General features: G+C 37.1%; 6 protein-coding genes and 1 long non-coding RNA gene across 14 annotated transcripts; 1 reads left to right on the forward strand and 6 right to left on the reverse strand.

The window, feature by feature from the left end:
• Positions 1-22,854: 22,854 nt before the first annotated feature.
• Positions 22,855-27,153, forward strand: LOC105171102 (cytochrome P450 84A1). The gene is made up of 2 exons (XM_011092117.3): positions 22,855-23,926; positions 26,257-27,153. Exons 1-2 carry the CDS (start codon positions 22,985-22,987, stop codon positions 26,878-26,880), a joined length of 1,566 nt encoding a protein of 521 aa, XP_011090419.2. The 5' UTR covers positions 22,855-22,984; the 3' UTR covers positions 26,881-27,153.
• Positions 27,154-28,284: 1,131 nt separating this feature from the next.
• Positions 28,285-50,451, reverse strand: LOC105171104 (protein FMP32, mitochondrial). 2 transcript variants are annotated; one of them, XM_088884706.1, is made up of 7 exons: positions 50,175-50,451; positions 32,385-32,516; positions 32,183-32,242; positions 29,099-29,175; positions 28,957-29,013; positions 28,764-28,830; positions 28,285-28,657 (listed from the first exon to the last, which is right to left on the reverse strand). In XM_088884706.1, the coding sequence occupies exons 1-7, from the start codon at positions 50,238-50,240 to the stop codon at positions 28,538-28,540; spliced, it is 579 nt and encodes a 192-aa protein (XP_088740832.1). In that variant the 5' UTR covers positions 50,241-50,451; the 3' UTR covers positions 28,285-28,537. The 2 variants fall into 2 exon arrangements, with proteins under 2 accessions (XP_088740832.1, XP_011090421.1); XM_011092119.3 differs by lacking the exon at positions 50,175-50,451 and adding an exon at positions 32,659-33,323.
• Positions 50,452-51,355: 904 nt separating this feature from the next.
• Positions 51,356-53,306, reverse strand: LOC110012625 (uncharacterized). Its single transcript, XR_016067516.1, has 3 exons — positions 52,430-53,306; positions 51,826-52,354; positions 51,356-51,750 (listed from the first exon to the last, which is right to left on the reverse strand). It is a non-coding gene; the product is annotated as an uncharacterized LOC110012625 (long non-coding RNA).
• Positions 53,307-55,773: 2,467 nt separating this feature from the next.
• Positions 55,774-60,006, reverse strand: LOC105171105 (altered inheritance of mitochondria protein). 2 transcript variants are annotated; one of them, XM_011092121.3, is made up of 5 exons: positions 59,622-60,006; positions 58,698-58,867; positions 57,791-57,848; positions 56,681-56,750; positions 55,774-56,259 (listed from the first exon to the last, which is right to left on the reverse strand). In XM_011092121.3, exons 1-5 carry the CDS (start codon positions 59,923-59,925, stop codon positions 56,241-56,243), a joined length of 621 nt encoding a protein of 206 aa, XP_011090423.1. In that variant the 5' UTR covers positions 59,926-60,006; the 3' UTR covers positions 55,774-56,240. The 2 variants fall into 2 exon arrangements, with proteins under 2 accessions (XP_011090423.1, XP_011090422.1); XM_011092120.3 differs by having other exon boundaries at positions 55,774-56,235; positions 59,622-60,005.
• A 7,170-nt stretch (positions 60,007-67,176) lies between these two features.
• On the reverse strand, positions 67,177-74,299 carry LOC105171106 (transmembrane and coiled-coil domain-containing protein STS1). 3 transcript variants are annotated; one of them, XM_011092122.3, is made up of 16 exons: positions 74,142-74,299; positions 73,766-74,033; positions 73,605-73,686; positions 72,340-72,843; positions 71,206-71,371; positions 70,934-71,086; positions 70,625-70,722; positions 70,326-70,417; positions 69,919-69,989; positions 69,687-69,822; positions 69,200-69,259; positions 69,007-69,089; positions 68,424-68,500; positions 68,231-68,301; positions 68,025-68,082; positions 67,177-67,688 (listed from the first exon to the last, which is right to left on the reverse strand). In XM_011092122.3, exons 2-16 carry the CDS (start codon positions 74,008-74,010, stop codon positions 67,566-67,568), a joined length of 2,019 nt encoding a protein of 672 aa, XP_011090424.1. In that variant the 5' UTR covers positions 74,011-74,033; positions 74,142-74,299; the 3' UTR covers positions 67,177-67,565. The 3 variants fall into 3 exon arrangements, 2 of the variants coding, with proteins under 2 accessions (XP_011090424.1, XP_088741233.1); XM_088885107.1 differs by having other exon boundaries at positions 73,766-74,238; XR_002287805.2 differs by having other exon boundaries at positions 67,607-67,688; positions 68,165-68,301; positions 73,766-74,242.
• Positions 74,300-75,777: 1,478 nt separating this feature from the next.
• LOC105171110 (zinc finger CCCH domain-containing protein 44) lies at positions 75,778-85,574 on the reverse strand. 2 transcript variants are annotated; one of them, XM_011092132.3, is made up of 11 exons: positions 84,791-85,574; positions 84,515-84,594; positions 83,854-84,038; positions 81,126-82,269; positions 80,859-80,986; positions 80,101-80,160; positions 79,974-80,024; positions 79,702-79,772; positions 78,555-78,709; positions 78,372-78,440; positions 75,778-78,276 (listed from the first exon to the last, which is right to left on the reverse strand). In XM_011092132.3, the coding sequence occupies exons 1-11, from the start codon at positions 85,189-85,191 to the stop codon at positions 76,028-76,030; spliced, it is 4,593 nt and encodes a 1,530-aa protein (XP_011090434.1). In that variant the 5' UTR covers positions 85,192-85,574; the 3' UTR covers positions 75,778-76,027. The 2 variants fall into 2 exon arrangements, with proteins under 2 accessions (XP_011090434.1, XP_020552373.1); XM_020696714.2 differs by lacking the exon at positions 83,854-84,038 and having other exon boundaries at positions 84,791-84,998.
• Positions 85,575-92,661: 7,087 nt separating this feature from the next.
• On the reverse strand, positions 92,662-102,900 carry LOC105171109 (zinc finger CCCH domain-containing protein 44). Of its 3 annotated transcripts, XR_016067585.1 has the most exons (12): positions 102,235-102,900; positions 101,960-102,039; positions 101,383-101,570; positions 98,693-99,809; positions 98,441-98,568; positions 97,669-97,728; positions 97,547-97,597; positions 97,278-97,348; positions 96,061-96,215; positions 95,879-95,950; positions 93,137-95,784; positions 92,662-93,018 (listed from the first exon to the last, which is right to left on the reverse strand). XR_016067585.1 is itself a non-coding variant. In XM_011092128.3 (11 exons), the coding sequence occupies exons 1-11, from the start codon at positions 102,630-102,632 to the stop codon at positions 93,539-93,541; spliced, it is 4,566 nt and encodes a 1,521-aa protein (XP_011090430.1). In that variant the 5' UTR covers positions 102,633-102,900; the 3' UTR covers positions 92,662-93,538. The 3 variants fall into 3 exon arrangements, 2 of the variants coding, with proteins under 2 accessions (XP_011090430.1, XP_011090432.1); XM_011092128.3 differs by having other exon boundaries at positions 92,662-95,784; XM_011092130.3 differs by having other exon boundaries at positions 92,662-95,784; positions 95,879-95,947; positions 102,235-102,899.
• Between the last annotated feature and the right edge of the window lie 22,049 nt (positions 102,901-124,949).

The following is a 124,949-nucleotide window of genomic DNA, read 5'->3' on the forward strand; positions in this document are numbered from 1 at the left end:
GGGGAGTGGAAGGGGTGGTGGTTTGGGCGGGGTGACGGGCGAAAGGGACAAGGCAAGGGAGGAACGGTGACGAGGGCGACTGGGGGTTTGGGATGGCGCAACAGCGTGGAAGGAGGCAACGGGGTGGAGCATTGAGGCGGTGAACTGGAGGGGGGGGGGGGTTGGTGTCTTTTTTCATAAAATTAAAAAGTATGTATTATTAAAAATATGATATACTATATATAAAATAGTATATTTATTTTTTTAATAAATATTTATATATATTATAGATAAAAAATATTAAATTTTCTATAAAAGATAATTGTTTTTGGTGAAAAAATTATACACAGTTGCAAAAGGGGCGAGTGCACTACACACATCCCTTTAAGGGGTAAATTGCTTTTATTTTGAAAGCAAAAGAAGGTAATTTAATATTTTTTTTAGTTAAATATAGACACACCCTAACGTATGGGTCATTTGCAGTTTGCCCCCCAACCATTTTTTGTTTTTTACAAATCACCTCACAACCTTTGTAAATTTTTATTTTAAACTTTCATTTGAAAAAAACACAAAAGTTTCTTCTTCATCCGCTGTACCACGATCAGTTCTTGATTTCTGTCCGTCGTGTCGCTAGGGACGAGCTCAATGAGGAAGACGTATACCAATGATTTCTCCGAGCCATAAACTGTAATTTCACATTCTAATCTAAAAAAAAAAAGAAAATTCAAAAGTGCTTCTTCTTCATCCACCATTGTTGTCCGTTTCAAACACAAAACATAAATGAATATAGCTTTTGACATAAATAAATTTGAATTAGTAGATCTGGAATTCAAGTTAACGGGACGCTAGAAAAGAAGATTTTGGATACTAAATTAGTTGGATTTTCAAGTTTAAAAAATGTACGAGTCCAATTAATATAGACTATGTTCAAAACTTGGGTCGAAGCGAATGTAATTTCCTGAAGGAGGACCTGCAAAAAGGCATTAGCACCTCGACGACCAAGTTATTATTGGATTTGAGATGGAAAAAGGTTAAAAAGTAAATAAGTATAATTGAAAGTGAGATATGATGAATAAAATCGATAAAAAGTGCAAAAACACTTGATAATGTGCTTGTAGATTACTTAGAGGATGTTTAGTAAGTGTTTAAAAAGTGTTTAGAGAGTGAGAGAGATGATTTAGAAAGTAAGAGAGATGTGAGGGACGTTAGAGGGTCTCCATAAGGTGTTTTGAAGTGTCTTGAGTATGGAAGAGTAAACCAGTATTTATAAGGGGGGTGCCTTCTTCCGATAGGGCTGTACACATTTCCTCTATTTTCGAAAAAAGTGGATGAAGGCAGTTTGGATAAGCTATAATTTGATCTTACTTTATGTTAGAAGTGCTTTTTGAATCATTATCTCCGAGTTTGGGGGAATTCTTTTTCAACAAGGACTTCTTATAGTTAGGGAGTCTAAGCTGCCAAGGAGTCTAGGACTTTTGGGGCACCTTTCCCATCTGTGAGGAGTCTCAGCCGCCAAGGGGTCCTCCTAGGGCTGATGTCGTACAAAGTGGATGCTGACCTCGGGGTTGATGGGATGCCACTTGGGAGAGTGGGATACCACGTGTGTGGCCTTTTGAGCCAAATATTTATTGGGTTTTTATCATGGTCCGAGTAGGGGAATACCTTCAACCTGCTTTTTTTGCAATCTGTTTTCTGGGAAACGCCTCCCAAGACCGCCTATCACGTGTTATTTTGGACCTCTTAAGATGTTACGGACCTCACATTTCTTTCTTCTTTTTAGATCGATTGGGCCTCTTTGGACCAACTAATTTTGATGCACATCAATAGCCCCCTTCCCTCATACTCTAATAAGTGGAGATTTCAACACTTATTAGAGTAGGCGCATCTTTAGAGCTGAGGTCCGAAGACGGCACTTTTCCTTTTGTGTTCCTACAAAGAATGCCGGTAGCATAAGCATGATTAGAATAAAAGAAAGCTTAGTTTAGCATGACTTTTTATGATCCATGGAGGAGGGCTTAATGGGTGCCTTTTGTACCTACTCCGTTGTCAAGCTTTATTTTTCTGTAAGAGAATGTTAAATAATAAAGATATATATATTTTATCAATAGATCTTGCACGGAGCAAAATTATTGTGCCTCCTCGGAGGAGGGTTTATTTGAGGAGGGGCCCTTCTTGGACCAAGACTTAGGAGTCTCGTCAGAGGAAGAATAAGGTGTCCACCCGAAGCAAGGCTTAGATGCCTTCGTGGAGGAAGGCTTAGGTACCTTCATGGAACAGAGCTTATAAGTTCCCCAATGAAAGACCTAAGTGCGTGCCTGAATGAGGGCTAGGGTACCTGTGTGGAAGATAGGGCTTTTTATGCGAGGGATGCCTTTCTCGTGAAATCTCTAAAGGCACATGTTAATATATCGAAGGTGGTAAAATAAACCTTTAAAATTATCAAATTAAAATATCAAAGATACTCCCTGAGGGAAGCTTGTATGTAAAAATTTATTAGATGAGTGGGATGCCTGCCTGGGGGCAGGGCTTATTTTCTGAGTAGGATGCCCACCTGGGTGCAGGATTTTTTGAGGAGGATGCCTGCCCGGAGGGCTTGTAAGCTCCGCCGTGTGTGGGTTGAATATTTATCGGGCTTTGATCATGGTACGAGTAGGGGATGTCTTCATCCTCCTTTCTTTGCCAATTTGTTTTCTGGGAGACGTCTCCCAAGACCGCTTATCTAGTGCTCTTTTGGGCCTCTTTTAAGATGTTACCACTTCTCATTTTTATAAATATCAAATATATTTATAAATATCAATAAAAATGGATTTTGAATAAGACTCGAGATCTGCACCAAACCTAATCGGGTCCATAAAATTAAAACCCAACCCATACTCAAATCCAATAACTCAAATCAAACGCTTCCCATTCTGGATGGGTTCGAGGCCGACCCCATAATCTACGGACATCAATTGTCATCTCTACTCATTATTGATTAATCTCAGTCAAAGTATTCAATATTATTTCAAACTAAAATTGCTCTTTTTTCATTTTATTAATTTTAAAGTTAAAACTGTCTTTTTAAACATCCAAAATAACTATTTTTGAAGACAATAATTAAGAAGTGTTTTCTCAAAACAATTGCAAACACTCCCTAAATATTAGTTTAACCAAGAATCTAAAATATGTTATAAAATCCAAAAAATTAGCTTACAAAATAAAGAAAATCCATAGTTGGAAAAAGCCCACTATTTCAACAAATCAATAGTCACAATATCTCACGCATATAGTAAATAAGATTCATTTGCGTTTATCTGCAAATTCTAGATTTATAAATCACTAACGGACACCATAAATAGAAATATGCACATAATTATTGGATGAGTAAAGTACGGAATGATGTTATTTCTTTTTATTGATGAATTTTAAAATTTTTTAATATCCAATCATTTAAAATTATTTTTGAGAAATATTTCTTTAAAAAACGTAATGATTTATTAAGATTACAATATTGGAATTGATGGACATTGACAATTTCCTCATATTACCGCAAATAAATTGGACAAGATTTGCAAGACTTCATTCCAACAATATTTCAAATCACATTACAACTTGCAAACACTATTTTCAAATGATTAGCTTCTCCACCCCAATACTTGTCTTGTAACTACTTATTCTTGTCCATATAAAACTTGGAACAAGATAATTCCATTGTAATAATCATGTGTTTGATAGTCTTTTGCAATATAGTTTTAATTATGAATCGAATTTATATAAGAATTTTTTGATAATTTGCTTCCGCTGCTGCCTCCTCCACCCCCACCCCCACTAGCACCGCCGCCGCCGCCTCCTCCTCCTCCTCCACCTCCTTTATCCCATCCCCATCCCCATCCCCAGCTCCATCCCCATCCTCCGCCTCCACCACCACCTCCAATATCTCCTCCTCCTCCTCCTCCTCCTCCTCCACCACCACTACCACCCCCTCCCCATCCGCGGCCCACCCCAATTCCTCCATCGAATCCACCAGCCTCCTTCATTAAAATTGCAACATTAAACTCAAATACGGTTGCATTTTCATCCTTCAATTCACGACCACTGATCTTACGAATCAAACAAGGGCTTAACAAAATTGAAAGAAGAAAAAGTACCCCAAAATCCATCTCTAAATTCTTCTCTCAAATGGAGAATGAGAAGATACAAAAGATAACCCTAGCTAGATGGCTAGTTATAAACTATATCTATCCTTATGAAAAAATATTGGGATTTTATAGCTGCAAATGGAAGAACAAAAAGGGGGATTGTGCTCTTTGCAATAAATGTTCAGGTTTGTTTTAGAATTACTTCTTATTTTTGAATATTTTTTTTGATTTGTATTTAATTCGTTTTTAAAATTTATATTGAACGTTGTGATTTATTTACTTCTTTTCTACAAAATAATTATGAGAATATGGATATAATTTACTGAATCTCAAACTATTTAAGGTCTTATAGTAGTAACAAATCTTGGATTAGGGTAAAGGAACGAACCACATTTAAAAAGGGAGAAATAAAAGCTAAAAAAATTAAGAAAAAAGGTAGAAAAAATTATCTAAAAACGAAAAAAAGACCCTTTGTATTTACATGATTTTATTTCTCACCATAGATTTCATATTCTCCGAATAAGAAACTTGTAATCAAATTGATTACACAATGACTTTTATTTATAGGACGCTGGAGAGCGTATCTCGAAAGTAGTTGCAGCTTGTGATACACGTTAGGATAAACTTTCTATTTTCTTTAATTACTAAATAAAAAATTTCAATTATTATTTATAAAGACCTAATAAATCATTAATATGTTACAAATATAATTCATTTTATAAAAATAAGTATTAAATAAAAGTTTAAATTTGTAAATAAATTAAATATATTTATTAGTATCAATCAAAGTGAGTTTTGAACAAGACCCAAGATCTATCAAAATCTAATGGGGTCCATAAAATTAAAACTCGTTTCGAACTCAAACCCGATAACTTATACCAAACCCGCCCCATTCTAAATTATTTTGAAGTGGGGCCCTCAATCTCCCCGCACCAATTCATACTCATTGTTGATATCTGTCCTTCCAAATATTTGATATTATTTTACATAAAAAATATTATTTTTCAATAATTTCAAATTTTAAAATTATACTTCCAAACACCCAAAAATTACTATTTTGAAGTCAATAATGAAGAAGTGTTTTCTGGAAGCAGTTGCAAACACTCCCTAAACATTAGTTAAATCAAGAATCTAAAATATGCTTTAAAACCCAAAAATGAGCTTACAAAATATATAAAAGTCATAGCTGGAAAAAGCCCACTTACATTATCTATAATTTAGGAATATTGTATGATTTCTTGACTTGGCCCAATAATATGTGGACTTAAAGCTTTTTGGGCTGGGTAATATGCAACAAAAGAAGCAATCTATATATATATATATATATATATATATATATATATATTCTCTTTTTACATACAACTAGATAAATATTGAACGCGTGATAAAGTAGTATCAGAGTAGAACCTATCAATGCAAGGAGCGCAAACGTCGTGTTTGAGTACCTGAAGTAGGGCCACCCCTAAAGGAGGCGTGTGGGAAAGGATTCTTAAATTTTAGGGATAATTACACCACCTTTCTTTGAGCTTTGATGTAATTATATATAATTTTCGTGGTCAGAAAAATCACATCTAGTACCTCCTGACGTTTGTTTTCGTCCAACAGGTAGATCTTCCGTAAGTCAAATTCACAAAATTTGAGATATTAATAAAAAAAAATTGAATAATGATTCATATTTGTCCCCAGTTGATCTATTGCAGATCAAATATATCTTTTTAAACCAATATCCTAATACGTTTTTTACATATTAATACATGTAAGGAGATATATTTTTACCCTTATAATGATTATTTGGTAAAAAAAAAAACATTATTTGTTATTAATATTTAACTTGTCATTAATAATTAAATTCTCAGATGAGATTCGACATTTGTTAATAACTTAAAAGTATTTTATTTTTTGATAGAAAATAGATTAATTATTATTTTCTATAACATGGTAGACAACCCACGAGAAAAATGCGACATGCAACATGCAATCAAAAATATAAAAGTTGTACACCTAAAAAAGATGATAATAAAAATTTTGGTACACCCATAATCCTTCCATTTGCTTTTTTCATATTATTTTCCTAATTCTTTTTTATTTGGGTTGAGGTCCTCAACGGTCTGGTGTTGATGTGATATAACCTAGTAGAGATGAGGTGATGGCTTGGAGTTCTAGTCTAAATGCGTATTTCTAGCTCGACTACCAAGATTCGTCTGGAAAAAAAATTATTATTATTTGTAATTAATTGTTATTGTTAAAAATTTATGATAAATAAATATTATTAATCACTGTTAAATAAAATTTATGCAAAAAATTAACTTTTTCACCATGAAGTATTATTTGTCACGATAAGAGTCAAGAGAAAAGCCATAGTAAATATTTCAGCCATTCTCACAAAAATCACGACCAACAATCGTTGAGTGACCATGATTAGTGACTATTTGCTAGAATCATTTGTTATTAACAACGGCCATTGGCCTTGGTTAAATGTATGTTTGTTGTAGTGCCTGAACGTACCAAACGCTAAGCTAGTTCAGGGTTAAGTCAGTTTAGGGTGCGAGGCAATAGAGGTCGCACACTATGATGTTGCTACATAGCGCGACTGATAGTAATAAATGCACATATATGAAAATTGATTCTTTATGTAATTTATAGAGGCTTATGTGTCAAAGTCCTGTATGCACCACGTGTCAATAGGACAATTGTCCGATTAGATCTGCATTAATCACTTACAAAGTGGGTTATTGGGTCGGCATGTAGGGTGCGCCTCGATCAAGTCAAAAAGACACGAACTGTTAAAGTGTTTGGGCCTTTTTTATTATTATTATTATTATTTCTAAAGGAAATTTTAGCCCTCCTTAGCTTGTTGAATGTAGTTTTCTCTTATTATTATTTTCTTTAAAGTAATAAATTAAAGGGTAAATTATATTTTGTCATTGGAATTACGCCCATTTTCGTATTTTGTTGTTGAAGGATTTTTTTTTTTTTTTTGTGTTAACTTACCATTTCAATTATGCGAAATTTGCACTTTAACATATCCGTTCTTTTGTTGAATTTTTTGCAGAAAAAACATTACATGCAATGCATATGTGAATCACATCACATAACCCCTTAAATGTTACATGTACACAACATGTGATAATTTTTTGACAAAAAACTTGATTGAAAAACATAATTATATATGAAAAAGCACAAAATTTCGTAAAGTTGAGATGATAAATTGATACCAAAAAAAAAAAAATTAAATGTCAACGTCTAAAAATAATCATAGTTCAAATAACAAAAATGTAATTAACCCTAAATTAAAATCACACAAAATAGATTCAAGAAATTGTTAAAAATTCATAAAAAAAGTACAATTACTTTTCTCGTGCTTAATTTTCTAGTAACAATAAATATAATTTTGACTTCCCATATTTTAATATATGAAGAAAGAAATAACTTTGTCCATTGTGGTAGCCGATAATATTGAAATTTCCCACTCTAAATAACAATTAAACAGTAGGGCCATAAATAAATAATTATGTGCATATATACATTTATATAGTTTTGCAGAATTAATTCTTTGGTGGGAGACCACCGTTGTCAACTATAACGGTGGTGGTAGACCCCGACTTGCTTTTATTATTACTCAAAATTTACAAAATTTGCTGATATTATCAAAAAAATTAAATCAAAATTCATATTTACCCTCATTTTATTTACTTTTAAATTTTGATTTATTGCAGGTTAAGTAAATCCATTCTAATCAAATTATTCTTATAACGGTGAAAATGTACATTCTCACATGAATTACTTTGATAAGAAATATTTGTTTGACCTTTAATGAGTCAACAATAAGTCAATTGGGGGTAAAATATAGACTTATTTGGTGACTTTTGATTAATAGAAGGATTTATTTGTTGGACGAAAACAAATGTGTAACCACCCCAGACCTCAAGAAGATGCAATTATCTCTAATTTTTATTTTTCGAGAAAGAGAATATATAGAAATCTATAAATATATTATAAATTAATTATGTTAGATATATGGGAAAATTTAATTAATAACCATAAAGCAAAAGACAAATAATAATATTAATAAAACTAGTGTTTTTACATGTCCACTAATATTTTTTCACTTATTTCCAAAAAAAAAAAAAAATTATTAGTCCTTATCAATCAACAAGTCCAATAAATTGAGCCAAAAAAGTGAGGTTTGATTTTCTCCTATTGCAGCTGAGGTCCCAAAATTCTACAATTGCATTCCCACTAATATTTTTCTATTTTGGTTCACAATTATTAATTGTATTTAATTATTCATTCACAATTGTAGTCTTAATATATCAATTTTTTTTAATTTTTATTGTTTTAAGCGTGTTATTATTTTGAATATTTGATCTGTGATTGCTTGTGATTTTATATAATTTTAAGAGTTAAAGGCAATTTTAGTTCCCTAACTATAAGCCATTCTCGTTTTAGTCCTGTAAGTTATTAGGGTTTCATTTTGGTCCCATAAAACTGAAAAAGTCTCAATTTTAGTTCAAATTTGGTCGGAAAAATACATGGGTCGCCGGAAAAAGTCACATGCGAGGCATGTGACTTTTTAAATTGGGGGCTGGATCGTGATTGGCTGGAGAAGTTGATGTGGCGCAGACGTGGCGCCCAAATGGAAATTAAAAAAAAAAATTAACTGACGTGGATTTTATACATGCATTTTTCTGGAGTATATCCTCAGAAAAATTATCGATACGATGTTAGATATGCAATTTTAAGATGAAGGTCTGGAATTGTCAATTTTACTTTTATTGTATTTTTTTTTTAAAATGAAATCGGAATATCTGAATGGAAAATTTTGGAAAAAATGTGAACAGATTGTCCATTTTGTCCATAAAAAATATTATAAAAAATAATAAAATTAGAATTTATAGTTCACAAGGCATTTTGATATTTTTGCTATAAATAAAGGATGAAAACCTAACAGACACTAACGGGTAGGGCTAGATATTGAATAACCATTAAAATCAGGAGATATTGGTAGTTTTTTTGATACAATTAGGGGTGTTTTTATTTATGTCAAATTTCAGAAAAAACTAACTGTAATTTATCGTTACAAGTGACGTAACATGTGTTTCTAGAGAGTAGTCAAATCATCTATCAACGTGCTTCGGACACTTGTTTGACATAAAATGTAATTTTTTTCAACGAAAACAGAATTTAATTTGGTAATTAAATCTTACAAATTTTTAAAAATTGGTATAATTAAACATAAATTAGTTTGATATTAATTTATTATTATTATTATTGAAAAAGTAATAAAGTGGAAATATTTTTGTTTATATGTAACATAAATAATTAAATGTATCGAATTTTTCTAATTTTAAGATCATTTTAAAAATCTCGTAAAATAAAGAATTAAATGTATTGAATTTTTCTAATTTTGGGACTATTGTATTATAAGAATCTCGAAAAGTAAAAGGCTAAAAATATTGAACTATTTATTATATGGGACAATATATTCGCTTAGTTAACAATAATATAATTTAAATTTTTGTACCGTTGGTATTGAAAGCGTCATGTTTGGACTGTTGTTATTATTGCACAGGCCAAGTGTCTCAATTTCTCGAAGTATACGACAACTCTTCCGATACTATGTTGATTGTCGCGTTGCGGATAATACAATTATATATATATATGTATATATATATATATATATTTATGATGTTTTGACCTATTCTTATATTCTTTTCTATTTAAATTAGAAAATAAAGATTCTGTACTAAATAATTAGTGATGAAAAGTTGGAAAATATTGAAAAACCTTCCCATTTGAAAAATGACAGGTTCCAATACCATAAGTGCTTTTCAAGATTTTTCATGATTAAAAAAGCATATATATATATATATATTTAAATAAAAATACATAGATAGATACATACACATACATATATATATATATATATATATAGTGGAATAGTGGCATACTACCAACTTGGATTCAATTGAGTGCACCGAAATTAGCTCTCTCTCCACAAAAGCAAAAATGGATTTGTACAATGATGATTAGAGCATTATGTATTAATTATGTTACTATTATATATAGGGAAAAGTATTATTTTAGTCCGTTAAGTATGCCTAATTTTAATTTTAGCCCGATAATTATATCCATTTTTATTTAGGTCCAGTAACTTACGAAATTGCTTACTTTTTAGTTCTCTGGTAAATTTTCGGTCAATTTTATCCCTATGAGTGCATATGGACTAAAATTACCTTTCAAAAGTTGCATAGGGATAAAATTGTCCGAAAATCTGCCAGAGTACTAAAAGTAAGCAATTTTGTAAGTTACTGGACCAAAAAAAAAATGGACATAGTTATCAGACTAAAATTAAAATTAAACATACGTAGAGGACTAAAATAATATTTTTCCCTTATATATATCTATATATACACACCATTGAACTTTTTATTAAATTGAAAGGGAGATATATTAATTAAGTTAATTGAATTTAATGCAATTTACTCTTCCAAAATTCTAATGGATTAAATGTACTTTTGGTGTCGTAATTTACATCATTTGGTGTTTTCGTTCTTTAACTTTTTAGGGTAACATTTAGGCCCTGTATCTTTTTATTTTTCAAAATTTCAATCTTTTTGTTCATCCGAGTTTAACTCCACCGTGAGAAAGGTGCCGGTAGGTGAACTCTTGCGAAAATAAGACTAAAATCACGAAAATTAAAAAAATGCATACTTAAAATGCTATAATGAAAAATTTATTAAAAGATAAAAATGACGGCAAAAAAAATGAGCAAATAGCAAGATACAAAAATTCTAATTTTAAATTGTCGCGCGAAAAATACATGCATTTTTCAAACGAGAAGGCCAAACTCTAGTGATGAAAGAACTAAAATCACGAAAATTTTAAAATATAGGATCGAAATTCTACTATAAAAAATTAAAAAATAAAAATTCTAATAACCTAAATTACGAGATTAGAAATACCAATCTTAAATGTTAAAAAACCCCTAACATCGAAAAAAAAATCAAAAAGAATATGCAAAATAACCGCTAATAAAATTTTGATAATTTCCAGAACATTTAGAATTCGATAAAATTATAATTTTAGTGGTGTAAGTACGGGAATGACAACTTTTTATCCTCTTGAAATTCATTTTGATAATGAAAGAAAATAATTTAAAATGCTGCCATAACGAGACATCTTTTGCTGCAAAATATCACCGGAAAATATCCTCAATTTCCAATTTTCTTAAAAATAGCAATTCTTGTAATAATTAATATTTAAATATCTTTAATGTCCCATTCCCCCCCCCCCCCCCATCTAAATTCGTATCATTCATTGCCAAAATAAATTGTAGAAGAATTATATCTTGTAATTTATTTCATTTATATATTTAATTTTTTTTTATAAATGTAATTCTATCTTGAAAGTTTCGATCCCTTTCTTATTGGAGTATTTACTCATAACGAAATTAAAATTATCAAAATAACACTAAATTCGCTAAAAAAAGAATCGAATATAAAATATTCAGAATTAAATTCATAAAAAATAATTAAATATATAAAAAATAAAAAATAATAACAACCTGATCATATTGTGAGGGTATGAAAATGGTGATGGGATTGTTGTTGGTGAGGTCAGAGTGACAATAAGGTGAAGTAAGAATGCACTAAACTTAGGATGAGCATTATGACATTATCTGTTGAACCCACTTTTGGAGCATATATATATATATATATATTTGTTTTCTTTTCTAGGGTTGATGTTGAACAACTTGTTCTTCGTCAGAGAGAAGCTCAAGAGCGCGTTTGATGATTTCATTTCATCATCATTATAATTATTAATTCATTGTTTCTAACTTTTCACTTTAATTAATGCTGTAATAATGCTTACTGATTAACACTAATTAGGAAGTTGATTATGTCTGAACTGATTGCTTCATGTCTTCGTCCCTACAAACCCGATAAGACTCACTGCACATATCATCTTATTCTTTCTGGTTTCAATTTCAGTCTCTGCCTCAGTTACAACCATCTCTTTTCAAATTTATGTCATAATTATCAATATTTTTCTTACTGTTTGAAAAATTATTAGTACGCTCCTGATTTTTTAATTATTGCCCGATTCGTTAATTTCCTCGTCCGATTTTTCTTTAAAATAATACAACAAGAGTAAAAATTGACAAAATCGAGTGACGAAACAAAGGAGTAACTCTTGTGGTCCAAGAATTCGAACAAGGCGAATCATAAGAAGATGCCAGCAGAAACACAAAACATAATGTCGCTAGAAGAAATTGTTAAAATGGAAAGGAGTAGTACTCCTCCGTTTATGATTTTGTTGCAGTAATGAAGTAGCGATGATCGTTAATTAAATTTCAATGAAGAAGGGACGAGGACCCCGAAAAGCTTCCCCCACCTTCAGGTGTTAAAAAAAGAAAAAGAGTAAATATAAAGAATCATGCTGCTACTGATGAACCATGACTCTGAGACGATTATTCAGCTGTTGTTTTTGCAAGCGAATTATCCAAAATTCATGACAAATGTTTTAATCATAATTAAAATCATGACAAATATCGATCAATCGTGATTAAAAAATTTAAATTTTCGTATTGATTTTATCTGATCCGTGGCCAATAATATTGATTTACCATAATTTTTAATTTATCGATCATTTATAATATAAGAAATAATTTTTTTTTGGGTAGTGTAAAAACAAAATAATTATATATTTTATGTAACTTAATAAAGGGCAGCCCATTCCAGAAATTATCTGGCCATGTCCAAACTACAGTGCTGGAGTGGTGAGTGGCGGCGGCTCTGTCTTTCTTGTCTGAAGAAAAACAATTGTAGTAATAATTATGGAGGTTGAAATCTTTGAGACTATACTACACTTAATTCATCAATTGTTTCACATTCACAATTAATCTCAGTATTATCCATAACTATGACATTATGACTAATTAGTCAGAAAAGTTGTGCATCAAATTGTTATTAATTAAAAATAAAAAGTAAATTATAATTTACCTACTTACGATATAAAAAATAGGTAAGTTAGTCGTCTCGTGAATCATAAAAACACCAATTTAATTTCCTTCCTTGAAAGTCCAAAATGAGAGCAAAATACTCCCTCATGCGAGTGGCTTAACACATGCGCCACTTTATATATATATATATATATCTTTAACAATTGGATCTTAATTTTACATACTGATACTTTAGATTTAATTTTACATATATAATTATATTTTATAAATATTATAATATACAATTATAAATTATTTATATACGTATAATATATATTACTCCAATAGTATAATTTCAAATAAAAAAAATATATAAACTTTCATGTGATAAGGAAAATATATTGAACAACAACAAGGCCAAAATACCCTCAAAGAAAAAAAAAAGAAAGAAAAATTCAATTACTTCGAAGTTCCGTGTGTGTTTTAGCAGGTCGTGTCGGGTGATGATCTATTTGAATAGTTATTGATTTGGCACTCATGGAAGGATTGCTTTTTTTAACACGTAGCCTCTACGGATTCTGACACACAAGTCCCTATAAATACTTTGAAAATCTATGTTATTGGTATGCATTTATTACTATCAAATCGTACTCAGTAGAGAGATCTCACACTGCAGCCCCTTACCAACTCAAATAGTCCAACAATTTCTGTGTATAGGCCAATCATCACTAGTCCAACTTAAAATACTCGTCAGATTCATACTCCGGATCACTGCCAGATCATTACCAATCACCCTTGAAGTAAGCTCTAGATTACAGAGAACCTCGACCTGGATCATCATAGATCTAGGGAAGCATTTACAACGAACTGGAGAAATTACGTATCTACCCCATAGAGCTACCGTATTTAGCATCACGTAAAGAAACAAGAGATTAAAACAATGTAATATTGCCTTAGTAATTTGATTTTTTTGGAGGCTTGCCTTTTTCGAGTTGTAGATTTGACAATAATACTGGTTGCCCTTAATTGTCAGTTTCTGGACATTTCTGATTAGTACATATATAGAATATGTTGTGTGAATGCTTCTTAGGTTGAATTTATGTGTTGGGCATCTTGGAAATTTTTGGATAGACTTATGAGTATAATTAGATTGTGATGGGGTTGATCGGTCCATGGAGTTGACGATTTCATACGGGGTGGGTTGTTGGACATAATTTTTGCCACACGCGTGCAGCAAAAATCCACCAAAACTTGAATGAACAAGTCTTGGACTTGGTTGTCAATACCTTGGAATTCAACACCTTTGTTTTGGACAAGTCAACACTTTTTTATTTCTTTAATAATAATAGTACTAATAATGTCATCATCCAATTGTGCTTCAATGGTCAAATTTAGCAAAAGAATTATTTTGTTAGGAGTTTTTAAGTCGCAACAATAAATTGAAATGGGTTATATATTTATTTTTCCATTTTCAAGTTATTATTTGTAATTTAGGACAAAAATAATAGCGGTGCAACGTCATTGGAGCCTATTACATGGCCACTCAAACTCCATGCTTGCATCCTATGTAGAATCCGAGGCATCAATGTTAGCCTCCTAGAGATGAGGTATTTGACACGCACATGACCTCATTTTTACAGATTAAATGATGTTGTGTATGATATGAAAGTGACCTCATTTTTACAGATTAAATGATGTTGTGTATGATATGAAAGTGTTTTGTTATGCGATGTATTACCCACTTTAGCTTGATATCGATATTGTGCACGGGATGATGTCATTAGCTCTCAGACAGGGGGCTCGAGATGGGCACATGGTTGTGTTCCCAGAGATGGCGTAATAAATGATGTGGCGTGCTAGGTGATCGATGATATTGCATGAGTTATTGTCTGCTTTGAATTTATATGTTCATCACAATTTTTGGGCCTTATATGTCACTCAAAATCCTTGTTTATAATCAATGTGGGACTCACAAGTAACATCATCAGCGCCACACAAGCCACATAGGATGGGCATTTGACCTAATCCTGACCGACGAGGCCAAATGATGTGGCGTGTGATGCATTCGCTATCTTGATGTGTAAAGTATTGTCTACTCTAACTTCATATAAAACTCATGATTTTGTCTTGAAAAGATGTCTCGCTAGGTAAAAGAAATACTGGAGTTGGGCTTATAAGCCAATAAAGTTTTTTATTTACAACCAATGTGAAATACATAGCAATACCATCAACCTCTTGGATGAGAGGCGTGGGCCAAAAACATGGTTTCATACTTATAATATGCAAAATGATGCAACGTGACTCGGGACTGGTGAATTTTCGCTCAAACAGTTATTGTCGGCCTCCATTGAGCTCACAATTTTGTCGTATAAAGTAGCTCGTTTGGGAAAACAAGTCTTGTAAGTCATTCAAACTCTATATTTATAATTGCTAAAGACGCGTGACAATATCATCAAATTTTATGCTCAATTTTTTCAAACTTATTTTTATAGTGATAATTTTTTACAAAATAATTATTATTTTCCAAATTATGAAACCCATTATTACATTATAATAAAATAATCATCATGTTTGCTTTCCAGCAAATTGAAGTGATAATTGCTCTTCTCTTGTTGTGTACGGATCAAATTAGGGCCAAATTGGATAATGCTGATCTCAGGTTGATTATCACCACCATTGACTAATCTTTCCATCTTTCCAACCATAAACTATATATATAATAAAACCCTAATTTCACCCCCCAACAAATCCATGTAAATATGCTATTTTTAGTGGTCAAATTCATTACACAACACATTTACATGGTCAAAATATGGTAATTCCCACCTAAAAGAGTGGAATGTTATATGTTGGGTTTATTTTTATATTAACTTTCATTATCAATTTGACTTGTTCAGATTACCCAATTTTAATATCATAATTAAAATGGTTATTGCTGCAATATTTTATAGGATTAAATACTTTTTTTTTTATTTTAAGTTATTTGACATTGTCGTCCTTTAACTTTGTAGGATAGTATTTTGGTCTTACATCTTTTTAATTTTCGTAATTTTTGTTCTTTTTTTTTTACCGGAGTTCACATCCAATAGTGAGAAGATTCAAATCCAGTGAAAAAATGATTGGAATCGCAAAAACTAAAAAGATATAGGACCAAACTGCTATTTTAAAAAGCTAAAAGACAAAAATACTAAAAAAAATGAACCAATAAAAACAGTTCCCCAATTCTAAAAAGTCACGTGGATGCACATGCATTTTTCCAGTTAGAAATATGAACTCCGGAAAGGGATTAAAATCGTAAAAATTAAAAAGATGTAGAATCGAAATGCTACTCTAGAAAGTTAAAGGACCTACACACTAAATAACCTAAATTAGAGGACCGAATATGTATTTAATCCTATTTTATATATTAGTACGACAAATTAAACACATTAAATTAAACTATTTATTCAAAGAAAATAAATTACTAAAAGAAAAATCTGACTCATTGTCAGCCCTACGTGAGGAGTACACATTACGTATAATTAGTAGGAGCGAACCAATTGAGACAAGTCCAATGAAGTAGAGTTTCAAACGTATCAATATTTGTATCACTATTTTAATTCTAATTTAAATAGAATTTTGGTCCAACCTAAATTAATTGTACAAAAAATCAATGTAATATATTATTAATGTGATTGTTGTATATTTTAAAGAGGGTAATCGACCATATAGCTAGAGTGATTGATTCGATCTGACTAAACTTAAATTTAATTTGGGTTGGCGTTCGAGATGGTTTCGAGTATGTCCCGAATCATGTGTTTTGGGGACTAGACAAGGAAAGCGATCGTTAGGTTCGTTGGGTGAGCCTCAATAAAAATACTCCAATATTTCAGTTAATTTGTTGAGATTGAAAAAAAAAAATAAATGTTGGGGGAAATTACAAATCAATGAACGACTCTCGACGATGGATCGTCCATGGTTACAACATTTTAATGGAGATTGTGTTCTTTGCTCGATGGGTACACTGGAGAATCACCAACACTTGCTATTTTCGTGCCCTTATTCAACACAGTGTATTTGAATCTTACGTAGGGATGTCCAGTTTTCATGGACAAACAGAGGATGGATGATTGATATAATGATCACTGCGCGAAAATGGCGGGGAACACACGTGATTAATGCCGCCTATCGCAACCTTTTAGCATCTATAGTATATCACATTTGGCAGGAGTGCAATAGGAGAAAATTTCAGCAATTGGATCGAGACCCGTCAGCAGTGGCTAAGATTATTCTTGATAAAATTAGATTACGTATTATTAGTGCAGAATTACCCAATAAAATTAGTACGATAACCTTGTATAAATTATGCCGATAAATACTATTACAGTAAAACCAACATTCCCACATTAATAGAGTTTGTCATAATACCTCAATTTCATCAATTAAACTGACCCGTTGTCCTGAAATTAAATTGTTGGTGAACTACATGAAGGTGTTGTAGTCATTGGTTGCATTTTCATTTTCACATCCTAATGTGTAAGCTCTTGTCCTCATCAACTCGAAACCAATTGACAGTGATTTTTCAATGGATTAGAGTAAACTAATCAAATAAATAATAATTAATTAGGTAATTATGTTTTATTAATATTTTTTCCTATTAGACTGGTGGAGGGGGGCTACTTATTTACCAGGTCAAGTCAATAATACTGCAAATTAGGCATCTGAGATTACACGCAAAGATTACTGCTAATCACACCGTGGGAGTTAAGTATTAATCATTATATTTAATAGTAAATTATCATGTGTTAATCATTAGTAAAAAGAAATTATGATTTTTTCCTTCTTTATTTTGTTTTTTCTTATTTTTGTGTAAATTAAACTTACACCCCTTCTAAAAATATATAATTACATTTTTCATCAAAAAAGATTTAAAATTACACTTATACCCATTTAGACTTTACATTCTTTTGTCAGAGTTTGGACAATAAAATGCTGACGTTAACAAAAAAAAAAAATCACTTAAAATTTTAATTTTGTCTCTCATTTTACATTCTCATATATATTTTTATACTTATAGGGGGATCGATATAATATATATGTATATGAAGTGAGGTTAATATTATTATTATTTTTTTCCTCATAAGTACAAAAATATTAAATGAAATTGTTAGATGAGGAGTAAGATTGAAAATTTATGTAATTTTTCTCTAACGTCTGCTGTTTTTTGTCCAACTCGTAACAAAATGGGGTTAGGTGTAAATAGTGAACTTTTGAAAGGGGTATAAGTATAATTTTAATTTTTTTTTTCAAAAAAAGTGTAATTTCATGTCTTAGAGGGGGTTTAAGCGTAATTAACCCTTTAATTTTTGGGGGGTTGGGAGCCAAATTCTTGAAGGTAAGATGATATTGTCAATGGTTGGAGGGTCAAAACTAAGAAAAAGACTCTAAACAAACAAGAGACATTTTGCATCTAAAATGTCATTTGTTTACTTCTGTTTGGGAGAGAGCAAAAATTGATGGAAAAAGCAAACTTATCTGCACAAATCCTACGGCCAAACAAACACCTTATTACCAGTTATGTTTTTAGGGGTATTTGCAGTAATTTTTCCTTTTTTATAATGGAAATAAGTTGTCAGTTCCCCCAAAAAACAAAGCGATGATTAAAAGTTCGGAATTCAGAAGATGTTTGATAGCGATTCGATGGATTGTTCGGTTTGAATGACCTAATAGAGAGTGGTCACGGGACGTTGAGTGGGCTGCAAGGAAATGGAGAGGAAAACATATCATTAACTTGGCTTATCGTGCACTCCTAGCTGCTTGCATTTACCACATTTGAAGGGAACGGAATTTGAGATGCTTTGAGCATACGTAACGACCACCGAATATCATATCCATCATTATTGTGGAAGATATTAGACAGAGGATTATCAGAGTAAATTTATCTCTTCTATTAGTTCATGTGCGTTATATAGGTTATGGCGTATCCTTTGGCCTGTCGAGTGAGAAACCACCAATTGAGTACTGTTGTACTGTACGATCTTGTTTTATTAATGAAACTTACATTTACCCCAAAAAAAAAAGTTAGAAATTGAAATTTATAACTTTTAATTTAAATCAACTCAATTAAAGTTGTTCAAAAGCAAAAATTGTAAAACAATAACACACTTTTCAGCTTATTTCTTAACAATAAATTGATAAGCACTTAAAATAAGCGTTTGCAAACGCTACTGTTAGCTTAGTGATTAAGACTGAGGTTCCATAGACAATTTCAGGTTCTGGGTTCAAGTTCTACTGGACGTATATTTGTCGTATTTTATGTATATTTATTTATTATTTTTATATTATATTAATGTATATACTAATTAATTCATAGAGATAAATTAAATTTATAAATTTTAAAACCTCAAATTTACCACACTAAGTTTAAATTCTTTTCTCAAAAATAATTTAAAAACAAAAACTAGCCCTATAGTAATTAATTAAGTATATTCATGGTTTAATTATCTATGAGTTTTCACATAATTAGGTGAACAAGAAGCAACATCTAGTCAATTTCATCACATCACACTTTTTTTTTTTTTGTTGTTGTTGATTAGACACAAAATTAAGTATCATCATATAATTTTCCAGTCACAACAATTCAAGGGTAAATTATACATATATATATATATATATATTTGTAAAATTACATATTCAACCCCTGAGGAGGGTGTTAGTGTAATATACCTTACCAAACTGAATAGAACATGTACTTATAATTGAGACTATAATCTTAAGAGATGTTTATGTAATTAAAATTTCACCACTGAATAGAGGATGTACTTATAATTATAACTATTCAAGAAGGGTCGTATTTGTAATTTTATAAAAAATAAGGGCTATACGTGTAATTAAACATAAGCCAATATAATTTACCCTAGTTGAAGCCCTAGGGGATATATTTGCTATTTAGTGATTTTATTTTGATGGGTATTTTTTATTTCGACATAATATATGACTTTTTCTTGTTTTCTTGCATCTATACAACACTTGAATTATGGACTATTCCAAAGAAATCAATTTTTTGGTGAAAAATTTCAATACTTTGAATTGACTTCTTGGTGTAACATTGTTATACTATGTTTTTGTTTTAATAATAGGATAAACTAATTTAAATTGATTGACATTGGTCTATAATATATATGTAATAATAACATATATCTTGATGGTTGTCATAAGATAATTTTTTACCTGTGTGGTAATAATTACGGTAAAATTATACTTTTAGTCCCACAGGATAGGAAGTTTAGCACTTTTAGTATTCTGTTTTACAGAATTTTAAAAAGGGTCCCAAAATTAAAAAAAGATTGACACATTCAGTTCTATAAATTCCATAAAGCATAGATTAAATCTATCGAATTTTTTCAATTTGGGACCATTTTGAAAGTCCTATAAAATAGAGGGCTAAACGCGTCGAGTTTTTTTAATTTAGGGATCATTTAAAAATCTTATAAACCAAAAGACTAAAAGTGTTGAATCCCCTGTCATATAGGACTAAAAGTATAATTTTATTTAATTATTACGTATTCTTGTTACAAACACCTATAACTTTTGGGATAGTGACAAGTATTGATGTTCAATCTGATACGTAAATATATAAACAATTTAGGTAAGAAAATACCTCAAAATTTAATAATTAAATTAAAAAACTAGATGAGGTTCTAACCTGTTTTTTATTATTATTATTATTATTATTCGAACATCAATGTACTATCGAGAGACAATATTCTATTGAAACTTCGATCTTATCCTATGTTTCAATTTGAACTTTTCTCATAAAACCCACCCCCAAAATATATTAGAATTAATGTAAGAAAGAAACACCCACGCAACAAAATAATAAAAAACAAAAATGGTTGAACCGTTGTCGAGTCGTAGGAAAGTTGAGACATCTAGAACCATAGATTTAAGATATATTATGTTCACATTGTTTAAGGTTACATTAAATATATAAATACTTTTTATTTTTTTATAAAATTATAAATACATTTTTTTAAGAACGTTAGTGTAACGTATTCTAAGGGAAGTTGACGTAATTTCACTACTACAATATTAAATAGTATTATTGTAATTTTGTAAAAAGTATGGGGTGTTTATGTAATTTAAACTTAATTTTAAGGGGTCATAATATAATTTATCCTGATTTATTCCTATTTGTAATATAAATCTCTCCAAGCATGAACAGAAAGTACTATTAATGTTTAATTTAAATATTATGCACAAAAAAGCTAAGTCATTTTTTTTTCCTTTTTTAGGGGCAACATAATAATTAATATCCCAACATATCTAACTAATTAAGTTATATACTTACTTTTTTAAATAATTAAATGTTATACATATTGTTATATTTGAGCTTATTTTTAAATATATATATATATCTTTCCAATCTAACTTAATAACTTTGACATAATAATTAAAAAAAATTATACCTCTTTACATCTAATTTAGAGACAATATATTATTTTGTTTCTCAATGTTTGATTGGTTACATCAAAACATTCTTTGACTAATGCTATTTTAAATAATTTTTGTTTTCGTTGCAACAAATATTTGCCAAAAAATATCATACTTCTCGTAGAAAATATCATATTTAAAAGGAACGTTACTCCCCTATGAAAATATAGTAATTTACCCCCTTATACTTTTTAAAATGAAGCAATTTACCTCCTTATATAGGGAGGTAAATTGCTTCATTTTAAAAATTATAGGAGGGTAAATTATTGTATTTTAAAAAATACAGGGAGGTAACTCGCTATTTATTTTTTTATAAGGGGGTAATTTGCTCATTTATGATATCATAGGAAGGTAAATTGCTTCATTTTAAAGATCATAGGAGGGTAAATTATTGTATTTTAAAAAATACAGGGAGGTAACTCGCTATTTATTTTTTCATAAGGGGTAATTTGCTTATTTATGATATCACAAGGGGTTGCTTGTATTTTTTTCTATTAATTTTATATATATATATATATATATATATATATATATAACTATTTCAAACACTAGAGATAAGCCTTACAACATTCATACTCCATATTGGGGCCTACCTTGATTCTAATCTACATTGACGAGATAAACACTTCCCACCTTATTTCCAACCTAAACACACACACACACACACACACACACACACACACACACACATATATATATATATATATATATATATACCTATTCGACCAACATTTTATTATTAAAAAATATGAGATGATCCAAGAAGATCAATGTGTTCCAACGAGGCCTATTTTAATTAACGGAATTAAAGAGTTTATAGGTTCGAGCTTCATCTATGTGTGTATATTAATCTATTTTAATAGTAATTGTTGATCTATTGTGATAGTAATTATTAATTAATTATACATATTTGATATTAAAGATTGACATATACTGATGGTTGATGTTTGAACTGGAAAAAAGGATGATTTTTACACCTGTACCCCCTAATTAAGGTCTATTTACATAAATCGCTCCTACGTTTTGAAGATTTGCACAGATCACCCATGTTTTTGAAAAATTACAATATATGCTCCTCAAGAACGTCATTATGATTGCACAAATTAAACTACCCCTATTTTTTTTTTAACCATTTGTGGTGGCTTTTATGATTATGTAAAAGATAGGAGTGATTTGTGTAAATAAATGATAGATCAATGATGTAAATACAATTATTTTTAAAAATATCCATGTGTGTTTTATTAATATACTCCCCTCACATAGTGCGTGCGTGCGTGTGTGAAATTGTGGATGGAGCATGAACGCTGCTCTTTTTGAACTTTTATATAAAGCCCTCATATGTCCATCAAAGACTTAGCAACAACATTGGAGTTGCACCTTTTCCCACCTTACTATCATTTGTTGTTGCCCAAAATTAAAGTTGCAAGAATTTTAGCAACAATTCTTGAAAAAAGACTAAATAAATATCATCATGGAGAAGAAGATGATGATTGCTCATCTTCTCCAAGCTCTTGAGGCTAAACCCTTGTTGATCTTCTTCATTATCCCTTTACTTTTCTTGTTTGTTCTATCAAGATTTCGACGTAAACCCTATCCTCCTGGGCCGAGAGGGTGGCCCGTTATTGGCAACATGGGAATGATTGACCAATTGACCCACCGGGGATTGGCCAACTTGGCCAAACAATACGGTGGCATTCTCCACCTCGGCATTGGCTCCCTCCACATGGTGGCGGTGTCGAAGCCCGATGTGGCCCGAGAGGTACTACAACTCCAAGACAACATATTCTCCAACCGGCCCGCAACTGTCGCTATACGTTACTTAACCTATGATCGGGCCGACATGGCTTTCGCCCATTACGGGCCCTTCTGGCGCCAAATGCGCAAGCTATGCGTCATGAAGCTCTTTAGCCGTAAACGGGCTGAGTCCTGGGACTCGGTCAGGGACGAGGTGGACGACATGGTCAGGACCGTGGCTATGAGCACTGGCACGGCTGTGAACATCGGGGAGCTGGTGTTCGGGCTGACGAGGAACATAATTTACCGGGCTGCGTTTGGGTCGAGCTCCCATGAGGGCCAAGATGATTTCATCAAGATTTTGCAGGAGTTCTCGAAGCTGTTTGGAGCATTTAACATTGCGGACTTCATTCCATGGTTGGGGTGGATGGATCCTCAGGGGCTGAACAGCAGGCTGGCCAAAGCCCGGGCTTCGCTTGATGGATTTATAGACAGCATTATTGATGATCACATGCAGAGAAGAAAGCCCGAAGTTGGATCCGGTGAGGCCCGAGATACTGACATGGTGGATGAGTTGTTGGCTTTTTACAGTGATGACGATGAGGCTAAGGTTTCGGAGGCTGAGGATTTGCAGAGTTCCATCAAACTCACGAGGGACAACATTAAAGCCATCATCATGGTAAGAAAATCTACACTCGTTATGAAATCTTTTAAATAAAATCTAATCAAAATCGAATTTAGCCAAACTTAAATGTGGTTTTCATATTAGAAAAAATTCTAACCCAATTAATTGGATTGAATTTGAATTAATTATATAGTAAGTGCAATACACTTCTTTTTACTAATTAGTGTACAGTTCAGGAATTAATTATATGACAAGTGTATTACGCTTGCTTTGTTATTATTTTTGTTCGGGCAAACCTGATTTAAATAAAAAAAATTTCATCATATTATTAATGTACTATTCAAATATATATATATATATATATATATATATCACTTGCTATATAATTAATTCGACTTGATCCAATCTGAATTTTCTAGATATTTTTTAATATATTTTGCAAATAATTAACTACTTTTTATATAAGTGTTTGGTGTTTGGAAAATCAAACAAGAAAACCTTTGTCGTTAAAGACATATAAATGCAAAACTTGCAAGATTGTCTATCAATGAATTAATTAACTAATATCATAATTAATTTTTATTTTCGTCTAACTCTTTTTTTATTTTTGTTGTATATATATATCAGTGCATTAATTTAACAATTTCTTTATCCCTTTTATTTAAAATTTAATATAAAAACTTCTTATTTAATAGATTATCCTTTAAATGAAAAGGGTTTGTATATATATATATATATATTGTCTGTATTAATTAATTTCACTTTGTATAAGTTTTAATTTTTAATAATCAAAAGAAGAATTAAAAAAAAAAAAGAAAGAACAAGAAGAAGAAGAAACCTGAAAATTTCAACTTATTCCATTAAGAGAGAAACACATGTCATTTTTTTTATAGGAAGAAAAGAATGTGCAAACACATGAAAACGTTGCACACAAGATTTTGTGATTGGTTTATATATTTTATTACATTTAATATTACAGACACGTCTTAGAAAACTCGTGGCCCCGCCCAACCTTCAAATTTTATAATTTTTTTTCAAAATTATACATTTTTTTTATATATCAATCCTCCTACTTATTTTATTTATTTCCAAATATTATGACAGTGTGATTTGTTATATAAGTATAATTATTTTATTTTTAAATTCGTCCGTATTTTATACCGATATTAATTTGTTGAAAAAAAGAAGAAGAAGAAGGTGGCTGAAAAAGGCAGCAATCAGAGCCACATATATTGGGGTTTGGAAATGGAAAATCTGAGCACTTTTCTACTTAGATTTAGTCAGCAAATTTTGTAATGAAGTATTTGAAATTTTGATACTATATATATATATATATGTAAAATATAAAAAGTTTCATATAAAATCATGTCATTATCTGCCCACATTTCAACTTACTTTTTTTTTATTTCTTAATTGAAAAATATATATATTTCTTGAAATTTTTAGGTCAATTATACATAGTTGGATCTTGCTACAGAATTCAATCTGGGGTAGACCTTATGAACCCTCTAATATTAGATAAGTTTGAGTTGTTATTTATTATAAAATAATAGGGTGAATAGCAATTTATCCCCCTGTGATACTGAAAATGAGCACATTACTCCCCTATGAAAAAATTATAATAATTCACCCCTTTATACTTTTTAAAATAAAGCTATTTACCTCGTTATACAGGGAGGTAAATTGCTATATTTTAAAAATCATGAGGGGGTAAATTGTTGTATTTTAAAAAATATAAGGAGATAAATCGCTATTTGTTTTCTCATAAGGGGGTAATTTGCTGATTTGTGATATCACAAGGAGGTTGCTTGCATTTTTCCCTACAATAATATGATATTTCGTATTTTATGTAATATATATAGGTTATTTTTTTAAAAAAGTATACGTAGAATTAACAGATTCTTATTTTTATCTTATTTTTAAAAGTCACGAGAGTTTTCATCTTATTTTTAAGATGTTAATAGATTCTTACAGAATCGTAAGTACGAACATTTTATAAGTTTCATAATCTTATTTTTTTAGAACTTATTTTCGAAAGAAAAAATTTGATAAGCTTTAAAAATATCTTATAAAATGAATAAGTATTTTTATAAAACCGTTTTAAATATTGTCATGTTACAGTTGATTACCGTTTTAGTTATAGAGATTTATTATAATTACGAAAACCCCCAAAATTAGTAATTATTTATCAAATACTCCCTCGTAATATTTTATTGTAGGAGAATATTTGTTAGATATCTGTTAATTTCAAGAAAGTATTTTTTATTTTTTAAATAGCGAAAATATATTTATAATTATGATAAATTTAAGAGGAGTGACGTGTAATTTAAAGATATAAAATATATTATGAGTATGACTGATGAATGAGGTGTGGATGACGTCAGGACGTAATGTTTGGCGGGACGGAAACGGTGGCGTCGGCAATAGAGTGGGCCATGGCGGAGCTAATGAGAAGCCCAGAAGACCTCAAGAAGGTCCAACAAGAGCTCGCCAACGTAGTCGGCCCGACCCGCAAAGTTGAAGAGCCCGACTTCGACAAGCTCACCTACCTCCGCTGCTGCCTCAAAGAGGTCCTCCGTCTCCACCCCCCCATCCCCCTCCTCCTCCACGAGACCGCCGCCGACGCCGTCGTCTCCGGCTACCACATCCCCGCTAAATCCCGCGTCATCATCAACGCGTGGGCCATCGGCCGCGACCAGACCTCGTGGGAGGACGCCGACTCCTTCAGACCGGCGCGGTTTCTCGGGGAGGGAGCGCCGGATTTCAAGGGGAGCAACTTCGAGTTCATTCCTTTCGGCTCGGGCCGGCGGTCGTGTCCCGGGATGCAGCTGGGACTGTACGCGCTGGAAGTGGCGGTGGCTCATCTCCTCCATTGTTTTACGTGGGAGTTGCCTGATGGGATGAAGCCTAGCGAGCTGGATATGGGTGATGTGTTTGGACTGACGGCTCCACGCGCCACCAGGCTGACGGCGGTGCCGAGCCCGCGGCTGCTCTGCCGGCTTTACTGAGCAGGAGGAGGGTCACCTGCATGGTTGTGGCCAGGAATGAAACCACTATATGTATTTTCTTTTTCTTTTTTATTCCTTTTTTTTTATTATTATTATTTGGATTTTTCATATATGTTTTTTTTTTCCTTTTTAGGGGAATGTATATGGATATATATATATACATATATATATATGTTATTAGGTGAAAAGAAACAAGAAATAATCGAGTTGGACAAAAGATGGGATTTGTATGTATATGTTGATATGGGAAATTTATTGCATTTTAAAAAATAAGTCTTGTTTGAATTCTTCAAGAGTTTTTTTGAAATTTAAATTTTGTTCATTTTGATCAATATCTTTTGAATGTGCAATATTTCTTACCAAAATTCCTCTTACTTGTAAATTTCAACCAGTTTTTATTGTCGGAGTAATAATTTGTAAGAATTATTTATACCTATATTATTGTATCTATTTAATTTGTAATGGTTATTTAATAATTTAATTTTTTATGAATTGAATATTTTTATTTATCACTTAATTAATTAAAATTTAATAGGACTAAGCCAAATTTGTGACTTCTCCACTGAATATATATATAGTGAAGGTTTGAAATTAAAACTTTATCAATCGGTGCACCGATTTCGTATTTTGAACCTTTTATTTTTTTAGATGAAAAGTAAATAAAGAAATTCGTTGATGTACTTCAGCCAGGATTGTTTATTAGAGTTTAAGAAAATTATTATTTATTTTTTGCTAGGGGAAAAAAAGATATACATAAAATACAACTGCATTTATTACACAATTGATTAAATACAACTAAAAATGCAAATTGAAGTCACCCAACATATACATCATATACTAATAAATCTTTTACATCAATACAATTTATATTTGAAATATTCAAATAAAATCCAATGTCTTGCATCCGATGGTTTGATAATGAACATCAAATATCTTAACCAAATCTCCCATCAAAATTTAGCTTTTTTTTTATAAAAAAAAATAAATCTCTATTTATCATATATATAATATATATTTGAAAAAATCAATACTTGATTTTATACGGTTAATTGTTATTCAAAATTAAAACACGATCAAATACCAAAATTTTTAAAAAATAGTACCTAGTACAAAATACGGAGTTGAAAAATATTGTTTATCCTACTAATCAATAACTAATATTATAATAGACCAATACCCGTACATTGTCGGGGGCTCGAGTCCATGACCAATTATGGGTTCCAAATTTGCCAAGAAAACTAGATGGTAATGACAGTTTATTAAATATCTTTAAACATGGTACATTAGTCTTAGTTTAAGGTAGTTTAACCGCTAATCCAACTGTTTTCTTTCCTGTTTTTTTTGGTGGAATTTATTGCAAGAATCAGGATGATGAGCATCAGCCAAACATTAAAAAAGATGGCATTACAAACAAGTCTTTACATTATCAGAACAAAACAATGTATATTACAGTTCAATGGAGGGCAACAACAACTAAAACTTTGAACAAAGAGGAACTCTTACAACTGTAGGTTCAATCAATGAGAACACTCTTTTGTTTTCATCTCTAACAATGTCAGTCTATCTTTCTTCTTCTACGAGGATTTTAAACATAAAAACCAGTATAAAATCCTTCATTTCTTCGGAAAAAAATACTCGAACTAAACTGCAGCTTCAGCTACATGAGAATGCGGATTACAGCAAGACCAACGGCTGATACAGAGGCCAGCGTACCTATGCAGTACTTGATTACATCGTATTTGGCTGCTTCTATTTGAGCCCGCAGCGCATGAATTTCCTGAGATCACAATACACATCAGGAAACGGGAACAATAGGGCCAGTTATATAGGCAACACCAGTTTCACGGATGTCACTTTGAGCACCCACACACACACATTCTTACTCGATCAAGTTTGTTAGTGAGGTTAGTCGTTTCTTGGTTTTGATTGTTCAGCTCGTCCCGAATTCTCCTGCATAAAGGGTGGCGGAATTTTAATTAACAAACCAAGAAAAGTGGCATGTAGCATAAATACAGTTTTTTATGTTGATAATGCTTCAGTTTGCTAAAAAAATGCTAATGGTAATGGGAAACTTACCCCCTTTCAAGATTAAGATCAAGGCGTTGCCCAGCTGTGACTTTGTCGATTTCATACCTGATCCAAGATTAAGTTCTTGTCATTCAGAACCAACAATTGAAAGAAAAGGTTTCAGAGTAATGTAGGTTATCTATCTACAGACCTTAACTCACTACGCATCTTCTCTATGTCACTCTTGAGTTTTTCCGTCTCATGTTGCAACAAAGAGAAATGGTGGTCCTGCATTTGATATAGAATGAATTCAAGTCTTTGCTTCATAGTGGGAGAGCTCAAACAGATAGTTAAGAAATAAAAATATGTATTAGAAAACAAATTCAGGGGATTCACCAATTGGAACTTCTTAACTGGACAGAGTTGATAAATCTGATTTTCCACAGCTTAGTGCTTTAATGTTATCCATCAAAATGCATAAAGAGAATGGAGGCAGATCTTACAAGTGGTAGCATATAAGATACATAAGCCAAAGATGTGAGTTACTAGATTCAAGGACAAACCTTTGACAATAAATTGTCAGGTAATAAAATTGCCAGCAAATGTCGTTCCTATATGGTGATGCCACCCACTTCGGTAATACCCAAGTGGCGTAGTGGATAGTTAGGTTACATGGTGTGATGCCAGTTTTTCACATTATGATATCGTAATGTTTTCATCCAATGCCTCACAATCCCCCTTGGGTACTAATCCACTTGGATGCTACCTGAGTGGCTAATATCAAACTTCCCATTTCAGAAATATTCAGTATAATGTTCCCTTTTAGGGAGCAGGTATGCAGCATTGTTATCTTTTATTTGGCAGTTCACGTCTATTTCCTTTCCTTGGGCTGACGCAAGGAGACAAAGGAAAATCTTTCTCTTTTCCCCCAAAGAACTACTTCATCTGATCATTCAAGGGCACATAACTGACTATTGAAAGTAACAACTTTATCGTTGATACCACACAACCAAAAATTCCTTCAGCATTTGTAATTCCATATGAGAAAGGATTTCAAATTCTTCAGCTCACATTTGAACTATGAATTTCAAATTCTCTTGATATGGAGTCATTTCAAATCCTTTTTGTAAATCGTTCGTTCAATTCCAAAATCAGTCCATCCAAATGTAGCCTTAATGGACATGCTTCACTTATCAAAAATAAAATTTTACTCCTAAATATTATTTCCAAATGTAGAGGTACATTAAATCATCAGGGACCTGAAAGGTTGGTCATGTTAAAAATAAGGAGACTATTTATTGAGAATAATGAAAATGAGAGTTGGGCAAACTTTTTAGCTCCAAAGTACAGTAGTGGTAATAAGAATCTGAATTACTCCTTGGACTGGTCTCTCAACTTCAAGCTAATCAGATAATTCAAAGGTAGGATTAAGGGCACCTCAGGTTCCTTATTTAGCAGGCCAATCTGCAAGCTTGGTGACCAGTGGAATAAGTCATCCGACAACTTGCTTCTTGTTTACAAGACCCTAGTTTGGTTTATAAGCTGGTCAACATGCCTTGTGTTTTGGCAATCTATTCCACAACTCAAGTGATCATGCATGTAATAAGGATATGCATTATACTATGCAACAAGCGTATATATGGTGCAATACTATGTATACATGCATTTGTATGCACGTTACAAGTATGATAAAGGTATTATGTTATACAACAGACTACAGTTACTCATGGGCTAATTGTCTCTTTTTCCTTCCTTGTCCTTTGTCATTTTTGTGACTAAATATTCCGCATAAATGGCAGCTAATAACCAAGAACAACATGAATAGGCAAACCCTCTCTTCTTATATTGTTTCTCTTTGATTGGGTTCAGCCAGTGCCAGCAACGATTGAAAATATGCCCTCATAAGCCAACATCTTATAATGATACTAGTGAACTACTTTTGAGATTACAACACTCGCTGCAGCCTAATAAACTCACATAGTTCCCACTCATAGAAACCGGGAAATTATTGCAGAATGCAGACACTGATAACTATAACTAGATGGACTTGATCAGCATCAAAAGTTTGAGCCAAATACAGGTCCAACAGTTAAAAGACCAAACTGTAATATAATCAGAATTTTCAGAAGTGCTAATGGATGCCTTATTCCATGCCACTTTCAAGAGATTATTAGATTATTGGCAAAAGAGATTGTCTATGAACAATGATTGAGCCGCGAATGGGCAAAAATGTGTGAGTTAGCCTTGTTGACACCCGCCGCCCCGCCCCCCCAATAAGCTCCCTTACTGATTGATGTTTCGTGCCTGCCTGCCTAGCTCGTCAGTCATTTGCTGCTTTAGCTCTAGCTACAACTCATAAAAACAGCATTTCATAGCCTTCCTAAAAGTCTAATATCACCTAGAAGCCTAGCGACAACAACAACTCAGCTTAGGGTAACTGCCTAACTCAACTTTCTTGCAGCGGAAGAAGCTCCTTCCAGGAAGTGAACCAGAGCAGATTGTGACCGACGCCCCTCCTTAATGAAGGCGTTAGATGGATACTAAAAGTGGTCAAGAATATGGTCAACCAATAGTTAAAATGTGAACAACCAATATATAGCAGAATAAGGCAATTCTATGACTAAATACAATTTAGATACTACATAGTTTCTTCAGCTTCAAGTTTTGACTTAGTGAAACCTAATCAGGCACGATTTCACATGTTTTAGCCAGAATATTGAAGTATAAGCGAGGATGAAACACCTGTCACACAGACAGATGCCAACAACTCGAATGTCCAAAAAGAAAAAAAGATTTCCAGAAAATCATTGTGGCTTCCTAGTCTCACCCTCATAATGATTTTGGAAAATGGTAGCAATTGCATCACCGAGACCTACACTATCTGCAAGCTTTAATTTTGATAAGAAAATCTCCAAACCAAAAAGTGATATCGCAAAGAACTGATATTCCTTCTAAAAGCATAAGGGGAAATGCATCTGCCGGATCATCCAGATTCCACAAAAATAACAGAAATTTTTATATTTATGCCAATTCTTTTCAGTAAAAATAAGTATTATGGAAGTGTTAAACGTGAGATGGGTCATGGATTCCTATGGGCACACTATTAACTGAAAACTATATAACCAATATCTGGCCCAACTTCAATAACTCAAACGGTACTCCCTTCACTATTACTTAAACATCAATACATTACAACATGATAGAATAGTCAGCTGCCCTGCATATATATTGAGCTCAAATCCATTTCCTACAACCACAAGGAAAATAATCTTAACATGAACAGTCCTCATCATACCTGGGAACTTTTAACTTCAGTCTTGAATTTGGACAAGTTTGATTCCTGTGTCATCTCATTCTACATAAAAGGGAAAAAAAACAAATCATTTAATAGAAAATTTCCTTTGCATAAAGGATTTATGCATAAAACTAATTCATCTACACACATGACGCAATCAATGAACACAAGCATGACAGAAAGAGTGAATTGGTAGGCTTACTTTCTGCATTTCACCTTTGGAAACAAAGGAATAAGAAACATTCTCCAAGCTGTCATTCAGGACTTCCGTCATAGCCGCCGTTATCGCCTCCGCTTGCTGCGACGGCACGCCTTGTGCCTCTAATCTCCGCACCTGATTAGTCAATCAATAAAGAAAGATGAATAAATTCTCACCGTCAATCGAGCACCAATCAGAATCAAGAACCAACCGAATACGAAATCCATTTTCAAATGCAAGAACCCTGGAAATCAAAACAAAGAAATGAATCAATTACAAGGGCCAAAGTGTCGACGAGGAAGAGGCGTTTGCCGTTGGGTTTAGCGAGCTGGGAGATGGGCCTGGATTCCAACCGGGTCGAGCCAAACAACTGCGTTCCGGAGGACCCGGTTCCCAATTTCAACGCCCGCCGACAAGCCGCCGCATACGCGGCCATCCTATATCACTTTCCGACCGACCCTTCAAGCAAAAATCAAAGCAACTCCACTAAAAACGCCGACGGGTCGGAAAATGGGAACAAAGAATTGATCTAAAATCTGGGTTCGCTTCTGGATGATGATAGATTTAGCAGAAGCAAACAAAAATAGGATCAAATTCTTGCGTTTTCTTTTCTTTCAACTGATATAAGCAGCTACCAATCAAAGAAGAGGGCCTGATTGGAAGAGAGAAGGAATGCGAAACCTGCAAAAGGGTGGAGGAGGAGGAGGAGGAAGGGGATGGGCAGTTTCCTAGGAAAACGTGAGGATTTGGATAATTGGGTACGCTTGATACGCTGGCGGATGTCCTAATTTATGCTACATTAGGGAAAGAAAACAAGAAATCAAAAATGGCGTTCAGCGTTTCCAGCGTGGACTCCAAGTTCAATTTCAATTGGGTCACTCCAAGAACCAAAAAATTGAAGTGATCAAAAAGCATTGAATGATGATGATTAGGTTAAGCTCACATAAATTCATTTCTGATTAATAGTTTCTAATAAGCAAAAAATAGTAAAACAAAAAAATAAGGGGGAAGGAAAATTTAACAAAACGCCACCCACCGTGGGGCTCGAACCCACGACCATAAGGTTAAAAGCCTTGCGCTATACCGAGTGCACTAGAGATTTGATCAAACTAATATGCTAATGACACTTTACGTTGACAATCATGCACGACTGCCACCAACGTGAATAGCATTTCACTTCCAAGAATTACTTTGCTAAAACCTTTATAAACTAATAAAATCTCTAAAATAATAAAATTTTTCAGTCTCGACTTGGGCCTTTGCAAAAAAATCATCAAATTTAATAAGATAATAAGATAATAATTTTTTGAAAAGTTCCTTTATAAATATTAGGTACCATTAAAACTCTAAATGTTTAATAATTTATAAATATTATGATAATTTGATAAAATATGAATCTATTTGTTGTGAAATGTGGCCCAAATATCTTATTAAAAGGCCCACTTTGGTTAAGACCAGAACCCGGCCCACTGGACGGCCCATCCACCCACCTTGACCCGACTCAGTTCGGGTTCATACTAAATTTTAAAAACCTAAAACTATTTCTCACTTCTCTCTTCTCTCTTATCTTTACGCCGACATCCTTCTCTCTCTCTCTCTCTCGTTCTTTTGTTACGTAAATCTCTGAGATATGGTTATCTTCGCCGGTAAACATGGCGACTCTCCTAAGCTAATGTAATGGCTTTAGGAGAGCCACCAAGGCATTCTCTTATGCCATCCTTTCCTCTATAAAAGGCCTTGACCCCTTCGGCCGAGAAATAATATACGTACTGATCTTGCTCCTCCTCAGCATAAAAGTTTTGTGTGAAATCTTCCTTTAGGTCTTAGTGATCATGAGTTAGTGAGATCTCAGTGATCGGAACCTTGGTAGTCTTCTTTTTTGGGTGGAGCAACCGTGGGTTGTGTTGACCGTAAAAACTGGTGCTAGTGACCGAGTTCTACTGGATCTGGCAGATCTGAGCCTATCTTCAATATATATTGAGTTTGTTCAATTTTTGATTTTCATTATATTTATTTTTTGTGATATTTGTAATAAGTAATTGTATCTAAGGAGTTTCGTACTCCACACCGCTGTAATAGTTGAATAGGGTTCTCTGAAATACGAGGTTACCACTCTACACTATTGTTACTTGATTTTTCTTAAAATTTAATCTAATTGGATGGCCACAACTACTTGGAGTGCTACACAATGGGCAATGCCCCCCGCCCCCCTCCACGAGCCAAGAAGCCAAAAGGAAAGGAGACAATGGGAACGGAGGAACAGGTGGTGACTGGGAAAGTCAAGGCATTTGAGAGGGGTGAATGCTCCAAAAGCAGGTACTCTACTAACCTCTCTAATGACAATGTTGGTAGTGGTAAACATGGTGAGCATGATGAGCATGATGATAACATTGTGGAGAATGATGAGCATGTTGAGAACATTGTGGAAAATACTATTTCTATTGATGTCGCTAATACTACATGTGAGGATGGAAAAATGGTGAGGAGAATTCGAAAAACAAAATGGCTGAAGGAAATTGGATACAAGTGGGAAATGCTTCCATGCTTCTCCAACAGAATCCAGATGAGGGGGAGAGTTTGGTTAGTATTGCCATACCATTGAAGATCTGCAACCCGACTTGCTCGACCAATCGCAACACTGCCGATACAGACTCAGCGGAGCAGCTGTTACAAGAGCTGGCTTCCCCGGACAGACTGCCCAGAAATCTATTCCTCGTAGATGGGATACCGGAGTACTTGGTTAAGAATACGGAGGTGAAAATCACTGTGATGAAACAGAGGAGTATCTCGTGTGGTCCAAGGATAAAGACAAATTGAATCAACAAGAAGAAAGGGAAGATACAAGATAGTTGAGGTTGTGCAAAAATATAAAGGAGTAGTACTCCTACTTCCTTATTTGTTGATTTTGTTGTAATGTGTACTGTACTTTATTTTCAATGAAGAAGGGATGGGGACCCCGAAAAGCCTCCCCCATCTTCGGGTGTTTATTTAAAAAAAAAAAATCTAATTGGATTTCATCTCTAACTTTTTAAATTGCATCTAAGAGTTCCCATGTCAAGTTCTCTAACTGCAACAAAAAATTATGAAGAGTTGTTGTCGTTGTTGCACTAAAAGCCTCCTTTCTCGTGATTGGTTCCAACGGTATTGAATCATCTTCAGCTTCATCATTAATAGGATCTTCAATAATATTATCAACAATTTCCTCTAAACTTTGAACTATTGAACATTCATCATTTTCACCCGGATAGTCCACCAATTTGTTGATGCCCATTTTCATTGTGATAACCAACATCATTGACCATATTTCAAGCTCATGTAGGTTTTCTTCAAAGTTTGTCTCACTTGAGTTGCTTGAGATTTCTTCATTTGAACGGATTTTGCAGTGCCGAAAGCAATTTGCTATTGACACTTGAGAAACATTGGTTGTCCAAGCGGAAATTGCAAAATTGATGGCATCTAAAATATTAATCTTTTCAGAATTAGGTAGCCCCAACTCATGACTTTCCAGTAGATTTTGTAGAATCTCCTACGATAGTGCATCTTGAAAGCTCTAATTATTCCTGCATTACATGGTTGAATCTTTGATGTCATGTTAGGTGGCAAAAAAAAAACAACTCAGCTTTCCGTAACCCTTCAATAATTTTTGGATAGGCTGGACAATTGTCAACCATCAATAAGATTCTTCTGCCATTTATTTTGTGATCAAACCGGCAAACATATTCATCAAAAAACACACTAGTCATCTATGCCATCTTGTTGGCACGATAATGACAATTGATGTTGCTCATGTTGATATTTTTGAAGCAACGTAGCTTTGTATATTTTCCAATAATCCATAAAGGATTTTTTTCCGAACCATCCTCTTGAAACAAATAACAATTGTAAGCCTCTCTTTGTATTGCTTTCTTCCCTCAAGTTGCTTGGTTGCAAGATAGTGATCAGCTTGTAACCTGTAAAACAGACCTGTTTCATCCAAATTAAAAACATCCTTCATGTGAAATTGATTTATTTTCTCCCTTATAGTCTCCAGTTTCATTTCCATGTCCTGCATGTCAACCGAACCACTTTATCCAAAACGATGGAATGATTTAATACTTTCAAGCCAACCTTGAGAATACAAAAGCTTCATTATATCCTTTGTTTTCTCCATAATAAACTCTTCGATCATGTTGACTCGGTCTTGGTACTGAAGAAACCATTCATAAAGAACCTTCTCCATATTGGGATATTTCGCCGATTGTGCCGCTTAATATCCCCACCCTTCTGAAAGTTGGCCGAAAGGTACTCTGATGATCTCTTGCGAGTGTTTGATATTGTACCTTGACAAACTTTCAGATGATATTTTCATCAACCCACTCTTGTAAATCTCTTTTAGTGCATGTGGGATGGTCTCTCTTATACTCACATAATACTTTACGTATTTGATCATTCATGGATGATTTTGCGATGCCTTTTAGATGAGAAGACATGATTGGGTGTTATAAATTATTTTATTTTCATATTGAGATTTATATAGTATATGTTTCATTCATCATGCATGAATATATTTAATTGACTATAATAGTTATTTAAGTGCAACGAATTAATATAAACATGTATATTTAAGTAATTTCAATAAATTGATACATGCGTCCATGAATATAATAGTTAATTGTATACGATGAATTGATATTATACATGAATATATGTAATTGTTACAAAAAATTGGTTGATGCATGTATGTATTATATCTATTGAATTTAAAAAGTCTCTCTTTTAAGTAATAAAATTTCAACTTGTAGAAACATTAATATATTGAGTTCAAGATGGACTCTCCGAACATTCTCTGTTCTCTCACACACACTAACACACCTTCACAAATACACACTACAACTCTCCTCCACGGTGAACTTGATGATGATGGGGATGACGTCGGCGAATCTGTCGCCGAGTGTGCGGATCATCGGGGAGAGGATGGTCTCGATTTCTTGGATGTGTCTGAAACTGCACTTGGCAAAAATAACCATGGAAGCAGCGACAATGGCGTCTCTACTGCTTCACCATCGCGGCTAGCGGATGAGATTCGTGCCTCCTTCAATATTGCAGAATTTTTGAATTTGGCGCACAAGATTGTTGATGATGGAGATGTTGTTTCTCTCGCGGTGCTGGAAACTCTAAAACTGAAGTGGGAAGCGCAGTTTGGCCCTCTCCATCCACTCTGTATTTTCCCAACCGAAGGGAGTCCACTGGTGTGAGTTTTTCGACGGGCGAGATGGAATTCCGCCGGCTTCGAGAATCAGGCAGATTTGGGTTCTGAAATTTCGCCTGAACCTGTTCTCACGATTAATGAACCGTTTGGAAAGTCACTGGCTTTGGAGAAGGAGATGGAACACGCGACGCCGGTGATCTTACCGACAACGAACAATGCTGCGATTTCTGCTGCAACGTTGCAGTCGCAGCAGATTGACAGGTTTGGGCTACCTCAAACGTTTGAAGAACGGCTGACTATGGAGGAGGGGATGGGTCACGTCCACATGGCGAGAGTACCTTGTTGGTAGGTGATGAATGGCGCTGGAATTTTTGCTGTAGAATCTCTATTTCTGCAACCTACCCTGCCGTCGACTATTTCTGCTCCGGTGACAGTTTCAGATCCGACGACTGAAATTGATCGGACTTTGGGTGTACACGTGCACAATCCGACAGTGGCTTATATCTCGTCCGGTAATACAGGTTTGTTTGTTGGAAATATTCCCCTATGTACTAGTTCTAAAATCCCAATTTACGATGATAAAATTGCTTTTGCGTTCAATAATTCCTTCAAAAAAACTTTATCGTATGTTGCACCGGTAATGCAAAATGGTGAAGTCATAGTACGGCCGACGTTGGAATCAATTCGTGATGGGTCTCGTTGGTGGAAGGCAACAGCAGTGGGGTAGTTTTTGGGCAAACGCCCATACTTCAATCACCTAAAAGAGTATGTGATTTCTATTTGGTCTTCATTGAGGGAGGTAACTGCCACGACGAATGGTTTCTTTTCTTTTTTCCAGTTTAAAACGGTTATGGATATAGAAGATGTAATAGAAGGTGGGTCGTGGCTATACTAGGGGCAACCGATCGTGTTCCAAAAATGGCAACCTAAAATGGTAATGCGTAAGCTCAAACACACACAAGTCCTAGTGTGGATCAGATTGAGACATCTACCAGTTGAGCTTTGGACAACGGATGGTTTAAGCACAGTGGATAGTGGAGTAAGGAAGCCACTGTATCTGGATGCTATTATGAGAGCATGCATGAGACTGAATTTCGCTCGTGTATGTGTTATGCTCGATATCAGTTCGAAATTGCCTAAACACATCATCATTGTGACCCCAGACGAGGATGGAGGGGAATCGCCATGCAAAGTGGACGTGGAGTACGAATGGCTCCCCCCCAAATGTAATAGTTATATGAGCTTGGGGCTTTCGTTTAAGGAATGCTTGTTGAACAAAAGTGCAAAGTCATTGAAAACCCCTGTAGCGGTCTATGTTCCTAAACTCAGTGCCTTTATCCCCCAGGTTGATAAAGAAGGTAGCATTACACAGACGCCTCCCATGAGGTCAGATCCAATAACGAGTCCTTCTACCACCCAGCCCATTGGGGAACCAGTTGATGCTTCCTTGCAGCCACCAGTTGCTCCAGCCTCCTAGCGAGCAAATCAACGCGGAGGGAAGAAGTATTGTAAGGAAACAGTCATATTCAATTCCTTTGACGCATTAAACTTCATTGATGATGCAGAAACATCTACGAGGGGTCCTAATATCAGCAGCCCCATTAGTGGTGCCCTATGTTGAATGTTGCATTCTGGAACATTCGTGGCCTGAACAAGAGGGACCACCATCTAGCTTTGAAGGACCTAGTGGCTTAGTTCAGGTTATATTTTTTGGCCTCTTGGAAACCCGGGTACGTGTGAATAATGTATCTCGTATACAGATTATTATTTTACCTCAGTGGAAATAGTTTGTTGACAATGGGATTACTGGGAATCGTATATGGATAGCATGGCATGATGATTTCATTGATGTTAATGTGCTTGATTTGGGATCTCAATTTATACACTGTCGTGTGATTATACGTGCATGCAATGAACCGATGCTTATTATAGTTATTTATGGTGCTAATGAAGTAATTGATCAACGTCAGTTATGAGAATGTTTAAATATGTTGGGTAATCAATCGAGAGATGAACCATGGTTAGTGGGGGGTAACTTTAATGTGGTACGTGATCTCAATAAGGTCTGTGGCACCCCCAGAGACATAAGGATGGCCATAGAGGAATTTACTGCATGTATTGAGTCAACTGCTTTGCATTCACTTCCCATGCAGAGTGAATGGTATACATGGCATAATTGCAGTACGACTTCGCGTAGTCTATGGAAGCGACTAGACCGGATGATTATTAATGATACATGGCTCACACGATTCCCCACATCGTGCTACACTAGTCTCTTGCCCCAAACTTAGGACCACTCGCCGCTCGTATTGAATGGGGATAGACAGATGCAATTTGGAGGTATGTTTAGATTTGATAACTACCTTACTCTCTCACCGAATTTTATCCCTAGTGTAGGAGTGCCTATGTATGTTGTTACCTAGAAGCTTAAGGCTTTAAAGCCTGTCTTCAGGCAGCAGAGTAGAAATAAGGGTGACCTTTCGCGCAATGTTCAGCTAGAAAAAGGTTTTCTTGAGACAGTAAAAACATTACTGAGTATGGATCGACAAGATGAACTATTATTCTTACTAGAACACTGCTGTCGAATGGTATACGCCAAGGCAGTGAAGCTCGAGCAAATCATGCTACAACAAAGGGCAAAGATGCATTGGATGAAGGGAGGGGACTAATGCTCGAAAGTCTTCTTTCGCAAAATAGCCCAAAGAAGAACTGCTTGGAGGATCTTGCAGATCAATGATGAGCAAGGGAACACCTATACAGAGCCAGGAACGGTTATTCATGATTTTGTCTCCTTTTAGAAGCTCTATTAGGAGGGGTACGCAGACAACAGGCAATCAATATTGGGTACTTGAGACCATGGACGAGACATGTGCTGACTGAGGAGGACACCCAACTTCTCCTCAAACCAGTTACGGCCGATGAAGTTAAGAAGGTCGTTTTTGACATCACAGACGACAAGGCACCAGGACCTGATAGATATTTTTCCTTGTTTTAGGACAAAAAATTGCATTTCTAGAAGATAAATAATGTGTACACTCTATTGACTATCCCTATTACTCAAGCCCTCATGGCAATGGAAAGAAAAGGTTTACTGGCACGTCCCAAGTCGTTCAGGGATGGACCTTATCATCCCACAATCGAAAAATTTTGTTGTTTCCATAATGACTATGGGCCACACTATAAAAGATATTGACAACTAAAATATAAAATCGAATGACTTATTGAAAACGGATATTTGCAAGAATATGTGTGCTGGGAAAAGGCTAGGGGGACGGGATCCTACCAAAGCAAAAGGTTGATAAGCCGAATGAGGCGAAGGTTACCAAACCAGAGCCCTTCCCACAGGGGGCACCCAGGACCATGACTGGAGGCAGAACTGAAACTGAAAACCCCCCTCTCAAAGGAATCATATGGATGATAATAGGAGGGCCCACTGGGGGTGATTCCCACTATGCCAGAAAGGCACAAGTAAGGAAAATACACGACGTAACTATGAAGGAGGTCTTGGATGTGGAAGAAATGGAGGTCACCCCTCTCATTTAGTTTGGGTGAGCAGACTAATCAGGGCCAAAGACTTCTCATAATGTTGCCCTCCCATCACAACCTTATTAGCCAATTATGAAGTGGGGCAGATCTACATAGATTCAAGAAGCTCAACAAATATATTATTTGGCGAAACCTAAGACCAAATGCAGTTATGGGACATCCCCTAGAAAAGGTGAATACATCCCTGTGTGGCTTCGCAGGTGAGGTGGCACACCCTTACAACATGATCTCACTCCCTTTAACCCTCAACACTTTTCAAGCTGTAATCTCTACTTATCATATGAAGATTAATTTTTTTGCACTTGGTGACGTAGGAGAGGTGCAAAGGAATCCTTTGCAATCGTGCAAATGTTACATAGAGGCTGTTCAAGAAGGGCAAGATCTTATTGACTAGCCAATGTCCAGCCTGTTGAGGAATTATTTACTACAGAGCTTATACTTGGAGATTTAGAGAATGTTACCCCAATTGGTTCACAAATGGAAGACACGGTACGGGAAAAAATAATCCAATGTCTACGACATAACATAGATATTTTCGCCTGGACCCCCAAGACTTGGAAGGGATCGACCCAAGCAGTATTGCTCATCATCTCAACATAGATCCTAGTATCAAACCGATAAAATAAAAGAAAAGACACTTCGCACCTAAGAAGGACAAAATGATCCAAGCTGAGGTAGATAAACTGATGACAGCAAGGCACATCAGGAAAGATACATTTCCTCGAATAGTGTCCAATGTGGTCCTGGTACAAAAGCGAGGAAAGTGGAGAATGTCTATTGACTTTAGGGATCTCAACAAAGCATGTCACAAGGACTTTTATCCTCTACCTCGAATCGATTAACTGGTGGATCACACATTCGGATGTGAGTTATTGAGCATGATAGATGCCTCGTAGGGATACCATCAAATTATGCTGGCTTCTGAAGATAAAAAAAGAGTTAGTTTCATCATCTATGTCAGCACATTTTGTTACATAACCATGCCATTTTGCTTAAAAAATAGAAGAGCCACCTACCAACGTCTAGTAGATAAGATATTTCAGCCACAACTAGGGAGGAATGTCGAAGTCTATGTACATGTTAGCGAAGAGTACAAAGGTTGAAGACCACATTGCAGAATTGGAGGAAATGTTCTCAGTCTTGAGAAAACACAGACTAAAACTCAACCAGGAAAATGCGCGTTCGCAGTACGAGGGGAGCGTTTCCTCATATTTATGGTCACTTAGAGAAGTATTGAAACCAACCCCGTCAAGATCAGAGCTATTTTTGACATGAAGGCACCGACCAATATTAATGTAGTACAGCGGTTGACTTGAAGAATAGCCGCGCTTAGTTGCTTTATCTCTAAAGCTACAGAAAAGAGTTTGCCTTTCTTCTAAACATTAAGGAAAGCAAAGAACTTCAAGTGGGACACTGCTTATCAACAAGCCTTTGAGGAACTCAACACATATTTGGCGAACCTCCCCCTTGTTAGTAAAACCTTCACTTGGAACACCCTCTACCTTTACCTCTCTACTGCTCCTCAGGCGGTCAACTCTGTTCTCATTAGGGAAGACGGAGAAAAAAAATGTAAATATACTACGTCAGCAAAGTACTAAATGGATTTGAAGGGCGATACACCCACATCTAAAAAATAACCTTGGCATTAGTAGTCACGGCTAGGAGGTTATGCCCTTATATTCTCTCATACCATATCAGGGTAAGAACTAATCTACCACTAAAACAAACTTTGGGTAAACCAGATACTTGGGTAGTGGAGCTAAGTGAATACGATATTTCTTACTGGCCACGAATAGCAATCAAAGCCTAGGCTTTAGCGCACTTCGTCTCCGAGATGATGGGGAAACTCCCAATAATGAATTGTGGTACTCCATGTGGATGGGTCAGCCACGATGCAAGGAAGCGAAGCAAGTGGAGTCATCACCTCACCCAAGGGGGAAGATATGAAATTTGCCATTAAATTTGATTTTAGTGCCTCCAATAATGAGACCAAATACGAAGCACTTGTGATAGGCATGAGGATGGCTCACGAAGTGGGGGCTAGACATCTCGTGGCTTACTCGGATTCCTAGTTAATAGTTAAACAAGTAAACGGAACATACTAAGCTAAGGAGGAGAGCATGATCCAATATCTGCAGCAAATAGCAGAACTGAAGATGGGATTCAAAAGTTTCCAACTTATTCAAATTCCAAAGGATGATAATGTTAAAGTCAATTACCTTTCCAAACTTGCAAGCGCACTACAGGATTGTAGAACTAGGCATATTACCATACAACACTTGCCAGAGCTAAGGGTTCCCTTGAGCATTCAAGCTATCTCTCCAGTAGAGGACTGGAGGACACCCGTAGTTCAATGGTTGGACGGTACCTCCCTGATAATAGGTGGGACGTGGCCAGACTTAAAGCCCAGGCCACTCGTTTCTAATTGTATGGGGATCTTGTATAAAATATCATTTACAGACCCCCTGCTCCGAAACTTATCCCAACAAGAAGGAATACATATCCTCAAAGAAATACATAGTGGTTGTTGTGGAGCACATACTGGAACATGGATGTTAGCCGACAAAGCTTTACAAGCTGGATATTTATGGCGCACCATGAAATAAGATGCTAGGAAGTTAGTGAGCAAATGTGAAAAATACCAAAAATATTCCCCTCTTATATATCAACTTGTGGAGCACTCACTACTATGTTGTCACCTTGCCTTGGGGTATGGACATTGTGGGACCCTTTCCCCTGGCTCACAACCAAAGAAGATTTCTTTTTGTAGCAATTGGAAGGGCGTTAGGATGGGTTTTTTGGGTTTGAGTACCCGACATGTCGGGTTGGCAAAAAATGAACCTGAACCCGAATCCGAACCCGACTGAATCTGTTACCCGACTAATCGGGTGCCCGACAGTTGGGTTCTATTTTTTTCTGCTTCCAAAAATGTAGAGAGTTCAATTTTTCAAAATGAAAGTCATTCACTAAAGTAAATCCATGTAAGTCATATAATTTATGGACACAAATACTTAAAGCTTTACATAAATACCCAAAAAAAAGAATTCAATCACATCCATAAATTATCAGAGGTTTTTGTAAATCATTTCAATAACAACAATAAAGCCAAGGCCTCCTAAATCTTAATGCACAGACTGAAAAAACTCATCACATTTTCATCCTCGAGTACTCGACCTGTCAAGCATTAAACATACAAAGTGGAAGAACTATTAGAGAAAGTCAACCAAATAAAAAATGCAACATTATACAAATAAGGTTTTACCGTTCTAGTACCTTATCAAAAATTTACAAGTAGCAGTTAGCACAATTAAATGTTAATAATTATTGAATCAACCCCCAACTTAGTCAACTCTACAATAAAGTAGAAAATAGTTAGACAAGTAGAATATATAAATAGAATACATAGAATGAACAATAAGAGAAATACAAGAAAAATATAAATAAGCACCTTTCTCAACTACTTCAAGTTCACTCAGATCCTCGTCAATGCTAATTGATTTGGAGTCTTTTCGTATCCAATCTTGAGTACAAATAAGTGCTTGTATAATTTTAGGAGACAAAGAGCTCCTAAAAGTGTCAAGACTACCGATACTAAATGCGGATTCTGAGGCAACAGTTGAGACCGAAACTGCCGATACATCCCGAGCTATTTTGGAAAGAACGGGAAACCTTTGGGTGTTTACTTTCTACCAATTTAGTATGTCAAATTTGTCTCTATGCATTTCAACATCCTTACCAAGGTATTTCTTTGATTCTGATTTCACGCGGTTTCCCACCTAATTTGTACATATAGAACTCTTGTTTTATAGTAAACGTACGAGTCGCCTCATAGTCAGTATATTGCATAGATGTCCCTACTGAAGAGGAAGATGGTGAAGAAACACGACTAAATGATGATCCCAGGCTTCCTGGCGTTCCTTGAAGAGTATGGTCGTATCTCAACTTATAATCATTAAACAATTCATGAAGTCCATCTCTCACTTGTTCTTTCATCACATCACTTCTTTCGGTAGCACCATACAATTTATCAAAACCAAATTCAATGAACTCCAATTTATGACGTGGATCAAGGATGACGGTATAATATAAAATCATATTCATCTTTTCAATTGATCCTAAATATTTGTCATACTTTTCCTTCATTTTTCTTACCATCTCATTTAATTCAACATCATTACTAGTTAATCAATGTCTGAGAAGCAAGTCAACTTCACATATTTCACGAAATACAAGATTAGATGTGACATACAAGGCACTAGAAATGCGCAAAGTGAGATTGTAAAAATACCTTAAAAATTTCACCAATACCTTTGCCCTCTCCCAATCATAATCAGTCGGTATTCCATAAAATGGTTGTCTTGAAAGATTAGTCTTATAGGCAAGATCCACATCTTCATAAGCATCAAATGCGATCTTAAGGCTTATAGCTATCTCCAACATCAAGTAGGTGGAGTTCCATCTAGTAGGTACATCAAGAGATAACAATTTTTTCGTTTTCATTTTTTCAAATTCAACACTCTCTTGAAATTTCTTGTACATAGTTGGAGAATTCCTAATATACCTGATAGCCCCTCTAATACGGGAGATAGTTTCATGCTCACCCTTTAAACCATCCTGCACAATAAGAAATATGTGGCATACACGTCATGTGCACATATCTCCCACCTAAGATGTTTTGCCCCCAATTTTCAAACTTCTTTTTCAAGTAAACGATAGCCCCATCATTGAAAGACGCATTATCAACAGTGACAGAGAAAACCCTGTCAATACCCCAATCAAGCAAGCATTTTTCAACACCTTTACTTATTTCTACACTTTTATGCCCGATAATTGAACAAAAGTTCAAAATTTTTTTGTGCAAGTTCCAATCATCATCAATAAAGTGAGCAGTTAGACACATATAATTGACTTTTTGAATAGATGTCCAAGTGTCTGTAGTGATGCAAACCCGTTGAGCATGATCTTTAATAAAAGACTTCAATCTGGCTCTTTCACTCACATATATATTAAAAATATCTTTTGTTATTGTTCTTCTTGATGGAATGGCAAACATCGGGCATGCAACAGACAAAAAATGCCTAAATCTAGGATGTTCGACTAACTTAAATGAAAGTTCATCCACAACCAGCATGTCACACAAAGTTTTTCTAGTTTTGCCTTGCTCAAATCTCCAATTAACAAGAGGGGCGTCTCTATCACCCATGCAAGTTGGTTGGAAAGACAATCTATTTCGATTTCTGGTGATAACTTGTGGTTTTTTCTTGTAAGATTCATAATGATTCTTCAAAGGTCTAGTTCCATGTGCTTTTGGATCGACTTTGATCTCTCTACTACAATATTTGCACCTAGTCTTTTGGACATTATCCTTTTCACAATGATATCTAATGAAATGATCCCAATATGGTGATCTGGAAGCCACTATGTAGCACCCCCCTACTCGCAACATCTAATTATCACTATTTCATCCTTTATTTAATTAGAACTCTTTCTATAAGAAATTCCCTTTCACCCCGTAAAATAAATTCTAATTTATCATTATATTATATATATCACAAAAGATAATATATACCACCAAAAATTTATATTACCCACACTAGATGTCTTCGTGTATAACCTCAAGGAAAATAGTATTACAATTTTAATCACAACCCGATAAAAGACCAGAATATTTAACAACCAAACTGCCTAAAACTCTGACTTTAGATATCACAGCTGACCCACCTAATAAAGACGACGACGACACCGCTCAAAGTCCAATGTGGCTAGTCAATGTGATTTATCTCCTAAAAAGTATGTGGCAAGGAATGAGCTACCTACTCAATAAGTATAGTCAATCAGTTTATATCTATATACAGGCAACAATTGACGTACAAGCAGTCACACCAACTAACGATCATTCGTCATATAGCAGCATCATATATAAGCAGTAATATATACTCACAACTGTAAATCAATCCACGACATAATATTCGACATTATCGTTTATTAGTTAAGGGCTCTACTTACTTTAATTGGAATACATCAGTCAATGGTTTCGCCGGCCATCATCATATCATATACAGTACAGGATACCCGTTGTATGTGATATCCTCATACTCTTTTACTTCAACTGTGTAGCAATATCAACACAGGACATCACAACAAACCTGGTATCCCCACACCACCCCGGTGTGTAGCTAACAACACAGGATATTCCCCGCTGCCCGAAATACCCCAGTACCCTACGCGCCATGGTACCTAGCTTAATTCATATATTTTCTATATCACATCATCAATCACATCATCATCAATCACATTTTCATAAATCATTGACTGTGTTCCCAACTAGGTAAGCATCAACTTTTATCTCAATTCACGATCATCATTCTTTTCTTTATAATAATTACTTCCTTAATAATAGCTGCCAATTTGATTTCATACGACAATCAGTTATACGATCACGTAATCATACCACCCTCACGTCCAACCAGTACAAACACATATGACACATAATAACAATTCCACCGATTTTAGAGTAATCTAACAAATAATAAACAACTAATTATATAAGCAATCAATATACGAAAGCCACGTATAATAATATAAAGCCAAGTCCACGATTGCATCCAAGAAATCAATATATATAATATATACAATACTACACACACACACATATATATATAAATTCAATTAGTTATACTTACCTTAAATTCTCAAAATGCTTCGATTTCACGAGGGACTACTCAACCCTCTATTTTGTCGTCACGCCCTATAACAGAATATTATACGTATGATTAATATATATATAGAATATCATAAACTGTAAATAAAATATTATATAATTTTCGTACATTTTCTACCAATCTTTTAGTATTCCACTTATATTAAAGTCCAAACCCCTGTTCCATTTTATTTTAGATAACTACACTTTCTAAACTTCCCAAACATATATTTAATTTATAAACTAATTCGTAAGAATTCATTTAATCTAACACCTTATATATTTATAATTATCGTTTTTAATAACATCCGTAAATGAGATTATCATTAAAACCTCATCTTCTTAATAACATAATATTATTTAAATATAACTTTTCGAGACATTTCTATGAATTTTCTATCAATTTATCATTGCTATATAATTTAATTAAGCAACAATACATAGAATTACATATTTGGTTAATCATTCCGATGAAATTATGTAAATTAGCTATAATAATAATTAAATCTAACAAATCTAATATTTTAATTAACCAACTATATCATTTTTATATCAAATGTGATATTTAATATGACACTAATTTAAATAACTAAAATCATAAAGCACTTTGATTAAATAATATATCGCTCAATATAAACTATATTTAATAAAAAATTAATTAAATAATATAATTATGTAAATTATTAAAAATTAAAATATAAATCTTATCTCGCTGCGCGTCGACTGAAGCAGAAAAGGGGAAATTGCTTGAAATGGTTTGAGAGTATACATATATGTATATATATTATATGTTTATCATGGGGTGGGGCGGTGGGTGATGGCCCACCCCTCCCCCAATTCATTTTCCTCCTTTTTCCTTTCCTTTTCTCTTTCTTTCTTTATTTTTTTTATTTACTTTAAACTTTTATCAAATTATCCATTATGTCCTTTTTAATTTTTCTAATTAATATAATTTGCTTTCAAATATTATAACGAACTCCAATATAATCCATTCAAATTTTATTATATCCTAAATTCAATTTATAATTTATTTACTAGTTAAATTTAAATTTCTAATGATTATCAATTAGTCTCCAATTACATGAAAATTCTACGGATGTCACACACTATCCTCTTTTTCTTTTTTTTTTTTTTAGAATCATCTAAAACATCTTCTTCCTCATCCTCCTCATCCTACTTCTTATCAATATTATCATCAAAATAATGCTCAACATTCTCAAAATGATCACTGCTAACCTGATTTTTCAACCCATCCGTATTTATGGTTTAGACATTCGGTGACGAGTTAGACTAAGATTGAGAGTGACTTCCAATTACATCCATATTTATGAAAGATATATTGAGAAACTAATGTTTTCAATCTGCAAAGTATATGAAAACCAATACAATTTCTTTTTATAAATATGCATGTCAAATCACACACATAGATGGAGACGTCATGATGAAAGTATTTTGGAGAATGTTGTTTTATTTTGAACTTGATCCCTTGCACCATGATTTTGTCGTTTTCCAAGTTCAAGCAAAACAGACTTCTAGTTATAATCGAAACAAGTGTTCCCTAATTCATCTAATGCAGAGAAAACAAATTTAAAGCTTTCCTAATACCAAATCGAACGAAGAACAAGAAAGAGTGTATGTCTAAAGACAAGCGTAACAGGCAAGGAACACAACAGCCTCAAAAAGCAGCAGAACCATTCCCTAGAAACTTATAGCTCCCCAACAAAAGTAAAACTGAAAGGAACGGATCAAAACTGTGAGGTTCAGGGTACCTAGCCAAACCCCGATTGAGATGGGACCTTATTGTCAAGGTCACTAGAAATAGGAAACTCTTAAGGCTCCCAGGCAAGCAAACAAACCAACAAGGTGCAGCAAGCCATGAAGGTTGAGAGATTCTTGAGAACAACAAAGAAACATCATGATCGCTAACAATTTATAATCAACAAACATTAAGGACAACATTGAGATAAGAATTTGGTAATTGGCTAATGATCTAATGTTTAACAAGAATCCTTTCTTATAATTACATAATAACATAAAAGTAAGCAGCAAGATATGTAACTGCATAATGCATATGGAGATCAAGCTGCATATGAAACAACTGCATATGGAGATCAAGCTACTCAAATGAAACCAAACTCAAGCATGTAAAAGATCAAAGTGAATGGTTATATTTCATGTATACAAATAGCTTTGTGCTTCAATTTGACATTTCAACAAAAACTTAGCATGCGTAGAAATTTACCTTCAAAATCAAAATGTAAAACAAACCCACCAACTGACCAAAAATCTAATTTCAACAAAAATACATCACTATTACATGATTACATCAACAAAATAACTCCAATCGTTGAAAAATCACCTGACACAATGCTGAAAATTGGCAAAAATAGCAAGCGCGGACTGTAGGTGAAGAAGGAGAGCTCATCGGCGTCTGGTGGGTGGCGCGGCCACAGCGACTGGTTAGCCGTGAGATGTCTGGTCAGCGATAGCAACAATGGCAGTAGCAAGAAAAGGCTTTTGAGTTTTGGGGAAGCAAGACAAGAACAACGGCAGCAGCAAGGGCCAAGGAAGTGGATTCTTTTTTTTGACATGGTGTTACCCATTCCCCCTTTTTGCCCTTCCCTCGATCAGGTTCTTCGGGCGGTGGCTTAAAACCCGAACCCGATTGGGAATAGTTGGATTTCGGATTAATCCGAACTCATAAAAAAACCCGAAAAAATGGATCCGATTTGTCTTTACCCGAATGGGTCGGGTCGGGACCCGATTAACCCGACCTGTTCGCCCACCCTTAACTGGAGTATTAGGTCGAGGAGCTTACCAGTTAGAAGATGCCGAAGGGCATCCTCTACCCTATCCATGGAGCATACACAATCTTAAAAAATTCTATGCATGATGACGGACATCTCTCTCAGCAAATAAGTCCTCATCAAAGACATTCCCCTAAAGAAATAAGTCCTTCTATAGGACATCCCTCTTAATAAATAAGTATTTCTGAAGGACATCCCCCCCTTAGAAAATAAATCATCTTCAAGGACATCCTCCTCAGTCAAAGTCCTCCCAGAGCACACCCTCAACAAGCACTATGGTACACCTTTCTCAAGTATCTCAAGTATCCTTAGCTTAGGGGCGTCCTCCACAAAGGTATGACATTCTTTCACACTCTCTGTATGAAATTAGGGCGAGGCACAAACCAACATAGGAGTAAGCCTTGAAGAAATGCACAGACATCCATCATCAGGGGGACCCTAAACCCTGTACGAAGCCCTCGAATGCCCTTCTTTCTATTTACATGCATATTTATTCCAACAAAATCCCATGTAAACTAACCCTATTTCTAGAGAAAAAAATGGCAATCTAAGGAGTGAAACTGATAGCACTCAGCAGAATACCTATAGATCTGACGTATAAAAGGTCCCCCTTCAGTCAGAAATACCCCAGCAGTCAGAGCAAGGAGATAGACAAATGATATAGCACGAATTAAATAATAAATATCAAAGAGGGAAGTGAAGGAGAAATCATGAAGTAACGTATTACGGCCCAAGCCTAAAACTTGCCCGAGGGAGGGCAAAGAAAAGCAAATTCAACATTCGACAAAAACAAGAAAAAGAAAATATTATTTCATCCACACCCATAGTGGGGGAAGGAGCAAAACAAGTGAACCAGTTGTTCCAAAAATTCGAAAAGGGGAGAGGGGGTCAAGTACATTTTTTCTTCTTTCACCCCATAGGCGGGGTCTTCCTTCTTCTCTTTGGTCTAGCTGTTAGGGTTGGGGGCATCTTGGGTTCCTCCATCAGCAGCAGGAGGGGCGTCTTCCTCCTTCGATTCTGACACTCCTTTACTCAAGGTGTCCCCCGCTGCAGAGTTAGTGTGGCTTCAAGGGAGGGGACCTCTTACCTCAGCCTCAACTTCCCCCAATATATGTTCCAAATCTTCCTCTGTAAGGACCCCCTCGAGTCAGTATGAAATAAGGCAGAATTGTGAATAATTGAAAAAGAAGGAAAGAAGGTTACCTAGTTCGACAGGAAAAGCTTCGGTCATGGGAACCGAAGGATAAACAAAGGGGTCTGGAGCACCATCCAACACAACTTCGAGATTGAGAAATAAAGGCTCTTCTCCAGTTGGGGGATACCCCAGAGCCATGAACTGCTCTTTATAAGCTATGAAACCATACACCAAGAAGGGCGTAGCTATCTTCGCCCCATCTCCTTGGAAGTCCACTGACTTCTTGAACTCCAGGAGACGGCTGGCCCAGTAAGCCTCCAAGTATCGTTGGCCCTCTTTAGTATTAGGAAAATCAAGTTTGGCCTGCTCAGCTGCCTTCCTAACTGCCTCCGCTTGAGTAGTAGCCTCCTTTTACAGCTTCTTTAAATCCTTTTCTGCTTGCTGGTAGTGACCCACAACCTCCTTCTTTGCCTCCTTCAATTCAACATTTCAGTACCCAATGCTCCACCTTGTCCTCCAATTTCCACCTCTGGGCATCCCCTGAGAGACAGGAGGGGCCCCCTGGGGGCATAAGAACTCCTCACATAGAGAGGTTGCCTGAAACACAAGAAGAAAATCAAGACAAGTACTTAAAAGAGCAAAATATGAAGCGAAAAGACTAAGAAGATATACCTTGACCAAGTATGTAGATATCATCCTTTCAGGCTCCTCTTGAGTAATGGATGCAAGAAGGCGTTTATCCCCCGAAGTAAGCATCCCCCTCATAAGCTCAACCACCATGGGGGAGTCCTTCTCCTTCTCTTGCTCCAAGGATGGGCGAGTGTACAAGCTGTTTGAGGAAGTGCGAAAAGATTTGAAGGGGACACCCCCCTCATCCCGAAGGGAGAAGGGGGAGGAGGTGTGCGGAATGTCTTGCAGAGCTGGTCGGAGGAGTGTCCAAAGGCTCATCTTGGTTTTCTTGGAAGAGGTCCCAAGCGTGGTCCCTGGAGCTAATGGAGCATGCCGCTTTCCTTTGGATTTACTGGAGGTCGAAGTCCCCTTAGAAGACCTGGATGGAGGGTTCCTTGCTGCATGCCCTCCCAAGACATTATCATGCATCAATTTGCTAAATATGATATCCGTTGTCAAAGAAAAAAGTGAAAGATGGTTATACTCATACCGGGATAAAAAATATCAAAATTAAGAAGAATATCAAACACCCAAGGGCTCCACCCGAGGTCTCAGGCCAAAATGTCCTAGGAGCCGCGTCAATCAAGGCTCGACAATCATAGGGTTTCTCATTAAACTCCTCCAACAAAGAGGAGAGGGCAACCGTCTTTTCACTAACATTTATAGCAGGAGGAGGGTTGTGTATCCAACAATCTGAAAAAGTCCAGGAACGAGGAGGTAATATATAGAAAAGACTATTCTTCTAGCGCTTTGGGAGACTGGGGACAGGCAAGGACACCCCTCGACAAGGGGAAAAACAAAAAACACCAATCTCCATACATTTTAAGTGAAAACATTGGGTGAAAGCTTTTAGGGACTAATTGATTTAAAGTCACTTGAAAAAAACGAGGAACATTGGCGTAAAAAGAAGGGATGGAAAAACGTAGACCTAACCCCAATTGTGAAGAAAAGAAGCTTAAGCAGTTTGGAGGGGAGGGGGAGAATGGGGACGACTAGTGGGTGAGGGGACATAAATAGTGAATGATGAAGGGACATGAAATTCCTTTCCTAACTGGAGGATGGTGCCGAGTTTAAGACAGGAAGGCCCCAGTCCGCTGGCGACAGGGACGTCTCCCTTTCCTCTTCTCCAGGGAAGGACCCCTCTTCCTCATTACCCCCATCTCCTCCTACTCGGAGGCCTCATCCAACAAATGATGGGCGGTAGGCAAGCTCCACCGTCAGCCACTTGAGGGTTTAGATGAGCTAGGGCCCATTCTCCTCAAAGTCGCCACCAAGGATCATCGCCTGGAAGAGTTTCCCTTACGAACCTAACTGACTCATCGGAGAAAGTCATGAATGCACAAAAAGAAAATATGATGAGGATGAAAGAGCTAAGGATGAAGATGGAAAAGTAGCACTTACAGACTTGGTAGAAAAGAGTAATCTCCAAAACTCGTAAAGTGGAAGGATGAGGAAGAGATGGGGGGATTATGCCTTGAATTTAGGAGAGTGGAAGAAGTTACCTCCCACGTTCACCTTTGTAACCGATTTCCACTGGACGGTTACAAAGGAGGGCAGGCGCTTGTAAGGGCGGTTATCAAATGCCCCCCCAGGGCAACAGTCATGATGGTTAGATTTAACCTTAGCCATCATTTCAACACTGACAAAGATACAGAGAGCGAAACTCAATACTTCAAAAAGAAGAGGGAAAAGAACAGAGATGGGGGACAATTGAGAATTACGGTCCTCTTGAGATAGTACAAAGAAGGCTCCCTCACATATGAAGGATCTCCTACTCTAAGAAGGAGTCCACGAGCACCCTCTTCCTTAGATGGGGGGACTGAATGATGCACATGGCCCATGGAGACCCAGCCCAAGAAGAACAACAAGGTTCAAGGCCACTCAATGTACGACTCAACGGCCCAGGAGACCCCCTAGCCCGAGATGGAAGACGAAGGCCCAAGGTATTCCTGTACCATATTCATAATATAACCCAAGAGGGAGGATCAGCTCAAAGGCCCACATTTGGCAATCTCCACGTGACAGGTGGCTAGCATTCTAGTTGGCCGCCACATCAAACCACGTCAGGCCTAGAGACACAATGCGGATAAGGGAGAATTCCATAAAGACCAGGATTCCTCGGCAACTAGGACTCCTGGGCAATTGAGACTCCCTGTTTGCGAGGGGTCTCCCCTAACCAGAAGATACATGATTATGGACACAGATAAAGGCAAAGCATGACTTATCTAACCACTCTTATCCTTTGCCCCTGAGAAGGAAGAAAAGAGTACAGACCCCCAACAGCACCCCTCTATAAATGCAGGTTTGGTCCCTGGGACTAGGGACACTCTATCTCTCGACTTTCAAGCACTATTATTAACATTCATACAGCACTCTTTCGTGAAATTGACATACTATCTCTCATAATCTGGTCATCATATCTTGATCTCTCACTATGTTTTAGTTTTTGTATTTATCTATTCTTAAACCCAGTACTAACTTGGACATCAAAGTGCTAACGTGTTATCTTATAGGTTCCCTTTCTTAGGATCTTATACTCGTTGACCCAGATCCAAAAGTAGTAGTTCAAGTTTGATAGACCTGTACTACTTTTACATGCATCAATTTTTATATTTATTTGAGAATATATATTTGTACCAAGATTATGTGCAAGTATTTGGATAATTTTATTATATGTTTACTAATTATAATACTACTAAACTAATATTAGACATATAATAAAAATAATATGAAATTGTATATTCCTAACATTAGATTAATTTAATGTAATATGCTTTTTAATTTTATAATTAATTAATTAATATTATTAATATATATTTTTTATATTAATTATTGATTTTTTAAATTAGAAATATGTTTTTATCAAATAAAAAATAAATCTCGTTTTTAATCTAATATAATTAATAAATTATTATTTTTTTAAAAAAAATAAGCTCGACTTTAAAATTATGTACTTGAGTATAAAACATTTGAGCTTGTTGAACTAAGAAATTTAATCATATGCAATAAGTGAATTGGAAGCATTATTGATTGATGTGTTGTGTTTGCTAGGGGTACAAGTGGTGGACTTCCCCCTTTCCCACATTTATTGTTTTCCAACCCAACCCACCCTATCCATATCCCGCAAGTTACGGTACGATTTGAATTAGACCAATCGGTTGGACAATTTGGTTGAACACCCCTAATCCAAACATATTTCTATTTCTATCACACATTTATCTATCAGCCTTCCATTCCCCTCCACCCTCCAAGTTAGAAGCCATGCCTCAAATCAATCACACTATGAAGTATAACTCTATTTTTAAGTCATAATGATGGACAAATCAAATACAGACCACAACTTCCACTTCGACATTCCTAAGGAAGACCATGATTTAAACTTGGTAAATTCCACAGTTGTCACTTTACAGTAATAAAATGAAGCATACAGTACAGGCTATGACATGCAGCCTATAACAGAATTCCTACTTCCCACAACCAAAAGATCGGTACAGAAATAGCCACATAATTGTTATCCATATATAAGAACAAAAAAAATTGCCTCTCCTGTCCTTGATGTGAGTTACCAATTTGAACAAGGAGAAGAGGAATGCAGTAAACGGAGACAGCAGAGGTATATTACATTATTGCTCAAGGTTGATTCCTGCTCCACCACATTTTATTTTTCCAGACACGCTGAATCAGCCTCTTACTTCGGTCTTCTTCTGTAGGGATACAGTATGTCATCAAGACTCTGTTTTATTTGATTCCCGACTTTACGTATGTTCTTGACTACGCCGTTTGCAACCAGGTTCGCATTTCGAGTAAACCTGCATTAGAAAAGAAGAGATATTCTGGTAGAACTCAATAATTAGAACGTAGACAAGCACAAGAAAAGGTTCCGTTAAAGTCACTTGGAAGTAAATAAAGCTGGACGCAGTTGTTTCAGGTCAAGCTTCATTGAATAGTGAGTTAGAAGCCAGCAATATTTTTCAGTTTGAGTTGAACTAGTCGATAATTCTATTACGATGGTTGTTGTAAAATAGGATTTTGTTGAAATTGTAATACTGCATTCAGGCTCAAGGTAAGAGCGAAGACTAGCATATAATTATGTGACTAAATACATTGGATATTTCTTGAACATTATTTAAACACGAAAGCCCATTCAAGATAGAAATGCTGGCAACAAGAGTTACAAGACTATGATATGCTCAAACCTGGTAGACAGCTACAAGATGGTAATATAATTGCAAAATGGAACATATAGGAGCTTGCCTGCTAAAAAACTCATCCCCCGTTGGATTAGTTGGTTTAGGTAATCGATGCTGAGGCAATCCATTGCCATCTGAGAGAAGCAATAACATAGATTATTTGAAGTTTTGCTCCAAGGTGTATCACAAAATAACCGTCGTAACTTCAAGAAGCAGCTCTAACTGGACCTTAAGCAAATAAATATCCTAGATGTATTCTATTACAGGGATATTATTTTCATTGTTCGAGAGATGTAATTCAAAATACAAAAGACTCTTTTACTAGTACTTCAAACATGGTCATGCCAGTATTACATATGGAAAGAGCACATATGCATTAAGAAAAAAAGAAAAAGGGAAAGAATTGAAAGACATTGTGCCTAGTGTGTTGGCATACACATGAAGCCCCTAAGTCAGTATTTAATCGAAATAGGGGGAAAAAGAAAAGTAAAAATCATGCATTATTTATCAGTACAAATTTCAGAAGGTGCAGACTAGAAGTGAAACAATAAATCAGCTTGATTATGCATTCAGTTTGAGAATAATCTTTATTAGAATAGACCAACAGATGGAAAATGACTGTAGAAGATTTTGCAAGTTGGGAAACCAGACCAATAAATTAATGTTTTCACATTTGTTTCAAATAATCCGTACAACTACATTCATCATTAATCATGCCGTTCAATGATGATTGAAAACTTAAACTCACTAAGATTTTTTTTTTACTAAGAAACCAATATCATGAGGCATGTTAAGCACGGCCAAGTCCTCATAATAATTTCTGTGGAAAACTCCAATAGATTACATATTTGACCTTGCATATTTTCGGTAATTATAGTTTGTTCTGTAACTTCCGTTTGTTTTCTTCCAACAATATTTTCACTACCCCTTTCTCAAAACAGCAGAACAAAAATACTAATACTCTTGCCTCACTAGTTCCATTCAGTTCATTTTCTTTTTCAAATGATGGACCACCTAAGACGTCACCTAGTTTTTTTGAGTTCCAATTGACCTTCTTCTTGATACTAGCCTCGTGAATAGTAATCAATGAAGTGCTCCAACTAATCTGTGTCTTTAAGTCATGAATGAAGTTTGTAAATGACATTTCATCAATAAGAAACATAGAAGAGGATACCTTCTTTATTATGAATATGAGTAGAATCAGAAGCGTTAACTCTGCGATCCACTAAAACCTGCGTAAAAGGCTAAATAAAGTAAGTACCATTATATGTAGTAAGAAGAAGACACGAACAGCGCTCGCAAGACATGGTACTGATTGACATGAAAAAGTTGAAACAAAAAATTATGATAACCATCAAAATCCACTACTCTTTTGCATTCACCTATCACTAACCAATAACCTACATAGGGTAACTTATGAATGATCCTCTCTAACAACCAAAATGAGATATATTAATTATACACAAAGATATGGACTTTATTTTAAGTATTTGCATGTTTAAGTGAAAGAAACCAGTATGGTTTAGCCATGAACTCATGAACATGATCAATAACTTGAGTTACTCAACATGCTACCACTTAGAGAAGCATATGGATTTTGCGGTAAGTGTCTCAATCACTCAACAAAAGAGTATCTCAACTCAATCCAACAAAAGCTCAATGATTAGTAGAAGTGCTTTACCATGCAATTCTTCCCTAACCCACTACTATTCTTTCCCTTAATTAGAATTTCCTCAACATTCTTCCTTCAATCTGCAATTTGAACAAAACCTACTCACATACTTCCATCTCCTTGCCGCGATCTTGCTCCATGTTCCCAAAATTTCTTAAACTCTTTGCTCTTACTTGACCATCTAGTAGGCTCCTAAAGATTTTTCCATTCTCTTAATGTCAATTTTGATGGTAAATTAAAAGGCATGAACATAAAGTTTTCTTGGATAAAACATACACGGGACGAAATTACTACAATTTTTTTTCCTTAAATAAAGAGATAAAAACTCACACAACTGTTTCACTACAATCTTCCCATGCTTCAAAGAAATCAAACCAAGCCAGATAAACAATGCACTCTGAAAACTAACCTCAAGTCCTACGCAAACTGGCAATTCTGTTTGAGTCTGTCGCCCCTTTGAGGCTTGTTCTTTATGGTCCGAGTAAAGAGAATAGCCGACGCAGGCATATCTAAAATCTGCTAGGTTTCTACCCTCTTTAGATGCTTCCATTTCAGATTGTCCGACCATATGTTGAGGTACTATTCATCAAAAGAAATCAAATCCACTTGCAACATTATCTCCGGTGATTAATAGGAGAAATGGAAGAATATGAAATGGAATAACTTGGGAAACACATTACGTACATTACTCAATATGCAATCAAGCACAAGCCATAAAGTTTGAATCATCTCCATGATTTTCTCATGCTGCATAGAGTTTCAAGCATCCACAACAAATGCAGTAGAAACTTTACAATCATGTTATAAACACAAAATGTAGCACACAGACATCAACATCACCCACTCTCTAACACCCAGGTATCTAGTAAAACGTCAATCAGAATCAGGCTTTTTATTTTCTAGCATCTGTTCGATCAGATATATACTACTAGAAACACCCATGGTGGCCATAACTAATAAGCACATCTGTTGCCAAAAGAAAACACGAAAGCAAATATTCCAATCAATTGGGTCCGCATCTTCTTATTTCCATCAGAACTGTATAAAAACACAAATATTATATCCCACGCTAGGAGTTGCTATCTTTCTCTATATATGAAACCGCATCTACATAGAAACAAAATTCGAACGCCATAGAATTTCGAAAAGAAAAATCAAAGAAACAAGGAGGAAAAACCCAAAAACAAGGCGATGAAACAAACCCACAATAAAAGGAATGGTGGGAATCCAAGACCTCAAACATCAGTTCGGCGTTAACCGCAAAACCCCCAAAGAAAATAGGCCAAGCTGCGAAAATCAAGAACACGATAAAAGCAGGGGAAATTAGGGTTACCACTGGGAAGGGAACGGGTAAGGCCAACGCATAGAGGGTTCCGAGAATCGGCCTTGAAACGTGACGAATAATAGAGACACCCTTTGCATGATTTCGCCTTGTTCCCATTACTAGTGGCATCTGCAGGATTGGTATTCTTTGTTAAGGATGAAGGAGATGCGCTGCGATCGTTTTGCTTCAGCTGATTTGAGTCCTCCGCCTTCGAATTGACAGAAGCGATGATTGATTCAGCGGTAGGGGATTCTGCCATTTCCGCGCGTGGGATTCTCTTCTCCTCTTCGCCCTTCATTCTCTCTTCCGCCATAACCAGCAGTACCTGTGGTGCACTTGATTTCTTGTGCTTTTTGTGAAGAACCAAAGATAGTTTTCTTGCTTCTCCACTCCAACTAATTATATATACACTAGTAAGTGTGTCACATCTTATGGATGTTCATAAATTTTCATAAAATATTGAAAATAAAATATTTTCTTAAATTATATTAAGTTAAAAATTATCTCAAATATATATAAGATAATATATATTATATAAGATAAAAATAAATGAGAAAGAAAAACTACCAAAAATAGCTGTTTAAAATCATGATGAGTGGGTAAGTTAATAATAATTATTTAATTTAAAAAATAAAAATAATAATATATTAATTAATTGAAGCACCAATAGGCTTTTCTCGCTAATTTCTAGCGATTTCATTTCCAGTAGTGCTTCCTTAAGGTTTATAATTTTCTCCTCGGATTCCTTATAGAAGCTATCACGATCTATGAGTCCCTATTGCCTGAAAGACAAAAGAACTTTACTAAATTTTCTCTTATCCTGCATTTTTGGATGAGTTAATGTGGCATCAAAATCACCACGTTTGCTGCGAAAATTTATAGGCATTATCTTGTGAAATGGCTTTTCTCTTTACAACACATGTATATCACTACAACAGTTAGTAGTACATATTAACAAATTTTTTTGATTATCCTGCATCTATCTTGAAAATATTTTGAACGAAATTATTACCTAGCAAGATATCGGCACCTGTATCATGAAAGTAAATAGGAGGTGTTTTTACCCTAAACCAGGGTGATCCAAATGCTCCTCCGATCATGATCTTGGCTTCTCATATTTTCTTATTGAGTATCAAGATGTTTTGTGAAAAATCTCTTCCTGTAATAACGGGTAAGGTTTTCCTTGCTTCCTTAGGGAAAACTTCAAATTTTGCCGTGTAATTTTTTTATCCTGAATCAATATAAGCTGCAAAATACTCTGTCTTATACTGATCATATAACATACCAACAGATATGTAGATAGAGAAGGGACTCGCCATTCAATCTTTATGGTAACACCATCAAGACTAAATTCTATGTCGTTACCTTTTCTTCCCCATAGTTTATGATTTTCGAGAAAATTTAACCCCGAAGTCATAGTCCCCTTTTCTTGTCCTGCTACACCTGCAACTAGAATTTCATGACCTGCTATTTCTAACATGCCTTCATATTTACCAACAGCAGGTTGCTGCAAATGATATAAGTCATCACAAGGGAAAAAAATTATCTTTCTTAGTGATGTCAACTATAACCTGTATTTCTTTCCATCCTTCAGGCATCTAAGTTTTACATTATCTACCCTAATCTCTTGATGAGTTAAAGTTTTTAATGACTCTTTCTCTTTTCCTTTGTAGCCTGTAATCCTTTCTTCCGAAAAGGACATCCTTCTACAAAACTCAGTTCTAGAACTAAGTGTTCTATCTAAAATTGGGTGATCTTTTATGATAATATCAACACCACCTATTCTAGGTATCCTTATTGGATCTGGTGTCATTACTTAGTAAATTTCTTGAAAATTCTATGAATTTCAATATACTCTTTCCTAAGAAATAAATCTAAATGATACGTATTAGAAAGGGCATATGCAATTCTATAAGTTATAGAATATGGTCTATTACCTTCTTTCATTAGATTTTTTCTTTTAAAATCTTGGTGAAGGGTTAAGACTCTATTAAACTCTTGGTCTGCTAGGTTGTATGCAATCCTAGAATGAATACTTACTTTGTAGATTATGTGATGTTTCCTTTGATTCAGTCCTATCTTGTTCAGGACTTTCCCAATTCCTCCAATCCTAAATCCGTTATATGGGCTGAGGTTGGAATCTTATCGCATGATTCTTCCCATAGTTTTTTTTTACACCATCATTCTGGAAAAAAATCCTGACAGGCTTTCGGAGGTTTGAAGCCTATCCCCCTCGTTATAGTTATTCTGATTCGGTTGAAGATCCATCCGAATCAGTCTCCATTTCCTCCTCAAAGACACTTTCGTCTGATGGAAGATCTTCAAATTGGTAGATGGGTACCAAATCGCCATAGTATACTGTATCTAGAATATCATTCGTGGCTTCAAATTTTCTCAATTCACAACGTTTTTGCAGGCAGTCTGGAGATATTTGTCCTCTTGCCCCGCAAGTCCAGCAATTGCAGTCTTTGAAACTTTCATTGGTTCGGGTATGGGCCCGTCTGAAAGTTCTTCTTGTAGGGGCTCTTCCGGTGGACCTTGTATCTGTTCGTATAGATGAAGCCCTTGTTGGTCCTGTTCTCTATTCAGATTTATATGTTCTGGCTTTTGACTTGGACCACCATGATCTTCGTCGAGAAAAGGTTCTTCTAGAACTCCTAGGGTAGGAGTCACTATTTTGCTTCCTCCTTTTCCTCGGCTCGCTCGATTCTCTTATAATAGTCAGAAAATCGTTGTTATCACAACAGAGAGGAGTTCGTTTAATTTTACCTCTCAGTCTTTTTTTACTGGATGGATGCTTGATAACACCAATCCCTCAGTTTGTCTTTAAGGAAAAACATTCTCCTTTCAACTGAATCTAGCTGTCCTTCAGGTACTTTGTATGACTAGATCAACATTTTCCTCCATGGTCTACATATTTTTGCAAAGAACATTGGAGCTACTACTTTCGTTGCTATTCCATTCTTGAAGAAATACTTGCACAACAAATAGAAATATTCATCTACAGCACAAATACTTCTTAGTTCAAGGCTGAAGAGAGCTTTTGCATATTCTTTAGCCTTTTCTGCTCTACCTCATTTGAAGTCTCCATCACCGATGTAGTGTATTTTGATAAGCCTTCCTAGTCAGTCTACAATCGTGCCTTTTGGATCTCTGGCAAGGATGCTGGCTTTGGTATCTTCTGGGATATTACCCCATCCAATCTTCACAAATCCCTCCAAGCTCAACTCAACAAGTTTTATGAAGTTTTCCTTGTCGAACTCTAGGGTAGTTGTTGCTATCTTGATGGTTGCAACCTATCTATCAACTTTTCGGTATTTCAGAAATCGATAATATCTAGGTTAAGTATAGCGCCATATGGATGTTGGGGCTGGAGCATGGCTCTTACCCAAGGTGTATTTTCAGGCTCCTTTTTAGGATTTCTTCCTGGATTCTCTTTTAGCCTAGTTCCCACGAACGTCGGAGTGGCATTAGTGTGTAAATCCGCACTTTCTCTCATCGAATGATCCTGTGGAGGATCATTAGAACATGTACTTCCCGAACATGTACTTCCCTCAGGCAATGGTAATGCTGGAGTGATTTCATTGGTTTGGCAAAATTGACTAAATCCACAATCCCGAGTTGGGAAAAAGATCCCGTCAATTCTTGTAGATCTGATAGATCCGCTCTCATTACCTCCATCATTTTATAGATCTGATAGATGCGATAATCAGATCGTCTCTGGACTTCGGGTTTGGAATCTCCGTGGCCTTCCCCTTCTGGTGTGGAAGATGTACTGTTCCAAGGGTGCTCCTGATTCGATCTTGTCTGGATTTTGATATCTCAGGGGTTCTCCCTTTGGTTTCTCTTTAGATCTGCAATTTCTGACTTGAGATCTGTAAGATCCTTGTGTAGATCTAGAAGGAATTTAAGGATCTCATTTATCTTCTGGCTTAAGGTTTCTATTTCCATAGGTATATGAATTGACCTATGTCCATAGTTTTGAACTATCTTTTGTATTTCTTTCAGATCTTGGGAGATCTTCGAGGTATCCAGCTTGAGTTCTTTCCAGTCAGTTCCTTTAATCAAAATTTTTAGAACTGTAACTATGCAAGAATTTACGCGTTCCGCTTCTTTTGGTTGGGATTCTACCATGGACTTCAGTGGAGTATAAACGCCTCACCGTGTTTCCTAGTAGTATCTGTCGAATTTGAAAGTTCCTCAACTATTCTTGCTCCTCTTCTAGCGTGAGAAGATTTGGGTCAATCCTCTTGGGACCTTTGTAACATCTGTCAAGAATTTCCTTGAGAAATTTCCTTCTTTGTATTTCTAGAATCTAGAAATATTCCCTATTTTCTTTGTAACTCGAATTTTCGTTCGATTCAATTTGCTCTTAAGAGCCTCCTCTATTAGTGGATAAATAATATCTAAATGTAATATAAACAAATATTTTTTCAATAAATTTAGGCCCTAATACCATTTTAGGCGAGCATTAACAATAAAATGCAAATAGATATGGATTAAAACTGCTCTTTAAAAGTAGTATGGGGGTAAAATTGTTCAAAAATCCGTTAGAAGACTAAAAATAAGCCATTTTGAAAGTTACTGAACCTAAAAAATATGAGCATAGTTATCAAACTAAAATTAATATTTAGGCATATTTAGCAAACTAAAATATTTTCCCTTTCTTTAATTAACCTCTTTTTTAGTCCTAAGTCATTTCTAATGTGACATTTTAGAGAACTTTAATTTTGTGCTGTCAATAATTTTTTTCATAAGTATTTAAATTTAAATAAAATTAACTAATAAAAAACTAATTTTTAAGATTAAATTATTAGATGCACATGTTTGGGTATGGCAGACATCTGAATTGGTTTGATTATATGATTGATTTAAATTTGACTAGATCTAATCATTTAGTTTAGGATTTCTTTGAATATATATAATTTAAATTGACGAAATTAAGACTCCATAAATGTGTATGTGTGGGTATTTGTCTATTCTAATAATGATTGATGATTTGTTGTAATAATAGTTATTTGTTAGTTATACGTACATGACATTGTTAATTGATACATATTGATAGTTAATAATTGAATAATGTAATTGTAATCGATTCCTAAAAATTAATTGTTTCTTTGTTTTGTATAATAAAAGACAAAAAGGAAAAAAGCATGGAAGATTCTTTTTTAAAATGTGAAACAAAGATTTTAAAAAATAATTTTAAATACCTTTATATGAAAAGAATTTAAAATTTATTATTTTTTTCACAAAGTATAAATTAAAATAAAGGTCGAAAATTTTGAAATACTTTGTTCAAGAACTTGATTGAGGATCCGTTTAGAAATAAAATGAGAAGTGGAAGGAGGAGTGAAAAGGCAAGAAAAGGGAAAGAATAATAATTTTCTTTCAAATTATTTGGTAACATAGACGAGTAAATCTCAAACACTTTTTTGTTTGGCAAGAGAAAATAGATTAAAAAAAAGACTATTTTGTAGTTTTACTGATTAATTCTTTCACTTTATTTTATATAACACCAGAAAAAAATTACTATTAACTACAATATTAGTAATTATAGTTAAAAATTATGGTAATGACTACTATTAATAATTGTTAAATAAAATTGATGGAAAAAACTAATTTTTTCATTATGAAAAATTATTTTCCATGGCTAAGAGCTATATATGGTCAAAATATTTGCCATGAAAAATGTTTTAACCACCCTCGCAAAAGTCACGCCAACAACCATTGCCTGGTTGTGGTTAATAACTATTTGCTATGACTATTTATTATCAATCATGGTCATTAACTACAGTTAAATGCTATAATTCTTCTAGTGTTAGAAAATAAACAAGTTAATATTATATTAAAATAATTTTACTATATAAAAAAAAATTAAAAATCTTATTAGTAAAAATATTCATCAAACAAGAACAAAAATATTTTTAATTAATAAAGATATTCATCAAAATGAGTATTGTGCATTTATTTTAAATTATTCAGCTTAACTAATATAAAAGTTGCTACTAATGATTGATGACGTACTAGTTTTTTTTATGATTTGGTTATCTTTTTCTAGAAAATTATATACCGGTATTATCAATGGGAAGAAAAAAAGAATTAGAGAAAAATTATATATGTGGATAATAGAGTAAATAAAAATAAAATATATATATTTTTGTCTTTCTGGCCAAACAAAATTGGACGAAAAAAGTGAAAGTATATTTATATATATTTAGTCCAAAATATTTTTTACTTTCACTTTTTTCATCCAATTTTGGACTAAAAAAATAGACACCAAAAGGGTTTCATATATATCCAGTTCTATTTCCTTCCAATTATTCTCCCTAACCAAACACCGACTTTTTTCCATACATTTATTGTTATTTTATTTTTCTTATACACCAACTTTTCGCCCTAACCAAACGAACCCTAAAAGTTGAGTCTGGGGGCAATTAACTTTAAGAGTTGTCTTTGCTATTCGATATGTGATCATGATAAGTATATAGAAAGCTGGATACGAGACCGTATGGGGTTAGAGCAGCTTTCCTTAGAGCAGAATCGAAACAAAAGACGTCAAAGGTGGACTATTTACCGTCCTATATAGACGAGATGGCTGTGATTGCTAAGGAGTAAGTGTGAAATAAGACTGTTACTTATGACTTAGCAAGAGTATCCTAGACGAACCCGACAATTGCTCCATCTAAAAACACTCAAGGTGACTTGTTCGCTGCATAAATATAAAGGAATATAGGAATAGATAAGGTACGGACAAGTAGGTAATAGCAAAGGGAAGCCTTGGCCCCTCTTTGATGGACGACAAAGCTAGATTCGGACGTTGGTTCGAGGCCTCATGTAGTCCCAGTACTTTACGCTATAGTCCTAATGCTCGTACCTAGCAGCCTAGCTCCCAGAACTACTTTGTTTAGGATGGCTGAGTAGCTCATTCGTGTTTTTGGCAATTGAAGAAGTGATCTTCCAAACAAAATTATGGAAAGAACACTTTCGCTAATTTAAAGTCTTTTCACTTTTTGTCCCATTAGTTATGAGATTTTTATTTTTTGTTTTATAACTTTAAAAAAGCAGCCTCTTTGATCCCGACACCTTTTCGTTAGATATTTTAATAAAAAATGTTATGTACGTGGCATGTGATCATTAAGATTTTTATACCTTTGATCCCATTAGTTACGGATTATATACTTTTGTTCTATAAGCTATGAAATTCTTATTTTTTGTCCTATAATTTTTAAAAAGTAGCACTTTTGATCCCATGTACTTAACAACCATGTGACCTTTTTCTCTAAATATTTAACAAAAAGTGGTTATGGAATAAAAAATGCTACTTTTTAGAAGTTATGGGACCAAAAGTAAGAATCCTGTAATCAACGGTATCAAAAATGAAAAAAGATTCTAAATTATAGGACCAAAAATGCTATTTCTCCACAAAATCATTATAAAATATTTTAAAATTTAACCATGAAATCTATCAATCCATACACAATGTACTTTATTTTGAATCCAAAAATAGCATTTGTAAGTCTAAATATTGCGAGATCCCGCGGATGTCCAGAAATGAGAACAGAGGCACAGTACAACAACGATCATACATTTGCTGTCTGATAAACAACAGTTTCTGTTAATACATCGAGTCCGTACATCATAAAACGTAAAGGGAACTTACAACATTCATGACAACATGAGCAAACATGTGCAAACCTAAATGTCGACAATCGCCAGAGAAAGAGAAATCTCTTGAATGCTCCGTTTGGCCACAGTCGACTTTCCTGATATGAACTTATGCAGACGTTCAGACATATTTGCTATGACTGATCATAAGCAACATTCACGTCTAAATTAGGAATCTTGACAGCAGCAACAATAGTTTCCTTCGGTTAACAATGCACTATATACAGCTTCACTCGGAAAATCCCTTGTTTCTTTGTTTTTGCAACTAGGTGGAAACTGCAACACATGCTATGATTTCACAACTTTCCGGTTGAAAACGGGATAGTAAGTATCAAGCTCGAGTTGTTCTAGGATTTGCTGTGTTCTCCATAGATAAGAGGAGTGACCCTCGATGACTTCAGTTACGTCAACCTGTTTGGGTCGAACGGGAAGGGGCATGGGAAAAGTCAAAAGTTGTACGTATGACTATTTGGAATAATTGCATTGACACTCCTCAGGTTTAAACGTACTATTATAAAGGAATTCCTCGTTTTTGAAAAACTACATCGATGCCGGTGTAATCATGTTTGACATGCATATTTCTTGACCGTGGGCCATGCAGTGTAATTTTAAGGAAAACAACGGAGATTTTTGTAATATGCCTAAACCTCAAGGGTGTAAACGTAATTATATTTACCATTTTGTAGCATAAAATGATCATTAAAAACAGCAAAAGATCAAATACGAAGCACTGTAGAAATGACATACGTTTTCAATGCCAGGGACATTGACGGGTTGAATTCCAGCCAATCCTTGGGTGAGAAGACTGTGGAAACGTAGAGCATGGCAACGTTAAATCAAAAGTTCAAGGGGAATATGTAAAAGAATGTGCAAGAAGAGAATCCCACTTTCATTTCAGAAGAATAGTGAAAAATATTTGAAACTTCTGGTTTCGAATTGTAAGAGATGCATACTTCGCACGAAATGCAATTCCAAGCATCCAATCATTTGTGGAATATGCATTCACATATCTCCCAGCCACCACCTGCAGAGAATAGACAACTGTCATCTCCAAACTGCATTGAGACCCTAAGTGAGAAGGGTGTTTATTACTTGAAAAAATTAGAAAGATAAGATTTTATGAGCCAAAAAGTCGTTTACGACTACCTTTCGAGTAGCTTCCCAGTCCATGTCTTTAATGGCTATGGGAGCTCCAAGAAGAACAACTCTTTCCACAATTCCAGCTGAGGAAAATCCAAAACAAGAATCAGTTTGCAGAACATGTCACTTGAATTCCCTTAATATGCCTAACACCCCCCCCCCCCCCCAAATCCCAATCGCCAAAGGAAGAATGACCAAATCTGAAACATTAGACAAAATTAAACACACGCTGCCAGTAGTTTGATGGTCGGGGTTGTCATTTAGAGTAAATCAGTCAAGAAGAGAAAAACAAAAGTCAAATTTGTCCCAGGGACCGAAATAGTAGAGTTGGGAAATATATTAGAAAAGTCTGATCTGCAAAGCGGCAAGAACAGCATTTTGGATATTGGAATGTACAGTTGGAAACTAAGTTGTATCTGACTGAGAATCCAAAGTTAGCAGAGGATCGTACTCATAAGGTTGAGTTACATTCACTGAATCAATATCGAAATAAAAGAATGCAAACTTCACATAAGAACAATGCCGCAAGCAATCTCTGATGGTCATCTTTACTTTCCCCTGCAGTCCTACACTGTGAGAGAACGCTTACCATTAGCTTCACTTTCAGACAAAATCTGGAGGCACCTGAAGATCACCCTTGCTCCAAGAGAGAAACCTACAAGTGTCACGGGCCTGGAAATTTGAGGATGACCGTTAATTTAAATGGAATATCTGTGGAACCTCAATCTATTGGAATGGAGTTGAGTAACAATTATTTGTGGTTTCTTTTTCAGTTGGTCTACCTCTGCCCTTGCAATCCTTTCAGTAATACTTCAGCAAGAAGCTTCCCTGCTTTATCAGACCTACAAAATATGGCAGCAGGTCAGAGTTTTTCAAACAAGAAAAATAATGTTAGAAGAGAAAGGACAACCGTGAATGAAGTATTTAGACAAAATAGCAAGCTGGAACCTATCTACGACTCCGTCAAATGCTAAAATTTACACACATCCAGCTAATAGAATCTCAAGCCCCCAACCAGCAAACAATAAAAGTAAAATAAATAAAGGGAAAGGAAAATTAATAAAGAAAATTATTTTGGCGAGACTTGTTTCCCAACATATAACTTCAATCTTGGTATCAAAAGTAACCCAGCTAGAGGATATCTGAAAATCTTTCCAGCCTTCTTTTCTTACTGTGACAAATCAGGTAATATAAATATTAGTCTGTAGTTTCTCCCCCTTCCATCATAATTCATAAGTACCTTCCTGACAGTAAAGTAAGAAGGAAAACCTGTTCAAGGCAATTGACCATTTGCTGTCAATAAAATCCGTAACAACAAGCAACGTTGCTGGCCAGGCCAGTGCCGTCAAAAGACTGCTTAGTACAGTCATCATAGCACCTTGTTTCATCAATTCCATGGCAATTCCTGCAGCAAGAAGTAACCATGTTTATTTTATTGGGCAATCTCCAGGGAATATAGCTAATAATGCTTCATATTCAGCTGCATGAAAAAATCCTTTACTTGAAGTAAGATAGTCTTGAATAGCGGTGCTTACAGCGATCAGATGCTTGGACTCCCACTGCAGTACATACCTTAAAAAGATTACAAGTTAAAAAAGGAATGTCAACATCATGAAACATGTTAGGTGAACATTGTAAACTTATACCATCCATGCTGTGAGAAGACTGACTTGTGAAACGCTGAATTTGGTGTTTATTGGTTTTTTGCCAAGTTATTCAATTTCTTTATCAGGACAGGACCCAACCAATGTAGTAACTTCTAGAACTTTGTTGAAGATAAAGGAAATATAGGCATGTCAAATTTGTTATACTCAACCACTACTGCAAGGTGAAATCTAAATAAGGAAAAGTATAAGATGAGACTCTACATCACTTATGAGAATGAAAGTACAGGAACAAGGTGGTTACCTTTCCAAGTTATCATGTTGCCCCTCCCAAGGTCTTACAAAGTCTTCTTCCTCAAAAACAAATCCAGATACTGAAATCTCAACCCCTAATCGCTGACAAGAAACCACAAAGAGGAAACGGACGCAAAGGCACATAGACACATTTCAGCAACATAACAAGGTAAAGAAAACAGTTAATGCATTGCTATAAGCTCAGCAGCAATGACCCATTCACATTAACAAGACAAAAGGAAGATAAGGCATGAAAATATATCCAAAGCTTTTCTTTACTTTCTAATTTACACAAAGCTAAAACCTCACTCCTTGGTTATGGTTTTCCCCTATTGCTTTGAACTCAAATTCATCAACTTCTCCAATTCTCCTAGCCATTTTGCTCCCTGTAAGTCCAGCTCCAGCAGCTGGTTCAATTAAAAGTTAACAAGATATAGATGGATAACAAAATAGTATATATGCAATCATTTTCTAATGTAGAGAGCCCATTCAAATTGCTCCCCTGAAGCAAGCAAGGATTGAAGAAGCAAATGCACCCTAGAAAGGTCTAACTCAGAAAGAAACTCCATTGCTGTGGCTGAATGTAGTTAAATAAATTAAACTGCATCCTGTACCTACCACCCAATGAAGCTGCAACTGCGACAGAACCTGCAACACTTCCAGCAGCAGTAGCAACAGCAGCAAACCCACTTGCTCCAATAACAGGGATAATAGTCCCCAATGTAGGTGCTAAAGCACCGAATCCAGCAGCAATTGCAGGAGCAGCTAAACCTGTTCAAATATGATGTAAACAAACCCACAACCAAAACTTACAACTTACGGAAAAAATTTGAGAAGCTTGCTGGTCACCTGGAAATGCAAAACAATAAGAAAGATAGAGTATGACATACCTCCAGTGATTGCCATCAAGGCTCCTCCAGTTAAAGCAGCAGCACCAATGATACCTCCACGTTTCAATTTAGCCCATGAGCTTTCTGGTGAACCGGCTACTTCTTTCGATGAGTCCACTTTTAGAAGAGCCATCACAGAACAAGCAATCATGGTTTCAATGGCTTCCTGCAAAAAGATCATTTCTTTTTTCATTATGAAATAATAGCAAACATGTGAAAGGATCCAAAGTCATATCAGTATAAAAGACAGGCAGTTAAAAAAGCAAAGATCTGTCAACAGCATCTGATGATAAAGCTTGGAGCTAAGAGGAGTAGACATGACTTAGCGTGAAGTCAAAAGATTTAATTTGAGTGTGCGTCAATGTGAACATTCTCTGAGATGGGTGATAAAATGAGAACTCAAAGACCAAGACAAGCATATTTCTGAGATGGAACTATGAGATGTAACAGCCTAATTTCCTCACGTATTTCGCTCTTAGAATATTAAGGGAAAACATCAATAACAGGACACACTTTCCTTAGGAAGAGCTGTCAATTCAATATCAATTCTTGATTTCCTCCCAGAAGAATGACCAGGGAACTTAAGAAAAGAATAAAATATTCCTACACTTAAATTCAACTGCATAAACATCCTTATACGTAAAAAAACATAGGGTAAAGAATAACCAAGATTTACTCATATGTATCCAGTATCTGCATGAGATATTTCTTCTCCAATCTGAGTAAGCTTTTAGGCAATTTTATCAGCCTGATAGCAGTTTTTACGGATTATAGTGACCTAAATGTATTTCTTTGCTTTGTGTTTCAAAGATTTAATTGCACATATGCAGTTCAATTTAACTTGGACGGAACCAAATACCAAATAGTTCCAGAGAATCACTAACATCTCCAACAATGAGAACAATATGAGGCACACAGTTAACATCTTCTCTTTACTCTTCAGCCGTAAGTTGCTATTACTACACATGCATTCCTTGGCTAATCCATAAGGGATAGTGCAAAGCACTGCGAAATCCATCCGTTAACAGTTTAACATATAACAATATCCCACAAAAAGTCCCAAAGACAGACTTAAAATAGATTAATGGAATAAAGCTAAACACATCAAACATGCGCGCAAGCGTGAAAACATACCATTTTTTTCCACTTGACATCGAACCAGGTAGCTAGCAACCTCAATGCCACACGATGCCTGGCATCATAGCCCTTTCTTCCCCTGGTGAATTTCTTATTGTCTTCAGGGGTATCAGCTAGACAAGCTGAAAGAAGTTCATATAGCACTGTCAGTTTCCTTGGGTAACTAAGCATTGTTACCTCTTCCAGTGGTTTTCCAGCAGACTCTTTCATGGATTCTGCAGGGGCTTCCTCTACAATAGATGTAATAGCATTTATTTCCTGCCGACGATCACTAGGTGTATTACCCTCTCTAGGTTCTGACTCTAGCTTCTTATCGGGAGGTGCGAACTTCTCCCTGCAAGCATTTTCATATTCACGCTGCTTTTCCTTTTTGGACTTATAATCATCAGGGCTCTTTTCCATGCTCAAACACATAGCATCTATAGCAGCTGCTAAAGCCAGTTCCTTATCAACAATTTCTTCAGATATGTTGCCACTTTCCTCAGAGAGTAACCTTAGAAACTGATAATAGAGCAATGGTTTCATCATTAGATATCATATCCATTCATGCTGCTACATATCCTCGGCACTTGATAAACTATATAAGTTCGACAGTAACCTCAGCAGCTATGGATTCCTAATGCACATAGCAAGCCATACACTCAAGTTTCTAACACCACACCAAGAGGACTTTTACAAATATTGAGATATTATGGATGATGCCATGCAGAGCATAAATTTATCACAAAAGAATGATGGTCCCAGGCTTGTGAAATAGGATGACCTTCAGAAAAAAGTACACTTCCCAAAAGTAAAATACTAAAAATAAAATGCCGTGAACTTTGTTAGGCAAACTTGGATTGCTCTATCTGAAATTCTGGCATGCTTAAAATAAAGATGCACTGCTGACTAAGAATACACAATCAGCAAGAACAAGATCGGTATTCCGATTCCCTTAAATAGTAACATGAACTTCACTTACAACCCAACGAGTTCTATGTATATTTATATGATACAAAAATCTTGAAACAACAAAGTTCGACATCGATTAATGAAATATTTCCTAGGATTAAGTTTGCAACTAACTCAACCACATTTGGCATAGCCCATTTTCTGCCAAATCGAAATAATCCATTGCTTTTACTCCAAAATGTAAATCTGCGCATTACCACACCTATTTTCTGAAGAACAGGCTCTTGAGGCGGAAAAACAAACTAGTAAGATCAAAACCTTCAGATAGAAATTAAATGAGAAGACAATATGTAAGAAAGAAAAGAACTAACAGCTCCAACATGATGCTTGGCTGGTGAGTACGCCACAGTTTCCTCCAGCGCCCCCCAAGCTCTGCTATCAATTTCTAGAAACCTATAATTACATACCAAAAGTCACCTATTTCCGCATATACTTGCATAAATACACAAAAACAAAGAAGAATGTTTGGTACTTGAAGACGGGCCGAAGAAGGCCGGCGGACTGGTGAACCCACAGCTGGGGGTCATCAGACACAAAATCAGAACTACTGCTAGTGCTGACGCGTTCCTCCGGCGGGTCGCTGCCGTCGTCGTCGTCGTGGGAGGGAAACCCCAAAGGGTGAATCTGGTGGAGCTGAGCCTGGTGTAGGGCCAGAGCGAACAGTGCTCCGGCAGCGTACTTCTGCGTCGACGTCAACGTCGACGAAGATGACGACATCCCCCTTCTTCCGCTCCTTATTTCTAGCTCAAAATCAGCAAAAGCATGAATTATATTTGCATCCCAGAAATGAAATCACTCGGGCAATTTATCAAATATTAGATATATGGTACTCCGCTGAAAAATTTTACTCGGACGGGCGGCTCTTTCAGTCTTCGTTCTTGTTTTTCATTCTCGCCTTTCCCTTTGCTCTTCGACAGTTGAACTGTTGAAGGAATTAAGGCAGCACTACGGCGTCGTATAGCAATACATGTGATGTGTTCTTTGTTCGTACATGTGATGTTGGAATATGCATTTTCCTTTTTAGGAATAATTATTACACTCTCCTCTCTAACATTTGATGTAATTATATATTTTTTATATTGTAATTTTAAAAATTATATTAAATGTCACTCGTAATATCACACCACTCTCTCAAATGTGTTTTTAACGATTACATTCCCCTATCTTTAGATTTAGTGTAAATATACATAGATTTTTTATAATTTGAAAAATTATTTCTAATATTTCTAAAATTTATTTTTATCTAATAAATAACTTTATTCGTTAGTCAAAATTACAACATTTACTGATATTAACAAAAAATTAGAAAAAAATTATATTTACCTTCAATTGACTTATTATTGATTTATTACAAGTCAAATAAATATTTTTATGATCAAATTAGACCCATATGTCTTCACACGTTAATGCATGTGATGAGGCATCTTTCACTGTTATAAGAGTGGTTTTATTAGAAAAAACAAGTCAATAATAAAGTCAATTAAGAGTATATATCCATTTTCATTCAATTTTTTTTGTTAATACCAACAAATTTAGTCACATTTAATATTTATATATATTTTATATTTATAAAGAAAAAAATATAATATATATATATATATAGAGAGAGAGAGAGAGGGGGTGTGAAGTTAACCTAAAGCAATGAGCAACATACCCACTACAGGCCAAACAACTACAGGAAGTGTAATGAACAACACATCATTATATTTTCTTTCCTTACAAGTATAAAATTATTACATAAAAATGTTTAATAACCAGTAAAATTAAAATTTATGTGATTTTTTATTAACATTAACATTTCTTTTCCAAACCATAATAAAAAGAGTCAGGTGGAAACAATGCTTTTTTTTAGGGAGTGTAAGTATAAATTTGAAACTTTTTTGGGTAAAAATGTAATTTCCATTTTTAAGGAAGGTCCAAGTGAATTAACCCCTAAAAAAAATTAAACATACACACATCGAATGTACTGAGATCGCTACTTTCATACACCTAGTTTACATACTTGATGGCCAAAAAAGAGTAGACCTCAAAACACACTACTCTATACAGCAAAAAACAACCACTATTTCCAATCATCAGCAGCTAGTTAACAACACTTCTCCACAAACACCCCAAAACCCTCCCACACTCTTGATGGCTTCAATATCTGCAGAAAGGTTGCATTTCTTCCACTATATCTTCGCACTACTATTATCTCAGGCTCAGCAATGCTTAGGCCTTTCAGATTCTCTGTTCAGTAAGTTATATGAAACTCATACAAGGTACAAACAGGTAATCACTAATCAGTGTAGAGAAGTGCAGTTAGCTACTCTCTACCTGCCTAATAACAATGGTTACAAAGAGTCTCACCGTACTGGTAGACCGTTGATTGCCCTGCGCCCTTCAGCATTTGGAAAGAGAATTAGAGGAAAGCAGAGATCTACTACCACAAGAGCTTTATACCATCACAAGAAACCTCATCAAGTGCAAATCTGCAGACCTCAGTTGAGATGGAAGAACTTCATTGCCTTTGCGGGAAAAAGTACAGTGGCAGATGAAATACACAAAACGAATAACATGTTTGTTTTTAAAATAGACCTACAAGAGTTACTAATATATATTTGAATTACTCACTACGCGGCTCATGATCCTTAGGTTAAGTGGATGCGTACTACAAATCTACACCCACAAAGTTTACTGTAACATTTAATTATACAAAAAATTATCTGCAATGGATTGCTGGGTGACTAAGCCGTTATGGGTGTAGGTAATCGCAGTATGCTCCCTTTTTGCAGTGACCACTTTCAAAGAATTTACATACTCGCTGCCCTTTCGGGAGAGGCCTGGAATATCCTCCACCACCATATGGTTGCCGACTCCATGAGGGCCTGCCCCTCCCAAATCCTGAGTCACTACCTTGATAACCCCGCTCTCTAGGGCTAGTAAACCTTTCGCCACCATATTTGCGTTGGCCATCCCATGGTAGACTCCCATTTATCGGGCTACAATTTATGTTTGGGTTCACCCAGGCTGTCCCAGGGTTTGAGCCCCAACCGAGGTTTGCCATTCCCTGAGCAGGTCCTCCAAAGACAAGATTTACATTACCCTGAACCGTCACAAGATTAATGTTGCCATGCACATTTCCCCAGCCAGGGTCCGTAATATCTGAGCCAGTGGCAGGAGCCAGCGTTGTCCCAACCATTTCCTGACTTTTGTTTGGTGCAGCAGGATGAAACTCTGAACCAGCATCCCCCGAACAAACAGGTGCATTAGTTTCTCCCTCACTACTTGCAGATGAATGTACACTTGACCTCTTAAATGAATCAAAAGCATCTATTGGAGATGGCTCAACGGGTTTGCACGGCACTGAGGACTGGGAAGTCAATTGTATCTGCTCAGTGGAGCTCAAGGCATCACTTTTTCGAAGATCATGTGTATGGCTGAAATCCTCAATTGTACTAAAGCAATCATCTTTACAGTCCTCCATCAACTCCCTAGCAAACTTCATAGCCGAAGTAGGTGAAGGCAAGGCCCCTTGCGATTCCATTGCATCAACTTCGGCCAACAAATCTGATACTGATTCCTCACCCAGAGCATCAAACTCAATTGGCTCGTTTAGAATTGCCAGCCAATTTGGTATATTTGATGCAGGATGGGATGGAGAAGCATGAGTAAGGTTGTGACTATCTGAAATTGAGGTAGCAACATTCTCAGTTGAAACTTCAGGAGGCTTGGATGAAGATGCAGAGACAAGACCAGAATCCCATTCCTGGGCAGATGGTTTTGCAGGTCCAAGGGAATATCCACACCATTCATCAGCTACTTCATGAATTTGCACGCGACCCACCATTAGACTAGAAGCAGTGCTCCAGCTTGGTCCTGAATTTTGCATAGGAAAATTTGTTACCCCAGATTGCTTGGTCTCAGTTGCCTGACCTTGCTGATCTTCATTGTTAGATCTTGGAGTAGGCCTCAGCAGCTCCAGAAAACCAGAGTTTTGAACATCCAAAGAGACAGATTGCTCATTTTCAGCAGTCCTTGGGGTAGGACTAGAAAGATCCAAGACATCTACTTTCACAGCTTGGTTACTTGAATCAAATGACTTTGATACAGGTGCAGGAGCAGACTCAGATTCCATATCATTTGAGCTCAAATTAATATTTAACAATCTTAATTTGTCTTCAGAAGATAGGCCTACTCGCTCCTCATCATTAGATTGATTTTGAAATTTATGTTCACTAGTCATCCGGCTTGCAGTCAGCCCACTTGAACTCTTTTCTCCATCTTGTGAAGCATGGTTGACCTCATCACTCTCTTGGCCTAGATCAGGCAGAGCCAGATCCGTCTCTGAGCTTGATGAAGGAAGCAGATTACGTACTTGGACATTGTCAGCGCTAGAATTATCATCCTTAAGCAAATCCCAGCAGCGTGGCCAGGAGGAGCCAGACTCATCTGCCCTCATAAGTCCAATATTATGGTCAGAAAAAACGCTCGGATTATTAGACCAGGCTGCCTCTGTTTGTTTACTATCTCCACTGGTCCTGCTCGTACCCGCACTAGCCCCTTGTTCCTGTGACCCTGAAGAAGGTTTATGCGACAACTCTGATGTTCTATGGAATAGCCCATCCAGCGCATCAGTCAGAAGTAATGAGTCATATTGCTCATGATTTGTCCATATCCTCATATCAGGTGGAAATAGTCCAGTCGTTCTCCATTTCCGCAGCTGCATCATGGAAAATGGTCCTTGAATCTTACCATTAGGATCACGATAGTGCCACAAATTCTCAGTTTCAATATTATTAGAAAGTGGAGAGTTTCCCACGCAGGCAGTTGCAGTTGCAGTTGTAGTCTCTAGTCCAGACCTTTGCATGGCTTGATCATTCCTTCCATCAATTGCTAAGTTAGTGCTGGCTTGATCCATGTGTTTGTCTGAACTATTTGATCCATTAGCATCTGTTTTCTCTATCAGTCTACTGTGCATATGGATGTATTGCTCTTCTTTACCTGAGGAAAATAATAATATAAATACCGGTGATAAAATTGGCATGAAATCAATTTACCACCAACCTATCTACTCTATTTGTTTTGTTGAATGTCACCTTTTTTATTAGGAGAAATAGGCTTCCTTTCGTCTCTAGCAAATCCTGAGTAGCTTGGCCTCACATATTCTGCTCCATAATAAGTGCAAAATCACTAAAAGTCCTAACTAATGAAGGTATTAGCAAATGCAACAACTCATAGAAAGACATTTCCAGGACTGCAAAGTCCCATGATATAGGTACCTTTTGTACTGTTCTCACCACTTCTGACATCTTCTTCTGATTCATAATCTGGACTCATTTTTCGATCAGCATGTATTTCTGGTACTTCAGAAAGTCTGCGCTGGTGCTCCTCAGGTGATTTTAGCAGCTGTAATTTGTCTGCATATTCTCTAAGCGTGAAAAGTGTCAAGGACCTCCAAGAAACATGTGCAAAGTCCATTGTCATACCATGTGAGTTGGAGAGGAATAAAGAAGCACCTAAACATTTCTTGTTTGGAAATTCCTTATGGAGCACAAAGAAGGGCAATATCCACCAAGAGATCTCCTACACTTTGAATTGCAGCAAATATGCTTGGAAGTTCTGGATAAAGTGCCAGATTGAAAAATACAGAGACTTTCAGAATGACCAAAGTTAGTTATGGACCATCATCATCTTAAGCACAGTAAAAACGAGTTCATTGTTAAGAAATTGACCCCAGCCATATGAAGATTCATCGTCAGACCACTTCCCATGAATTCCTATTAATTCATTTTAATAATTAAATTATGGCATATGATTTGCTCATCATTAATACATAATCTTTGAAATTATACTCGAGTCAGAGTAATAAAAGCTAAAAATGACAAAGGTAGTGTAGTGCCTACCGACATTGATGTTCAACTCAATACGTAACCCTTTTTTTTTTTTGTTTTTTTTAGCATTCGTCGTACAAACGGTCGACAAACATCACAAGTTGAAAAATGCAATATAAAATAGTGAAGATAGAATGTCATGTAATGATTTAAGAGGACTCCAAAAATGTACTTGGCTCATGACACATCATACAGATGAACTTGAAATTGAATAGTAACTTCCATTGCCGCTCCTTGTTCAATCTGACTTCAATAGTCCAAAATATCAATTCCAACTTTATTCTTAAATTGAAGAATAGGAGGTAACCATGCAGCAAGTCTAGAAGTCATAGAGAATATATTCTATGTGGTGTACATTTTCACATAAATGAAGCTAATGAGCAGGTTCAAATTTGAATCTAGAGAATGAATGTTTATGTACAAGAAATGACTTTTAGCTATCCAGGTAAAAGCACTATGTTTCCTTTTGTAAACTTGGGGCATCAAATATTTCCATGTGATTCAATAAATGAGATAGTTATAAACTAAAGGATATTCTTTCTCACGCCCCTTCTCGCTAGCTCGATCCTGGAGATGATTTAGCTGCAGTATCTCTGCCTCCAGCCACTATATTTAGAATAATAGACATCAGACACAGAACTATAAAAATCACATCTAAGGAACTCGAGAGTTGAAAAATAATGGAGGTCATTAAGTATCGTTTCCTCTTGCTTCTGTAGGGGCCTGCAGAACTGGGATCTTGAAAGAAATACCTGATGGTGCCTAATACTAAATTTAATTCATGCATAAAAAGAACTAATAACTTACATTGTTGATCCTGATTGGTTGGAGTGCCATAGCTTTCTTTTGTACCTCGCCCTGCAACCAAGCGCAAACAAGTCATACAATGATATCTTAGTTCTCAAATTCTGAAATAATGCACAAAAGGACTTACGACAGTGAACCATTTCACAAGTCCGCATCTAATGCTTTGACGTAATCGTCTGCATTCATCCTGAATTTCAAAATAAACTATTAGACAACCACAAGGAGTGTTCAAAAAAATAGATAAGATGTGCATCAGTTGTGCAATCAAGTTGAGATAGCATTGCATAGTGGATTTCTTTTGCTAGTACATGTATCCTCATGACCGATATGATAAAAGACTCCATACAGGCATTTTATATCATAATATTGTGATGGCAAACTCAATTTCACCTGTCATATATTCATACCTATTACATATATATAAATGGGAAAATCATACACAAATTGACTTGACTTTGAATTTTGAACACATGATCTTGATGATGCAATTACCTTTTGCAACAAAAGAATTAAGTTATTTCTGAAGTAAGATACTAATCTCAGTCTTAAACTCATCAGTCAGTAAATAATGCTATAAGTCACAAGTGCTCTCAAAAAAATAAAAAAATAACAAAGTTGTGCAATACCAAAGATCAAATAAATGCATCCCGCGGTTGCGTCAATAGCACAGAATATCACACATGCATTACAAATAACAATCAAATTATTTCAGAGTTTAGAAAGGCACCAACAAGATATTGTACTATTATGACTACTACTTAAGATTACATACTAGTTTTGCTTACATATTAAATAATATCACATGAAAGTAAAGTTACTTTCTATTAGAGTCACCAAAAGCAACAGATATAAGTTGCAAATCTGATGACTTCTTGTCTTTATTACCTCAGTAAACTCTTGATTTGAAATGGCATCAATTGATACAACCTCTTTCTTGTCTAAGTTTAAAACTTCAAGCATGAAATCTGCTGTCCGGTCGCCAATTTTATAGGGCTCAGCCACCTTACTAATCCCTGAATAACAGATAAAAAAATGAATTAAGTAAGGAAAATTAAGGAACTATTTGATCTGCGCATCAGAAGTTAAAGCTACGTATAAAGGAACAGAAGGAAGAAGCTAAAGCATGACATTTGACAAATGTATGCACTATACCTACAACTTCAACAAGCCGGTAAACATCTGGCATTTGATCGATGCTTGATATTTTGATTCTCACAATCGACCCAATGACCTTATCATTGAAGTTCTTATCCTCAATAAGATGCTCCATCAGGTTACGTCTCAAATAGAGCAAATTAACGTTATGGACATCAATTGCAGCATATTCATTTAAATCATTCTGGGGGACTCTCTCTTCACTCTTTTTACGCGTTTTTGGCTTTCTACTGATACTTGGCATCGACGACTCATAAACATTTCCATCAACTTCCATGTCAGTTGCAACATAACCAACAAATCCAGCTGGAATAAAAGAATTCTTCTGAGAATCCTCCTTTATGAGAAAGTGATACTTGAGAAGCTTTAACATTTCAATATGACCTACACATGGCTTTCCAAATAAACTTTTGAGCCTTCGATCACATATGATTTGACTCTTCCTATGAGGATCCCAAAGGTTGTTTGTATTTATGTATTCAAACAAAAGTGTTTGGACATCAAAATGAGATATAGCTGATGTATCACCATTCTTCATGTGTGCAACAAACTCCAATAGGTCCTTAGATGCCCATTCAGTAATACAGTCAATTGATGGCTTGTCTGGCTCTTTTCTATTTGTAACTTTGCAGATACATGGCTTGTCGCTGTCTTTGACAATGGTTGAATAGTCTTGATTTTTCTCAATGCTTGGCTTGTAAGTGGTTTCCTTAATGCCTTGCTCATCAGTGGCTTCACTAATACTTGGCTCATCACTGGCTTCATCCATTTTCTGTTTTACTGTATCTATGCTATGACTTGGCTCATCTTCCACCTTGTCCCTATTTAGTTTTGGCACATGGTTATCAATGCTTGATACTGCTCTCCCTAACCCATCACTTTGCAGCAAATTAATCTCTACATTTGGCTTATTCAACTCCAGATTTTCGGTACTCCTGTATGAAATAGAAATTTTTCCATCAACTGCAGTATGAAGCACGTCACTTAAATGGGGCTTGCAAGCTACTGCAGCCACATCTTTCCAGGGTTTTTTAGCTTGAGTGAGCTCACTCAGTGTCAATGAGAGCTTCTCTTTCAAGCATACCCAGTACACCTTGAAGAGATACTCCCAGCTACTTTTGTCATCAAAATCTACTTGAACCTGCACAAATAAACCCAGACTGTCAGCATAAGTTACAAATTGTTTACATATTCGAAGGCAACAAAGTGATATTTCATGCCAGAATACAATTTCCATCCACATTCTGATTAAAACAAGAAAGAGTTACTATGATCTAAAAATGGTACCAAAGACTTCCAGCTCAAAGGGTTAGATTTTATTCATTTTAACAAGAGAACTGGTCCTAATGGTCAGAACCTTCATGATAAATGTCTATTTTCTTGTTCTCTGTTCACATCATTTGGAGAAAACACAATAGGCTCCAAATAAGGAGAAAATTCAAATTAACTTCAGCAACATAAAATATGGCTAGTCTACTGCATGCCAATGTCAAGATAATCACTGCTCCCTGAGAAGCTTCTCTGTTATCTTTGGATGAAGCCAGATGATATGAAGGCTATAGTAAGAAACAAGACAGACTTAGACAATAAATATTTGACAAGACACGCCCAAAAAAGAATTGGGCAGTGAAAGATGTATGCTCCTTTCTCCTTTACATGTTTACCAATAGAGTGGGTCCCTTTATAATTTCCATGGGAAGAACTTCAGAAAAATAAATGGTATTTAATGCAACTCCTGCCAAATGATTTGAAGTAACAACTTAATTTGAACCACATTCAAATCAGAAACATACTCTTCCTTTGATTTCTTTTCCGTACGAATAGCATGCTTTAACTATAAGACCAGATTTTCATTACCACTGGCATGAATTTCCCACAAGCAAAATTCATCTCTGATAAGCCCCCAGATTATATCAATCATCAAATTATTTCCTTCAAGTATGTCGATCTATGGTGATCAGATTCATCCATTTTAATTTTATAAAACTTCCAACATGATAGCTGTTCAAAAGGCTGTAATTTACTCAACCAAGCCTCTTAATGTGCATGTAAAGACATGTCTCAAACTGTGGACAAGTTAAGGACAAATAGATCATTGTAATTGGTTTAAAGCAAAGACGCCTCCACATGTGCTTTTTCTCTCACCACAGAAATTGTAAGGAAGAATTCTCAAGTTATTTGTTTATCTAGGATGAATGCAAATAATGACCAATTAAATGCCCGGATCATTCAAAAAGATAGTTGGAGATGATTTTGCTTTAAATTCAATAAACAATTCTGAAAACAAACTACAATTTCAGACTTAATTAACCTTGGTGGTTAACAGCCATTTGATCCTAACTAGAAAATTATATTTATTATCTGGACTTTGAACAAATTTAACATCTTAAAAGCTACTTATACCTTTGGAATAGTTAACATGCATATGCAGAAACAAGGAAAAGGAAAAACAATAAAAGTCCCAATAAATACTAATTTCCTGATTGACCAGATCTTCAGCTGCAACATTAAAATTCATTTAAGAGTAGAGTTAAAAAAACGTCAGTAGATGAACAAAAACAAGTCCCTCCCCTTCCTCATAAAGGATTAAAGAAAAATCTTTATAATCACTATAAATGAATGGTTAAATGTTATCTTAACAGCAGGTTAAACATGAAAACAGCCAGATAGTTTCGGAAAGCAATTGTTTCAATTCAGCAACATTTCAAGAATCAAATTTGCATACCAACTCGTTTGCTTGGTCTTTATTTTCAATCAGCATGATAGTTTTCATGCACGTTGAGCAAAAACCTTTGTTTCCTCTAATACACAAGTAATCTGCATCTTTTCTGCATCCCTTGCACAATGAATAGGTGCAAGTGTAGCACATATAATGAGAAGCTTTCCGACATACACTACATATGTGCCAACCTGAAAGCAATAGCAGCAAGAAGTAACATAAATAGGCAGCATGCTAGCACTGCATCAGGTAACTGCTCGACATCAACTACTTCAGTCTCAATGAGGGCAACATTTATGTAATGAAAAAACTTGCATGCATGGCTACAAGCCTATCAAATGACAGAAGAGAATGAGCCCAAAATAGGGGGGAATAGAGAATGCCATGCTGGCAAAGCAATCAAACAAAACAGGTTATCACTACAATAAATGCATATTTGGCAAGACATTAACAAAATTTAAAGCCTTATGCATGCGACAAAAATTAATGAACATCTGAAACATCTCTACTAGATTTGTTCCCCAAGAATAGTTTGCAAATCATGGAATGGCTCCAAATATTTGAGACTAAATTTCCACCATAAGAAACAAACAGGAAGTGACTTAAATTAATTCAAGAAAGGGACATTACAAATTTTGATATCTTACAAATGCAAAGTGAAACTTACCGCAAGTCCACTTTGCTTTTGATTTGAAATATGCATCATCCCGCTTAATACACGCCGGATGGTAAGCCTTCGGACAGCCCCTAAGCATTTGCCAGATAAATTCAATACACTACCCAAAGAAACTACGAAGATAACATTCTAAGAAGACTTCCTTCAACCCCATCCTAGACGACAGCGAAGAAACAATATCCTTAAAGAGAAGGAAGAAAAGAACTCGTAACAAATTAAATCCTGATCAAACTTGAAAATTGAAGCCGCCCACAGAAGTAAACTCACTTGCGATCGCAAAGTACCAGAGAACCCCCATCAAAGCAAATGAAGCAAACATCCTCATCCTCATCCTCCGGTTTTTTCCGCTTCGGTGGCGGAGGCTTCGCCGCTAGCTGCCCCTTTGGCGGCCGTCCTCTCTTCCGCCTCTCTCCGGCGCCGATCACATGTCCCACCGCCGAAAGTGCCGGATTCTGAGCTGGAGGAGGCGCATCCACCACTGAAGACGGCCGAGCATCACCAGAAACCTCTCCAGTCAGCTGTAACCCACTGATTTCTCCCCGAATCACCGGTGAAGACTCGGAATCCTCCAAACCTGCCTCCACTGCAGCAGAAGCAACAGGCTCATCATCATCATCGAAGCCCTGAGTCTGAGCTACCGCAGCCAACAACGTCTCAATATTCTCCATGAAAAAACCTAAACAAACCCTAAAATCCTTACTTCCTCCAGCGACGAATCCGGCCCAGCCCCCACAATCACTGATCACTCACCATATTCTAACAAATTCAGACACATGATTCCAAGAAAATAACAATAATAAAATAAAAGGAACAGTGAGGTAGAAGAATATGGACGGTGGAGCTCGTATGATTGGCTGAAAGTGGTGAGGAGTTGGGTTTGGGAGGCTAAATTTACTCTCTTGCTTCTAGCTGTAATGGTAAAACAAAGCTTTTATTCTGATTTTCTTTCGGCAAGAAGTGGAATTTGCATGCCCCCCCCCCCCCCCAAGTGTTTGATGTTATTACATGTGGATGAGCAGCGGGAGTCAAAGACTCAAAGTGCAGCCGGGGGTCATGTAAATGGGGCCGGAGAGAATTGGAAAACACGTGACTGAGTGGGGTCATATTTCCACTTTTCTTTACTTCTCGTCTTCTTAACTTCAAGAGTTGAAAGACTCGAATATTGTTAACGACATAGCTTTATTTAGTATTTTTTTTTCTAATAAAATATGGTTCATTATTTTATCCTTCATTATTGATATTTTTAAATTAACAAAAAAATTCAATTAAAATAACAAAATAAGATATTATTTGATGTATATTGGTAAAAAATATTCACTCGCAAGAATAAAAGTACTTTAACATATATGAGGCAAATGTTAAACAAATACAACCCACCACACAATATAATTTCAAAACTTTTATAAATACCAAAAATCTTATTTTTTTAACCCAACTACTATTCTTTTTTTTTTTTTGGGTAAATGTAAGTTTCATTAAGTAAAAGGGTACAAAAAGTATAATACAACAGTGTTCAACGATTGGTTTCTCCCTCGACAGGCCAAGCGATATGCCATAATCTATATAATGCACATGAACTAACCGAGTAAGATTAATTTTTGCTAAGTATCCTCTGTCTAATATCTTCAATTATGACGGTGGCAAGGGTAGAAGGTGGGCTTCTAATGTCCTCAAATTGTCTCAACTTCTATTCTCTCCAAATATGGTAAACGCATGATGGAAGGAGAGTCCGGTAACCCACGTTGACGATGTGATTCCCTTTCCATTTTCGCGCTGTCCATTCAACGTCCCGTGGCCAGTCTCGGTTAGGCTAGGAGAAGCGTATAACCCTTTTAACAACTGTGAGACATTGTCGCGCATAACGGCATCGAAAAAAAAAGTTGGTTATGGGTCTCTATCCCACCCTTCTCACAAAGAACACAGTCACCGAGGTGTGATAGCCATGGTCGATCAATTGTAGATAGCTTCCCCAAAATCGCAAGCCAAAGGATGAAGGTATGCCTAGGAATCTTCAACGAGCTGGAAAGTAGAGAAGCCCAACCTACCTTGGGTCCCAGTGGCTCCCATAATCTACAAAGTGCTTGTGTTGTAGGTCGGCCCGTCTCAAAACGCCATATGATACGATCATTTCCGCCATGAATCGAAAGCAGTGCTTGTGTAATCTCCAAGCACTCTATGTCAATGATGAGGAGTCAGTGCCATTGCCCCTCCCTGATAACACTGCTAAACCTCGTTACATCCGGTAGCCCAAAAAGTTCAGGTCCTTGTGGGAATTTATCAATCAGGGGGCCTAGGTGGTACCACGGGTCCTGCTAGAGATAGAACCTATTCCTATCCCCAATTTGATACTCAACCATCGGCCGCAGTATCATGCGCAGTCACAATAGTTTTCTCCACCCCCACACACCTCCACGGTCAGAAACTGTCCAAACTGATGCGTTTCGTAATCGCTCGTGGTACAACCATTCCACCCAAATAGGTGTCCTATCACAACGAATGACATCACATAGTTTCTTACTCATTAAAGCTCTATTTAAACTGGCGATGTCCCGTAAGCCCTGACCTCCCTCCGATAACGGCTTACATACTTCCTTCCATGCCACTTTTGCATTACCACTGTTTCATGTATCTTTCCATAGGAACGTTCGTAGTCGTTTCTCAATTTTCCTTATAACACCTTTCGACAATAGAAAAGCGGAACACGAATAAATACTAAAGGCCATGAGTACTGATTTAATAATTTGAACTTCTCCCGCAAGTGATAACCCCATGCCCTCCCAACCATTAATGCGTTGGTCAATCTTTAGCAATAATGGCTGGCAGTCAGAAATAGATAGTTTAGAAGAAATCAAAGGGAGTCCCAAGCCCCTCATCAGCAAGTGGCCCTCCTGAAAGCCAAGCACCTCTAACATCTGCTCTTTCATTCCTTGTGCTGACCGGGAGATAATAAGATGACTCTTCTCAACACTCAGTCGTAGTCCCTACCATGTGGCAAATCGATACAGCCCTTCCTTTAAGACCCTTATAGAGTCTATGTCATCTTGGCAGAATAGCAATAGATTGTCTGCAAATCCCAAGTGAAAGACACGAGATGCCTCACATTTCCATTGAAATGTAAAACACATGTTCTGCTCGATCATCTGCACGAAGCCCAAGTGCATCACCTCCATCATAAGTACAAGAGGTCTGGCCAGAGGGGATCTCCCTATCTGAGCCCTCTAGCCCCCGCAAAGAATCCATGTGGTTTCCGATTCAATCCAACCAAAAATGAGGGTGATGTGACGCACTCCTCGATCCACCTCATGAATGCAGCTGGAAAACCGAATAGCTGCAGTACGGCTAAGAGAAAGTCCCACTCCACTATGTCGTAGGCCTTTCGGATATCCACCTTCAACGCACATCTCATTGGTAGCCGCGCCTGGTTGTAGCCAGTAAAAAGTTCCTGCGCTAACAAAATATTGTACCCTATATTCCGACCGGGTATAAAGGTCGCCTGACAAGGACTAATTAACTTGTCCAAAACCACACTCAATCTTTGGACAAGAAGCTTAGCAATAACCTTATACAGAACGTTGCAACAAGCAATTGGACGAAAATTAGCGACTGACATAGAGGAATGTACCTTGGGGATTAGCGCCAAAAGTATGCTACTCATTTGCTTCAATAGCTTTCCTGTATAAAAGAAATCCAATACCGCCCTAGTTGCTTCCTGTCCCACCACCGGCCAAGCAGCTTTATAGAAGCCCAATGAGAATCCATCAGGTCCCGGTGCTTTATCCTCGACAATATCGAACATCGCAAGTTTCACATCCTCTGCTGATGAGGTGGGAGGCTTCCTCTTCTGTTAATACATGCCTCTCCCACGATCTCAGATAGCGAAAATCCATCACCTCGCAATGTCTATCCCCACCTAACAAGGATCAGTAAAAGGAGACAAATTCATAGGTTACCGCCTCCGGCTCCATGTGAGTGATTCCCCACTCATCATTAATTTGCAAGATCCTTCTCGCTATTCGCCTCTGAACAATCTTACAAAAGAATACACGAGAGCATTGGTTCCCCCTTCATCCATTGTGTCTTTGCTCGCTGTTGTAGCATAATCTGTTCAAGCTTGGCCGCCTTGGCGTATACCAGAAAACAACAATGTTCCAAAAATAAGAACAGCTCATCCTGTCGGTTCAAGCTAATCATGATTTTAGCCCAAGGAACCCCTTCGCCAACTGGACATTATGCGACAAGTCTATTCTTTTTCCTCCTCTACTCCCAAAATACAGGTTTTAGAGCCTTTAACTTCCGAGTGACCGCATACATGGGCACGCCTACTACATTGTGCTGCCATATATTTTGCACACTAGGGATAAAGTCCGATGAAAGAGTAAGGTAATTATCAAAGTGAAACATACCTCCAAACTGCTGCTGTCTATCACCATAAATCACCATCGGCGAACGATCAAATGTGAGTAGGGTGAGGCTAGAGTAGAAAGATCGGTCCAACCTCTTCCATAGGTTACGTGGACTTGCACTACAGTTATGTCACGTGTACTATTCTCCCTGTATAGGTAGTGGGAGTAATCCAACATTCTGAATACATGTATTGAACTCCTCCATCGCCATCCTTATATCTCCCAACATACCACATTACCTCGCTAAGATCTCGAACTGCATTAAAATCACCCCCAACCATCCACGGTATATCTACGCACTGAATAGCCAGGGACTCCAAAGAACAACCATAATTCCCATCTATCGGCCACCTCATAGCACCATAAGCAACAGTAATAGCAACAGACTCATGTAATGCTCTAATAGTAACCCGACAGTGTATGAATTGTGGACCCAACTCAATCACATCATCATAAATGAAATTATCATCCCATGCAATCTAAATACGGTTACCAACCGACACATGATCCACAAACTATTTCCATTGAGGCATTAAGAAAGACTGAATACTAGAAACATTATTCATGAGAATCCGTGTTTCAAGAAGACCAAAAAAGTGTAACATGAACTTAGCAACAAGATCTTTGACTGCAAGTTGATGGTTTCTCTTGTTCAAGCCACGTACATCCCACACCGCCGCGTTCAACATGGATCAACATTTGTGGGGCTGCATGTCTTAGGACTCCGGGGAGAACCATCTATATCATCAAGTATGTGTAAGGTATCAAATGTATTATAGATAACGAGTGCCTTACCCCTGTCATCACGCCTGATACCTACCTCTGAATTAGAGGCCTCACAAACCATTGTCTGCTCATCCACTCGAACTGGCAGGGGATTATCCACCACATGGTCAGGCATAAGTGGTGGTCAAGATGGACCCGCTTTCGGCACATAAATGGAAACCGTCGGTTTAACAGGTTTGGGAACCTTGTTCAAAGCACAATCCTTGGCGGCATGGCCCAAAGTCATACAACTAGTGCACTTGGCTGGGAACCATTCATATTCCACGTCAACTTTATAGGGCGACTCCCCACCGTTCTCGTCAAGTGTGATAAATAGTTATATGCTTTGGTAATTCCGAACTTACGTCAACCATCACACATACATGAGCGAAATTCAGTCTCGTGCATGCCCTCGTAATCGCATCTGGGAAAAAAAGTTTACCCACTCCACTGGCCACCGTGCTGAGACCCTCCTCAGTCCATAATTCCATCGGGAGACGTCTTAATTTGATCCATACGAGAATCTATGTATGCTTAAGCTTTCTCATCGCCATCCCCGACTCCCATTTTTGGAGAATGATCCGCTGCCCCTGGAACAACTATGGCCCTCCCTCAATTACCTCCTCCATATCGACGACCGTTTTGAACTAGAAGAAGAAGAACCTTTTCAGCTTAGGAGACCCCTCACCTGCAAGGAATCCCAGTCGCCAAGGAGTCCCTCCTTGCTTACGCTGGCCTCCTAGGACTGGTGTGGTTCGAGGTAACTGCTGACACATGGATCAATTGGGTGCCACATGAAAGAGTGGGTTGCCACATGTGTGGACCTTTTGGTTTGGATGTCTTGTTAAGCTATAACCGTAGATCGAGGCAGGGTATGTCCTAGGCCTCCATCATTCTTCTTAGGCTTCTTGGTTATCTGGGCTATCTGGGCTTGCATGTTTTAGGTCGGGGGCTGGGCTGTCCTAAGCGCTTATGTCATTTTGGCTCGGGCCATCCAGGTACACACATTATTCAGTCTCCCCCACTCTACGGAGGAGGACGCCTGTCGACTCCTCTTAGAGTAGAAGGTCTTCATGCTCAGGGGAGCTCCTCCTTATCGTCCTAGTAGGGATTTCTCCTATAGGGTGTCCCCTAGTTCCTTTCTTCTTAACATAGTTTGCTTCTTGGGCCCTTGCCCGCCAGACTTGATGTGAAGGCTAAGGCTAAGCCTAGCCATCATTATTGTTGTTTAGGGGGCTTTTCTATAATCCCCATCCCCCACCCACGCGCTCACGTTATTTGGTAATCGCCCGACGAGAGTGGATATTAGGTTGGGTGTGGGCTTAACCTCCCAACTTCTTCTTTATTCCAGCTTTAAAGCCCAACCCTTTCTCCTTCCTGCTATATCCTACATCTTGAAGAGAGAGAGCTTCTTCTCCACAAGTTTGTAAGTTTTTTTTATTACTTCTTCCTCCTTCCTTCGTCTTCTCGTTCAGTCATATTTTTTCTTCTTTACTTTTCTTGAACATCCATGGCATCCTTGGATGAGTCTGTTAGATTCATGAGGGAAGTGCCACCAGGCGGGGATCCGTCTGAGGCCAACTCAAGAAGGGCAGGCCCTAGTCCGTCTGACTATACAAGTGGTTAGAGATGGAGCTTGAGGTAGGATGCGGTAGCGGCCCATCGCCTTTTAGATAAGTCCTCTGCTAAGAAAGAGGGGGTAAAGGGGAACGAGGAGGAAGCTCTTCTTCTGGGAAGGAGGAGAGGGAGGGCAAGCAGTTTGCGGCTGATTGGGGCCCTTCCTGCCTCAAACTATTGGTGGAAGAGTTTCGAATTCCATGAGACTACACTATTTATGTACCGTCCCTCGAAAGTCGCCCCTATTCCCTTCCCCATAACTGCTTTTTTTTCTTTTCTTTTACCAGCCAAGAATTTGAATTCATGTTTCATTTCCATTAATTGGCAAAACCCATCAAGGAAGAAGCTAAATTCTGGTCAATTCAATATTCATAATTGCAACTACCTAATCTAGCAACAAAAAACAAAAAATACAATTACCTAAGCTGGCTTGTAGAAATTTTATGTTGATAGAGGTTCCAATTTGCAACTTCTCCAAGTTGGAGAGCTTATATAAGAAACATCCCTAGTCTACATGTTACAAGAACTTCTACAAGCAACCAACCGGACATGAATTCTCATAAACGACATATGGGCAGCTCTTAGAAAACCATTGTAGCCACAGCTGTATCATATGGGCAGCTCTTAGAAAACCCTTTCTTCACTGATTTTTATGTACTTTGTTTATGCACCTTTTGAACTTCTCATGGCATTTCATGTTGGTCATACCCATCAAATGACTTGAAGTAGTCTTGGATGATGTGAAAGTGAGAAACTGCATGTCCACCATGCTTGTAGACTTGCAGTCTTCTCCAATAATCAATAAAAGTATTATTGCTTGTGTTCATGTTATCCACTCTTCCAAACCTCCTATTTTTCACTCTTCCAAGATGAAACGTCATCTTTAACCACTCTATTCCATATGTTTTTTTCCATGATAATTCTCTTTCCTCTTCAATTTCGTGTACCTTCTTTTTTTCTTTTCTAAATTTCATTTTCGTTATTGTCTAACTTTAAAAATAAGGTAAAATTTATGACTCATCATAACACAAGAAAAATACATGAAACAATCGAACAAAATTACATTGCTTTCTCAAAATAAAATAAAATAATCTAATATTGTATTAAAAATATGAATAATTACATTCACACCCCTAATCAATGATCTATTTACACAAATCACTCTTGTATTTTGCATAGTTACAAAAATCACCCCTAACAAGACAACAAAAAACATTTTAGTAATGATGCTGACATTTTTGAGATAGTATATATATAATTTTCTAACTAATTATAGATGGTTTGTGCAAATGATGAAAAATCCCCCAATCTCGTTGGCTTCCCAGGAAGCCTCTATTGGCATGTCACAGGCAATGATATTTGCAAGGTGATCCAATCCTTAAGAGTATATATGGAATTATCCAAAAGGTAAGAATGACTTGTGTAAGCTGACTATAGGTTAGAGGATGTAAGTGTAATTATCTCTAAAAAGAATTATAACATACACACGCACACATCAAGTGTGCTGAGATCACTACTTTCATACACCTAGTTTACATACTTAATGGCAAAACAAGTGTAGACCTGAAAACACACTACTCTATACGGCACGAAACCACTAATCCAGAGTCCTGATGTCTTCAATATCTGTGGAACGGTTAGTATTTGTTCCACTATGTCTTCCCTTGTACTATTATCTCATGCTGAACAAGCCTTAGGCCTTCAGATTCTCTGTTCGGCAAGTTATATGAAACTCAGAAGGTACAAACAGGTAATCAATAATCAGGCTACAGAAATGCAGTTGGCAACTCTAGACCAACCTAATAACAATGGTTTCAGAGAGTCTCACCGATGGTAGACCTTTGATTACCCTGAGCCCTTCGCATTCTTGTTTCAGCATTTGGAAAGAGAATTAGAGGAAAGCAGAGATCTTCCACCACAAGAGCTTTATACATTCACAAGAAACCTCATCAAGCGCAAATCTGCTGACCTCAGTTGAGAGACAGTGGAAGAACTTCATTGCCTTTGCAGAAAAAAGTACAGTGGCAGAGGAAATAGACAAAATTTAACATGTTTGTTTTTGTAATGGACCTAAATTAGCTACCAGTCTTATATTTGAATTACTCACTATGCAGCTGATGATCTTTAGGTTAAAAGTGGTAGCATACTGCAAATCTACACCTACAAAGATTACTGTAACATTTAATTATACAAAAATTTATCTCCAATGAATTGCTGGGTGACTAAGCCGTTATGGATGTAGGTAGTCGCAGTGCGCTCCCTTTTTGCAATGACCACTTTCAAAGAATTTACATACTCGTTGCCCTTTCGGGAGAGACCTGGAATATCCTCCACCACCATATGGTTGGCGACTCCATGGGGGCCTGCCCCTCCCAAATCCTGAGTCACTACCTTGATAACCCCGCTCTCTAGGACTAGTAAACCTTTCACCTGCGTATTTGCGTTGGCCATCCCATGGTAGACTCCCATTTATCGCGCCGCAATTTATGTTTGGGTTTACCCAGGCGGTCCCAGGGTTTGAGCCCCAACTGAGGTTTGCAATTCCCTGAGCAGGTCCTCCCAAGACAAGATTAACATTACCCTGAACTGTCACAAGATTAATGTTACCATGCACATTTCCCCAGCCAGGGTCCATAATATCTGAGCCAATGGCGGGAGCCATTGTTGTCCCAACCATTTCTTGACTTGTGTTTGGTGCAGCAGGATGAAATTCTGAACCAGCATCCCCCGAATAAGCAGGTGCATTAGTTTCTCCCTCACTACTTGCAGATGAATGTACACTTGACCTCCTAAAAAAATCAAAAGCATCAATTGGAGATGGCTCAATGGGTTTACATGGCACTGAGGACTGGGAAGTCAATTGTATCTCTCCAGTGGAGCTCAAGGCATCACTTCTTCGAAGATCATGGGTAGCACTGAAATCCTCAACTGTACTAAAGCAATCATCTTTACAATCCTCCATCAACTCCCTAGCAAACTTCATGGCCGAAGTAGGTGAAGGCAAGGCCCCTCGCGATTCCATTGCATCAACTTCGGCCAACAAATCTGATACAGATTCCTCACCCAAAGCATCAAACTCAATTGGCTCATCAAAAATTGCCAGCCAATTTGGCATATTTGATGCAGGATGGGATGGAGAAGCATGAGTAAGGTTGTGACTATCTGAAATTGAGGTAGCAACGTTCTCAGTTGAAACTTCAGGAGGCTTGGATGAAGATGCAGAAACAGGACCAGAATCCCATTCCTTGACAGATGGTTTTGCAGGTGTAACGGAATATCCACACCATTCATCAGCTACTTCAGGAATTTGCATGCCACCCACCAGTAGACTAGGAGCAGTACTCCAGGTTGGTCCCGAATTTTGCATAGCAAAATTTGTTACCCCAGATTGCCTGGTCTCGGTTGCCTGACCTCCCTGATCTTCGTTGTTAGTTCTTGGAGTAGGACTCAGCAGCTCCAGAAAACCAGAGTTTTGAACATTCAAAGAGACAGACTGCTGATTTTCTGCAGTCCTTGGGGTAGGAATAGAAAGATCCAAAACATCTACTTTCACAGCTATGTTACTTGAATCAAATGACTTTGATACAGGTGCAGGAACAGGCCCAGATTCCATATCATCTGAACTCAAATTAATATTTAACAATCTCAGTTTGTCTTCAGAAGATAGGCCTACTGGGTCCTCATTATTAGATTGATTTTGAAGTTCATGTTCACTGGTCATCCGGCTTGTAGCCAGCCCACTTGAACTCTTTACTCCATCTTGTGAAGCATGTTTGACCTCATCACTCTCCTGGCCTCGATCAGGCAGAGCCAAATACGTATCTGAGCTTGATGAAGGAAGCAGATTACGTACTTGGACATTGTCAGCACTAGAATTATTATCCTTGAGCAAATCCCAGCAGCGTGGCCATGAGGAGCCAGACTCATCTGCCCTCATACACCCAGTATTATTGTCAGACAAAATCCTTGCATTATTAGACCAGGCTGCCTCTGTTTGTTTACTATCTCTATCAGTCCTGCTAGGACCCGCACTAGCCCCATGTTCCTGTGACCCTGAAGAAGGTTTATGTGACAGCTCTGATGTTCTATGGAATAGCCCATTCAGAGCATCAGTGAGAAGTAATGAGTCATATTGCTCATGGTTTGTCCATATCCTCATATCAGGTGGAAATAGTGCAGTCATGCTCCATTTCCGCAGCTGCATCATGGAAAATGGTCCTTGAATCTTACCATTAGAATCACGGTAGTGCCACAAATTCTCAGTTTCAATATTATTCAAAGGTGGTGAGTTTCCCACGCAGACAGTTGCAGTGTTTGTGTCTAATCCAGACCTTTGCATGGCTTGATCTTTCCTTCCACCAATTGCTAAGTTACTGCTGTTGACTTCATCCATGTGTTTGTCTGAACTAGTTGATCCACTGGCATTTGTTTTCTCTATCAGTCTACTGTGCATTTGGATGGATTGCTCTTCTTTACCTGAGGAAAATAATAATACAAATATTGGTGATAAAATTGCCATGAAATCAATCTCCACTGACCTATCTACTCTGCTTGTTTTCTTGAATGTCACCTTTTTTATGAGGAGAAATAGGCTTCCTTCCATTTCTGTGAAACTCTGAGTAGCTTGGCCTCACATATTCTGCTGTACAGTAAGTGCACAATCACTAAAAGCCTAACTAATAAAGGTATTAACAAATGAAACAACTCATAGAAAGACAATTCCAGGACTTCAAAGCCCCATGATAAAGGTACCTTTTGTACTGTCCTCACCACTTCTGGCATCTTCTTCTGATTCATAATCTGGACTCATTTTTGGATCAGCATGTATCTCTGGTACTTCAGAAAGTCTGCGCTGGTGCTCCTCAGGTGATTTTAGCAGCCGTAGTTTGTCTATATATTCTCTAAGCATGACAAGCGTCAAGGACCTCCAAGAAACATGTGCAAAGTCTATTGTCATACCATGTGAGTTGGAGAGAAATAAAGAAGCACCTAACTATTTCTTGTTTAGCAACTCCTTATGGAGCACAAAGCAGGACAATATCCACCACTAGATCTCCTACACTTTGAATTGCAGCAGATAAACTTGGAAGTTCTGGACAAAGTGCCAGATGGAAAAATACAGAGACTTTCAAAATAATCAAAGTTAGTTATGGCGCATCATCTTAAGCACAGTACAAAAGACATCCCTTCAAGAAATAGACCCCAGAAATATGAAGAATCACCATCAGACCATTTCCCATGAATTCCTATTAATTCATTTTAATACTTTGTTATGGCATATGATTTACTCATCATTAATACATACTAGATGCATGTGCATAGTAAATTTAAAATAATTAAAGATCATTTATGACTTTTTTTTTTCCGTAGAAAAAATGATAATATGAAAATAATTATAATAAAAAAATATATATTTTGAAAGCGAATATTTGGAGTTGGAGAAAGAGAAAAAAATATTAACTAAAAATAAATAACTATTTAAAACTCAATATGTAAACCCAGATTTTGACCAATTGTCATAAAAACTGTCGACAAACATCACATGTTGAAAAATGCAAGATATGAAGATCGAATGTCATGTAATGATTTAAGAGGGCTCCAAAACTGTACTTGGCTCATGACACATCATACAGATGAACATGAAATTGGATAGAACTTCCATTGCATCTCCTTGTTCGATCCGACTTCACAGACCAAAATGTCAATTCCAATCTTCTCTTAAATTGATGAATAGGTAATCATGTCAGAAAGTCTAGAAGTCACAGAGAAAATGTTCTATGTGGTGTACATTTTGACATAACTGAGACTATTGTGTAGGTCAAATTTGAATCTAATGAATGAATGTTTATGTGCAAGAAATTGACTTTTAGCTCATCCAGGTAAAGGCACCATATTTTCTTTTGTAAACTGGGGCCATCAAATATTTCCATGTGATTCAATAAATGTGGTAGTTAGAAAATAAAGGATATTCTTTCTTACGCCCCTTCTCGCTAGCTTGATCCCGGAGATGATTTAGCCGCAATATCTCTGCCTCCAGCAACTATATTTAGAATAATAGACATCAGACTCAGAACTATAAAATCACATCTAAGAAACATGAGAAAGTTGACAAATAATGGAGGTCATTCATTATCTTTTCCTCTTGCTTCTTTAGGGGCCTGCAGAACTGGCATCTTTAAAGAAATTCTGACGGTGCCTAATACTAAATTTAATTCAGGCATAAAAGGAACCAACTTACATCCTTGATCCTGACTGGTTGGAGTGCCATAGCTTTCTTTTGTACCTCGCCCTGCAACCAAGCACAAACAAGTCATACAACGATATCTTAGTTCTCAAAAACAATGCACAAAAAGGACTTACTACAGTGAACTGTTTCAAAAGTCCGCATCTAATGCTTTGACGTAACTGCCGGCATTCATCCTGAATTTCAAAATAAAATATTAGATGACCACAAGGAGTATTCAAAGAAATAGATAAAGAAGTGCCATCAATTGCGCAATCAAGCTTAGTTAGCATTGCATAGTGGATTTGTTTTGCTAGTACATGTATCCTCATGATTGATACGATAAAAGACTCCATATAGGCATTTTATATCATAATATTATGATGGCAAACTCAATTTCACCTGTCATATATTCTTACATAATACCTATATATAATTGAGCAAATCATACAAAAATGACTTGACTTAGATTTTGAACACATGATCTTGATAATGCAATTACCTTATGCAGCAAAAGAATTACGTTACTCCTCTTGTATGATATTTATCTGAGTCTTAAACTCAACTGTAAGCAAATATTGGTATAAGTCACAAGTTGTGCTCGCAAAACAAAAAGAAATTGTTGTGCAATACCAAAGATTTAATAAATACATCCTGTGGTTGCGTGAACAGCACAGAATATCACACATGCATTACAATAATAATCAAAGGGTAAAGGCAATAAGGATTTCTTTCAGAGTTCAGAAAGGGACAAGCAAGATAGTGTACTACTAAAACTACTACTTAGAATTACATACTAGTTTTGCTTACACAGTAAATAATACATGAAAGTAAAGTTACTTTCTACTAAATTCAACCAAAAGCAATAGATATAAGTTGAGAAACTGATTAATTCTTGTCTCTAGTTACCTTGGTAAACTCTTGATTTGAAATGGCATCCATTGATACAACCTCTTTGTTGTCTAAATTTAAAACTTCAAGCATGACATCTGCTGTCCGGTTGCTAATGATATAGGGCTCAGCCACCTTACTAATCCCTAAATAACAGATAAAGAGATGAATGAATTAATGATATTAAGGAACTATTTAATCTGCACAATAGAAGTAAGGAACCAAAGGAAGAAGCTAAAGCATGACATTTGACAAATGCATGCACTATACCTAAAACTTGAACAAGCCGGTAAACATCTGGCTTCTGATCATCACTTGATATTCTAATTCTCACAATCGACCCAATAACCTTATCATTGAAGTCCTTATCCTCAATAAGATGCTCCATCAGGTTACGTCGCAAATAGATCAAATTAATGTTATGGACATCAATTGCAGCATATTCATCTAAATCATTCTGGGGTGCTCTCTCTTCGCTCCTTATACGCGTTTTTGGCTTTCTACTGTTACTTGGCGTAGATGAATCAAAAATATTTCCATCAACCTCCATGTCACTTGCAATAGAACCAACAAATCGAGCTGAAATTAAAGAATTCTTCTGAGAATCCTCCTTTATGACAAAGTGATAATTGAGAAGCTTTAACATTTCAGTATGACCTACACTTGGCTTTCCAAATAAATTTTCGAGCCTTGGATCGCATATGATTTGACTCTTCTTACGAGGATCCTGAAGGTTGTGTCTCTTTATGTATTCAAACAAAAGTGTCTGGACATCAAATTGAGATATAGCTGATGTATCACCATTCTTCATGTGTGCAACAAACTCCAAGACGTCTTTAGATGCCCATTCAGTAGTACAGTCAATTGAGGGCTTGTCTGGCTCTTTGCTACTTGTTATTGTGCAGATGCATGGCTTGTCACTATCTTTGACAATGGTGGGATAGGCTTCATTTTTCTCAATGCTTGGCTTGTAAGTAGCTTTGTTAATACTTGGCTCATCAGCGACTTCATCAATGTTCTGTTTTACTGTGTCTATGCTATGACTTTGCCCATTTTCCACCTTGTCCCTATTTAGTTTTGCCCCATGGTTATCAATGCTCGACACTGCTGTCGCTAACCGATCACTCTGCAGCAAATTAATCTCTACATGTGGCTTATTCAACTCCAAATGTCCGGTATTCCTGTATGAAATAGAAACCTTTCCATCAACTGCAGTATGAAGGACGTCACTTAACTGGGGCTTGCAAGCTACTGCAGCTACATCTTTTGATGATTTTTTAGCATGAGTGAGCTCACTCAGTGTCAACGATAACTTCTCTTTCAAGTGCACCCAATACACCTTGAAGAGATACTCCCAGCTAGTTTTGTCATCGAAATCAACTTGAACCTGCATAAACAATCCCAGACTTATGGCATAAGTTCAAAATTTTTTACATATTCGAAGGCAACAAAGTGATATTTCATGCCAGAGTACAATTTCCATCCACATTCTGATTACAACAAGGAAGCGTTACTAAACGACTTCCTGCTCAAAGAGTTAGATTTTATTCATTTTAAAAAGAGACCTGGTCCTAAAGGTCAGAACCTTCATGATATATGTCTGTTTTCTTGTTCTCTGTTCACATAGTTTGCAGAAAATACAATATGCTCCAAATATGGAGAAATGCAAATTAGCACAGCAGCATAAAGTATGGCTAGCCTCCTGCATGCCAATGTCAAGATAATTTCACTACTCCCTGAGAAGCTTCTCTCTGATCTTTGGATGAAGCCAGATGATACGAAGGCTAGGAAGAAACAAGACAGACTTAGACAACAAATATTTGATAAGACATGCCCAAAAAAGAATTGGGCAGTGAAAGATGGATACTCCTTTCTCCTTTACATGTTAGATGTTTACTAACAGAGTGGGTCCCAATATAATTTCCATGAGAAGAACTTAGAAAAATAAAAGGCATTTAATGCAAATCCTCCGAAAATGATTTCAAGTCACAAACTCAATTTGAACCACATTCAACTGAGAAATATACTCTTCCTTGATTTCTTTTCCGTATAAATAGCATGCTTTAACTACAAGACCAGATTTTCATTAACACAGGGCAAGAATTTCCCACAAGCAAAATTCATCCCTGATAAGCTCTCAAATTATGTCAATCATCAAAATAACAAGTATGTAAACCAATGGTGATCAGATGCTTCCATTTTTAATTTTATAAAACTTCCAACATGATAGCTCAGTTAAAAAAACTACATAACTTACTCAATAAAGCCTCTTAATGTGCATGTCAAGAAATATGTGTCAAACTGCAGACAAGTTAAGAACAGATGGATAAATGTTATTGGTTTAAAGCAAAGATTCCTCCACATGTGCTTTTTCTCTCACCACAGAAACTGTAAGGAATAATTGGCAAGTTGTTTGTTTATCTAGGATGAATGCATTTAATGACCAATTAGATGCCCACATCAACTAGAAATATAGTTGGAGATGATTTCTTCAAATTCAATAATTGATTCAGAAAACAAACTACAACTTTAAACTTAATCACCCTCGGTGGTTAACCGCCATTTGATCCTAAATACGAAAGTAAATTCAATATCCGGACTTTGAACAAATATAACTTCTTAAAAGCTACTCATAGCTTTGGAACGATTAACATGCAAATGCAGAAACACAGAAAAGAAGAAACAATGGAAGTCCTCATAAATGCTAATTTCCTGATTGACCAGATCTCCAGCTGGAACATTAAAATTCATACAAGAGTTGAGTTCAAGAAACATCAGGAGATGAACAAAAACCAGTTCCTCACCTTCCTAATAAAGGATTAAAGAAAAGTCTTTATAAGCACTATAAATGAATGGTTAAATGTTATCTTAACAGCAATTTAAACACGACCACAGCCAGAGAGTTTTGGAAAGCAATTATTTCAATTCAGTAACATGTCAAGAATCAAATTTTTGCATACCGACTCGTTGTTTGCTTGGTCTTTATTTTCAATCAGCATGATAGTTTTCATGCACACCGAGCAAAAACCTTTGCTTCCTCTAACACATAAGTAATCCGCATCTTTTCTGCATCCCTTGCACAATGAGTAGGTGCAAGTGTAGCACATATAATGAGAAGCTTTCCGACATACACTACATATGTGCCAACCTGAAAGCAATAGCAACAAGAAGTACTTAAATAGGCATCATAGCAGCACTGCATCAGGTAACAGCTCAGCATCAAGGTGGTGGTGGGGGGGAAGGGAAGAGAATGCCATGTTGGCAAAGCAATCAAATAAAACAGGTAATCACTGCAATAAATGCATATTTGGCAAGACATTAACAATAAAGCCTTCTTCATGCGACATATTAATGAACATCTAAAACATCTCTACTGGATTTGTTCCCCAAGAATAGTTCGCAAATCATGAAATAGCTCCAAATACTTTAGACTAAATTCCACACCGTAAGCCAAGAAAACAAACAGGAAGAGACTTAAATTAAACCAAGAAAGGGAAATACAAATTTTGATATCTTACCAATGGAAAGGAAACTTACCGCAAGTCCACTTTGCTTTTGATTTGAAATATGCTTCGTCCCGCTTAATACACGCTGGATGGTAAGCCTTTGGACAGCCCCTAAGCATTTGCCAAAGAAATTCAATACACTACCAAAGAAACTACGAAGATAACAGTCTAAGAAGACTTCCTTCAACACCATCATAGACGACAGGGAAGTAATAATATCCTTAAAGAGAAGGAAGAACGAACTCGTAACAAACTAATTCCTGGTCAAACTTGAAAATTTAAACCACCCACAAGAAGTAAACTCACTTGCGATCGCAAAGTACAAGAGAACCCCCATCGAAGCAAATGAAGCAAACATCCTCCTCCTCATCCTCCTGTTTGTTCCGCTTCGGTAGTGGAGGCTTCGCCGCTAGCTGCCCCTTTGGCGGCCGTCCTCTCTTCCGCCTCTCTCCGGCGCCGATCACATGGCCCACCGCCGAAAATGCCGTATTCTGAGCAGGAGGAGGCGTATCCACCACTGCAGACGGACGAGCATCTCGGGAAACCTCTCCAGTCAGTTGTAACCCGCTAGTTTCTCCCCGAACCACCGGTGAAGACTCGGAATCCTCCAAACCTACCTCCGCTGCAGTAGAAGCAACAGGCTCATCATCATCAAAGCCTTGAGTCTGAGCTACTGCAGCCAACAACGTCTCAATGTTTTCCATGAAAAACCTAAAGAAACCCTAAAATCCTTAATTCCTCCAGTAACGAATCCGGTCCAGCTCAAACGCTAGAATCACTGATCACGCACCATATTCCAGCAAATTCAGACACATAATTCCAAAAATAATAATGATAAAATAAAAGGAACAGTGAGATAGATGGAGCACGTAGGATTGGCTGAAAGGGGTGAAGAGTTGGGTTTGGGAGAGTGAATTTAGTATCTTTCTTCTAGCTGTAATGGTAAAATAAACCTTTTATTATGATTATCTTTCGCAAGGAGTGGAATTTGCATGTACCCCACCCCCGCCCCCTGCCCCCCCACCCCCCAAGTGTTTGATGTTATTACATGTGGATGAGCAGCGGGAGTCAAAGACTCAAAGTGCGGCCGCGGGTCATGTAAATGGGGCCGGAGAGAATTGGAAAACACGTGACTGAGTGGGGTCATATTTTTGTGCATTACCCCCCTTTTCTTCCCTTTACTTCTCGTCTTCTTAACTTCAAGAGTTGAAAGACTCAAATATTGTTAACAACATAGCTTATTTAGTTTCATTTTTTTTCTTTTTCTAATAAAAGTTGGTTCATTATTTTATCCTTCACTATTGATATTTTAAATTAACAAACAAATTCAATTAAAATACAAAAAATAAGATATTATTATATAAATTAAATTATATACTCATATTTATGGTACTCGAACTAAGTCTGTAGAAGATATTCTACCAGACACAGACTCTAAAAAGGCTCAATATCTTAAGGAAAAAGTATTATTTTAATCCGCTAAATATGTCTAATTTAATTTTAGTCCGATAACTATGTCTATTTTTGTTTAGGTTCAGTAACTTATGAAATTGTTTACTTTTAGTCCTCTGACAGATTTTCGGACAATTTTACCCCTATTAAACTTTTGAAATGCAGTTTTAGTCCATATGCACTCATAGGGGTAAAATTGTCCGAAAATCTTTCAGAGGACTAAAAATAAGCAATTTCATAAATTACTGGACCTAAACAAAAATGGACATAGTTATCGGACTAAAATTAAAATTAGGCATACTTCGAACTAAAATAATATTTTTTCCTAATTTATATAAGTTGGTTGTTAATTTGAATATCAGTCATCAGAGGGTTTTAATCAAAACATATTTCAACTATAATAACAACAATGTTCATATTATAGGTTAATCTACCTCATTAATCAAACAACATAAAGAGAAATTAAATAAAAAAGACTCTAAATCACTCGGGCCTCGTTATGTGAAATAATTACTGATGCTCTCTCAAATATTTTTCTTCAAAACCCAAAATATAAGAAAACGGGGGATAGTAAAAAAATCTCCAATTAACTCTGAGAAATCGAACTGGAATCAACTCATTAGTCAGCAAGTAACTAAATCCCGATATACTCCGACAGACTGGACAAGACTCGATAAAGCGGTCATATCTTCATTTAGATAAGTTTAAATCCTAAAATTCTTTTCTATTATGTAGCTAACACCTGCAGCTATCCAACACTACCTGGTTCGCCCTAACTACCTCCCGTACCTTGCTCTACGAACGTCTATAAATTGAGTCATTGTGTAGTTGTTTTGGTAACACAAACTAAAAATAGTCTAAAAATCAAGAAAGAACTTGATTAAGAAATAGACGAATGTCTTATCTCTACCAATTTTATCCTTTTACTACAGAATTAGGAAACACAATTAGTTCCTTGATGGAGGACACTTCCCTATAAATAGAGATCCTCTCCCCGGGGGGGGTGTTACCTTCAACAGGCTGAAATCTGGCTATCATTCTGCTGCACTCATACTGCACTGTTAAACACAATTTTGCTTCTACTTTTCATCATCATGCTTTATTTTCTTAATAAAGTTTCATTATTTCGAATTATCATTCCTCAAATTCAATATTAACTTGAGCGTCGGAGTGCTAACGTTTTGTTTTGCAGGTCCTTTTTCTTTCAAACTCATTTTCAGTCAGTCTAGGCCCATCGCTCAAGTTCAAGTCTGTTGAACTTGTGCTAAAATCGCATGCATTATATATTGTGTATAAAGATAGGTTAGCCCAAAGAGGCCTAAGTAATCAAAAAGGAAGAAAGAAACGAGATGTCCGTAATATCTTACGAGGCCCAAGAAGATTTGACGAGGATCCTTGGCGGGTGTCCCCCAGAAAACAGACAGGTGGGCGGCCTTGGCGGGTGCCCCCAGAAAATAGATTGGCAAAGGAAGGAGGTTGAAGGCATCCCCCTCTCATTTGGCCCATGAAGAGATCTAAAGTCCAAGCCAGGCTCACCAATCCAAGATGAGCCCACTAAAAAATTACCAGGCTCAACCCAAGAGGGAAGCCCAATACATTGAGATCGGCCCAAGAAGAAGGCCTAGTACGAAGCCTGCCTTCCAAGCCCAGCCCTAGGGGAAGGGATTTGCCCTCAAGAAGTTGAACTCATTGACATAAAAGGAGTCCTTGCAGAGGAAGAGTCCTCATATAGAGGGAGTCATCCTCCAACCAAAGAAGTGCTGCTCAAGTCAAAGAAGAGATAAGATCGTGCTTTATCCTCAAATTTTCGCCCTCTTTCTCAAAATTGCAGGTCGCCCTAAAGTTCCTACGGAGATCGACTCCTTCTTTATAAATACAGGCAGCACCCCTCAACACGGATACCTGCAGCCCCCCAACAGACAGACCTTCAAGAAGCTGGAAACTGTCCTGTTATTTTGCTGCAACTCTCAGCTCGTGCTTCTGCCATATTTTACTCACGAAATCTTTATTTTTATTTCAATCTCTCATTTTAGCACCCCTCAACACCGACACTGGTAGTCCACCAACAGGGACACCTTCAAGTCCCACGAGAGGGACACCTTCAGTTCACCAACATATTATCAATAAAATAAGCAATTAAAACATGCTTCAAAAGCCGTTAAAACACATTGGCTTGCTTATTCACTTAAAACCAATAGCCTCTACATCGAACCAAGCTCTGATACCACTTCAAAAATTGCGTGGTACGACCTGGGAACTCACTAGCGGAAGCGGTAAAATAAAAACGTACAATATTAAAATTGAAGCATAAAAACAAACGACTCCAAGGCGCACACCCTTAGAGTTTTCGGGTATTCGATGTAGTATGAAACATTACGCAACAATAAAATATAATTATACGAGGCTATGGTTGGGAAAATAAAAGTAGAAGCGAAAATTAAAATCAAAATTTACCTCTTAAATTTCGAGCTTCCAACCGGTTAGTTTTGTTGAACTTTCACCCGAAATTCCAACGTAAGAATCCTCCAAAGATGATTCACATCACACCAAAGAATGAGACCTTGATTCCTTCGCTCGAAAAACTCACCCTAGGTAAGATGAAGGGGGCGGCCAAATGATGATGGAGAAGGAGAAGGATTTTTTTCTTTTTTTTTTTTTTGTATTGGGTAATGAATTATTACCCTAATAATCATACAAAATATATATTTATACACCTTGAATTAGATAAACAAGAATGTGTCTAGATACATTCTATTATCTTTAAGATAACTCTTTAATCCATTCCAAATGGAAAAGAGTCTAATTATGACCAAGTTAGAACTTTTTAAAAATTCAATTCTTTGGTCAACTTTCCCTCCATCAATTTTTTTAGTGGGCCTCAATCATTGGGGCGATTTTATGTAAAATAAATTTAAGACCCAATGAATTTTAATTAAATCTAAATTAATAAAACTCATTTAATTGAGTTTAATCCAATTACATACTCAAGCCTAAATTGTCTCTTATTAATGGAATCCAATTCATTAATTAAATAAAGTCAAGCCTAATTTAAATCAATCCATTTAATTTAAAACTTGGGTTATCCATCCAATGCATCCCCATGTGTGAGTAATCCAATTACTTACATATTATAAAATTAATTTCAAATTAATTCCTTGTTCTTTCTCGGTGAATTGTGTGTGATTCTTTAGGTTCACCTTTCAGCTAGACTTGGGCTAGTGTCCAGCACTATTATTAATTAAATCTAATATAATTAATATTTCTTGATTAAGGGTTAATGAAGAAAGCCCATCACCATGGATTTCCGTCTAGCAACAGTCCATGGAACTAGAGACTAGGTGAATTTTCGTGTGAACATATAGGCTCCCGTGTCCATACGGGTACGGCCCTTCCATCTACCGTCTCCCAGCCTTAGTCTATGGCATGGAATTAGGTGTCGGTTCTCATCTTGGGCTAGACATCTATGCTTAATACTTTAGGTCGTGTTACACCAAGTTTCTCAATATAGGACCTCCTTTTCTTATTTGATCAACGACTGTGGCCACGGATTAGTAAAACATGAATGTATCTCCAAGTGCATAGGAGATACATTTGTCACATACTGACAGGGGACGAATCCTCTTCTTAGAACTTACCATCCTCGCTACATACTCTGACTGCACCTAGACAAGGCTTATGATCATCATATATGTGATACAATCACCTCTCGAGCAAATTAAAGATACAGTCATCGTATGTACGTGACTGTCGTGCTTCCTCAAGTTTGAGGACTACTCCCATACTACTAGAGCCGGGGACAAAAGTCATATCGACCAAGCCTCTAAAGCTTCCATATGACGATCCCCACGTGTCAGTTTAGTCGGTTGACCATCTTTGTCAATTAATCCACTAAAATTGCATAGATGTCCAACATCTGTCGCCAATGAATGCAATACTCAGTGCAAGTCTCAATAGAACTCTCAATGCCCAGTCTCGAGGTCTTCGACTTTGAACATTTCAAACCAACCCTCAGAAGTTGGTTTCATAGCCACCATCCAATGCGCAGCCTAACTACAATAGACACATGCGTCAAAGACGAATATTTATCATATTCGTCGGGACAATATTGCTTAAATAAAGATTGCTTAATAATTCTCAAAACCGCCAATCTAATTGGCTTTTGGTCACCTATTCTATCACTTAATCCCACCAAGTAGGAGACGAAATACGATCGCAGCCTTCGGGGTTGTCACTACCAAGGCAAAATCCATTTTCTAAAGATAGGTGTAACATCCATCAGTTCCGTTGTGCAGTTCGCTGACATAATATATAGGCATTTACTTCCCTTCCTCTTCTTTGAGAACGACGAAACTTATCGTCTGAGGAGTCGTCATATGTATAGATACAAAGTATACCCTGGTGAAGACTGAACAAGTAGCAGGAAACCTACCAAGTATTTCTTGAGTTTTTCTAACGACTTCTGGAAGTTTGTTCCCACCTCAAAGTTTTCAGCCTTCCTCAATACTTTGAAGAAAGACAAGTTTTTTTTTGCCAGATTTAGAGATGCATTAACTAAGGGCCGTTATCTTTCCTATAAGATGTTGTACTTCATGGATATTGGTGGGAGCTTTCATAACCAAAATTACTTTGATTTTGAGGGGTTGCCTCGATGCCCCTTTCCATCACCATAAATCCCAAGAATCATCCTCCTCTAACTCCAAATATGCATTTGGCAGGCTTAAACTTTAACTTATACTTTCGCAAGACTTTAAATGTTTCTTCTAAGTCCGCGGGAAGATCGTTGGCTTTTCTACTTTCACTAGCATATCATCCAAATTACATTTCTTCCTAGCTGGGGTCAGAATATCTTATCTATCAAGAGTTGGTAAGTGGACCCCACATTTTTAAGTCTGAAGGGCAAATGTCCCCGAAAAAGGTAATAAAACTGACCCTTTTATGATCCTCAAGGGCTAACATAATTTAATAGTATCCCTAGGAGACATCCATCATGCTTAAGAACACCCAGAAGTGGAACCTACCAATTAGTCGACCCTTGGGAGAGGGTAGAAGTCTTTTGGGCAAGTTTTTTTTTCTAATTCCTATGATGCAATTGGAGCTTATCGGTAAAAACAAATCAGTTTAGATAGTCCTTTGTGGCTCTGGTAGCGACTAGATCAATGCGTTATTGTTTCAAGAGAAACTCCCATCGAAGTTCACTATGAATCTTTAGGCACTTATTATGAGATTTATGGACACTATCTGGTAGTAAGAAGTATAAAAAAAGAAATTTATTTGAGATCTAAAAAATCTACGCACATCTGTCATTTGGCTCCTGCTTGGGGACTAGTACCAGGTTAGATAGCCATTTGGGAAATAGTATTTCTTTAATGTGTCCAACAACAATGAGCTTGTTTACTTCAGCCTGTATGATCTTATCTTTCTCAGGCCCAAAGTCCCTCATCTTCTTTTACCAGCTTTTTGGAGGGATCCATGTTGAGGTTACATGTTATAATTTTTGGATCTATTCCCTCCAAGTCTTAAGGGGCCCAAGCAAATATGGCAGTGTTTCATTGGAGGCATTGAATTAAGTCTTCTTAGATTTGCTCTTGCATTTAAGAACCAATACAAGTGGTTTTTTCAAGGTCTCCCAGTATCAACTCTAAAGTGAGAAGTTCCTCTGGGAGCTGAACTTTAGCAGGACCCTCCCTTTCGAAACCTATCCATTTTGAGCGTACAGAGTCTTTTCCCTGACCTTTACGAGATTCTTACAAAGACAAATCCTCTACGCCACGCTTTTGTCCCTTTCGTACTATTTCTACATAACATTTTTTGGATTGTAGCTTGTCTACTTTGACCTCCCCTATTCCATCTCACATGAGGAATTTAATCTTCATTTGGAAAGTGGACATTACTGCTTGCAAGATGTTAAGAGTACGTCTTCTCAAAATCACATTGTACGCGGAGGGGATGTCCACCACCAGAAATTTTATTAGGCAATTTCTTCTGAGGGGTTCTATTCCCATGGAGAGGGGAAGCACCACCGTTCCCATGGACGGACCATCTCTCATGTGAAGTCGTACAGGGTTGTATCTACTGGCTCCAAAGAGACTCTCTCAATTACATTTGATGTACTTTTCTCCTAATAGAATGTTAGTCGAGCTTTTGGAGTCAATGAAAATTCACCTCACTTCGTAATTAGCCAAGGTGGTCGTGATCACCAAGGTGGTCTTGTTAGGTAGGGCTAATTCGGCTTTACCGACTAGCCTGAATTGGATGATTGGTGTGTCCATGATTGCTTCCACATCCAGGATTTTATCTAGGATGACTTTCTCCACTTCCCATATCTGGGTCTTCCTTACCCTATGGGAGTCTCCTCCCGTAGGTCCTCCTGCAATCATGCGGATGACCTCCTCCCGAGGGGGATTAGGATCCTCAAGGTGTCCAGACACTAAGGGTTTGTGTCCTTCTTTCCTAAGAGGATTCAGGCTAGGTTCCTCCAGAGCTTTCCTCTTAGCATGCTCCTTCTTTTGATAGCATCCCATTCTCTAAGCCTTTTCCCTGTACACAAACTCTTGTAAGTATCTATTTTGAATCACTCATTCTATTTCATTCTTCAAGTGCCAACATTCCTCCATGATATGCGCATAATCATTACAGAAGCAGCAATACTTATCCGACTTGGGTCGGGTACACCCTTCTTTAGCCATTATGGGCTGGGCTAGCAATCTTTTTCCTTGAATTGCCATCAAAACTTGTGTAATGGGGGCATTCAAAAAATACCCAAATTCCATTCCAAAAGGACCTCCTAAGGGCTTAAACAATAATAAGAAATGAGCTCCTCATCCACCAAACCCCGACAGCCACAAGATATGATTCAACCTCTCTAGGAGGGTTACCAATTCAGCACTTCAGCTGCAGATGGAGTATGGTGTAGCCAGGGGAAGGTCTGCTAGCCATTCACAAGGAAAATCCTATTGAATCGGTGGCACGACAATAAAATAACTCTCGTTCTAGCTACTCGAAGCAGGCCAAAAATGAACCCTATGAAAGGGGAAGAACTAGATGATACCCAGTTCCAATTTTTCCAATTAAAAACAAGAATAAAAATTCTCACCTAAAGGCTCGACTCTATGATAACTTATGACTATGGCGAAGCCGGCCAGTAGGCAGAAGGAGTTAGGATTTTAGTTGGTTCAAAGGGACCCTAAACGTTCGGCCACTCACAATAAAAGGGAGAAACAGTAAAGTGAAGCCCCTCTTCTCCAATCTAGGCCGTGAAGAAACATAAATTATTGGGTGTTGGGGGTTCTAAGATAGATATCTAGGTGGGGGATAAATATGGTGAAGGTCTCAAGTACCTCATGATCCTCCCTCAGTAGATGGGCATCTGCCTCCCAGAATACTAAGGGTACCCGATCTATAAGAATATGAGGTCGATGGCTCTCACTCCCTCACCCCCAACTAAGGAGAGTTCCTCCTCTTCCTTTTCAAGTTTTCCTCCTTCTTCCCGAGGTCCTCTCCCCTATCTTCCTCCTCCTTTAAGGTGACCTCATGGAGGTTCTGTTAATAATGCGGTTGTACCCCCATTCTACAAATGCTCCACCTCTAGGGCAAATGGCCGAAGGACAAGCCACAGCCCGTCCTTCGCCAAGTTACCTTGGTGGGATCATCATAATAGCTATTGGAATTTCTCCAATAAAGCGAACTGGTTTGTTGGAGAAGGCTATTTTTCCAAGGGAAAAAAAGAAAAGCAAAGAACAAAAGAAAGACAAGAGCTTGAGATAGGAACAATAGACGTGGCAAACATAAAAATGCAGAGTTAAAACACTTACCAGAAAGCAAAGAAGATAGGTGAGGAAGAAAATGTTAGACCACCAAAAGCGCCGGACCTGGGGAGAAGAAGAGACGAAGTTATAGTAAGGGTAGGAAATGATTGAAATCAAGGCAATAAAGGCTCATTTTCGTCTCTATAGCTAAAGGTAACCTCACGCTATTGGGGATTACCATAAACCATTGGCACCACATCATTGCAACTTTCGCCCATGCGCTATCATCATGCCATAGGCCATAATTGAAGCAGTCGTCAAACTCTTTTCAAAGGTCACATCAGTTCCGAGATGGATGTTCCCTTTTACTTCAAGCATGCGATAGAGGGTACTCCTACACGGAGCTTCCCCCCAGTAGCAAGGGACCCCTAGGTTAGGATAGAGAGCAAACAAGCACTCTACTCTAATAAAGTGGTGTTGGGCCCATTGTTAGGATACGTGACCAACAAGCCAATTACATTGGACTTTTGTAATCAATTTCTTACAATTTCAATGTAATGTAATATTTATGTTTTGAGTAAAAGTAATATTCAATCAATGGAATGATTCTTTGTTGTGTTTATTTCATTATGTCAATGCTTTCTTAACTGCATAACAAAGCTCACAGACCACACAGTTAAGTCCAAGAAGTTATGTTGCGCATTGGTTGGCCATAAACCCAACTTTTATGGATTGGTTTGAAACATTCCAAATCAAGGACCTCGAGACAGGGCATCGTGTGTCCTACAAAGACTTGCGTTAAGTGTTGTAGTCGTATTTTGATGGTAGGAGACGTAGGTCTGAGCAATACTTAGGGGGTTGGTTCGCAAGGTAGTTGACTGACTGAGCTGACTCGTAGAATCATCATATAGAAGCATCTTAAAACTTGGTCAGTATGACTGGGATTCCCAGCTCTGATAGTACGAGATTAGCCCTTGAAATTGAGGAACCATGACATTCACATGCATATGATAGCTATAGCTTAGATCTTACGAGAATGACTGTGTCAAAAGATACGTGTTGTAAGCCTTATCTAGTGCAGTCAAAATATATATTAAGGATGTTGCGTTTCAAGAAAGAATTCGTTCCCTATCAGTATTATGATAGTAGCATCTCCTATACGCTTTGAGACTTGTGTTCTTTATAATTTATGGCCATAGTGACTGAATCAGTGGGATAGACTTTTACATGATAATTTAGTAAAGTAAACGAGAGGTCTTAAGTTATTAAGTCTAGATGTCTAATCCAAAATATGAATCGACGCCCAATTTCATGCCGTAAACTAAGGCCAGGAGACAGTAGATGGAAGGACCTTACTCGTATGAATTTGGGTGTTTAAATGTTCATCATTATTCATCTAGTCTCTAGTGTCATAGACTCTTGTAATACGGTCATCCATGGTAATGGGCTATTTCTGATTATGGATTAATAAAAAAAATTAACTAAATTAGATTTTAATTAATTGTATTGAGAATACGCCTAAGCCTAATTGAGGGTGAACCTAAAGATTCACACTCTAATCACCTAAATATGATGGAATTAATTTAAAACTAATTCCGTAAGATGGAGATTAATTTAATTAGATTAATCAATTCCTTGGAGAAAATAAATGATTAGATCATTTATATAAAAATCCATGGGTTGAATTTTCTCAAAATTAATTGATTGGATTAATTAATTTTTGATTTTGAGCTTTTTAAATAAATTGAATTAATTAAATTGGCCTTGATTTAATATACATATTAGCTTTATAAATTAAATGAAAGAATGGTCTTAGGTCTTTTAATTGGATTAAAGCACTTAAAGCGATGGACTTAAGATTAAATTAGATTTAATTTAGGTTCATTGGACATAAGTTTGATCTATTTAGAGCCTAATCCACTTTAGACTAAGCCCATAACCCGATTTGGCCTTGTCTAGGTCAAATGTCATGTTGGTTGATATTAGAGATGGTGATAGCCAAATTTTGAGCTTCAAAAAGGTGGGAATATTGGCTAGGGTTTGTGAGGGGAAAGGTTGGAAAAGCTAGGTTTTATCTAGTAGTTTTTGGTTAGGTCAAAATACTAACAAGCCCTCATATCACAAATAAACACGAATTTTCAGCCTCTCTCATCTCTCTCCATCTTGGTTCCTCTTGGTTCATTAAATCCAAGAAGGAACAAAGAGAAATCAAATCGTTAATTAATAATATGATTACGATTTCTCCCTTCCCTTTCTTTCCCTTACTAGCATGAGAAAAAGGAGGATCTTCCTGCAATTGTAGTAGAAATTTTAGAGGGTTCCAAAGGTTGAAACCTCGTTAAGAAAGAACCGGTTGAAAATGGGACAACGCTTGCAGCCAATTCAAGAAAACGATGAGGGTAAGACTTCCTTTCAAATTTGTATCTCTCGATTTTTCTTGTTCATTCTAGGTATTTTATTTATTGTACACCAAATTCTCATAAGATCAAGGGTACACCTCTTGATTGGATTTTTTATGCTTTAATTCGATAATATTTTATTATTTGTGCTTCAGCAGCGCTTTCCCGGCCGACCCACTTGTTTCACCCCTACCCATTAGAGTGGGGGGAACTAAATGATGCCCCAAAAAATACAAGGCCAAAAAACGAGCAATGCATAAGGAAACCCAAAAAGGATTTAAGGTTGCAAGTGGCCCAAGAGGAAACATATCTAAGCCCCCAACCTGCAGAGGAGGTATATTAAGTGAAAAGGCCTACAGAAGCTCCAGGAGAGTGGCAAGGCTTGCGGGGGGCCTAAGGGCTACATACATGGTGGCCAGGTCAGTACTACCCTTCTTGTGAGTTGTTCGGTTGAAGCTTGGCCGTGTGTGAATGGGATGTCTCCAATGGCCACCATGCTTGTAGCCCCCGCAAGCTTCCTAGGTCTCCATGAGCCTTCGTAGGCTTTTTAACTTAATTGACCTCCTCTATTTATTGGGGGCTTAGATGTTTTACCCCTTTGGCCACTTGCAACCTTAAATCCGTCTTGGGCTTCCTTCCAGTTGGGCTCTTTCTTAGGCCTTGTATTGTTTTGGGGCATCATTCACTTCCCCTACTCTAATGGGTAGGGGCCCAACACCACCTCATTGTGAAGGATGCCCGATATCTGGGAAGGTTGTTTGACCTATCTCAACCACTCTCTAGGAATGCCAGGGGCTTTGTTCCAAGAAAAAAATCCTACTTGTTTGGGGGTTAAGTCCCCAATAGTCAGAAATCCTAGTTTAAGGACGAGAAGATCCCTTTAGTAGATGAAATTTATTGTCTTCAATAACTACCCTCCCAAGTCCCAAGGAGACTGGATTCGTCTAGCTGGTAGGGGATAAGGGCTATAAAAAGGGCTCCTCTCCCCTCGATAGGAGGTAACACTCTCAACATTTGCATGCACTTTTAGCCTATCATTTAAACATTCTAGCATAGATTCATTACTGGTTATTAAGCTTCTTGTTTCTAATTATTATTCTTATAACTGACTTCGGCATTAGAGTGCTAACTTGTTTTTTGCAGGCTCCCTTCCCAAACATTGTCAAATCTAAGCCCAAAGATCCCAAACATTGAACTTACTTGAACGAGCGATTTTTTTGTAGCAACAAAATTATTAATCTAATAATGTAGATGTGCATAAACATGGGTTGGCCCAAAAAGACCCAAGTAGTCTAAAAAGAAGAAAAAAATGCATGGCCTTTGTTGCCCCACAGGGGCCCCAGTTCAGGAGAGGACCCAAGAGACCCAGGGGGACCGACAGGCCCCCACAGAAAATAAATTGGCTAAAATCCGAGAGTGCCATAATCCAAGAAGGCCTTACAGGCCCACAAGGAAGTTTAAGGACTTGAAATCCCTCAGCTAAGTCAAACGTCCTCTACAAAGCGCCCATGGGGGACCTAGGTGGCAGCCACACAGGACCTCTGGAGATCTCCTCATAGAATCAGATAAGGACCAACAGCCTTTAGGGGATATGTGGGGCACCAGGGAAAAGTACTATAAATCCAAACATACTTGAGGTCCAACTGGGAGAAGGCTCCTCAACCACCTTGCACAAAAATCGAGAAGAAACCTTTACCCCCAAAAGATACGCAGCAGACTCCAACACTCCCCCCAAATTTGAGGAAGATCCTCTAGTTGTCCCTCGAGTCAAAGGGGAATCAGTCTGTGCTGGGGACTCGGTACCAAATCTGAGGGGGATCATTATCCAATAATTTTGAGGTCATGCTCCCCCAAATTTGAACCTTCTCCAACAACCTTGTGGTCGCCAATAAATAGAGAGTTCTCTCAGTGGAAGAAGGGGACACATTAACACATTCATATATTTTTTTATTTGTTTTACACTTTTTGAGCCTACCTACTACAATTGTTACCTTTTTGCTACCATGTTAACCTAAAGGAGCATTATAATTTTGTACTTAAAACTGTGACTCCGTATAAATCTCTTTATTGTACATACAATCAAGGAATAACACTGTCTTCCTCACTCATTTGACCATTTTTACCTTCTAACACTTATTTCACCACTTCCCACTCCATGTAGATCGAGCACCGCATTGTTTGATTGTATCATCTATTCCATACGTGTGTTTTTTACATGCATCATTGGCACCATCTATGGGAACACAGAATTAAGACGTGAGAACAATGGAAGCTACAATAGTTGGAGCTACCACCACCTCGGATGACTCCACCAGAAGGACGGTCCCCCTTAGGTTGGAGGACTTCCAACGGACCATTACTACCTCTGTTCAGGGCCCAGCTTCATTACCTAATGCCAATGTCCCTACTAAACTAATTTTTAATGTGCAAGGAACCTTGCGACAGGACATCCCTTCGGGAAGAAGGTGGGAGCACCCTCCCCCACAAAAAGGTGCCCCTAGGGACTAGAGGGCGCACATTGATAATTTTCAGCAATACCTCTTATACCTGCAGAAGCGTGTCCTTAGAGTCCCCAAGGCGGCCAGAAGGGCACTCCCTTCAGTGAAGAAATTATGGCAGGCAAACTTTCCCTCAATTAGAAGGAACCCAACCTATCAGAGTACGACGGGAGCACGGATCCTTAGGAGCACCTGTCATGCTTCGAGAAGGTTGCCCTTATCCACCGCTATACCACTAGGGTCAAGTGAGATGTGTTTCTAACCACCTTTACATGATCGGTCGAACAGTGGTTCAACCATTGCCCCTAGGATCAATCCAATCGTTTGGAGAATTTTGCTCTCTTTCCACGCTAATTTACCAGCAGTAAACAACGTAAAAAGACAATCATGATTCTTTTTTCCTACTTCTTAAAAGAATGAGAATCACTGGGAGAGTATTTTCAAAGTTTTAACTTGGAGACCTTAAAGGTCCCCACTACTACATTGGATGTACTAACCTGTGTTTAGGATTACAAGATTGGGACTTCTTCAAGTCCTTAACTAAGAAGCCCCTTCCAATTTTTACAATCTCCTAGCCCGAAATGAACAATACAATAATTTGGAGGGTGCTAGTGTCGCCTTAGGGGGGACACTAGCACGTAGACTACACCAAGCTCTGAATACTCATTCCCCCTATAATAATCTTAAAAAGATTTTTCCTATTGATACCAGTAGATACTAGAAAGGTTGAAAATCGCACCTCAAGAGACATAACGGCCCCCATGAGTAAATAAAAGTATTTACGTGTGTACAAAATGTACAAAACAAAAGACCTACGCCTAAAACTCTAAAAATACGGAAGTCAACGTCTATCGGCGAAGGTTGCATGGCCGAATGTGCATCAAGGGTGCCGAGAGTGCAGGCGGCCCTTGACATTCCCCCCCACCTAAGATGGCGACATCCTCCGTGCATCGGAAGCATTATAAGCTTCAACAGGAGGTTGGAACGCCTTAAGGTTCGTCACCCGCTCCCAAGTGTTCTGCTCGTTGTTGCATCCTTCCATTTCACCAAGTACTCTATATGATTGCACTTTGCGGTACTCGTAACTCGATGATTCAGGATCGCTTTAGTCACCTTCTCCTTCGTCTTCATCAATTCAAGTTTCGAGCAGCTGGGCTAACTTCGGTTGAGTCATGAAATGGCTCATTGCAATGTTGTCCGTCTTGACCACGATGGGAAAGCTTAACAAATAATGTTGCTATTGTCTAAGGCAATGAACTATGGCAAGCAACTCCTTTTCGTGCACTGAATAGCATCACGTACGTCTTTTAGCTTCCTGCTCTCAAAGGCAACTGGGTGGCTATCTTGCATTAGGGCCCCTCCTAGTGTGAAGTTTGAAGCATCGGTCTCCACCACAAAAGGTTTCGACATATCTGGTAAAACCAACACAGGATCTGTCATCATCGCTATCTTCAAGGTGTCAAAGGCTACTTGGCATTCGAGTGTCCAATTCCAAGTCACGGTATTCTTCAATAAGTATGTCATGGGCCATGCTATATCGCAGTAGCCCTTCACAAAACGCATATAATAATTCGCCAAGTCAAGATATGAACGCAAGTCATGAACATCACTCGTGGTTGCCACTCCTCGATAGCCTAAACTTTCTTGGGGTCCATCTGAATACGTCCTCTCTCCACATTGTGCCCCAAGAAATTGATAATCTCCTGAGCAAACGAGTATTTCGACACCTTCACATATAACTCGTTCTCACGGAGTCTCGCTAGAACCTGCCACAGATGCTCAACGTGCTCGACCAAGGTCCTACTTTAGATAATAATATCGTCCTAGTACACCACTACAAATTCATCAAGAAAACCATGGAATACCTGGTTCATTAGAGTGTTGAAGATTGCGGAAGGATTCATCAGGCCGAAAGGCATGACAAGAAACTCGAAAGATCCATACCAGGTGACTACTGTCATCTTCGCCCATCGCCCTCCTTGATTCGGATCTGACGGTAGCTCGATCTCAAGTCTATCTTCGTGAAATATTTCGCCCGACTTATACAATCCAAGTAGTCCACCACCAGTGGTATGGGATATTTGTTCTTCATAATGATTTTATTTAGTGCCTGATAGTCAGAACACATAAGTAGGGAGTCGTCGACTTTCTTCTGGAATAGAATCGGCGCTCCATACGGCGACTTAGCAAGTTTGATAATGCCTCTCTTTAACATGTCCTTCGACTTCTTCCTAACCTCCACAAGCTTAGGTTACGACATTCTATACGGTGCCCTAGTGTGAGGCTTCGTGCCAGGCACCAACTCGATTTCGTGATCCACTGCCCTCTACGGCGTTAGCTTCCCAGGCAGCTCGTTAGACATCATGTCCTCGAATTCTTTAACAAGTTCTTCATTACGGCAGGAATAGGCCCCCATGCCTGCTCGATTTCTTCAAAGTAAAGAGTGCACAAGTAGGATGGTTCGTTCCGCCAGCACCCCTTCTCAAACTGCATAGCTGATAGATTTTTCTCGCCAGTCCACATGGCCAATTTGGGGATGATACAAGATTTAGTCCCCAACATCATCAGTGAATCAGCATGTGGTAAAATCACGGTACGTATGTCTCGCAAAAACTCAAGCCCAAGGATGAGCTTGAAATCGTCCATCACCATGATAAAAAGGTTGGTCTTGCCCTCAAAAGGACCAATCTTAATCAGCACAGATTGGCCATTCCAAAAATAGTTCTACGGCCAAGTTAATCACCTTCAACCACCCAACTCCCTACTCTAGCACGAGCCCAAGTCTCTCTACTTTGGTGCTCGCAAGGTAGTTTTAGGTAGTTCCAGTATCAATAATGGCACGGATGAGCTTGCCATGAATCTTCACATCAACTCTTTCTTTTTAGGATTTCAGGGTGTGTTTCTTCTTCAGGATGGCTCCTAATTAGAGCCAGAACAGTCTTCCTAGCCCAAGGTGGCACGGTCTTCTTCGCCTCCATCCAATGAGACAACGTGTTGCACCATTGAGAGATGGCACCCAAGCTGTCGTCGTTTTCCTCCAAATTATTCTCGCTACTTGCAAATGCTCGTGGCTCCATAGGCTTTGCAGGAAACGTCTTGTCAATAAATGTCGCCAACGCATTCAGCAATTGTTTCTTTGGGCAGTCTTGATATCTATGTGGGTCATCTCAAGGAATCATCCATTGCTCTTCTGCTACACCCCTTGCTTGTTCTCCTGGGGCTTGTTCCTGTTTGAACTGTCCTATAAACTACTCTGTGCATGGGCCTTTCGATCTCTCCCACCTCTATTGGAGTTACTCCTGAACGATTTTGCCCCACTCGGCTTATTCTGTATAGGGTTAGAAATCATCTACCTTCCCTAAATCAGTCACCCGTTGACAATGCAGCTTAAGACGCACCCACGGTTTTAGGCTCTCTATGAAGGTGAAGAGCTTGTCCTTCTCCGATTTGTCTCAGATATCCAGCATCAGCGCCTAGAAGGCTTTCATATAATCTCGCATGAAACCTATATGCTCCAACTTCCGCAATGCCCATCTGGCATTATACTCCACGTTCTCCGGGAAGAATTTCTATCAAATAGCTTCCAGAAAAAAGGCCCAAGTATTTATTCGCACTTGGTTGGCCTCAATTTTAGCATATTTGGTGTGCCACCCAGTTTGGCATCACTCGTTAAATACATCGTCGCAGTTGACACCTTCCTCGCCTCGTTCTCCATGTTCGCAGCAAGGAAGTATTGCTTGATGTCTAAGAGGAAGTTCTCAACCTCCTTCACGTCAAGAGCACCACCATAGGCCTTCAGTTCAGGAATCCGAAGCCTAGAACTAGGATCATAAGCAACAACAGGGGCGTTACACACCGCATGTTGGAGCAAACTTATCTATATAGACATCTATTCCATTTTCACTCCTCATATCAGTAATGCCACCACCTCCAAAGGTACTAGCCATTTCTTAGACCACCTGTCGGCATTCCTTCAGCTCAGAATTCAGCACCGTGATCTCCTGTTCTAGGGAAGAGACCTTCTCCTCCAGATTCATTACCAACTCAATCAATTGGGAGTTTTCGTCCTCAGGGTTCGCGGCTCTCTTGCTAGGCGACGCCGCCCGTCTTGGGCTCTCAGCATCTTGACCCGCCATTCTAGCAACAAAACTTGTGTGGGTCACAGCAACCCAGTCGGCCCCATGAAGGTACCAAGACTTTGATCCCACTTCTCACGAGGCGCCTTCTGCAATGCAGGAAAAAGGGCACCATGTGGCTAGCAATCTGCAGTAAACGACTACTTCCACCAATAACAACAACAAAACAGAACTCCCACCTTGCACAAGGCACCAACATGAACAGCAACACAGAATCCAACAACAGCAACATAAATAAACAAGGTGCAGTAGGAAAGCAGTAAATTGAGCGCAGTTTTAGATTGTGGATTTCATTGAATAGCGGAAAGCAGTACAATCCATGCTAACGCAAGGGGATCGCCTTGAGGGGGATACCAGCACGTACACTACACCAAGTTTCAGATACTCGTTCTCCCTATAATAGTCTTAAAAAGATTTTTTCTATTGACACCAATAGATACTAGAAAGGTTGAAAATCACACCTCAGAAGGCATAACTGCCCCCATGAGTAAACAAAAGTATTTACATGTGTACAAGATGTACAAGACAATACCTACACCTAAAACTTTAAGACTACGGAAGTCCAGCATCTCTCAGCGGAGGTTGTTGATCGGCTTAATTGAGCAGTTGCGTGGAATGTGCGTCAAGGGTGCCGAGAGTGCATGTGGCCCTTGACACCCAGGCAAGCACTTTCTCAACCTTCTTAGAATAAAGCCATGCCCCCAAGCAGGCACTTTTTCAACCTTCTCATAATAAAGCCCTACAGGTAGGGCACCTTCTCAGAAAAAACCTGTCTTCGACACAGGCACACAAGACCTCCTCTAAGGAGACATCCCAACACTCCTTCAGGCTGGCACTTAGGTCGTTCTTTACGGGACTTGTAAGCTCTGTTCCATACAGGCACCTAAGTGCTACTTCAGGCGAACACCTTATGCTTTCTCTGGAAAGGACCTAAGTCCTACTCCAAGTAGGCCCTCTCAAATAAGCCCTCTTCCGAGGAGGCACAGTAATGTTGCTCGTGCAAAACCTATTCATAATATGCACATATTTTTATTAGCATTCTCTTGAAGAAAAATGAATCCCTACACCGGAGTAGACACAAAAGACACTTGTTAAGCCCTCCTCCATGGAGGCACCTTCATAAAAGCCTTGTTCCATATAGGCACGAAATAAGCTTTTCTTTTTTCTAAACATGCTTATGCTACTAACATTCTTTGCAGGAATTTAAAAAAAAAATGGCTCCCACTTTGGGTCAGTCTCTTTCCTTTAAGACGCCTACTCTAATAAGTGTAGAGGAGGCTAATGATGTGCATAAAAATAGGTTGGCCCAAATAGGCTCAAGCGGCCCAAAAAGAAGAAAGAAATTCAAGGCCCATGGTGGCTAGTTCAAGAGAGGGCCTAGGGGACCAGCAGAGCCCCTCAGAAAATAAATTGGCCAAAAGTCGAGAGGGCCCTAATCCAAGAAGGCCATGAAGTAGCTTAGAACGTGAAGTCCCCTAGCCAAAGTCAAAGGTACTCTACATGACGGCCATGGGGACCTATGTGGCAGCTGTGCAAGAACTTTGGAGGCCGCCATAGAATCGAATAAGGACCAACAGTCCCCTCGAGGAGACGTGATGCCTCAGGGAGAAGTACTATAATCTCTAAGAGACTTTGAGTCCAGTTGGGAGAAGACTCCTCAACCACCTCCCTAAAAATTCGAGAAGGCAGCATTATCCCCAGAAGATACAGGACAGACTCCAACAGCCACCCCGAATCTAAGGGGGATCCTCTAGCTGTCCCTCGACTTCAAGGGGGATTAGCCAGTCGTTGGGGACTCTGCACCAAATCTGAGGGGGATTCAATATTATCCGATAATTTTGAGGTCATGCTCCCCCAAATTCGTGACCTTCTCCAACCACCTTGTGGGTGCCTATAAATAGAGAGCTCTCCTAGTAGGAGAAGGGGACACGTATGTTTTTCGATATATTTTACACTTTTTGAGCCCACCTGCTGCAATTTTCACATATTTGCTATTATATTAGCTTAAAGTAGTATTGCAATTTCATACTTAGAACTTTGATTTGTCAATCTCTTTATTGTACACAAAATCGAGCAATAACACTCTCTTCCTCACTCATTTGACGATTTTTACCTTCTAGCACTTATTTCACCACTTTTCACTTTAAATAGGTTGAACACCACATTTTTTGCTCGCATTATTTGTTCCATATGTGCATTTTATGCACGCATCAAATGTGAATAAGTTTTTTGTTCAAGTTTATTCAATGGTAAATTTCCCTCAAATTTATCCATATATTATGATTTGAAGTTTAAAAGATAAAACGCCATCTAGACATAATAAAATGGGGTAAAGTCCATATTACCCTCTGTGATACATAAAATATTCAAATAAACTCCTACAAAAAATAAAATATCATATAACCCCCTATATTTTTTAAAAAGGTGCGCACTACGCCATGATACATTTGAACATGGGTTTTAAGGATCAATGACAAAAATACCTTTTCTGAATCAATAACCTATATTTAATTTGTTCTAAATTTATGGCTCGGATTTCATCATATTTATAAAAAATAAAAATATATTATTTCAATATATAGACAATTATATACTTTCTTAATGAGAAAAATTCATCCCCCCTTGATATACGAAATGTGAAAAATACCCCTGTGTTAAGAAAAATATCAAATTACCCCTTCTGTTTTTAAAAATAAAGTAATTTACCCCCTAGTTCTGAAAGTAACCTACACACGCTTTAAATATAATTTTAATTAATTTTTAAAAATAAAATATTATTTTGTATTTAAATATAATATATAATAATATTATTATATCTAATATTTAAAAAAAATAGAAAAAAAATAAAACCCCCTCCCCCACCCTTTTTCCCCATCACCCCCCCCCCCCCCACGCCCAACCCCCACCTTTCCTCTCCCAGCAATCGGCCGCCCCACCCCGCCCCCTTTCCCCGTCGTCGGTACCGCCCCTTCCCCCCCACCTTCCCCCTTCTCCTCGTCATTGCTCCCCCCCCCCCCCCAATCCACTATCCTTGCCACCTGACCCCCACCTTCCCCCCACCAATTGGCCGCCCTAGCTCGTCCCCCCTCCCCGTCGCGGCGTCGCCCCCTCCTTCCCCCTTCTCCTCGTCACTGCTCCCCCCACCCAACTCCCCCCCCCCCCCGCCGCCGCCCCCCCTTCCTTCTCTCTCTCTCTCTCTCTCTCTCTCTCTCTCTCTCTCTCTCTCTCTCTCTCTCTCTCTCTATGTATATATATATATATATACATTTATAATTTAATTAAATTTTATGTGATTTATATATATTATAAATATATGCTTTTAATCTAGACCGTTGATCAAATTTAGTTTAATCTAAATCATTGATCTTGTTAATTCAATTTAAGCTTTGGATTCAGGCAAATCCAACGGCTATTAATAAGAATGTAAATATAATTTTATAATTAAAAATAAAAAAAAATATCTAAAAATAACGCGTGAATGGCACAAATTCGCATGAGGGACTTATCTTCTTTATTATGAAAAATACGAGGGAGGTAATTTACTATTTTTTTTTACAAGGGGGTAATTTGCTCATTTCGTATAACACAAGGAGGTAATTTGCATTTAACCCATTTTTTAATATATAGATATGTATATATTTTTGTATCTATACATACGTATATATCTAAATCTAATTTTGTTCTCCTCCCATATTTCCACCGTCCGTCCACCTCTCAACTCAAACCTACCACCGTTAGAAAGCCCATTCAACGGTGAGCATTTTGATACCTCACCCATTGTCAATCTCCAAGAAATCAGCGAGTTATGTTTATTTCTTCATTCAAAAATTCCTAATTTCCGCCCTCATCTTCTATCGTATTGTTTTCTCCACTGTCCAACCACCTCTCTACTCGAGCCTACCACCAATGGAAAGCCCGCCCGAAGGCGAGCATTTTGACACCCCACCCACCACAAATCTCTTAGCTTTCGACGAGTTATCTCCATGTTGTCGTTCGAAAAACCCTAACCCTCACCCTGGTCTTCTAGCACTCTTCTCTTCGTCGTCCGCTGCACTTTCTCTCCCGATCAACCACCATCTAAAAGCCCAAGTTCAGACAGTCATTTTGCAGCATCACCTATCTCCGATCTCCCCTCCTTCGACAACTTCTCCTCCTTTTTCCAACAGAAGCCATAATTCATCTTTTTTCTTTTTATATGTACATTGAATTATATTTTAAAAATATGTATAATTTAATAAATATATAAATTTATATATAAATCTAAAAATATATTATAATTAGAATTCTGGAATTATTTGAAAAGATAGGGATAGATTGGTCCTTACAGTAGCAAAATATTTACCTATCCTCATTTTCCGCGCGTGTAGTGCAATTCTAGAGGGGAGTGGGTAATTTGCACCTTTTTAAAAAATACAGAGTTATATGTTTTTTTTTTTTTTTTTTATCATAAGGGTCTATTTGAACATTTTTTATATCACATGAGGGTAATATAGATTTTACCCTAATAAAAAGTAAGAACGAAATTCGTCTGCCATATATCTAATTGATTCAAAAATTACTGCCAAAGTCAAATTCAAACTCATGATTTTCTTGTGGAAAGCGATAGTCGAAATAAACAGCGAAGACCTTTTAATTGAAGAGAAGAGATTTTTATTTTAAACCTTTTATGAATTTTTGTCATTACAGATTAATAAAATTAACTTTATTAAAACATTACATAAATATTTCAATAAATTAACAACATATTGACGCAATCAATATTCAATAACAATATAACTAAAAAGAAAAAAT

Source organism: Sesamum indicum, linkage group LG9 (genome assembly GCF_026168435.1).
Source record: "Sesamum indicum cultivar Baizhima isolate 11 linkage group LG9, ASM2616843v1, whole genome shotgun sequence".
Classification (NCBI taxonomy): domain Eukaryota; kingdom Viridiplantae; phylum Streptophyta; class Magnoliopsida; order Lamiales; family Pedaliaceae; genus Sesamum; species Sesamum indicum.

What these genes read in the sequence shown, in the direction of transcription:
- LOC105171105 (XM_011092120.3), bottom strand. Translation starts at nt 59,925, where the DNA reads ATGGCGGAAGAGAGAATGAAGGGCGAAGAGGAGAAGAGAATCCCACGC. An exon ending in TACCCGTTCCCTTCCCAGTG is followed by an intron (nt 58,868 to 59,621) that starts GTAACCCTAATT and finishes TTTGATGAATAG; the next exon opens with TACCTCAACATATGGTCGGA. An exon ending in TCATATTCATAATAAAGAAG is followed by an intron (nt 56,751 to 57,790) that starts GTATCCTCTTCT and finishes TGCTTCTCTCAG; the next exon opens with ATGGCAATGGATTGCCTCAG.
- LOC105171104 (XM_011092119.3), bottom strand. Translation starts at nt 32,817, where the DNA reads ATGGCCGCGTATGCGGCGGCTTGTCGGCGGGCGTTGAAATTGGGAACC. An exon ending in TCGTCGACACTTTGGCCCTT is followed by an intron (nt 32,517 to 32,658) that starts GTAATTGATTCA and finishes TTGACTAATCAG; the next exon opens with GTGCGGAGATTAGAGGCACA. An exon ending in TCACTAACAAACTTGATCGA is followed by an intron (nt 28,658 to 28,763) that starts GTAAGAATGTGT and finishes TTGTGATCTCAG; the next exon opens with GAAATTCATGCGCTGCGGGC.
- LOC105171106 (XM_011092122.3), bottom strand. Translation starts at nt 74,010, where the DNA reads ATGTCGTCATCTTCGTCGACGTTGACGTCGACGCAGAAGTACGCTGCC. An exon ending in CTTGATGGCAATCACTGGAG is followed by an intron (nt 71,087 to 71,205) that starts GTATGTCATACT and finishes ATATTTGAACAG; the next exon opens with GTTTAGCTGCTCCTGCAATT. An exon ending in AAAGGATTGCAAGGGCAGAG is followed by an intron (nt 69,090 to 69,199) that starts GTAGACCAACTG and finishes TCAAATTTCCAG; the next exon opens with GCCCGTGACACTTGTAGGTT.
- LOC105171110 (XM_011092132.3), bottom strand. Translation starts at nt 85,191, where the DNA reads ATGGAGAATATTGAGACGTTGTTGGCTGCGGTAGCTCAGACTCAGGGC. An exon ending in AACCAATCAGGATCAACAAT is followed by an intron (nt 79,773 to 79,973) that starts GTAAGTTATTAG and finishes TTCTAAATATAG; the next exon opens with TGGCTGGAGGCAGAGATACT. An exon ending in TATTTCTCCTAATAAAAAAG is followed by an intron (nt 78,277 to 78,371) that starts GTGACATTCAAC and finishes TATTTTCCTCAG; the next exon opens with GTAAAGAAGAGCAATACATC.
- LOC105171102 (XM_011092117.3), top strand. Translation starts at nt 22,985, where the DNA reads ATGGAGAAGAAGATGATGATTGCTCATCTTCTCCAAGCTCTTGAGGCT. An exon ending in ACATTAAAGCCATCATCATG is followed by an intron (nt 23,927 to 26,256) that starts GTAAGAAAATCT and finishes GGATGACGTCAG; the next exon opens with GACGTAATGTTTGGCGGGAC.
- LOC105171109 (XM_011092128.3), bottom strand. Translation starts at nt 102,632, where the DNA reads ATGGAAAACATTGAGACGTTGTTGGCTGCAGTAGCTCAGACTCAAGGC. An exon ending in AAAAGCAAAGTGGACTTGCG is followed by an intron (nt 101,571 to 101,959) that starts GTAAGTTTCCTT and finishes TATTGCTTTCAG; the next exon opens with GTTGGCACATATGTAGTGTA. An exon ending in TATTTCTCCTCATAAAAAAG is followed by an intron (nt 95,785 to 95,878) that starts GTGACATTCAAG and finishes TATTTTCCTCAG; the next exon opens with GTAAAGAAGAGCAATCCATC.